This window comes from Hemitrygon akajei, unplaced genomic scaffold, assembly GCF_048418815.1.
Source record: "Hemitrygon akajei unplaced genomic scaffold, sHemAka1.3 Scf000160, whole genome shotgun sequence".
NCBI classification, from domain to species: Eukaryota; Metazoa; Chordata; class Chondrichthyes; order Myliobatiformes; family Dasyatidae; genus Hemitrygon; species Hemitrygon akajei.
This window is the reverse complement of record NW_027332046.1, coordinates 494,178-638,356: the sequence shown is the minus strand read 5'-3', so window position 1 is coordinate 638,356 and position 144,179 is coordinate 494,178. Positions and strand designations below refer to the sequence as shown.

General features: G+C 44.3%; 1 protein-coding gene, 1 long non-coding RNA gene, 2 other non-coding genes and 1 pseudogene across 4 annotated transcripts; 3 read left to right on the top strand and 2 right to left on the bottom strand.

Annotated features, from left to right (window-relative positions):
• Positions 1–13,808: 13,808 nt before the first annotated feature.
• On the top strand, positions 13,809–15,618 carry LOC140724090 (lysozyme g-like; annotated as a pseudogene).
• Positions 15,619–68,609: 52,991 nt separating this feature from the next.
• On the bottom strand, positions 68,610–81,050 carry LOC140724086 (uncharacterized). Its single transcript, XR_012098035.1, has 3 exons — positions 80,944–81,050; positions 69,341–69,406; positions 68,610–68,733 (listed from the first exon to the last, which is right to left on the bottom strand). It is a non-coding gene; the product is annotated as an uncharacterized lncRNA (long non-coding RNA).
• Positions 81,051–85,618: 4,568 nt separating this feature from the next.
• On the top strand, positions 85,619–113,371 carry LOC140724089 (uncharacterized). Its single transcript, XM_073038576.1, has 5 exons — positions 85,619–85,674; positions 86,613–86,697; positions 90,173–90,340; positions 99,485–101,452; positions 109,361–113,371. The coding sequence occupies exons 4-5, from the start codon at positions 99,878–99,880 to the stop codon at positions 111,119–111,121; spliced, it is 3,336 nt and encodes a 1,111-aa protein (XP_072894677.1). The 5' UTR covers positions 85,619–85,674; positions 86,613–86,697; positions 90,173–90,340; positions 99,485–99,877; the 3' UTR covers positions 111,122–113,371.
• Positions 113,372–121,792: 8,421 nt separating this feature from the next.
• Positions 121,793–121,906, bottom strand: trnal-caa (transfer RNA leucine (anticodon CAA)). The gene is made up of 2 exons: positions 121,869–121,906; positions 121,793–121,827 (listed from the first exon to the last, which is right to left on the bottom strand). It is a non-coding gene; the product is annotated as a tRNA-Leu (tRNA).
• A 4,600-nt stretch (positions 121,907–126,506) lies between these two features.
• Positions 126,507–126,578, top strand: trnac-gca (transfer RNA cysteine (anticodon GCA)). Its single transcript has one exon. It is a non-coding gene; the product is annotated as a tRNA-Cys (tRNA).
• Positions 126,579–144,179: the final 17,601 nt, after the last annotated feature.

Genomic DNA, 144,179 nt, shown 5'->3' with positions numbered 1-144,179 from the left:
TCCTCTTCCTTGGAACCAATCCGTTTCCCGACATGTGCCGGTAATTTCTAACCTAAGCCCGAATACAGAGACCTCATGTCACTGAAGGAGGGACTCACTGGCTGTGGTGTGGCATGTTGTATTTCTGAGAGATTGTGGGAATGATTTCGGAGTGAGAGGGATGAAGATATGGAGTGGTCTGGGCTACGGCCTTATGTTTGGTAAGGCCTGAACGGAGATTGATAAATTGAGTGAATGCGGGTGGTTTAAAGCCAATTGGGTGAAAGGGCCTGATTCCACGATGTATTACTCCACGTGCCTGTTCTCCATGTGGTCATAAGCCTTCCTTCTTCATTAACACACAATACCAAACACCAGGAACTCTAGTCTTCTGCAGCAATGAACATGTACCGCTCTAATCCAACATGTGGATATCACTGGCATAATTCCACATGTCCATAACACATTGCAATCCAGGTAACTGGGAAATCTCACACTCTATGTTTCTTCCTCTCTCACTCTGGATTCGTACATCTTTCTCTGCACAATTCAGTCTCTTTTTCTCATTCACTCTCTATCGCTATCACTTTTCATCACGCTCAGTGTCTGTCTCTCCCTTGTTGTTTGCCTCTCATTTCTAACTCTACATGCTCTCTGCCTTACTCCCCCTCTCCCTGACCCCCACCCTAACCCGCCTGCCGTTTTCTCAGACTCGTCCTGCCCCTATCGTGAGCAATACCGACTGACAGCGTAGGTGATGAGGTCGGGTGGGCGGATCCAATGTCTCAGATGGTGCTGGAGGGGGAGGGGATTGCGCAATCGAGGGGACAGAGACGACGCAACACGTGCCCTGAGCGGCACTTGACCTGACAGTGTAACCATGTTGACACTGGGCTGTTTTCTTTAGAGGAAGAGCACACGTGGATTGAAGTGCTGGTGGCAGCGAGTGGAGGCATGACTGACGAAGAGGTGCGGGAAGCCACTCGGCAGAAGAGGTGAGAGAGTGAACTGAGAGGGGTAAGGTAGGGGTGAGGAGGAACGTTGGGGCCCATATTCTCTCCTTCGCTTCCCATTACGTCTCCTCCTTCCTCTCTCCCTCCCTCCGTGTCTCTCTCTCTTTCACTCTCTCTCTTTTCTCTCTTTCCACTCTTTTCTCTCTCTCTTCTTTCCATTCTCTCTACTCTCATACACCTCTTTCCTCTTACCTCCCTCTCTCAGCTTCTCTTGTTTCCCTCAAAACCCCACAACTACCTCACTAAGCATTCATCTTCCTCTACGCAGCTCCGGGAGATGTTCGGTGATCCAGATCCTCAGCTCGAGCTTGTGCTGTGCATGTCGGAGATTCGGAGGAGAGAGGAGCGACCCGTCAACGAATGAGAGAATCTGCAGTTCCATCTCCCTGACGCTTCACACCATCTCCCTTACTCTATCCTGCCTTACGCCAAAGATACTGTCCACAGAGCCTTAATACTAGTTGAGCCTCAAGATGTTGCTACATTCCCCTGATTCGCAGTGTATCTCAGCCTGCGTGTTTTTAGTTGGTCAAAATATGAAGTATTATCCCATTGAGTAGTGACAGCAGAAGCCTGGAGTCACAGAGTATCCTGGGGGATGGTCCCCCGACACACTGACACTCCTCACTACAGTGTGAGACGTCTAATACATTCCACAGTGTATGGTCCCCTGTAAGGAACGACACCACGCACTACAGAACTGGGTCAGTGAGGGGCGTTACACACTTTCCACCGTGTTTCGTTCCCTGTAAAGACGGACACCCATCACAACAGCACTGGGTCAGTGCGGAACGTCATTCGCCTTCCGCAGAGTTTGATCCTGTGAAAGCCGACTCACCTCTCTACAGGACTGGGTCAGTGTGAGAGATTACCACCTTCAACAGTGCATGGATCCTGTAAACAGCGGCACCGCTTACTGCAGGACTGGGTCAGTTCGAGTCACACACCTTCCAGAGTGTATGGTTCCGATAAACACCGGAACCTCTCACTATAGGAATGAGTCAGTGTGAGAGGTCACACACTTCCCATAGTGTATTGTTCCTATAACCACCGACACACCTCACTGAAGCATCGGATCAGTGTGAGACACACATCTGGGCTCACAATAAATTTGAAAAATTACGTGACACCGGGCTTCATTGTTTTAATTTATTGCCAATGATTTGCTGTTAACTGCTTGATTATACTGAAATAATGTATAAAGTAATGAATAGCGTTTTGATTAAAAAGCAAAACCGTGAAATTGTCATGAGGTATAGATATAGTGTGTAACGTCTCTGGACCTCCGGATGTCTGAAGAAAGTATCCTGCCCACCCTTGCACAGACATCTATGTACACTCGCACACCACAGGACACTCCTGTACATATCCACCCGGTCACCTACACACCCTTACACAATGAAGCACTCTCATTGTCCGTCTCTCCGCCTGACGTTCTCCCTATTTTCCCTCTCTCCCTCGGACACACTCATTCCTCATTCCTCTCTCCACTACATAGCGTTTTCCATCTCCCATTCCATCCCATTATATTTTCACTCTGTCTCACACTGTCTCCATCTCATTCTCTCACGTGTCCTCTTCTCTATGCTCTGCATTACTACGTCTGTCCGTCGCGGACCATAACCCACCGAATCCCCTCCCATAGTTAAGCCATCCCTCCACTAAGCTAGCGACAAAAGCTGCACAAAAAACTTCAGCTGAGGTCTGATCCATGTTTCACAAAGTTATGATCGACCAGAGAAAAGATTCACCAGGACTGACGGACTTAATGAGAGACTGGACAGGTTAGAACCGTTTTCCCTGGAGATACGGAGGCTGACAGGTAAAGTGAAATGCTAAGCCTCTACAGAGCCATGCGTCAGGCTGCGCTTGGGAGTGTTGTGTGCAGCTTGGAATCTTTATTTAAGAGGGATGTGTTGACATTGGGGAGGGTCAGGAGAATAATCATCGGAATGAAATGGTTAACATAATAAAGAACGTTTTATGGCTCTGCGCCTGTACTGAGCGTGGTTTAGAAGCATGAAGGGCTGAACTATTGGTCTTGAAATGCCTAGGTAGTGTGTGGCAGGAGATGTTTCCTGTATTTGGGAAATCTAGGACCAGAGGCAACAGCATCAGAATTCCTTTAGTCAAATAGTGATGAATCCGTGTAAACCACGGCCACAGGCGGCTGTGGAGGCCAAGACATTAAGTATATCTAAAACGGAGTTTGAGGTTTTCGATTAGTTAAGTTTAACTATCCGGAAGCAGGCAGGAGTATGGGGTTTATTCGACATTCAGTAAATCAGCCATGATGGAATGGCGAAGCAGACTCGATGGACCAAATGGGCCTAATTTTGCTTCTATGTCATGTGGTCTGAAAGAGATTTATTAGATCACAAGGGGCCTCAGTAAGATAAACAGCAACGCTCTTTTGCCCAGGACGAGGAACTCTAAAGCTATCGGGAGAGGTATCAGGTTACCGCGGAAATTTCAGTCCAATCTTTGACCAAACCGTGAAATATTCCCCCACAACTAATGGCCCCTCTGAACCTGTGCTCCACCTGCTGCGTGACCTTGGGTTCTCCTTTCCCTCTCTCTTCATCTTCTGGGTGAACAGTTGTTTTTTTTTCCTGGACTCCTCATCCAGATAACGATTAACGCAACAGCTGCTTCAGCCACCGACCGTCCTTCAGTGAATATGTTTCTCTCGGTGCATTCCCTGAGTGTACGGAATGATGTACGGCCAGTGCCAGAGACGGAGAGAGGTGATATCGTCCCCAAGTTTGAGACTGAGAGTGGAACCTGTGGGTGATGATGTTGCCCTGCACCACATGTCCTTCAACCCCTCGGTATGCGAGGCGGTGGGTGTGAGATGGGCGTTGGAGTAGCCTTGGTGAAATTCCACTTCGTCCGTAGTCCTGCAGTCCAGTGTGTGGAGTGCTGGAGAGAGGATGTGTTTTAAACTGTGCTTGTGGTTGGCTTGGTGGCGAGCTGACCGGCTTTGTCCTGGATGGTATCAAATTTACTGCGAGTCATCGAAATCGCAGTCTTGAGAGTTCCAGCACAGTCCTGAACTGTACACAGTGAAAATGTAACGTGGTGTATGTTGGGGCATAGACTACCTGCACCCAGGGAATTCGAAAGGGTCCAAGGACGTTTCTGACCAGTAGACTGTACCAAGCTAATATGTTGGATGTTGGAGACATAGACTAACTGCATCAGGAAAGTCGGGAGGGTCCCAGCGCCGTCTTTACCTGTAGAACGTGAGAAGGTAACGTGGTAGATTTGGGGCATGATTTAACTGTGAAAGGAACTGGAACCCACCCAGAATACTTCTGACGTTTAAAGCATGGGAAGCCCTTGGTATCTGGCTAGACGAGACCCTCGCCACAGGAACTCCAACTTCTACTTGTCACCATAAACAATCGTGAGATTTGTTTTCTTGCATTTCAATAGAATAATAACCATAACCGAATCAATGAAGAACGCCCAAATAAGGTATTCCACCAGAGTGCAGAAGACAACAAGCTGTGTAAATACAAAATAAAGAGAGATCATAATAAATAAAAATGAGCTGAATATCGAAACAATGAGATGGAGTGTTCTTGAAACTGAGTCCATTAGTTCGGGAAACATTTCACTGATGGGGCAGGTGATGTTGAGTGAAGTAATCCCCTTTGGTGCAAAACCCTGTTGGTTGAGGAGTGGTAACTGTTTCTGAACCTGCTTGTGTGAGACCTGAGGCCCCTGTACAAGCACGTTGATGGAGTGCCGAGAGGACAGCATGTCCTTGCTGTCCTCTGTTGGTACAGAACATATCGTTTTATCTCAGTTGTGATAGTTATGCTCATTTATCTACGTTGTGAAAATCAATGCACTAAAGACACAAAATAGTGCACAGATATTTCTAGGTAACTTTATGATAAAGGGAACCAATCTAAACAGATTGCAGATAAGAGAGAATAAGGTGGCTGTGTTAATCGGTGGGATAGTCTTAGGTTACAGGATGATATTGAATACCGGAGAAAATCTACAGAAAAACTTGCCCACTCATCTCCTTTAACTCTCCCTCCCACCCCCCCCCCTCCCCCCACATTTACACGTATTCCTTCGTTAACGGTGTTCGCCGTTAAGAACAGAAACAAAGTTTTGAACCCTGGTCTACATTATCATTGCTCCATATTTTTATCAAGTTATATCAAGTTTCTCCTGAGCCCCTAACGTTCCAATAAAAGCCCATGATTGTTGAAACTCTAAACTCCTGTTCATTACCCTTGGGACAGGCAGCATCCTGGTAAGTCGTAACTCTACACTATGAAAAGTTATCTTAAGGAGATCGGAATTGCACAACTGTATTCCAAGTGTGATCATCAATGTGTCATGAAGCTGCAATAGGATTCCATTGACCTTGTGTTCTCTTCTCCAGCCAATAACGACATTTCAATAAAACAGGTCTTCACCATTTTGATTGCTTGCATACCTTCATTCCGGAGCACAGAGCATAGTGAAGTACAGCACTGCAGACCATTCGGCCCACAATGTTTTGCTGCACATTTAACCTGTTCCAGAATCAATCTTAACTCTTCACTTCCGCATGGACGTTAAATGCTTAATGGGGTAGTAAGCCTGGGATTCAATTGTAATCAAGGTGGGGCAGCAGAATACTGATTGGATGAGGACTACCTAATCAGAATGGGTGGACGACCGAGACCGTGCTCTCTCTGTTTTTTGGGGATATGAGCGTCGGACAACGAACTCGATTGATTTCGTAAAGGTGATAACTGATGCCAAGATTAAGGATAGTCTTTGTTATTGGTCCAAATATCGAACAGGTTTTCAATGACATGCAGTTCAAAGAACTTCAGCTCTGTCTGAAGAATATCGCATGGGAAACATCCATGGACATTGGTGAAACTTAGCCTGGCAACTGCAAGGCGCCAAACGACGTGCAGCTAGTGGACAGCATACTTCAAACATACGAAACCATGAAGTGTATCCTGCCACTGAAGCTTCATTTTATACATTCCCATTTAGACTTCTTTCCTGTAAATCCTGGCGCTGACGCTGACCAACGTGGTTAATGGTTTGACCAGGACACTGCAGTCATGATGAAGCAGGACAACTGGATTCCAACAATGATGGCTGGTTATTGTTGGTTACTAAGCAAGAAGCCCAAAACACTGAGCAGACGAAAATCATCAACAAAACCTTTTAGGTCATTTGAGCTATTGCAAATCGTCAGCACCGTTATGCAAGTAAACATATTATTTTCAATGACAGTTAATTTCTTTTTTATCCAAGTTCCTAAGTGATAGATGTAGTCAGAAATTATACTTGTGTTCAAACATAAACAAAGACAAAATTCTAAGGAAACAGGAAAATACTTGTTATTCAGTGTAATTAATATATCTATGTATGGCAAGTCATGCCTTCTGTGTGCCAATTTAATCTGTTGTTCTTAATCTTAATGTTTCTGTGCTGCATCCGGGTTAACAACTATTTCATTTTTATTTGAAATTGTTCATTTGTAATAATATTTAATAAGTTTTAAATCTTGATGCTGCCAGAAGAAATGATAGATTCGGCTGCAGCTACAACGATTGAAAGTCTGGTACGTGGTAGAAAATGTCTAAAGAGTTTTGACCCAAAGCAGGCGATGACACCAACTGACGGTTACAGCTTGGATGGCGCAGCAATGTTGAGTCATAAGAATGTTTCAGGTCCGTATGCCGGACTGGCTCTTGAGGCAATGGTGAAGTTAATACAGTCGGACTAATCCTCGTTCAAATTGCCCGATAGTAGTTACACGTGTAATGCTCTGGTTAAGTACATGTTGTATTGTATTATACTGCTATGCTGTTAGGTATTTTTAGTTTAGCAAGTTTTTGATTTTTTTCTACAATAACAGCATGTTCTGTTGTTAAACCTCATGGACCAGTGTTTTGGCTTTGGCTAAAGTTGAGGAGCCATTTGCCAAACTTAGGAATGTCGTGTCAGCCAACCAAGTTCGTTTTGGAGCATTTCGTAACATTGCACCCGGGGGTGCTATGGAAGCTTCGAGAGAGCTGGGCGGGATCAGATTTCCGAGGGACAGCAGCCGCGTTTGGTGTGTGGAGAAGAGCACAAGGGTAGACACTTGGAGGAGACAACTGAAGGGCAGACCCTATTGCCAGGAGTGCTTTGTTCAAAAGAATATTTTCAAGGAGGAAATGCCAATAATTCTGTGTTAGCCAGTTAGCACATGACGATCTTTGCGGGAAGTTCGATCTGTGGCCGGTGACTGGAATCCATCATCGTGAGTAAAGTGATAGAGTCAACTGGTACAGAACGGAGCTCCAACATTTATGTACACGTTTAGACTGGTTTATCGGCAATGGGCCCTTTAGTTTTTTATTACTATTATTTTCTTTTATGATGCATGATCTGTTATATCCTGGTGAATGACAACTGTGCATGGGACAGCATTCACCCGGCAATCACCAGAGTTAAAGTTCCCTCATTTCAACATTCAAGCTTACTTGTTTGGTTGATACCAAATTGTACCGACCCAAGATGTGATATTTATGGAAGGCGCTGAGTCACGTGGCTGTCAGCAGAGTTAGTTAACGTGCCAACTTTGTGACGAGCTACGTGAGAGGGTCACGCTAGAATTAAATCTGTTATGTGACATGAGAGAATTGGCGACGAAGTGATGCAATCCATAAGTTCAGGGCCTTCTATTTGAAAAGGGAAAATCGGTCCTTGGAGGTCAGGGTTACTGCTGACTGGAAAACGGTAAGAGAATGTAACCTCTGAGGGAGAGAGGGAGAGAGAGAGAGAAAGAGAGAGAGAGAGGAGAGAGAGAAAGAGAGAGAGAGAGAGAGAGAGAGAGAGAGAGAGAGAGAGAGAGAGAGAGAGAGAGAGAGAGAGAGAGAGAGAGAGAGAGAGAGAGAGAGAGAGAGAGAGAGCGAGAGAGAGAGAGAGAGAGAGAGTACTGAACACCGGGATCGCAACTCTGTCAGGAGTAAGTGGATCATTGCCATTATATTGTGTCATGTCATATGATGTGGGCGATCATCGTCTAATCATTACTATATTGATATTGGCGTCCCCTCCCCCTTGCAGTAGTTTGCCGTATTCTCCTGTGCAGTGTTTTTACAATAGTGAACTCTGCCCTTATCAATACTCCTCCGAGTTTGTATGTCTGGCGGCAGTGGTCAGAGAAACACAACTTGTGATATGCAGCAGCTTCTCATACGAACTTTCACCAACTGCTCCCATCGTGGAGGGGGTGGGTTAGGTTAACCTTATGCTATTCGTTGTCCAAGTGTGACCCGCAGGCTAGCGTAGGGAAGGAGCAGATTTGGAAGAAATGTGTGTACTGTCTGTGTGGGTGGGGTTCAGGTTCAGGTGTTGTCGGAAGGACCTTTGTTCAGTCATCCACTCCTGTCACCGCTCACAGCCCTGGCGGTGAGGCAGGGGGATACAAGTGTTGAAGCAGCCGGGAGGGCACCGGACAACAATCTGTGAACCTGGAGCTCCTGAATAATTCGCAATAAACCAGCAATGCCAGACAAGAAGAGCAATGAGCCGTGCCCTGGCGCCTTGTCGTACCTCGCAGGATTGCTTTATTGTTGACACCTGTACCGAGGGACAGTGATAGTCTTGTCTTGAATACCGTGCACAACAATCACTACATTGCACAGGGCATTGCGGTAGGAAAAGGGAAAACAATAACAGAATGCAGAATAGAGTATAACTGCCACAGATAAAGTGCAGTACAGTTAAACAATAACGATGTTGTGATGAACCGCAAGGCAACTTTGAAAGATTCAAAGGTTTTTTTTTTATTATCAAAGCATACATCCATATGCAAATCTGATTTTTTAAACATTTCTTAGAGAAGCACGAGTCAAAGAAAGTACATGAAATTAATTCAAGGAAAAACATTGAAACAGGGCCCAAACCTCCTCCCTACCCAAAAGTAACAGCATCCTGATCACCTAATTCCCTGCACACCCCCAGAAAACCACCGCACGAAACGACGAAACGGAGCAGGAGCATTTGCTTCAAGTCCCGAACGAAAAAAAAAGACTTTTAGAATACTAATTGAGCATTAACCCCGAAATTTCTTCCCCTCAAACAACAAAACCGAAAAGGAACCGACGATCAAAACACAGAATATAAATATCATAAATATCCAGAGTCTCTAAACGCAGATTCATCCTCTGATATCATCCACATTCATCAAAAGACGGAGACAAGACACAATCAAAGAGGCGTACCCGCCGTCTTCAGAAACCCACAGTGTGATCGGTCACTTATAGATTCCTACTCTGACAGGCAACCGGCGCTGAACTCTCGCTCGCTTTTAGCATTTACCTCGATATCTCGAACTTCCTCGGCAGATTAATGGACTCGTTAAACGGCGAAACGGTGTCGAACAGCAATTCCCGCCACGCATCGAAATTTCTTCTCATTGTGGTCGTCTGATTATGCACTCTTGTCACACAATCTTCTCGGAGCTAGCAAAGCGCTGGAGCAGTCAAACCATCTCCAGGCTGTAAATGGCAGCCTTTAACTGTCCCAGGAACACGGTAAAGATGGACGATAAAACAAACATAAAATAACTTTAAAAATATGTATATGTTCGTGTCCTAGTAGAGAGATGTCGACTTAGAGAGCGTTTCTTTAGAACTTCTGTCTGTTTTGGAAGAAGCTGGTTGGGTTCTAATCCAGGATCACTCGCCTCGATGTCCAGTGCCGATGCCAGTACATCACCGGCCAGATAGACAATAAGCTGCAAGATCCACTAGATTGACGTCAAGTCCATTTACTCATATTAGGGATATTCTTATCACGTAAAACTATGATAGAACATATTCCTTGTCCTTATAACAGTGGGTAGAAACTGTCCTTGAGCCTGGCAGTGTGTGCTTTCATACTTTGGCATCTTCTGTCCGATTGGAAGGGAGAGAGGATGTCTGGGATGGGTAGGACCCTGGAGTGCACTGGCTATTTTACCAAGGCAGTGGAAGTGAAGACCGAGTCCACGGAGGGGAGGCTGGTTTCCGTGACGAATTGAGCTGCGTCCAGAACCTTCTGCAATTTCTCACGGTCACAGGAGGAGCGGTCTGCGGTACCAAGCCATGATGTGTCCAGTCAGGATGCTTTCTGTCAAGGTGGACGTGGCTGCAGAGGTGTGGACTGCCACATGTAACTGGCTGGATAGGGGGACGGAATCGCGATGTGGTCCAACAAGATGTCTCCATGAGCATTTGGTGAAACTGGGTGACTTCCGTCTGGCTTTGTGTCTTCAATAGGGAGAGGACCTCTCAGTCCCCGACGTGCGTCCAGCTTCTCGTGTTTGAAGGAGGAAGTGCTGTTGCCGTTCCTTTCTGTAGATAACGATACCCAGCTATCCGGGTGCAGAGAAAACAGCCTGCAACAGCTCTCCAACCAACTGCTTGTCGGGACATCACAGAACCAGCCTTTTCACCGGACAACTCTGGTCGGGTTGCATGTGGAGTATTGCATTTAGTTTCAGTCGTCTTATAGGAAGGGTGACGAGGATTTGGAAAGAGTATAGACGAGGTTATAAGGAGAAACTTCGGGAGGAGAACTAGAAGTTGCGCAAACTTGGATTGTTCTGGTCCGAGTGGCGGAAGCCAAGGTGAGAACTAAGAGGATCATTATTCTCATAAAAGTAAGTGTTGTTGCCGCTTTTTCAAGCTCTGGTTAGGTTCCATCTGGATTTTAAAATTAGTTTCGGTCGCTCCATTATAGAAAGGAGGACAAGGCTTTGGAAATGTTTGGAAGAGGTTTATAGGCAAGAGATCTATGAGGAAGATTTGCACGAACTCCTGTTATCCTTTCCAGAATGGCAGCCACCGACGGGAGATAGAGAGGCTGATAAGAGTCATAAACACAGTCGGCAACTGTAACCTTTCTCACAGCATTAAAGTACCAAATAACAGAGGACATGCAGTTGAGGTGAGAACGGAAAATGTTCAAAGAAGATGTGTGGCGAAATGTTTAAAATAAAACAGAGAGTTGCGAGTGTCTGGAAATCATTTCAAGCGTGGTGGTGAAGGCAGTGGTGTTTATGAGATTCTGCGATAGGCAAACAAATTCACAGAGAAGGGACGGGTATAGACAACACCGAGACAGGCTGATTAGTTTAATTAGGTATCACAGGCTTAACCATATCAGCCCAACATCACAGAGTAAATGTTCTCTTCCTGCCCCACACGGTCTAACCGAAGAAATAATCACTGATGAGGGAAATTTATTTTCCACTCCATCGTGAATATGATGTCGTTCATTCGGAGTCTGTGACCCATGGTAATAGAATCTCATTCAAGGGAAACATCCTCCCAGCAATCGGTCTGAATTACCTGAAAGAACCGATCAATTCTTCTCATAATTCCAAAGAAAACAGTTCCAGCTTATTCACTTTCCCCTTACATATACAGCCTACCATCTCTTGAAGCATTCAAGTCATTGTGAGGAAAAGTCCCTTCACTCTCTCCGTTGCAGGGATAACTTTCCTGAGGAACTGTAACTGGACCTGGAAACAGTATTCAATGAGCATTCCGGCAGAAGGATTCGTTCTATGAGGCATCACTGGCTTAATTTGGTCAGCCCACCGTCGCAGACAAAATGGCCTCCTTCTGTTCTGCACTTTTGTATGTTTTAACGGGAGATGGAATCACTAATTGAGGACATTTGTCTCCCACGCATTCCTAAGTATCTGTTCCTTCATGCTGGGACAATAACACACGGTAATAGAATTCTCATTCAGGAGAGACATCCTCCCTGTAATTAATCTGAACGGTCTGAAAGAATCCAGCATTTCCTCTCACAATTCCAGAGAATACAGACTCACTCTCCCCACACGCAGCAAGCGGGCCATCCCAGACCTAGACCTGTCAGTGTGAGCAATAGTCTCGCACCCTCTCTTTAATCGGTAGAACTATCCCAAGGAAATGTGACAAGACCTGGAACTAATAATCAAGGTTAATTCTCACCACATCTTGTAGGACACTTCCCAGTAAGACATCTTTATACATCTTCTCCAATGCTCCTGCATCACAGCAGAAGATACTGTTTTTTGCTTCCTAATTATTTGCGGTACCTGTATGTTAACTCTTAGTGACCTGTTGACAAGGACCGTGAGGACCCTCTGAACCATTCAATCTGTCCGCATATAAATATGGATTTTCTAGATTGTTCCACTAGGAATGGATGGCCTCAGATCCCCCATATTCTGTCCGTCTGCCACATCTTCATTCCTTCACTTCTGTCTGCATCCCCAAACCATGGCTGTGCCCTTCTCACCACTAACCCTGCCATTCAGATCTGTGCTACAGCGACATGGATATAATAAAGTTGGTCCTCACATTGAAAATTCCAATGTAGACTGTGAACAGCTGGGGTCTCAGACACAATCCTTGAGTCACCTAAATGTTTGAACGCCGTCCATTTATTTCCTCTACCTGACCTTGACCTGCTGACTAATTCTCACCCAGGCATATTATCAAGAACCCCATGTGCTTATCCAAACCTTTTTAAGTTCTTCCAATATCAAATTCATCAGTTCCCAATGTTGCATCTGTTTGTCCAATCTTGAGCCCACACTGACTCTGCCAGCCCCGTGGGTGAGGATCTGGAGACATGGCCTGTGTCCCTAACTGTTCAATACTCGTACAGAATTCAATGTAAGTATTGACCATCTCTGGTCGAGTGTAAACCGTTGTATTGGTAATCTGTGTTTCGGACTTGGGTTCAGTGTGGGACTGAGTCTGAATTTCTCTGTTGTCTGAAACTGTGGAACTGATGAGCTGTCGCTGTCTCTGTGATCTGTGTCAGTGAAACTGGGTCAGTGAGGGAGACGGCTGCCTAAATCGGCTGTTGCACAATATATCATTGTCAATCTGTCGGCCTGACTCTCTCTTTCTTTGACACATATATAACATTGCATGCGACGCTTGTCTTTCTTTCATTCACTTTTAGCTATCCTGTTATTGACCATCCTATCTAAATCTCCCAATTTAGAGACCGATTTTTAATATTCAATATTTAATATTTCCTTTGCAGATGGAAGCATTTCTTCGTAATTTTCGTTTGACCTCTAACAGGTTTGAGATGCTCTAAAACGCCTATTACATCAGCAACATCTAAAAATACTTGAGGAACTCCGCAGAGCTTTGTCAACACATTGTGTGTGGTGCCTTGGATTTCCAGAATCTGCTGGTGATCTCATGTTTTCTACATCAGCATCGTGGTCGTCAGACCACTGCCATCACGTGTGTGTGTGTGTGTGTGTGTGTGTGTGTGTGTGTGTGTGTGTGTGTGTGTGTGTGTGTGAGTGTGTGTGTGTGTGTGTGTGTGTGTGTGCGTGAGTGTGAGTGTGTGGGGAGGGGGGCAGGATGATGCTGAAAATAGAAAACCGCAGGGACAGAAGTTAGGGATCGGACGTGTCGTTGAACTGTGCTTACAAATGGATAATTAGTGATCAAAAGACTGAAATCTGTAAATGTGGCTATTTCGGGTCTTTGTCATTAGAGCTCCGACATTCTTTTCACTGGATGAGTCACCGCTGAGGTAATGCGTAGGAATTTATAAGTACTTATCTTCATTCGGTCCAATATTTACATCTTTTCTCCATTGGATAGGTGTTGAAATACCATGTTTGTTTAAGTGACTGAGGTCAGTCAGTCAGCGCAGTAACCGGATCTCTGGAGATCCGGTTACTGCGCTTTGTATAAATCAGCGCCGTTTTGAATACATTAGCTCAGAGTTTCTGACGTATCTGTGAATTCAGGAGCAACACAATTGGCAGATTATCACCGAATGGGTTATCCAGTCCTCTTGCGGATAGGAGAAGTTTACTATCCTTTTATTTCGGTCTCTGGAATTCCCGGTAATCCGCCATATCAGCTGCCGTTGGTGGGAATTGAAGTTGAATATCAATGTAGTGATGGTTTCTGTCGCTGGTTTCCATTGCCATATGTCCAGTCCAAGTGTTCGGCATTCTAGGAATGGAATCGCAGCCAGCGACTGTGGAATCTGAAACCTGGAAATAACACGAAACCGCTGTGAGAATTCAGCAAATCCGCCAACATCGGAGGACCTCAGTGGGACAAGCAGATTTCTTCCAGGGGTTTGTGCTCAATAATGTGATGTTCTGGTCTCTGTGCTTTTGGTCTCGAAGCAGTTACACTGCATTTGCAAATATTGTGTTTAAACTGAGATGATACAAATTGATTGTCTGCATTGGTATGTGAGCTGTTGTGTAAGGTACGAGTAAAGGTAACGATTCAGCAAATGTGAGGAGCATCATGTTGCACCATGAACCTTGAGGATTTTTAGTAATTGTGTGCGGTGTGACAGAAAGTGAAGCAGTTGTTGAACAACGCAATGACGTCGTTACCGATCAATTAACAAAACCGACGTGGTCATTCATAACTATCAATACTGTGAAATGTATTCTACTGTCCACATCTGACACCGCTACAGACACCTGACTGCGCTACCGACTCTGTTGCTGGACGTTGAATTCCTCTCCCCGGCTTCCCTGTGATGGATATTCAGTTGGAGGCTTCAGGTATATCTGTGTAACAACACACACAAAATGCTGGTGGAACGCAGCAGGCCAGGCAGCATCTTTAGGAAGAAGACGGCCCGAAACGTCGATTGTACTTCTTCCTATAGATGCTGCCTCGCCTGCTGCGTTCCACCAGCATTTTGTGTGTTTTCCTTGAATTTCCAGCATCTGCAGTTTTCCTCGTTTTTGAGTATATCTGTTTTGCTGTGTCCGACTACGCTGTGACTGCTGCCTCTGTCAAAGATCTGCTGTAAAGTCAGCGAGGTGGCAAATGTTGGGACAGGAAACAAACACGGGAAATGCTGGAAGCACAAAGCCCCAAACGGCATGTAGAGAAAGAGAAAGCAGCAGTATAGAAAACAGCTTGTGTAGTTGTGCTTGAGTGTGACTGGTAGATGTTGGGACTTTGGCTTGTGAGGCTTTACTCAAGAGGCAGAAGTACAGATGTAATTACCCCACGCATCTGTGTGAGCTTGTAAAGGTGTCATCATCCAACATTTTATCAGAACACCATTCTACCTTCTGTAGCTACCAGTAACAGAACTATTTCAAGACTTTGTAGGTACGGAGACATTACAAGGGTTGACAAAACAGGCGCTTCCCAGGTCACTGCAAACCAGGACGGCCTAGGGTCCAGTGCTGTTGCAGCTTCCCAAAAGATGATGGAGAATGATCTTCAGAGGGCAAATCGTTGCAAGTCTTCGATTTACCAAGTTGCCCATGCCCACCAAATCGATCCAGCCCCCATTGGTGCTATAGCATCCCTTGAATCTCGAGTAGGCAATGCCTTGGTAAATGGCTGCGGTGACCATGGGAATGCATTTGGTCCCATCCAGGTTGACAAACGCTGGCATTCACTTCGTGGATCTTATGACAGCAGAGAACATCTTATGCAAGGAACAGAGACATGTGGTAGGAATGTTTGGAGCCATTAAACAAAAGTTTCCAAACTGGACCAAAGAGCAGCAGCTTGAAGGTGCGCTTTCTGCTTACAACATGGGTCCGGATAATGTCCATGACTACCATAATGTGGGATGCTTATTCAATAGGCCATGACGACTCTGATAATGAGAAAGAGATAGTCGTGTCATGGGGGGGTCTCTGAAACAGATCAAAGAAAATACACGTTAACATCTTTCCCACATGTTTTATTTTATCTGGATGAGTGGTTCCGGGATTTGCTGCTTCTGTTGTGTCCTGTTCTGTCGCTGACAGAGAGTCGCATGGAAGTTGGTGATTGCCTAATGCAAGAATCCCGCCATCAGCGTCGAGTTTTATTCATTTCATTCATATCAGAGGCGGATGACGCCGGCAGAAAATGTTCCAAAAAGTACTGACTCTGCGGTTACCTGGTTTTATCTTCTGGCTGCCTTTTCACATTTTGGTCATCAGAAGGGAATCCGAATTCAAATCATTTGACTTTATTTTAATGTGTAAACTCAGCCAGATCTTGACTCTCTCTTCACCCTTCTACCGCTACATGCAGCAAAACAGTGGAAGTATTTCACGATCCCCGAAAACTGCTGCTTTGGGTTCTGTTCAGTATTTTCTCAATTTGCTATTTCCCCTCTCTCTTGCAGCGAACCTGGTGGCGATTGTGATCTTGTCCCGGGGAAAGAGCGGTCTCTCCAAATGAGTAACTCGCTACCTGGTGGGAATGGCAGCGGCCGATCTCCTGGTCGTTATATCGCAACAGCTGCTGATGTGGACTGCTTGGATTTATTTTCCACAATCATTCCTGTTCATCACTCCCGTGTGCAGTATTGCTAGATGGCTGATTTCTGCGAGCACCGCGGCCTCTGTCTGGCTGACTGTCTCTTTCACCGTCGATCGAATTGTGGCTATTTGCTGTGAGAAACTGAAGATAAAATATTGCACCGAGAGAAACGCTGCTGTGGTTATCGGGACAGTGAGTGTGCTGGCCTGTTTGGAGAGTGTCCCCTGGGGTTTTACCTCTGAGCCTCTTGTAATAATTGTTGGTGTTCCCTGGTACTGTGTTCTTACACCGAGCTACAAAAACTCTCCTTCATGGGCGGCTCTTGAGATGCTACATCGTATTTTAACACCATGTGTCCCATTCTTTCTGATGTTGATGTTCAATATTCTGACAGCCAGGCCAATTCTGATGGCTAGTCGAGCACGCAGGTGGCTCCGAGGACAAAAAAGTGGAGAGAATGACAAGGACCGGGAGATGGAGAACCGTCGCAAATCCATCGTTTTGCTCTTCAGCATAACGGGTAGTTTCATATTGTTGTGGGGAACACGTTTGGTATTTTTCATCTATCAGCGGATTTCAATGAGTTTTGTTTATTCTTCTGTCATGAATCCCGTTCACATTATAGATTTGACATCGGGAATGCTGCAGATCCTCAGTTCCTCCACCAACACGTGTATTTACGCCCTGACTCAGAGCAAATTCCGAGGGGATCTCAAGAATGCGGTGAAATACCCACTGAATCGGATTTTGAAACTCATTAAACGATAGAAATAGGGACTATGCAGTAGTACAATTCAGCTGCCTTCATGCCCCTATTCTGTACTCCCACTTGTGAGTAAACAGAAACAAAATGATGAACTGATTTACAAACAAAGCAGTAGAGCATCTGGTGATGCTCGAAATACAGAACAGCACGTACAAAATCATGACGGTTGTCGGCCCGAAGAGTTGAATGTTTACTCTTTTCTATCTGCTGAGTTGCTCCAGCATTTTCTTGGTGTTGCCTTATAGTTATAAAACAACTACTTACAGCCGATCGCGACGACATCACTGGCGTCAGCATTCCAGAAAACTCGATAGATCCATAGAACCATAGAACACTACAGCACAGTACAGGCCCTTCAGCCCTCCATGTTGTGCCGACCCATATAATCCTTTAAAAACGTATTAAATCCACACTACCCCATAACCCTCTATTTTTCCGTCATCCCTGTACCGGTGCAAGTGGCTCTTAAATACCCCTAATATTTTAAACTCCACCACCATCCCTGGCAAGTCATTCCAGGCACTCACAACCCTCAGTGTGTAAAAAAAAACTTACCCCTGATGTCAGCCCTAAACTTCCCTCTCTTAATTTTGTACCTATGCCCTCTGGTGTTTGATGTTGGTCCCCTTGGAAACAGGTACTGAATATCCACCCTATTTATGCCTCTCATAATCCTGTAGACCTCTCTCAAGTCCCCTCTCATTTTTCTATACTCCAAAGAGAAAGGTCCCAGCTCTGCTAACCTGGCTTCATATGACTTTTCTCCAAACCAGTCAACATCGTGGTAAATCTCCTGCACCCTATCCGTAGCTTCCATATACTTCCTATCATGGGGTGACCAGCATTGAACACAATACTCTAAGTGTGGTCTCACCAGAGATTTGTAGAGTTTCAACATGACCTCTCTACTCTTGAACTCAATCCCCCTGTTAATGAAGCCTAGCATCCCATAGGCCTTCTTAAATAGGCTATCAACCTGCGCAGCGACCTTGAGAGATGTAGGGATTTGAACCCCAAAGTCCCTTTGTTCATCCACACTCTTAAGTAACTGACCATTAATCCTGTGCTCAGTCTTCTGGTTTGTCCTTCCAAAATGCATCACCTCACACTTATCCAGATTGAACTCCATCCGCCATTTTTCAGCCCAACTCTGCAGCCTGTCTATATCCTCTTGTAACCTTCGACAACCTGCAGCTCCATTCACAACTCGTAGAATCTTCGTATCATCCGCAAACTTTCTCATCCATCCTTCCGCGTCTACATCCAGGTCATTTATAAAAATCACAAATAGCACGGGTCCCTGGACAGATCCCTGCGGCTCTCCACTAGTCACCGACCTCCAGGCAGAATACTTTCCTTCCGCAACTACTCTCTGCTTTCTTCCTTCAAGCTTTTTTTTTATCCAAACAGCCAAGGTTCTACTTATCCCATGACTAATCACTAATTGGATTAGTCTCATCTGGGGGACCTTATTAAATGCCTTGTTATTAAATGCCATGCAGACCACATCCACTGCCCTGCCCTCATCAATTTATTTTGTTACCTGTTCAGAAAACTCAATCAGACTCGTGAAACACGATCTTCCCTTCACAAAGCTATGCTGACTATTCATGAGTAGACTGCACTTCTCCAAATGATCGTAGATCCTATCCTTAAGAATCCTTTCCAGTAGTTTGCAGACCACCAACGTAATACTCACCGGTCTATAGTTCCCAGGTTTCTACCTGTTACTTTTTTCTTAAACAAGGGTACTACATTTGCCATTCTCCAGTCCTCCGACACTTCCCCTGTAGCCAAAGAGGATTCAAAGATCATAGCTAAAACTCCAGCAATCTCTTCTCTCTATTCCTCCATCAACTGGGGTTGTTGTGTCATATCCGGCCCTGGGGATTTATCAATCTTGATGTTTTTTAAGAAGATCCAGCACCTTTTTTCCCTTAATCTCAATATTGTCCAGCACACAGGCCTGCATATTTCGACCTCACCCTGATCAAGATCCTTTTCGTTTGTAAGTTCTGAAGCAAAGTATTCATTTAGGACCTCCCCAGCCTCCTCCGCCTCCAGGCATATGTTGCCCTCCTTATCCTTTAGCAGTCCCACCTTCGTTCTCGTCATCCTCCTGCTCTTCACATACGCATAGAACGCCTTGGGGTTGTCCTTAATCCTACATGCCAAGGCTGCCATACGGGGGTGTTGTATTGGGTCTCAACTGCAGGACACAGGCACTGAAGTCCGGGAAACAAGACGAGACGGAACCAAAGCGCGGGACGGGATGCAGTCTAGGCAAGGGAAGTCGGGCTAGGACGAGGGATTGGGACCGAGAAGCCTGGGATGGAATAGAAGCCCGAGACTGGACAAGGACCCAGAACGCAGAACCTGGGTCTTGCCTCGGCCTCGGACCCCCAAGCCCAGGCGCGGACTTGACGATGCTTGGCTAGAGACTTGAGGCTGGGGTTCAGGCTTGGCTAGAGACTAGGGGCTTGGAGTCTTGAGGCTTGGCTAGATGCTTGGCGTCTTGAGGCTTGGCTAGAGGTTGGAGATCTTGAGACTGCAGGCTTGATTCGAGGCTTGCGGCTGGAGCTTGAATAACTCGGAGGCTGCAGCTAGGGGGCAGTCTAGGAACTGTAAACCAACATGGAGCCGGGACTTAACCTTCAACAAGCCGGGATTCATCTTTAGCAAGACACTGACATGAGACGGGACAGTACGCAGACATAGAGCCGGGCCTTATCCGCCGACAAACCGGGACTCATCTTTAACTCTACACCAAGGTGGGGCAGGACCGTCCGTCGGGTAACGGCAGAATGGCCGGACTTATCCAACGGAGGCAAAGACAAGAGAAGACAGATTCCCCACGCAGGGCAATGGCAGAACTGCCTGACTTACCCCACAAAGGCGAGTACAAGGCTAGAAAGATCCCCCCTCAGGGCAATGGCAGAACGGCCTAACTTACCCCAAGGGGCGAGGACAGGAAAATTCAAACACGAAAGAACGACAGACAGTTCCACCTATGCATCGGGGTAGCTCCGAGTAGCCGTTACGGCCGGCAGCCTTGGCTGGGTATGGAAGCAACCGGATCCCTACATAGCTCGGAGTGACTGACGGCCACCCAGCTGGAACGGGAAGCAGCTGAATCCATACTGCAATGACAGCACCGACTACTACCAGCAAGGTTTCCAGTAGCCATATTTCGCCAACGCAGTCCCAAGGATGGCAAGAGTCCGTTCCAGCCTTCCACCAGCCATCTGTGGCATGAGAATCCTGACAAGACGACCCCCCAACCACACTCAATACCAGGGCCACTTATATTCCCAGTTCCACTATGAGCCTCAGGTGTTTCTGGTTAAGTCCAACCGCAGCAAGGGACCGCCGGAGAACCCAGAGTCCGGAGTCCGTGGGCCAGACCACGGACTTCGAACTGGACCATAACAAAAGCCTTATCATGCCCCCTTCGAGCTCTCCTAAGTCCTTTCTTTAGCTCCTTCCTGGCTACCCTCTATTTCTCATGAGCCCCTCCTACTTCCTGCTTCTTATATCTAACATATGCTTTCTTTTTCGTCCTGACGAGCTGCCACACGTAAAGATCCCTTTTTCATCTCACCTTCTCCCGGCTTAAATTGAATCTTGAGGCAAACCTATCACTCCTCCTTCCCGATTCTGACAAAACTGCCTGATATGGAGTATACTTTCGTCGGCACCACCATTCCTGGTCCCGTCATTACCCGTCATTTCCTTGACGCTCGTTTTCTCCTCTGTCTCTACTTGTGGCTTCTCCTTCTGTTTTCCCGTTTGAGATAACTTCCAGTAACAGAAATTTAGCCTTCAGTGAAAGAGTTGGGGGGAGGGGGTCTGGAGTTGGTTCGGTGGAAGAGTAGATGTTGTGAACCCAAGAACAAAAGACACAGGTGAGGCGAAATGGGAACTGACATGGTCTAATCCTACACAAAGTGCTGGAGAAAGTCTTTAGCTCAGGCAGCAGGACTGGAGAGAGATAGAGAAAAAAAGATCCAATTCAGCTGCAGTGTCTCTTCGCAAAACGTCCGTAGTTTATTCTTTTACATAGATGCTGCCTGCCCTGCAGAGCTCCTCCAGCATTTTGGATTTGCAGAACCTGCAGATTTTCTCCTGTTTATGATTGGTCTACTAGTCAGTTTCAACGAGATATTCGGCTATGCCAACACAGAACTGACCCTGGACAAAGAACAAGCGAATAATGGTTGAAAAGGACATTGATATAGAAACAGACACTTGATAATTAATGGAACAAAGGCTCAATTAATTTTGTATTTCAAGCGACTGGGAAATTGGAGGGTCTCTAAACAAACACGAATAGGGATATTATTATTTACAAAATTAGAAAGATGATGGGTGTAGCAGTAGATTGTGTTCGGATATTACATACTCCAGATGAAGCTGAATTGAGGAATCAGTTTGAGTCCTTCAGTAGTTGGTCGGTGAATTTTATTAATGTTAATCGTGAGCGGGTGATATCGTAATATAAACATTAAGTATAAGCTTGGTTGAGACGGATAGAGGGTAGTAGGGATAATCCTGGGAATTGTGAAACAGTGACTCCTGGCATCAATGGAGGCTCAAACTTTGAAATGGGTTTCCCTGCGGGAGGATTGACAAATATTTGGAGAAGCAGCATTCGAGACAGTCAGATCACTTTGTTAGGGGAAGGTCATGAATTGCGCTCCTGTCAGTAGATTTGTCGATGTGCACGGTCTTCGAGTGTTCACAGATTTGGGGATGCGGTGGATGTTGGGTCGTGACGAATGTCAAGGTTGTTTCATTAATAGGTGCTTTATTAATAAAGGCACTTTCTCTGGGATAACATAATGTGTATGTGGAAGTGTTGGCAATTTGGGAGTGCACAGCGTCGAAGTGTGCATACTGATATGTGGAGTGCGATTTGCTGGATTTGGGTTAATTACATATATCAAGGTTATTTCGTTTACTGATACACTCATAAATAATAGAATTTAGCGTTAAACTTCGTTCTTGCTATTTTTACGGTGCATTAAGCCATCTGTGAAAAGTTTGAAATGATTCTTGCTCTGGGAGAAATGATGGTACATGTAGGGACGCACTCATATTTGGGGATACACAGAGATCTGTGGATGTGCATGGCGAGTATGGATACACAGGGAGCTGGTGGTGTCGGTGGATTAGGGTGTGTGTCGAATCACAATGTTGTTTCGGTTATAGATAATTTGAGAATAAATGTACACCAAACTTTGAACTTTGTTCTCCTTTTTCAGGGAGAAATGTGAACTGTTTAAAATGACTCCTGCTTTTGAATAATCCAGTGGGCAGGTGGGTTTGTCAACGGGTTTGGGACGCACATGGATTTTGGGGTGCGCCCTTATTGCTGATGTGCCCAGATTTGGGGGTGCACACGGAATTGGTTATTCGCGCATATTTAGGCGTCTGTCTTCGAATATGGAGGTGCAGTCTGATTTTGGGTTACACCAGATTTGGGCGTGTCGGCCGATTTGGAGTTGTAGACGAATTTTGGGATGTGTGCGAATTTTTCATGTGGAAATAGCAATTTGTGAACTGCTTGAAATGACTCCTGCTCTGAGTAAAATCTGTTATGCATGTTGGCGTGTCAGAGTGTTTGTGCATCGATTCAGGGATTGCGCAGATTTAGTGCGCTCTCAGCAAATATGGGGATGCACTCCTGTTTGAGGATGCGAACAGATTTAGTGATGTAACCGCCATTATAGAGGTACATACTGATTTGGGAATACTTATTTATTTAGGATCATGTCGGCCAATGGGTGACTGTTTACGGATTTCAGGTTTCTCACAAAGTTTTGGTGCCTGCAGATTTAGCGTTGTGACGTATCTGAATTTTGTTTCATTTATAGATACTTTTAGAATCAAAGCAAAACTTTCAACAGTATTCTTGTTACTATAAGGTGGAGGTAGACATTTTTTGAACGGTTGAAAATATGTTTTGTTCTGTAATACTGTACGGTGCATGTGGGGATGCTAGCTTTCTTTCGGATACGCACTGAATTGGGAATTGCATAGAGTTAGGATAAAGTCGGCACCTGTCGTGTACACACTTTTTTATGGGCTGCGTTTCGATTTCGGCATGCGTGAATATTTAGGGCTGTATACTGGAATACGGGGTTGAATACGGATTTGGGGGTGTATCTAGATTTTGTGATGTGCGACGTTTTAGGGAGTGTTGTCTTTTATCCGGATGCTTACGGATTTGGAAATACACCAGGATTTGGGTTTGACAGCTCATCTGCCTCTGCAATCAAATTTCGGATTGCGTGCGTATTTTTAATGAAGCAACAGCCATTTTCTGAAATTTGTTGAAATGATTCCTCCTCTGATATAATTTATTTTGCATGAGGGATGACAGCGGGTCTGCAGTGTACACTAATTTGTAGATTGCACAGATTTAGTGCAGTGTCGGCTATTATAGAGGTACACACCGATTTGGGAACGCCTATTGATTTAGGGGTGTCTAGCTCAATATAGGGAGGTTTACGGAATTCGGGGATCCCATAGATTTGTGGTGCCTGCGGATTTGCAGTTGTAAGGTATTTCAAAGTTGTATCATTTATAGATACTCCCATTATCAAAGCATTTTGAACTTTCAACAGTACTCTTGTGTCTTTATTGTGGAGACAGCCATTTTGGGAAGTTGGAAAAGATTCCTCCTCTGGGATACTATACTGCGAAAGTGGGGGTGTCAACGTGTTTGTGCTGTACATGGATTTGTGAGTGCGCACTTACTTTGGGATATGCGCAGATTTGGGCGTATATTTGGATTTGGGGAGGCACACGGATTAGTAGATGTGCACAGCTTTGGGTGTCTCCGTGGGTTTAGGATTGCATACGACTTTGGGTGTATATGCGGATTTGTGGCGTCTTTGTATTAGGAAATGTGACGAATATCAAGGTATACACATGTTTGCGGTATCTGCAGTTTTGAACGTATGACGAATTTCGAGGTTGTTTCATTGAAGCAGAAGTCTGAAGTGATTCTTGCTCACGGATAATGTAATATGCATAGGGCGGTGTCAGAGGGCGGACGGATTTCTGAATGGGTGTCGATTTAGGAGGAGAACACGGATTTGTGCCGTTCACAGTCTTCGGGGCGTGCTGTCGAATATTTTGTTGGGCTCCGATTGAGGTGCACACAGATTGGGGTGCGTCGGCTGGCTTAGTGATGTCGGTCGATCTGCGGGTGTGATAAATCACAGGGCAATTTGAACATTGAACATATCTCTCGCTATTGTTTATAGTGGAGATAGCTAATATATGAATTATTCTTGCTCTGGGATAATGTGCATATCGCAGTGTCAGCAGATTTTGGTGTACGCGCGGATTTGGAGATGTGTTCAGATTTTGTAGTATGACGGCGAATATAAAGTAGCACATTAATTTGGTGATGTGCTCCGATTTGCCCAAGCCGGTAAATTCGGGGGTGCACACAGATTTGCGGGTGTCGTTGTATTAGGAGATGCAGACTAATTTCTGGTTTGAATGTGTACTGGTGGTACACATGGATTAGGGGTTGCGCATATGATGTGAGGGTGGTGTGGATCCGGGGATGTGCGCACATTTAGGGGTGTTGTGGTGAAAATGGGTGAACACGGAAAACAGTGTGGAAGTTGATTCAGAGATGTGAAAACTCAAGGATGTTTTATTTACAGATACATTTGTAATAAATACACTTTGAATATTGAACTCTGTTCTTCGTGTACTTTTAAATGTGGAGACAACTATGCTCTGAACTGTTTGAAAGGATTCTCGATCTGCGATAATCAATTTTGCATTAGAGGTGTCAGAAGATTTGATACTGCATGAAGATTTGGTGGTGAACACGGATTCGGGTGTTCATGTGGAACTGGGAATAGGTGCAGATTTAGGGGTTTGTTGGTGCACACGGATTTGTGGATATCTGTTGATTTGAGGTTGTGACGAATGTCAAAGTTGTTTCTGTTAACTGGGCGGAAAAGTGGCAGATGGAATGCAACGGTAGCCGCATAAATGAAAGAAAACAGTGAGTTGGGAGATCAGAGAGTACGTTTCAATCCGGAAATGAAGAGCGGGTTGATTTGAAATTCACGTGAAGTACGAATTAGTGAGAGGGAGCGACAGCAGTGCAGCGATAATCAACAAACGGGAGACCTTCAGTCTGATAATATGAGAGTGTGTGTTTCATTCTCCACATGCCTGTCGCGGGTAGACTGTTAAGAGGGGCGGTTCATTCTGTATCCACCGGTCTCCGGTGCAAAGTGAGAGTGTGCGGTTCATTTTGTAGATATCAGCCCCTGGTATAAACTGAGAGTGTGGGGTTCTGCCGGTGTCACTCTCTGGTTCAGTGAATTCATTCTGTAAATACAAGTCTCTGTTACAGTGTGAGAGTGTGGGTTTCATTCCGTATCTGTCAGTCGCTGTTACAGTGTGGGAGTGTGGGTTTCATGCTGTGTCTGTCAGTCTCTGTTACAGTGTGAAAGTATTGGTTTCATTCTGCTTCTGTCAGTGTCTGCTGCAGTGTGAGAGAGTGGGGTTCACTCTGTGTCTGTCAGTTGCTACAGTGTGAGAGTGTGGGTTTCATTCTGTATCTGTCAGTCTCTGTTACAGCGTGGGAGTGTGCGTTTCATTCTGTATCTGTCAGTCTCTGTTACAGCGTGAGAGTGTGTGTTTCATTCTGTATCTGTCAGTCTCTGTTACAGTGTGAGATTGTGGGTTTCATTCTGTATCTGTCAGTCTCTGTTACAGTGTTAGAGTGTGGGGTTCATTCTTTATCTGTCAGTCTCTGTTACAGTGTGAAATTGTGGGTTTCATTCTGTATCTGTCAGTCTCTGTTACAGTGTGAGAGTGTGGGCTTCATTCTTTATCTGTCAGCCTCTGTTACAGTGTAAGAGTGTGGGTTTCATGCTGTATCTGTCAGTCTCTGTTACAGTGTGAGAGTGTGGGTTTCATGCTGTATCTGTCAGTCTCTGCTACAGTGTGAGAGAGTGAGGTTCACTCTGTATCTTTCAGTCTCTGCTACAGTGTGAGAGTGTGGGTTTCATTCTGTGTTTTTCTGTCTGTGCTCGAGCGGAAAGCGTGTAGTCTCCGTCCAGAACCTGGGAACATCTGATACAGTGTGAGCGGGCGGATAATTTTCTCCATCTTTCCCGCTCTTCCTCAAATCAATGAAATATACTCAATCTAGTAAAAAAAGAAATAAAATAGATTCTGTATTCCCAGAACTGTTTGTTAGGACAAGCGTCTTCTGAAATCGTTTATGTTAAACCTGTGAAATGCACAATGCACTTATGAATGATGACGTGTTACGGAGCTGTACGCCCTGTGTAATAGAGTCATATGGCAAACAGACCATTCGGCCCGACTTCGTTGCTCAAACACATAGAGCCATGTGAGCAGCGCCTGATCTGAACCTTTCTATGGCTTGGCAACACAACTGCTTATATGTTGAATGAAAATAAAAAGACTATTAAAATTAATTAATTTTAGTAAATAAGTGTGTAAGTACGTTCAGAATTTGATAGGAACAGACCTCTGGCAAGTAAGCGGGGAGAAGCCAGATTAAATGGCGTGGGGAGGAAAAAGAAGAAGCGAAATGCGTAAAAAGATAAATAGCTGAAGCGGAAGCACTCTGTTAAGAGAGGACAGAGGAGCACAGGGAAAACGGAGCAGGACGGGGACGACGTGTGAGGTGATAGGCGGGTGAGAATAAACATGAGGACTGAGCGGTGAATAGAAGTAGAGGAGAGGTGGAGGGATGTTTTTAACTGACATTAAAGACATCAGGTTGTTGCTCCTACGTCTTGAGTTTATGCTCACCGTGGCACAAGAAAAAGCCATGGACAGAAAATATCGGGTCGGGATTGGGAAACAAAATTCAAATGTTTGGATACCAGAAAGCTCCGCCTTTCGCCGCTGGAGCGCTGGTGTTCGACGAAATGAAGCCCAGATCATCACGGGCCTCGTCAACGTGGAGACGGCCGCAACAGATCAGGAGAAGTGTTACCTCACCTTGAAGACTTGTCCGGGGGAGCTGAATAGGAGGAGGTGAATGGCAGGTGTAGTAGGCTGGCCGCTTGCAGGGAAAAGTACCGTGAGTGAGATCAGTCGTGAGGGAGAGATGACAAAGGGAAATCACTCCTGAACGATCCCTCCCGACAGCGGAGTGATGGGGATGGGAGGTAGTGGTTTGTTTCTTTGAGGTATCCCTTTAAAAATATGGTCGGGCTATCCGCGCTCACCTACTCTTCCCGCCGCCTTAACAGCGACAGTGTTCCTTTTGTCCATACCTACCACACAATGTCACCCCGAGTTCAACATATTCTACACTGCAAATTCCACCATCATGCCAAGAAACTTATGTTTATCTCTCCCCACCCTCGACTCTCCGCTTTCTGCACGGTTCAGGCGCAACGCATTTTAATTCTGTTTGGGAAGCCTCCAACCTAATGGCGTGAATATCGAGTCTCCTACCCATAAAAAATGCTCCTTTGCTGCTTTGTTCTATTCCCCACACTGTCCTCTTCTCACTTTCCTATCACCCCGTCGTGGTCTCCTCCTTCTTCCCTTTCTCATATGGTGCATTTTCCTCTCCGATCCGAGTCCTTCCTCTCCAGCCCTTTAGCTTCCCTGTCCTGTTGGCTTCACCTGTCCTTCTTGCTCTTCTCCTTCCCCTCCACCAGCTTTTCTATTCTGCCGGCTTCACCCTTCCTTTACAATTCTCAAGAAGGATATTGGACAGAAGAACCAACTGTTTCATTTGTTTACTTCCGTGAACACTGTCTAAACAACTGAGTTCCTCCAGCATTTTGCGTGTGCTGCTTTTAATATTTGGTGGTGAGATATCGTGCCGGAGCTTCCGATTCGAATGTGTTATTGCAGTGTTCCTTTTGAGCCAGTGATGGCTCGCTGTATTTCAATGTTGAACTTGCGTTAAAAGCTGTTCCTTATTATGTTCAGGTTCTAATCACTATGGAAATTCACACTCATGTAATGAGTTTCAGAGGCCAGGAACTTCCCCCATTCTTGCAGCTACAACAATTTGGAACTAGTTACTGTTATGAACACCAGGTTGTCATTGTTCTCACTATGTGATTTCGAGATGGTCATGTGTCTAATATTACATTAGTTTTACGGCTCCGGGTTGTGACCCGGAAAGGGAAGGGTGCACCTGTTTAAAACAATTGGGCTGCTTAATGTATTAAAACCGAATGAACAGAGTTGCAGATGAGAACAGATGAGACTGTATCAGGGCAGTGTGCGTGTCAGCAAGGGTTGAAACCAGAGATGTGTCCGTCCATCCAGGGAGAACCTGGAGCAACGCGGATAATCAAAGGACAACATTCTGACCTCCTTCTTCAAAGTAGAGGAGACGTATGCCGGTCAGATGGACTCTCAGTGTCGGATCCGTTTCCAAATGAGAGTGAGAGGGGAAGTCAGCACCTGTTTCAGCTGCTGTCTGAACTTAGTCTGACTGACGGCGTAAAGAGCGGTGTTCGTGCAGCAGCTCAGAAGTTGCAGCATGTAGCACAGTTCGTTGACAAATGTAGGTATCCTCAACCAATATGGGATGCGCACTGCATGAATCATTCTGTTCCATATTGCCATCACCCCGTACAACGCCCATAACAGGATGAAATTTCCCGAGACGACCAGCAGTAAAACGAGGGACTTTCTGCGGCTCTGCATCTCCGGGTCTCCGGAACTCTGACCACAGCTGGAAGCCCGGAGTCTGCCGCGGGCTCTACTGGCCAGTAAAACGTTCGTGATGGTGAAAGCATTGAGCAGGATAACAACGAGGAACGGGATCACAGTCGAAAAGACAATACGAGCGACATCGATTACTGTCCAGACGAATGACCCTAGTACTCCGAATCTCTGCATGCAAGGCCACTTTAGGTTAGATAAAGCATATACATCTTGGACCATGAAGAACCAGAAAACGTTCTTTAAACAACTCAGTGCAGTCACTGTGCTCAGAACCACAGCCGCCGTTCTCCCAGTGCAGTACTTAGCGTTTAGATCCTGGAAGCAAATGGCCACAAATCGATCAAAGGTGAAGGCGACGGTGAACCAAACAGAGCAATCTGTGGCGGCCTGCAATAAGTAGACGTGGGTTCTACACACGCGGACGTAAAACAGGAAGGAGAAGTCATCCGGAAAAGCCATCGGAATTTTCATCAATATAACGTCCAGGAAAACGACCGCTAGGTCAGCCGCTGACATGGCCATCAGATAGCGGGTGACTGTTTTAGAGAGTCCACACTTTCCCCGTGATAGTATGACAATCGTCAGCACGTTCACTGTGAAAAGCAGAAGTACAGAAATTATATATCAGATTGAGAGCATCATTGTAAAATTTACTAAGGACAAAATCAAATAATTGCACAATTCAGAGGTAGCCGAATGATTCGCTGATTGGCGACGGATATTGGGTCAGTCAGGGATTAATATTCAATACGAATGCTAATTAGTGAAACTGACGTCACCAACTTTGCAGAAGACGCTTTGAAATCCTGTATCCGAGTGAGGACAAAAATTAGCGAATGTCGTTTGCATCATTTCTCTCCCCAAATAAAAATACAATCTGAGAGAAGCAGCAAATATTAAGTTCAACAATGAGCCAAATTCAGTCGAACAAATCGAGCTGATATTTGCCCCGGTTCACTGTAGTATCACCGATCTCTGTACATCATTGGAAACAAAGAGCCGTAGTCAATAAGGCCGAGCTGGTCCGTTCTGATCGAATACCATGGCTGCATGCAATATGGAATTAAGTTCAATAAAACTCATAACATTTCAGCTGGATGCGGTTCGGGAAAATGCCGTAGCCTTAAAATCCTCTACTGCTTTTGCTCCTACGTTATCAAATCATACATTTCACAAAAAGGCACGGATCTGATCAGTAATTGACCATACATCGGTCCCTTTGAAAGGGCAGTGTTTTGGGTGCATGGAAAATGCAGAAGGTACTTTTTTTTTCTTCATGAATCACTGTTTGGCCGCGCTGAATACATTGCGTGCCAACCGGCCTTTAGCGAGAAAGTCAGACATGGTTCAAGTCTTCGTGAGCAGCAGAGTCTGAGGTGCAGCACAGATAATGATTAGAGCTTCGGAAGGGGGACGGTTTGTAAATGAGACTTTTCTCCCCATACTAAGCCAGGATTGAACAGGTAATTACGGGTACATTATGTCCGGTGACAGAGAGAGTCAAAGTCTTTATCAGCCGAAGAACTTTGATTCTATAGAGGAGGCGCTGATCTGTGGTGTTTACTTTGAATATTGAGTAATGGAGAGGACAGAGGCTTGCACTGTGCTCAGAGTCAAAAACAAACAGGCGGATGCAGACGACCACTGCAGCTGCCGTGTGATATTGATGGAAGGTTGGTGCAGCGGGCAGGGACAGATTTTGGAATCGGCGCAAATTTAAGTTTACATTCACGATAGGTAAAAAAAAAACAACACCAGAAAAGATATCGGCGCGTATCTTTGAGAATCCGCGGTGATTGGTGCCGTCTGCACGATACACTGGAGCAACTCAACAAGGCTCGTGGACAATTTCCTAACCTACGAATGCAACCATCTAGAAGTTCCGGAGCAGCAAAGCATGGCGATTCCTCTGCCTGGACATTTCCCTCTAAAATACGCCCTCTAAAAAGGAAGATCGCAATTCCATTACGGTCTCTGAGTCAAGACCCTGGTACTGTCCCCCAACAGCCATGTGGGATACCCAGTCCTCAAGTACATCAGCTGTTCCACAAGACAAATGACACATCCGTTCGCAAAGACAGGCAGGGATGGACAATACAATGCTGGATCAGCTTGAGAAATCCACGGCTCTTGAGCAAATAAAACAGATATTTAATGTAAAGATTTGACAGCATCCCTGACTGTCGGAAAAGAGAGTAAGTCATCAGTCTAACCGGGCGTTTTCAACATTTACCGAATATAAACGTGGAGTTAAGAATATATATCAAGCAAACAAAAAGGACAGAGTGTATTTGTGGGTAACATGGGGAGGAGTGGACGTGACATGCGTGTTGTGTGCGATAATAAGACTATGGCATAGCTACCGCTTGAAATATTTTCAGCATGAGACATCGACTTACCAGAGATGGCAACAACAGCAAGAATTGGGTAATAAATCGGAGCAAAGTTCCAGAGCGCGATTTGGATCCGCTGTGATAATGTTAGTTCATCTGAATGAGTTTTGAAGTGAACAGCCCGATTGAAACGTTCTGATCCATTGGTGTAACTTTCCACTGAACTGATCCCAGATTCAGACCGAATCCGGAACTGTCCCACTCCACTCTCCAGAGCTTGTGCGTCGGAACTCCGATTCCCAGGTCTGTTGAGCAATGTCATTACCGGAGTCGATGCTCGTACTGACAATCATTGTAGGCAAACCCTATTTGTAATACAGAAGCATGCTCCAATGACTTAATCAGACCTCGTGGGTGTTCGCTTAATTAAACCCAGTGGATGAACAGGTGCTGTTAACCCCTGCATTGACAGTGAAATAAAGCGGCAAGGATAGAGGGAACAACATGTAAGGAGCGGGGATTAAACTTATTTGTCAAGAGCATGCGGTAGAGAAACTATTACCGAACATTTTCTCCAGACGGCTGGCGCATTAGATGTTGTTTTTTTACGTACACGGTCTGTTGTTCACTTGTATAAGCGATCGGTGATAAACTTTCTAATGCTCAAGGACAGGATTAAAACCTCAGCTTTCCAAACGCACAATAAAAAGCCACATCTTATAAAACAAGAAAGCATGGAAACAACAAGGTGCCTGGGAAATTTCGATGTCGAAACATGATAGAGCGTATGGCGGATAGTGATGCTCCACCAAGAATATTGCATTCTCCGGTTATACTTTATCTTGTACACTCGGATCTATACTCAGCATCATCCCCCATCACACCATGCTCGCTTTCCATAAATTAGGATTCCATTTAATTACTCCTTTAATCTCTGAGCGAGGGACAAGTAACTTTTTTTTCTCAATTACTTTGCACCGTCAGAAGCTTCTGATTGTATTTCTCTCCCCTGAATCAACATTATTTGCAATGACGAGAAAATATGCAGATGCTGGAAACCCAAGCAGCACACGCAAAATTCTGTCGTAACTTAGCAGGACAGGCAGCATCTATGGAAAAGTGTGAATAGTGGATGTTTCAAGTCGAGGCCATTCATCAGTACCGGCAACAGCAAACTGAAGTCCCACGCCAGCGGGCTCAAGAACAATTACTTCACTTTAACATTCGACTCCCAAACATGTAATTACTGCTGTTCAGCAGCACCCTGACCACCGTGATCACTTTGCAGTAAAATGAGCTGAGTTTATTCTAATTGTTACATACCATAAGACCATAAGACAATAAAGTCCAGTCAGGCCACATCGAGTCCGCTCCACAATCCCACCATGGATGAGTCATCAGCTCTCTTAACCCCTATCACCAGTTTTCTCTCCTGATACCTTTGATATCCTTACTTCTCCGGAACCTATCAATTTCTGCTTTAAGTATACCCGGTGACTTGGCATTTGGGCGATAATGTCTCTCGAATTAATCTGAATTTTTGAGGTGGTCAAAAAGAAGTTGGAGGAATGCACGATGCCATGCATTGGATCCCTGAACATGGGCAAGCTCCCGCGAGATGGCCTGCTCCAGGGTGTTACAATACATAGTGTCCAGAAATTGACATCGTGGTAGGTGACACAATGTGCAACGGGGCTGAGGAATGCCTTTATTTAGTATTGCAGGCCGGTGACCAGTGATAAGCCGAAACGATCGATGTTGGGCCTTTGATAAATCGCTATACAGGTTCTGAATTATAGGTACCAACATCAACACCACAGAAGCATTACTTGCAAATGGTTCCAGGGCATTAAATCAAAATCTGAAATAGAGACTTTGAATTTTCTGGCTGCCTAAACGTACGACACTGCTTCCTATCGACAGAATCGATAGTTTCTGGCAATATATTGGATGACTGGAAAATTGCAAGCCTTACTCCGCTATTTAAGGAGGCAGCAGAAAGGAAACTATCGACCTGTTAGCCTGACAATAGTAGTTGTGAAGTTGTTGGAATTGATTGATGAGGATGAGATTACGGAAAGCCTGGGGGCACATGACAAGATTGGCCGAAGCCAACATGGTTTTCCGAAAGGAAAATTCTGCCTGGAAAACCAACTGCAATTCTTTGAGGAAATTTCATATAGGGTAGAAACACGAGATGCGGTAAATTTGGTGTATTTGGATTTCCGGGAAGCCTTTGTCAAGGTGCCGCACATGAAGCTGTTTAGGAAGATAAGAGCCCAATGACTTACAGGGAAGTTATTAGCGTGGATGGAGCGTTGGCTGGTCGGCAGAAAATAGAGAGTAGGAATAACGCGATTCTATGCTAGCTAGCTGTAGGTTACCAGTGGTGTTCCACAACGGTCGGTGTTGGAACAGTTACTTTTGATTATGTATGTCAATGATTTGGACTACGGTATTAATGGATTTGTAGCTGAACATGCCGATGAAACAACGATAGGTGGAGGAGCGGGTGGTGCTGAAGAAACAGAGAGCCTGCAGAGAGACAAATAGTTTTGAAGAATGGGCAAAAAATTGGCAAATGAAATAAAATGTTGGAAAGTGTATGGTTATGCACTTTGGTGGAAGAAATAGACGAGAAATGTATTAGATGGGGAGTGAAGTCACAATGCAGATATGCAAAGAGACTTGGGAGTCCTTGTATAAAACACACTGAAGTTTAACCTCTGGGATGAATTGGTTGTGAAGAAGGCGAATCGAATGTTGGCATTCATTTCTAGATATATCGAATATATGTGCAGTGATATGATGTTGAGGATCTATAAGACACTCGTGAGACCACACGGAGTATTGTGTGCAGTTTTGGGCTCCTAAAATTATAAACGATATACTGACGTTGGGGAGGGTTCAGAGAAGATTCAGGAGAATGATTCCAGTAATGAGAGGGTTACCGTTTGAGGAACGTCTGGCAGCTCTTGGGCTGCATTCCCTGGAGTTCGGAAGAATGATGGAGGATCTCAGAGAAACATTCCAAATGTTAAAAGGCCTGAACAGATTAGACTTGGCAAAGTTAATTCCCATGCGAGGGGATTCTAGGACAAGAGGGCACGACTTCAGGATTGAAGGACGTCCTTTTAGAACTGAGATGCGGAGAAATTACTTTAGTCAGAGGGTGGTCAATCTGTGGAATTTGTTGCCACGAACGGCTGTGTCAGTCTGATCATTGGGTGCATTTAAGTTCGGATAGGTAGTTTTTCGATGAGCCAGGGTATTGAAGGGTATGGGCTAAAAGCAGGGGAGTGGGATTACTGGATAAAGTGGATCTGCCCATGATTGAATGGCGGAGCAGACTTGTTGGGCGGAATGGCTTACTTCTGCTCCTATATCTTATGCTCTAATAGTCTTATATCACAACAGAGGAGGCTTAGATGCGAACTGCTAGAGTTTTGGAATTTATGCATGACATTGACATGCTGAACAACGAAAGAATTTTGTTTAAAACTTTAAATTTTAGTAAACTATCAGAAATAAAACAACAAACACAGAAATTATACATTCTTGTATAATTCGAAATAACTCGGCCATAATGACATTAGTCAGGACCAGGTCGACTGAGACCCAAGGGGACAGCACTGCCACTTTAAATACCCCCCAGGGTACTAAGGAATCTGTGTCCAGCTAATTAAAATCCCCAACTTGTGGCAAGACTACAGGTAACCATTGTGGTAAGAGTCAAAATTCTAAGGATACTGAATTGGACAGCAGGAAAGTGGATACGGAAAACCCGGTGCATAAGATGCTCTGCGGTTTGTCCGGATGATGGCAGATTGTTTAGTGGAATGAATAAGCAAGCCTTGGAAAACCTATGGACCGCAACTGTAATAGTGGAAAGGAAAGTGACAGAGTCAGACTGGTAATAAAATCTTCAGAAACGTTAAGCCAGGGGCGTGAAGGACAAAGGACAGGAACGGGTGCTGCTCCGCACGACATTCCTCCAGTTTCCGACAGTCGGCAGTGTAAGTCGACGTTGATTGGATGAGCAAAAGTCAAGGTTACCAAGGCGATAACAGTTATGATCATCTAAATCAGAAGAAGATGAGCAAATAAAAGGCTCACTTTTATTGGGGAGAGAATCCCTTTCCGCCACGGAATTAACCCAGTGAACTGTACACACGGATTTCATATGCTCCATATTCTTTTCGCGGACAATAATAGGATTCATCTCGAAAACTCGGCTCCCTATCTCTGCGTTGTCTTTAAGGTCTCCTGGTGAAATGAAATATCTTTATTGTCATTGCATAGTACAATTTGTCATGCACCAATACAGCGAAAATGAGTTTGCAACCCTCGTACTCAATGCTATAAAGCAACAAATAAAATAAATCAACAATAAATAAAATCATGTAAACAGCCAGTGCAAGCAATGTCCAGAAGTACAAAAACGCAACTCAGATGCATAACAGCCATAAAACCAGTATTAAAAGTAGCAATATAACTAATTTATGGATGATGCTTGATCAATTGGTTCAGTGCAATTATAACTCTGCGGAAAAAAAATATATTTTTCATTCTGGAAGTCCGAGCATAGAAACTGTTATAGCGTCTGCCAGATTGAAGAAGTTCAAACTGATGATTACATGAGTGTGTATTGTCCTTACAAACGCTTGTAGCTTTCCGTAGGCAGCGTAAGCTGTAGGTGTCCTCCAGGGCTGGCAGCTGTGCCCGGATGATCTTGTGTGCGCTAGAGACGACCCGCTGAAGTGCTTTCCTATCAGCTGCTGTAGAACTGAGATACCACACAGAGATGCAGTACGTTCAGGTGCTCTCTATGGTGCAGCGGTAAAAGGTCACCAGCATCTGTTCAGGTAGACCAGCTTTCTTCAGCGTCCTGAGGGAAAAGACAAGCGCTGCTGTGCTTTCGTAACTATTGTTGTGGTGTTAGTGGACCATGTAAGGTCCTCTGAGATGTGTATTCTCAGAAACCGGAAACTGGACACTTCCTCCACTATGTCTCCGTCAACGTAGACTGGAGCGTTCTTCTCATCTCGTGACTTCCCAAAGCTGATAATTAGCTCCTTAGTCTTTGCTGTATTAAGAAAATGAGTTTGCAACTATCGTACTCAATGCTATAAAAAACAATTAAAATAAATAAACAATAAATAAAATCAAGTAAACAGCCAGTGCAAGCAATGTCCAGCAGTACAAAAGCGCAACACAGATGCATGACAGCCATAAAACGAGTATTAAAAGTAGGAACATAACTAATTTATGGATGCTGCTTGATCAATTGGTTCAGAGCAATTATAGGTCTGCAGAAAAAGATATTTTTCATTCTGGAAGTGCGAGATCCGCTCTGTGTTGGAGATCAACCCGATCACTGTTGTGTCGTTTGCGAATTTGACGATGGTATTGGTGTTAAATGCAGGTACACAGTCGTAAGTGAAGAGTGATAGTGTATGAAACTCAATACACATCCTTGTGGTGTACGAGTGTTCAGGATATTAGTGGAGAACAGGCGAGCGTCCCGTCTCACTGCCTGCGAACGCTCTGACAAGAAATTCAGGACTCAGTTGCAGAGTGATGAGCTGAGGCCTAGATAATGGGGTTTGGAGATGAGCTTGCTAGGGTTGACGGTATTAAAAGCTGACAGAAATCTCACAGAAATAGAAGTACCACCTGTCCACCGTTACCTGCATAGACCGTCCAAACTAAAAAAAAACACAGAAAAAATAACAGAATCTCTGCCTCAGTCCTATTGTCCTTAATTAATCAAAAGTCCTTCTTTCCATAACGTACCACGTGCTTCCAGATCAGCTTATTATCCATCCTGGAGATTGTACCACTGATACAGAATCTATCGTCAGTCTACCATTCCGAAATCCATTTTGATAAAACGGTATATCACTTTTCTCTTCCGAAATATAATACAAACACTCGATTATCGTACGTTCTATAAACATATATAAATGGGACTTTAGCGAAAAAGGCATATCACTAGAAGAATCAGACGGGGACGTCCCAGCTTTAGAACAGGCAGTAGTACTGCTATTTTCCATGAGCATGGAAGGAGGTCTAACCTGCAATTACGATTTATACAATTTAATAGCATCTCAAAAGTGTTATCTAACAATAAAAATATCATTTATAATCCATTCCTGGGCACGCCTGACTTGCACTATGGATAGCCTTCTTAAAGCCACACAAAGCAAATTCTACATTAGTGATATACTCATTGCTACATGTGACTTCCAACCCCTTATCCCGACACAGTTTAATCTTTTTCGCTTAAGATATCTTGAAAATGAATCGCAGAAAGTGACCCTTCTACTATGTCAATATACCCTGTTTCAGTAACAATATTGTTACCCTCATGAATCGATACTGGAATGTTATTATCCCTGCAAACACATTCCCCTCCCTCTTTGTCTTAATCATTCCCCAAAAATATCTAGGTCGACTTTCTGTTCTAATATTATCACAATATAATCTTCAGTAATCCGTATTTGCAACGTTTACGACGTCCCTCAGCGCGGACTGTTCCCTTTACTACTTATAAGGTCACTCTGGAACTGATATTCTTAACTTTCCCAAACGCACTAGTGCTCTCGCGAATTGCCTCTGCACACTTCTCAGTCCAGCTTCATGCAGACCTTCCCCTATTATTCCCAATTTACCTGAATCACTTAAAATGCTGTTTGATAAATAGTGTGACATAACCTCACATAAATCTCAAACTTGAGACCTAACAGACGTTCATCAAGTAAAAGCTGAATCTTCTCCCAATGTGCTTTATCAAAAATCCACCTGGAAAAACGGCTTACAGTCTTCGGTACAAATGCATATCCAAACTCATAACGATGGGGTAATGCTCACTCAACAACCTTCTCACTCCAGACAAATTATTTGAAACCAAAGTTAAATCTACAGCAGTTCCAGAACGATAATGAACATTACATCTCGTGGTGACAAACAGGTTTCCTGAATACATACAATATCGGGAATAAAAGAACAAATCTGAAATAAACTTCTTAAAATGTTGACCATCAGAAAACAGGCTTTTCACATTTCACTGCCATATTTGAATTCCACTAAGTGCCTTCACAAGTAGACTGGGATGCAGATACTCGACACATCACAGCTTCGTTCATAGCTTCCAACGTAACACGAGTTATAACAAAATACTCCTCTGCGCTTCCACTTTGATGTAAATTTCCACAGTGGGTCTAGATGATTGGACAGTACAATTGACGACATCGGTTATAAAGATTACAAGTTTGTAAAGCATCTTCAGTTAGAGATCTCTGTTTCCGACATATATCCACTGGCTTCACAGTCTGTACTATGACTGGTAGCACATTATCAATATTCGGAATTCCTTGTCCAAGGCCCTTCTCCATGACTGCCATTCATATTAACTAATTATCATGTCGATTCTAAATTGACCGACAGGCGCCTCAGCCGGTAAGAGCAGGGCGCACAGGTTGTTGGAAAGGTGCCCCAATGTCAGCCTCTCCTCGTCTGTTGGCGCCACTCCAACTGCATGTCGGAGCTCAGCGAGTTGCTGTTGTTGGTTCTAGCCGTACTCACCTTCCCTTTTCTCGCACGGTGTGTCTGGGATCTGAGGAGATGTTCTGAGGCAGGCAGTGAGCAAGGAGACGAGGTCTATAGACTACATTTGCCAAACGGCTCCACCTACCGGCCTGCTGACCACTTTGCACTGGTTCATCCCCTCCACACCCCCTCCCCCCCACCCACATCTTCATGCTCTGACTTATTATCCTTTTATCAATTCTGATGAAGAGATTTGGCATGAAACATCGACAATTTCCTCTTTTCCATAGAAGCTGTCTGGCGTGCTGAGATCCTCCATCGATTCTGTCTGTTGCTTGAAGTGCTCCAGATTTTTATTTCTTGCACAAATAACCTAGGTGTGTAAAGGGAATATAATTGCACTCAGTATTGCAGGGATGGTCACAATAAAGTTCAAATAAGTGTGTGAGTTTATTCTCACTGTTATACGCAGTAAATATTCTTGTAAATAAAATACACCTTTGACCTCCCTCCCTACTCACTGTACCTCAGTCTTTAACATCCTAAACGCACTCAGCGTTTCTGTCTCTTCTGCAGAAGTAGTTTAACTCTAATTGACACTTTTTTCGTGTTCTTTTCTTTCATGTTAACTGTTTGAAAAAGTTGAAGATTGTTAAATATTCTTACTTTGTAACTTTATGCTTTTGTACGATCTGTCATTTCTTGGCCACCGATAATCGTATATTAGCAGTATTTACACAAAATTCACTGAAATCGATACTCATCTAATCGGAACATCAGGACAGTCTTCATTTTCATTTTTAGAATCTTTTCATTGTTGCGTAATGTGTAACAGCTATAAAGTGATACAAAACTTCAGCAGATTAATATGTATAGAATTAATAAAGCTGAAGAAAAAAACTGATTGTAAAATATAAAAATTGAAATATATATACACACACACACACACGCACGCACACACACACACACACACACACACACACACACACACACACACACACACACACACACACACACACACACACACACACACACACACACACATATATATATATATATATATTTGTGTATATTTCAAAAAAAATTTCCAATCTAAGACATAACATTACTTGAGAAAACCATTCAATTAATGTAGGGGTAGAAATATCGATCCGTTTAAATAAAATAGCCCTTCATGTAACAAATGCAATTACATGTTGATCTGAGGATGAGATACCCTGAGTATGATGCAGAACAATTCCTAATAGAACAGTCAATCTAATAGGTTGTAAATGAATTTCAAAGCTTTAGGAATTGTGGAAAATAAAGATATCTAAAACGATTTTAATGAAAAACATGATCAGAACATATGTGACAAAGTAGCTACTTCAGTTTTACATCTATCGCAATAGTTGTCTATGGTAGGAAATATTTTAGTCTCTCCTGTGTTATGTGTTAAATAATAACGGTGAACAATTTTAAAATGAATTAAACAATGGTTGGCACATACAGAAGAAGAATCTACGTGTTTCAAAACTCGAAGCTAATCTTCATTAACAAAGGTCATATTAAATTGTCACCCCTAATCTTGTTTAACCTTTAGTGACAGGTTCTCTTTTTGTAACCAAAATAAATTATAAAATCTGCCAATGGAACCTTTCACTAAGGGATTCAATTTCAAAATGATATCCAACAAATCAGATTCTTGTAAATATGGAAACTTATGTAAATATTGCTGTAATAAATGTCTAACCTAAAAATATTGCAAAAAATGTGTGAGCGAGAGAAAATTTATTAATTAACTCCTCAAATGTCATCAATCGACCATCACAAAATAAATGTGTAAAAGAATGGATTCCATTATTTTTCAATAGAAGTAAAATGGGGTCAATTGTTGAAGATTTAAATGAAAAGTTTCGATATAAAACTAGACAACGAAAATTGTTTAAAATTTTTAAAAAAATACGAAACTGAACCCAAATCCATAGGGATTGTTTAATAACCGAATAAAGATTTAAATTTGGAATTTTAGAGACCTGTAAATGTAATGGAGCTCCTAAAATTGAAGTTAAATGGAATTGTTTAACAGCTTTTAATTCCAAATCAACACATAATGGTTTTTGGTTCTTATCAAGCCAATATAACCAAAACCATAATTGTCTAATATTCACAGCCCAATAATACAGTCTTAAATTAGGAAGTGCAAGTCCACCATCTTTTTAATTTTTTTTTGTAAATGATACTTATTAATTCTTAGTCGATTATTGTTCCAAATAAAAGAAGAAATAATAGAGTCAAGTTGATCGATTTTTCTCAGTTAAAAAGATAGATATATTTTGAAAAATATATAAAAATCTAGGTAAAATCATCATTTTCACAGCATGAATACGACCTATTTAAGAATACTTAGTGGATTCCATCTAGAAAATTGTTGTATCATGGAGTCCATTAAAGGAACTATATGCGCTTTATAGAGATCTTTATATTTTTAGTAGTTATAATACCTAAATATCTAAATGTATTAACAAGTCTAAAATGAATATCATTATATATACCAACATGGACATCTAACGGGAGCAATTCACTTTTATTCAAGTTAAGTTTATATCCTTAATGTTTCCCAAAATCTTTAAGTGTTTCCAAAAAATTAGGAATTGATTCCTCAAGTTTTGAAATGAAAAAAAAAACAAAAGATCATCTGTATAAAAAGAAATCTTATGCATGGTTCCATTCATAGAGATACCACGAATATGTTAGCTTCTCGTAATATTATAGCTAAAGGCTCCAATACAAGATTAAATAATGAAGGATTTAATGGACATCCCTGTCTAATGCCACGAGAAACGGAGAAAAGAGAAGACCTGCATTTATTAGTAATGACCGTGGCAATAGGATTGTTATAAATCATTTGAATCCATCTATTGAAATTATTACCAAAACCATTTTTTTTAATCCTTTGAAAATGGCCACTGAACTCTATCAAATCCATTTTCAGCATCGAGAGAGATAACGCATTGAGGTTGCTTCGATAACGATAAATATATAATGTTCATCGATCTCCGAATGTTAGAGAAAGAATAACGGCCTTTAATAAAGCCCGTTTGATCCATAGAAATTATTTTAGTCAAAAATTTTCCAAGCGATTAGCCATTACTTTAGAGAGAATTTTTGCATCCACATTTCTGGGCGAAATAGGCCTATATGATGAACATTCAACAGGATCTTTCTCTTTTTTTACGAATTAAGGAAATGGATGCTTCATAAAAAGAAGAAGGTAAATTACCCTTCTCAAAGGATTCATTAAATATTTCCAAAAGATACGGAGAACGTAATCTTTTAATTTTTTTGTAAAATCACACTGAATAACCATCAAGTCCAGGAGCTTTACCAGATTGCATTGAGAAAATAGCTTTCTGAATTGCATGCTCGGTAATTGGAGCATCAAGCATCTTTTGACCTTCAGGAGAATTTTTTTGTAAATTTAATCTTATGTTAAAAAAAAGCCTTCATTTTAGAGGAATATTCAGGAAATTGAGATCTATAAAGATCAGAGTAAAAAATCTTGAAATCTTAATGTTCTCATGATTACTTACGATATCTCTATTATTTTTACGAATCTTTAAGATTTGTCTTTCAGCTCTAGCTGTTCTTAATTGAGCAGCTCAGAGCTTATTATTTTTATCTCCAAAAATATAAAATTGACTTTTCAATTTAAGCAAATATCCTTCAATAGGATATATTAGTAATAAATTATACTGTGATTGTAATTCTACTCTTTTTTTAAATGAAACAACATTTGGAGAGATTGCATTGATGTTATCTAATTCTTTAATTTGTTTAGAGATTTTATCTAATTGCATTCTTGCTTGTTTCCTCAGTTTAGCTATATTCGAAATAATTTGACCGTGTAGATAAGCTTCTAATGTATCCCAAATTACTAACTTAGAGACTTTTCGTATATTATTAAAGAGAAAAAGCTCTTTTATCTGAGCTTCGATAAACTCAACAAATTCCGAACTTTGTAATAAATGTTCTGGAAAACGACAAAATGATCTGGTAGAAACAACATCTTTCAGTTCAAATATTAAGTTTAAAGGAGCATGATCAGAAATAGCAATCGCATCATACTCACATTTCTGAACATTGAATAAAAGTCGAGGGTCAACTATAAAATAGTCGATTCTCGAATATTTATTATAAAAATGTGAGGAAAAAGTGTATTCTGTATCACTAGGGTGCATATGCCTCCAGACCTCAATTAAACCGTAATCAATTAAAAAGGAATAAGTGACGCAGAACGATTAGGGAGTTGATATTTGGATGATGACTTATCCATTAAAAGATTTATACAAGTACTAAAATCACCGCCCATTAATAACATATATTGATTTAAATCAGGTAATAGAGCAAAAACTGCTTTAAAAATTGAGGGATCATCAACATTTGGTCCATAAATATTCACAAAATAATATTCCTATTACAAATTATTCCTTTAACAATCAAAAGTTTAAAATTAATATCAGCTATAATATCCTCTTGATTAAAATGAATATTGGAATCAATAAAAATAGAAACACCTCTAGTTTTACTCTGGGATTTTGCGTGAAACTGAGGACCCTCCAATATTTAAAAAAACGCTTTTTATCACATAACCTGATATGCGTCTCTTGAGCAAAGATTAAATCAGGCTGGAAACGGTTAATAACTGTAAACGTTTTCTTTCGCTTAATAGGTTGATTCCAAACGCGGACATTCCAACTTAAAGCATTTACCTGTTTAGATATCATCATGGAACTTTGTGTATAAAAACAATAGTTAGACGCATGTCAGGATAGGGTAGTCGAAAATGGCGGAGATGAACAACGATAAAATTAATTGGCTTTTGCTCCGGTATTCCATAACGGGGGGGAAAAATCCCACCCAAACTACAAAGCCCAGAAACAAGTCAATATCAATCGACGCTAGCACCAAGAAAAGCATAGATGCAAATCCAAGCACCGCCTACCAAAGTAAAAAAAAAAACCGGCCCACATTACCTCCGACAGAGGCGCCCGGTTCACCTCCAGCCTGTGGTCAGCTATGGCCAGCCGTTTGGGCACATAGCTGCACCACACAACTGCCTACCACCCACAGTCGAACGGACTAGTGGAGCGTTTCCACCGTCACATGAAGTCGGCTCTCATGGCCCGCCTCAAATGGCCGAACTGGGTGAACGAGCTTCCCTGGGTCCTGCTCGGTATCCGCACGGCGCCCAAAGAGGATCTGCACACCTCGTCGGCCGACTTGGTGTATGGCGCACCCCTGGTCGTCGCAGGAGAGTTCATACCAGCCCCAAGGGGGCAAGAGGAAGAACCCGCAGCAGTCCTGGACAGGCTACGTGAGAGGCTCGGTAACCTGGCCCCCATACCCACTTCACAGCATGGGCAGAACCCGACCTGCGTACCCAATGACATGCAGAACTGTAAGTTTGTGTTTGTACGACGGGGCGGACACCGGACACCGCTACAACGGCCCGACGAGGGGCCGTTTACGGTGATCAGAAACAACGGGTCTACGTTCGTGCTGGGCATTGGGGGGAGAGAGGCGGTTTTCATAGTGGACCGACTCAAACCGGCTCAAGTGTACTTGGCGCAGCCGGTCGAGATTCAGGCACCGCGGTGCAGAGGCAGACCTCCCAGACTGAGGACATTGGGGGGTGTATCGCCAGTTCTGAGGGGGTGGGGGATTATGTGGCGACCCACTTACCAGCGCACTCGAACCGGCTCACAAAGTGGCGCACCGGCATTGAGGCCGGACACAAAAAGGGCGCCAAGCCTGCTTCACCAGCAAGGGGAAAAGCCCGCGCGCGGGACAGGTCCGTGAATATGCGCAAGGGCAGGGCGAGAACAAGAAGGCTTTAAAGCAAGGCCGAGAAGTTTGAATAAATTTCTTTTGCAACTTCAACTCACCGACCGCGTGTCGTTAATCACGCGCTGTGTGTAGCACACCGCTATAATTTGTCATTTTGAAGCTCTAAAAGATGGAAATAAAAAAATAAAAAGTAATCTTGCTTAAAATATTAAAGAAACGTGTCATCTTTAATTTTTTGTCTTTTGGATATCAGGTCATCTTTTACTCGCTTAGCTGTTCACAGTGACAGACATTTTGACTAGGGGTGCCCCAATTTCTGCATGCCACGGTATTTTGGTTATTTTTGTGCTGAAATTTATTCCTGCCACATTTTCTTCCTTTCACATTTCCCCCAACAAGTCATTCTCCGAAATCACAGGCAGTGTGAAGCATTTGTGAATGATTCTCTGATTCGTGCGTCTCCATCCATTTCACCGTTTCAAAATACATATATTTTAATATTTTAAACATGTGAAATTCCGCACATGATGTAATCCAAAGCAACACACTAAACGCTGGAGCAACTCAGTAGGTCAGGTGGCATCTGTGGACATGAATAAACAGTTGACAATTATTCCATCATCTACCCGAGACCTTTCTTTGCGTCTGGCAACTAAGCGGGGAGACGCCATAATAAATGGCGTGGGGAGGGAAAAGAAGAAGCGAAATGCGTATGAAAGATAAATCGCTGGAGCGGAAGCAATCTGGTAAGTGAGGACAGTGGAGCACAGGGAAAACGGAGCAGGACGGGGACGACGTGTGAGGTGATAGGCGGGTGAGAATAAACATGAGGCCAGAGCAGTGAATAGAAGTAGAGAGGAGGAGGAGGGATGTTTTAAACCGACATTCATGACATCAGATTGTTGCTCCTACGTCTTGAGTTTATCCTCACCGATGGCACAAGAATAATCCATCGACCTGCTGGAGCGATGGTGCTCGACGAAATAACGCCGTCTCCTAGTTTTTTTTCCTCCTCACGATGGCGTTAGAGAAGGCCAGAAACATAGAAAAGTAGTTACAATATCAGTGGATGAAACATTCATGTGTGGTGAAATAACGTTAGCCGCGCGCAAGTATTCCACAGTCCGAGTACCTGAACCCTGTGGCTATGTTTGTTCGCCAATGCACTGGAGACATCATTGTGAACACTGAAAGTGCAGTAGCCGAGGTCGGCAGGTATGCAACTAAACTGCTGTGTCAGTCTCTTCTATCAGATTTAACCGGAGAAATTCAACACATTTCGCTATGGTACTCTAGTCAGATAGATAGATAGATAGATAGATAGATACTTTATTCATCCTCATGGGGAAATTCAACATTTTTTCCAATGTCCCATACACTTGTTGTAGCAAAAAAACTCATTACATACAATACTGAACTCAGTAATAATATGATATGCATCTAAATCACTAACTCAAAAAGCATTAATAATAGCTTTAAAAAAAAAGTTCTTAAGTCCTGGCAGTTGAATTGTAAAGCCTAATGGCATTGGGGAGTATTGACCTCTTCATCCTGTCTGAGGAGCATTGCATCGACAGTAACCTGTCACTGAAACTGCTTCTCTGTCTCTGGATGGTGCTATGTAGAGGATGTTCAGGGTTTTCCATAATTAACCGTAGCCTACTCAGCGCCCTTCGCTCAGCTACCGATGTTAAACTCTCCACGACAGAGCCCGCCCTCCTTACCAGCTTATTAAGACGTGAGGCGTCCTTCTTCTTAATGCTTCCTCCCCAACACGCCACCACAAAGAAGAGGGCGCTCTCCACAACTGACCTATAGAACATCTTCAGCATCTCACTGCAGACATTGAATGACGCCAACCTTCTAAGGCCAATATTATATACTATTGCATCATGATTTTTCCAGTCAGCGAAGGCAGGTATTCGAAATGTATTGAACACTACGTTATCAATCTGCCTGACTGCCTCCAATGATGTTTGAACTTCAATTTCCTTGTTTTTTGTCTACATCAGCCCTCTAGAGAGCCTGATCACTCAATATGAATATCCCACCCCTACTCATCCGTGGAAGGTAATCACCACATACCTCAAAACTGACCCTCGTCTTCCCTTCAATGGTCGTCTGGCAAACTGATCAATTTCTTTCTAGAACTGACGACGGAATCACTTGCTACTACATAGTCCTGTCAAAACCACGGATTCGGCAGTGCAGTTAGGACAATTGCGATTGCGAATTTGCACGTGTCAGCTAAATATTACTAATTCGTCATTGTATTTAACGTCATACTTACCATCGTTCTCCCTGTCCAGACTTGGACAGAGCATAGCAACGTTTCGCTGCCGTTTTGCATTGGCCTTCCCTGAGATATTGGACTTACAAATCAACTCCTTTTGAGAGCTTCAGATAACGGCCCTCTTTGGCCCAGCGTTTATTGTTTATTTTCCCTTTAAACGCCAATTCACATTTTTAAAAATATTTTTAGATGGTGGTTAAACGTACTGCTTCCGTAGGTTGCATACTGATTCCTAATGTTTTTTTTGTAGTTTTTTTCTCTCAGTTAGATGAGGTTCTTTTTTCAATTCTTTTTGTATATATATATATATTTCATTTTTATTAATTATGATTAGTTTTTTTTTCTTCAGCTCTATTAATTGTATACATATTGATTTGTTGATATTTTGTATTACTCTATAGTTGTGGAAGATTATGTATGAATAAAAAGATTCTAAAAATGAAAATACTTTCCCTTTAACGCTGTTCAGATTAAAGTCTGTGGAATATCGACCAGCTTCAGTGTCTCTCACTCCGCACTTGGGCGATATCCGAACGTGGTAACAAGTCTCTCTAGACACAGTGAACGGTTTTTCTTACGTGCAATCCTGTTCAGACAATTTAATGCACAACTACATCAAGATTTATAATTTACTGATCGAAACCGGCTTCAAAGATTACCGGGAGAAGGCCAGGGAATTGGGGTTGCGGAGGGGTAAAAAGGATCCGTCATGATGGAATGGCGGAGCAGGATTGATGGGCCAAGTAGCCTAATTCTGCCCCTACATTTTGTGGTCTTATCGTTACTCGTCCTGCCAGAGAGCTTCCACTGCAGAAAAGGCGGTCATGGGCCGACATATCGGACCGGGAATAGAGACAGGAATTGAGGAAGTTAGTCACTGGGAAATTGTGCTTTATTTTGTGGCTGGAGCTCAGGTGATCGACGATCCCTCAATTCTTCTGAAGAAGAGACGCGACCAGAAATATCGACTGCTTATTCATGCCCAGTTGCTGACCTGTTGAGGCCTTCCAGCATTTTGTGTAGGCTGCAATTAATTTAATTAACGGGTTCAATACGTTCAGTGCCTTTGTAAGTCTGGATGCTATATTAGTTTAAAACTCTTCACGATATTAACTTACAAACATCATATTATTTTTAAAATATTTCTATTGCAGGATCTATAACTGAGATAATTTCCAGCGTGAAACTGAGCTTCCCAATAGCAGGAGATCATTGATCTATGATGGAAAATTCCGTGGAGCTTAGGAATGGACAAGATCAAAGCTAGTAATCATGAAACCGAGAGGTGAGACTGAGAGTGTTTCGCAACAACATTCACTGAATTCTCGCATCGTCATTTCTTCGCCTTTGAGATTTTGCAATTTCGTGTCAAGCTATCCATACATGATCACAACTGGAATTTTACTTGAATTACATCATGTTTATTTTTACCCCAGCTGTTGGAAGAAAAACATGTCTTGTGTAGTATTGAATATTCAGCGTGCTGGAGCGAGTATAAATGAATGACCGTGGAGATTCATCAGCTCAGTGTTTCTTCAGCGAGATCGTGAGCAGCTGGAAGACAGACTGAATCTCACACAGAATACGTGAAACATTTTACCGTGTCAGAAAGATATATTACATGCTCATTGCCGTTATTGGTGTTCCTGGTAAGAATACAGGTGAAGTAACATTTGCAGTTCTGTGTGAGTGGTCTTTGGACTCGTTCAGTTACCGACAGCGGTGTATCAGTCAGTGCGGTGCAGACTGCTGAGAAAACTCTACGCTCGGTCAGAAGTGCCGTTGCAGTTTAATCAGTTGCCTAGGCTGAAACTAAGCTCGCAATTAAAACGGATGTAGAGTGAAGATGGGGGAGATGGATTCATGTTGTGAAATCATGGCAGGCAGTTTTGACTTTTCAATGCAAAGCCGTTCTCAGAGTAAACTCGGATACTGCAGCGGGCTCGGAGCCTTTTCGGGGTCCTTAGTGTTATTCCATTTCAACAGTGTAAAATATTTAAATTCACGAAATTGCTGCAGGTTTACAGGCGATGCTGGAAGCGGATCGCCGGTGAGATTCAGGCGAGAGCGGCAGACAGCACTTGTGAGTTAGTATCCGAACCGTCGGGAGTTCGGAAATTTGAAATAAGGGTCTGTGTGCAGTTTCGTGAACCAGGGTTTGCTTCCATGCCCTGATTGAAGAGGGGGTTGAGAAAACACAGAGATGCACGATGGGGATCAGACCAGATAAGTTTCATACGATACTCCGCTCTGGAACAACGAGCATCAATGTATTTAGAATAATGCTGCAGTGGCTTAGAGTAATCCCCGGGGGGTGGGGGTGGGGGGGGGACCAACAACAACAAATGTTTTGAAGGACCTATATTATTCTCCCTTGGAAATCGGATGTTTTGAACACTAAAGTCCAGAATACCCAAAACATTCGGCGGGTCAGGCAAAATCTTAAAAAGCGAAATTTAAAAATTTCTGATCGGTTACCTTAACATAGTGTAAAGGAACAGCGGCCAAGCGCAGTTGCAGAATTTAAAATAAGGGAGCCAAGCGAAGCTCCTGGACGAAATAGGCAAACGGGAGTTGAGGAGGTGTCAAAGACATAAGAACGGGAGAAATAAATTAAATCATGGGCTGATCGTACTCTTCCAGGCCTCCCAATCCCTTGCCTTCGATTGATTTCAGCGAGGTCACCCCTAATTCTGCTGAGGTCCGGTGAATAGATACCCAGTGCCAACAGACTCTCTTCATGTGACAATCCGTTCAGTTTCAGTGCTAAGGGCACAAACACAGATAAGAACATCCCTTTAGAACAGGGATGAGGAGGACATTCTTCAGCGGAAATAAAGCATCTGTGGAATTCATTGTCATGGATCGTTGTGGAGCCCATCCTATTGGCTTTATTTAAAGCGGAGGATGACAGGTTCTTGATTAGTAAGGTTGTCAAAGGTGACGAGAAAACGCTCGGAGAATTGAGTTTAGAGGGATAATGTATCAATCATGATGGAATGGCGGAGAAACATCGATGAGCCGAATAGTATAATCTGTTTCTATGTCTTGTGGCATTGTGGCCAGGTTCGGTGACGAACTAATGGTGAATATTGTTTTTCATTACTCACATACCAACCTGTCTGGCGTCCCTGGGACAAAAGCCGGAGGCTCGGCAGTGATTGCTTCAAAGATGGTCTCCCAGATAAACATGGCGCGACGAAGATGGGAGTCGAACCCACGCGTGCAGCGCACAATGGATTAGCAGTCAATTGCCTTAACCGCTCGGCCACTTCTTGCTCTTGTGATTGGAGCTTCTGAATCTCTTCAGAGCAATTACAGACTCTGCTTCTGATTGACACATTTGTTTTCAGATTCTATGTCGATTTCGTTTGCTCGCTGTGATGACCAGAATTCATGGACGTGGATAGGGAAAGTGTAGAGAGATTTGTGCCAACCACAGCAAACTTGGAAATAGCTAATGCAGGCACCTTCGGCGCTATGGACATGCTGTGGCAAAAGGCTCCATTCAGTGCTCCGCCACTCGGAGAACCCGTGACTGTTTTCTGTTGTACAATGAGATAAATTTATGTTGAATGAAATAAAATTTCAGTAGCTTTCTTATCATATTGCTCGTTTTCAAGTGAACAGACATTAAGGGAATTTGCCAGCTGGCTCTAGAATGACGACTTTCCGTGTATTGGGCAAATGCAATAACCCGATAGATACTGTATTACAGACACGCTGAAGGGCACCTCCGGCTGTGAGCAGCCGCAGATCCGAACACCCCAATGCTTACACGACACAAACACATGGCTGTTCGGTTCCGGGTTAGCAAACGAACGGCTGAAATATCTAAAAAGAAATCGAGTTCACCCTATGAATTATGTATTAAATGTGGTGAACCATATTCAATTATTCCAGTCCCAGAATATAATGGGACCGTAAAAGACAGTGGTGTGGGCATTTGACAATTCCTTTCTGTATGACAGAAAGAGAATATTGAATTTAAATGTACAGTCTAAAACAGGAATGAATGGAGAGCTATTAAGAAAAATGATCGAGTGTTCGTCTGGGATAGCAACACTGCATTCCTGTACTTTTAGCTCGTTCAGGAAACCATTCTACACGTGGAAACTCCTTACAGCAGTCAGCATGTCCCCCATTTTCTTATCTTGGAAGTTCCCACAGAATACGGCCAGGTGGCCTAATGGATAAGGTGTCTCACTTCGGTGCTTGATTAGAAGTCATCAGAAGACTGCAGTTTCGTGTCCTGTCACGGTCGTTTTACTAAATTGGTGATTTTGCTTCCATTCTGTCTCTCACTCTCTGCAGCATGGTTGTCCCAGTTCCGCGTGGGGATTACTCGAAGTATACCAGCTCAGTGGAAAATGTAATGCCACGTCATTGATATACGCATCACATAATATTATACGTCTGGTCTGTGAGGTATTTCTGCAAACACTTTCATAAACAATTCACTGGAGCTTCTCAGATGTTTGGGTGGAGCTGCTGCTGGGACGGTAAGTTTATTTCATATTCAGCTCTGTCTCCGAGCACACCTTTTCGGCGAGAATTCCCCACCCAGTACCGACGGTACATTCTCCTGTCTCCAACCCTCCACCTATTCTTGGACAAAGCGCGCTGTTTCTCTGCCTGCTCTGGATATCGTCATCACTAATTGCCGACGGGGCATCACCGCCTCAACATTAGGAATACTCACTTCAAATCGAACCTTACCCGGTGTGAATGCGCTGCCCCTCCAATCTGCCAACATCAGTGTCAAAGTTACAATCGATCCCACTGTCAAAGTGGTTGCTGTTGTAGATTGGCGGTCTGACCTCTGCGTTGGTGAGAGCAGGGGGTAATAGATGGTAATAGGGCCTAGTTGAGTCGTTACCTGGTCAGGTAAACACATTAGAAAGTTGATACCAACTCACTGGAGACAGGTAAACCCCAACGTTGAAGTTAGGACCTCTGTGCACGTGGATGTTGTCTGCTCATAGCGTGTTGAAGGGCGTGCCGATGTAGAGTGCAATCAGATAAATCTCTTTGCCGTGCTGCCCACTCAATCCGAGCACAAACCAGGCCCGATCTGTTCTCAGGAGTGCTCAGCAAGAATTCCGCCAGTTCGCCTCGAGACGGCAGTATTTCCGCTAGCTTTCCTTTCCTCCATGTCACAGGAAGCTACGGCTTTGTCGGTCACTTGACCGATGGAAATTTGCACTGGGGTATGGGATTCATTATCGAACGTGCTGTGGTTCTGACGATACCGGAGATATAATGAAAAAAGAAAAATAAAAGGGAGGAAGAGTTTAGTAATCGGTAGGAATTGAAGTTCGGGAGCTGCGTTCGCCGAAGGTTCTGTTGCCGTGCTCTGTCACTCCCGGATTCTAAACTAGTTTTATTCTACCTGCTGCCATGTTCTCTGATGAGCGCCAATTCTATAGTGTCAAGATGGAAAACACTGCGACTGCCTCCGGGAAGAACTTAGATGTTATGTTTATCAATTAATGGAATAATTGCCAGAAACGGACATTTCTTTACACTGATGAACTGTTGCTTGAACTTGGTCTTCGTTACCCCGGAAATAAAAGTGTTTGTGCAGCAACTTAATGTCAGCAACATCTCTCCGGAGTTGTTCTGTGCGTTAGATGTAGGAATTCTGGGATATCTCCAGCGTTCCTGATATACACATCTACTCCAGGTTGGGGAGCAGGTGGTCGCAGTGATCTGGTGTCTGGCACTCTGGTAGCATGGAAGAACAGAGAGACGAAGAGGACTGCGGTGGTGATGGAAGATGAAATAGTCAGAGGAACAGAGGCTAGATTCTGTCGACTCGACAGTGGCACCTGGACGGTATGTTTCTCCGAGGCGTCAGGGTCAGGGAAGTCTCTGATCGCTCTACGGCATTCTCACCGGGGAGTGTGAGCAACCAGAAGCCGAGATACATCTGACCACCGATAACATACACGGAGAAATAGCACACACTGAAGAGAGATTTTATGGAGCCAGACAGAAAGCGGACAAACAGGACATTCAAGGTAGTTATATCTAGACCACTGCCTGTGCACTCTCCAGTGAAGGTAAGGATAGGATGATCTGACAGGTGCATGTGTGGCTGAAGAACTGGTGTAGGAGGGAGGAATGGATTATCGGGATCATTTTTTTAGGGAGACATCTGTGGAGGCCGGGTTATTTGATATATAAAAGGCAGAAATTGATAGATACTTGATTAATCGGGGCATGATGGGTTACGGGAAGCCAGAAGATTGGTCTGAGAGAGATCGGAGCAGACTCGATGATCCAACTGGCTTAGAGCTTTTTTCGTATATGTTACGGTCTTATTGTCTAAAACAGAGCTAGACCGGAAGGGTCAGTTGGGAGGTAACCCGACAGGACGCGTCTGATCGCAGAGTGTCAGCAGAGGATGGAAACCGGAGGGATTCGGCGAAAGGTATTTGCCGGGGAGGGAGCAGAACAATCTTCACGCTTGAGCGCGGCACGGGGTCATTCGTTCTCTCATGTAGCTGCATCCACTAGTTAAAGTGGAGACGGGTGCATACTTAAATGATGGAGGAGCTGTGGGCGATGGGGTCCGGCATAGGAGAGGAGCTGAGACATGGGAGGATTAACCATGGTCATGCAGATTGCCAGCGCTAATTTTAGGGGCCGTTCGGTCTCCTGTGCTTTTCTCTACTGCGAGTACCGGAACAACCACAGGGTCGGTCCATTGCAGTTCGCAGGCAGCCTGTGTGCTCCGCGTCCCTCACTGTGTTAACGAGATGGGTGGACAGTCAATCTCCCAGAACTGCTACTCCTCCCTGAACTCTCAGTGATCAACCCTCCGACGCTCCGCCCATTCCTCAGGGGGCCACTGCGCAGGATCGGAAAGGCTACAGAAAGTTGCAGTCTCAGCTAAATTGTTGTCGGGCATTGTCCTCCCCAGCTCCAAAGGCATCTTCGACAGGGGATGATCAGAGATAGGGCATCGATCACTAAGTATGCCCATCACCCAGGACACGCACTCTTCTCATTGCTACCGTCAGGGGGAGTTAACGGTGCCTGAACACCCACATTCAACATTTCAAATACAGTTTCTTACCCTACGCCATCAAATTTCTGAATAGAAAATGAGTCCATATGTACGCCCACATAATTTCCCTCCCTTTATGAACGTATACATTGAAAAATACGTAATTAATATTAATATATATTTCTCAATGTAATTTATTCTTTTATAACTTTGTGTTTTCTGTCAGTGCCATAAGACAGCAAATGTCTAGATATGCGCCAGTGATATTAAACCTGATTCTGACATCCCCACCGTCAAACACACGGCGCTCCCTCCCGGGACCCTCGGTCATAAGACTCTCCGAACTCATCCACACCCCCCGCCCCCCCATCACTTCCACAGTCACGCCCAGCCACAGCTCCCTTCTCAGATCTGTTACTGATTACGTCTCCGAGCCCCTCGTCCACCCCAGTCCTTTCTCTCTAAACAATTATTACCCCCTCCGAAAGCAATATCACCTCCAACGGTATCCACACCACGCCCCTCCCTGGCCCCTCATCGAATGTCCTCTCTCCACGCGCTGACTCTTAATATCACTGTTCTCTCATTCTCACACCTCCCAGTCCAGATGTCACTATCTCTCTGCAAGATACCGTTATGGGTTTGGTGCTTCGCCCCGAGTAGATTGACAGCCGTGCGAAAGGATGGAGGTGGTTAAGAGGGGGAATGTTGTGGGTATGGCGTCTGTCCAGTGATAGCTGGGAAGTCTGGCATTACCCCACGGACAGGTTATCCTCCTGCGCTCAGACTATCCGAGCCGTCAACTCAGACCTATCTAACCTCACGGCATGTGATACCAATATGGTGGGAGAGACCATTTGGGCTGTTGGCCCACGTTAGTAATGTGACTGCTCGCATTTTCCCTGACGGTGTACCGCTCCGGTTCCACACGACCCTCCCCGCACCCCAGGCGGCGTCACTATCAGCTGACAGTTTTCCACAGAGTGGCTCAGTGTTGGAAGGGAAGAGGGGTGAGCTGTTAGTGTGGGTGTGTCAGCATGCTGCTTTCACTGCCCTAGGAGCTGGTTATTCCCGGTGGGGCTGAATGTACCTTCCCAATGAACAGTCGGATTTTCCACAGAGTGGCTCAGTGTTGGAAGGGAAGAGGGGTGAGCTGTTGGTGTGGGTGTGTCAGCATGCTGCTTTCACTGCCCTAGGAGCTGGTTATTCCCGGTGGGGCTGAATGTACCTTCCCAATGAACAGTCGGATTTGACAGCAGCGAGCGTTTGACAAGAGATGCAGACCAAGTTAATGCAAACAGCGTTGGCTTTATTGATTCATGCAGTTAGTTTGGGAAATGGTTATACCACCGCGGGACAGAGGTCAGAAAGGCAGTGTGGACAGTAGTGAGCTCCGAGAAGGAGCTGGCACATGCCGTGGAAAAAGAAATATTAGAACCCCTGCTACCATCAGAGTACACGAGAGTGTTTACAGTTACATCAACACAGGAAGTGGATCATATCAAACTGGGTTCTGGCCAGTATTTACACAGCTCTGGTGCCGAAAACCCGTGCGGTCCGACAAAAGTGGCCCGTGTCTCTTGACTTTCCGCCGTGCACTCGCATAAGAGACACAGACATCCACTCGAACCTCAAACGTCAGTCTGGGATTCCTCGCGGTTTTGGACGTGTTCTCTATCGTATTGTTACGCCGGGAATGAAAGAGATCCTAGGAAACGTCCAGTCTGTCTCGTAATCGTGACAAATCGAACCAGGCCGACAAGGTAATATCATTTTTGGGCCACATCGCATTACAAAGGTCTGATAGTCCTGTGTCAGCCGAAGGACCACAGTTGCCAACGTTCCAGAACTGGGCTCTCAATACAGCCACCCTGCGGCCCTTGTGAGAGTAGGTGATGATCCCACACGGGTTGGGCACGGGTATTAGATGTCTGGCATTATCCCACGGGTGAACAGGCCAGTGCTGAGATTACTGAGCGGCGGTGTTGGGAGTGAATTAACAGTGGAGAGCATGCAGAAAGCGGCGTTTAACAGGAAGCAAGCGGAGGATCCAAAGCTTCTTCGTTGGCTTCACGGGGCCGGGCAGTCGAATCCGCCAATGGAAACGAACCATATCTCCTGACTGAAAGATACAGCAGAGAGTTCAGGGGAATGTTCCTGAGTGTGGAAGAGCAGTCCCTTTACCGAAAGCATTGTTCTCTTCGTCATTAAACCGGACTCCCTGCAAAGAAAAAAAAACAGCGGCGTCACAGAAGTAACGGGTGACTTATTGCTAGAATTTTCTAAGCTAGAAACTCCCGTGTCTGTAGTCTGACTTCCTACACCCATGGGATTCTTTGTTTCCGCCCTCACAAGCAAAATCACATCCCTTCAACATTGTAGTGACCACAGGTGTACACAATCCTGCAGGTGAAGTCTAAACAACATGATGAACAGTTGTAAGGTGACCTCCCAACTCTGGGTGCCAATGATTTTACAGCTGCAGGGCAACGGGTCAGACATCTTCACCATCTCTCTGTCTGTGTCTCTAATCCCACCGATCCACCTACATTTATCCAGAGGGATCCATTGTATGTCGCCTTTCAGCTATCTTACAATTTGGGACCGTGTCAGACCTCTTGTTTACCTGTTCAAAACACCTGATCAAATTTATGGAACGTGATTTTCCTTTTACAAAGACACCCTGGCTATGCCTAATCACTCCAACCTTTACAAATAGAGGTGGATCCTGTATCCCAAAACCCGATCGGTAACTACTTCGCCTCATGAACTGGAGGGAAATCTTGCAGACAGGGTTGATAGAGGTGGCGAGGAATGGAAACATAATTCGGGAGGGGAATGGGATATGTCAGAGGTAAAAAAAAAACAGTGGCGTATTGGGACATTGTGAGGAAGAAGAGGCGGTGAACCAACAGACAGTCGGTTGGATTGTACTGCGCCTATTTTAATGCGAGAAGTGTGGGAACAAGGGAGATATATTTCGAGAGCAGCTTAGTACATGGGACTACGGAGTTATGGCCATAACTGAGGCTTTGTTGTTACAAAGGTAGGGATCGGTTCTGGATGTTTCAGTGCTTCTATATTTCAAACAGGAATGGGGGAAAAGTGCAAGAGTCGGATAATCTCATAGCAGCACAAACGGAGGAGTCGTGATCGGATCATTCAGTGAGTCAATGTGAATGGAGGCATAATCCGGAAGAGTAGATATGCTATTGGAAGTATGAAGTAGACGGACCAGTTAAATAGCCAAATAACGACCGAGGAACAATTCAGGAGATTGATTTTGGAAATATGTAAACATAAAGACGTTTATTATTGTGACATTAACTTCCCTTATATTGACTGGAACCTCCTTAGAGAAAAAGGTTTAGATTGGCCGAATCTGTTCGAGGAACCCATAAGTGGTTTCGACTCATTAGTGGCAGTACATCTGAAGGAAACGCCATATTAGACCGATGAACCAGGTCACCTGCCATATTTCCCGATGCGATACTGCCAGACCTCCTATCACAGACAGTGACCACAACTCCTATTCTTTACCCTGGCATTGAATGAGGATAGGAAGAGACGGTATTATAAATCAGTTGATTGGTGGGAGAGCGAATTACGATGCTATTAGTCAGGAAGTTGGAAACGTAAATTGGGAAGAGAAATACATAGGGTAATGCACAACTGAACTGTGGATTTTTTTTAAGGACGAGCAAACATGTTCTTCTGGATAGGTTTGTCCCATTGAGACAGGGTCGGCGATGGTAGAGAAAAGGAGTCATGGTTGATAAGAGATAGCCCAGAGAGAGGAAGAAGCAGACTTAAGATTTAGGAAGCAGGGATCAGAGAGGTTTCAAATGAACTATAAGTTAACCAGGCAGGAGCTTAGAAACCCAAAGGCCATTTACACCTATGTGAAGATCAGACGGATGACTGCGTAGGACCGATCAGGAATAACAGAGGAAATATGCGCCTGAGGTCGGCCCAGATAATGAAGGTCCTGAAGGTATATATATTTTTTAGTGTTCACAATTGAGAGGGAATTTTTCAAATTTGAGCATGATGTAAAAGAGGCTGATATGCTTGAACATATCGATGTTTAGAAAGAGGATGAGCTGAAATTTTCAGGAACATTAGGGTACATAAATTCCTATTGCCGGAGGTGATGTATCCCAGTTTTCTACAGGAGGGGATGGAAGATACTGCTGCGCCTTCGGTAATAACCTGTCTGTGTCATCTGGCTATTGCGATAGTATCAGAGGATTGGACGTTGCCAGCTGTTATTCCTTTGACCAAGGAAAGAAACAGGGAAAACGCTGGGAATTACAGACCAGTAGGCCCAACGTTCGTGCGGTCAAACTGTTGGAGGATATATTTCGACAGTATTTCTGGACAGTTGATGAACGATAGTCTGATCATGGCTGTGAGAGGGGCAGGACATGTCTCAGGAACGGAATCAAATTGTTAATTATTAGACAAAGCACACTGCTGAAGATTTTAGGAAAACTTTCTCAGCTATGGGTGGCAGACAAATGTGGCTACTGTAGATAGAACTAGCCTACTCACAGAAAACAGAGTGTGGTAACAGGTGGAGTGTATTTCACTTGGAGGTCGGTGACCAGTGATGTTCCACAGAGATCTGTTTGGGAAGCGGGTGATTAGGCTGTTCCATTTCCAGATGACATTTCGGGATAGTGTGGATTGTGATGTAGGTTACAACAGGGCAATGAGGAATGCAAAGTTGGGCTGAGAATTGGCAACTCTGAGAATGTGGAAAAGTGTGAAGTGATACACTTTGCAAAGTCAAATTTGAATGCAAAATGCAGGGTTCATGACAGGTTCATTATCAGTGTGCAAGAACAGTTTCACGCTCATAGACTCATCAAAGTTGACACGCAAGTTGAACAGGTTGTTATGAAACTGTATGAGATGTTGGCCTCAGTCGTCGAGGGGTTGAGTTCAAAGCCGCGAGTAATGTTGCCGCTCATTCAAACTTGGGATATTGTGCTCAGTTTTGGTCGCCTCATTACAGGAAGTATGTAACAGCTTTCGAAGCTGAAAAACTGAGATTTACCAGTATGCTGTCTAGACTAGAGGGATATTCATATGATGATAGGTTTAGTGAGCTATGGCTTTTCCTTTTAGAGCGAAGTGGGTGAAAGGCGACTGCATAGGGTTGTACAAGTTAAACGGCATAGGTCATGTGGATGGCCAAATACATTTTTCCCAGTGTGGAAATAACTACCAAGAGATATAATTTTAAAGTATTTAGACGGAGGTATAGGGGCTGCATGGCGTATGTATTTACACATAATGGTGGGTGTGTGGAACGCGATGTCAGGAGTCCGGTAAGAGACATATCTATCAGGTACACTTAAGAAACTCTTAGATAAATGGATAATAGAAAAAAAAGACGGCTCTGTAGGAATGAAGGTCTTGAGTCGGCAACAATCAAGGATAAAGGGCGAACATAGAGGTCTAGTGTTCCATATTTTCCGTTCCTGACCGACCGTCAGCGGGAGAACCCAGCTGATACCTCAGCGTCTCTGATTCATTAACTGACCCGATCACAGTCACAACATTCCCCTGCACTTACCCTTGCGGCAAACTGTGGAACATCCTTGAATCCCTAATCGTGGTTTTGGAAAAAAAACAAATAAAGCATTAGAGACCGCGCATCAACCAGTTAACTTTGACCAACTCTTCCCTTATCACTGCCACCCAACATCTGAACCCATCCAAAGATGCTCAGCGGCAGCGCCGGGATACCAGCCCACCTTCCCTCTGGGCACACTGACCCCTGAGGAGTCAACATCAAGTTCAACAATTCCACCAAGTTCCGTCCCTCTTGATGCAGAAACGGAGAGTTCTCTGGAACACTGAACAAGCTTCTCCCTCGGGACAAACAGTGCAGCCTTTCACACCGTTTCACCCCTCGGAGGAGCAGTGTGATAAGCGAGCCTTCTATCTGACAGCACCAGAGCGTTCCCACCATTCCGTAGGCACGGACACCCAACCAATACTGCAGCGGATCTGGATCATTTACCGCCCCGCTCGCACACAGAACATATCACATCCATTTACACTCTTTTACCTAAAGCTACAGACTGTTTCAAGGATAAGATGAAGGTATAAAATTAGCGAGAGACTCTCAGCTCAACGTTAGATGTAGTTTTGAGGAATGAATTGTAAAATCATGGACCATTGAACGGTCTGGATAGAGTAGCTGGAGAGAGGACGTTTCCTACGGGGAATTGGGGATTGGAGCAGAGTGCTTAGCTTAAGAGAGGATGAAGAATTCCTTTCGCTGGAACATAGAAGATAGAATAGTACAGAACAGTGCAGGCATTTCGGCCGCAATGTTGTTGTCGACTTTTAAACCCTGCCTCCCATATAACCCCCCAGCTTAATGGAACATGCTGTAGTACAGCACAGCACATGAGGATCAGAAGATGCTGAATTTGAAGAATTCATTGCCATGGATGTGGAGGCCATGTTTGTGATTTTACTTAAGGTGGAGTTTGATCGGCTTTTGATTCGTAAAGGTAACAAAGTACAGAGATTAAAACAGGAGAAATGAGGCGAGCGGGATAACAAATGAGGCAAGATAACATGGTGGAGAGTCTCGATGGGCCGAATGGTTCAATACTTCTCCCACATCTCATGATCTTATCGAAAACTAATTATAAATCGTCAGTGTACCGCTACCTGCTGATGCAATTTTTGAGTCATTCTTGAGGGTGAAACTTTGGAGTATCTTGTGATAAAACAGTCTCAGGCCAGCAGTGTTTTGTACAGGGGAGATCTTGTTTGAGAATTCGGTCATGAAAATTTAAAAAGCTTAAGAATTTATTGCAGGACTCTGTGATCGAACAGCATTCAGCCATTCACTTTCAGAGTTGAGGACAGTCGTTCAAACGGTCCCTTCCCTTTGAAAGAGCAGCGTGAGGAGATGAGGTTCACCACGGGAGATTTTCCACCCCTCTGTCAGCGTGAGCACCCTAATGATACATTGCCTCTGATTTATTTATCGCGTCGCTCACAGAGTCAATGTTCCACATGCATGTACTCGCCAATTCCGAGCCTTTGGCCGCTGATTGTTTTTTTTGGCGCCAGAATCTGAAGAAGCCTCAGTCGTGTGCAGCGAGGTGAACCCAGAGACGTGGTTCACTGCTCACTCAGCAGGACGTACACAATGCCGCCTCGCCACAACTCGGGGATTCATTGTGCCTTCATGCGAGGTGTTGTCTTTAGATGGGACAGTGATAATGGTCTGAATCCGACAATGCATGAAGTGGCTTTGCAGGATGGTAGGACAAAGATGCTGACTAACTGTGTCTGGGCATCCAAAACAGGACACTACATGGTGGCTCTGCTTTATGCTCTCCGTTGTCTCGGAGCACCAGCAATGAAATTCAGATCTTTTGCCCGGGACAGGGATTGGGAGACGGAAGAGTGGTTGTTGGTTAACCTGGGTGAAATCTCGTGTTTTACTTTCCAGTGCTGTATCTGCATGGGGTTAAGATATTTGCTATTGGTGACGTGTTGAGAGTGATGGATTCACCCTCGGAGTAAGTGTTCCTCAGACCACGGGAGTGGGGTTGTCCTGTGTGGAGGCATGCTGTTGTCATTGGATATTGGGAAACTGTGGGTTCTGATGAGGAAGCTGCGCATATGATATGTTAGCTCCGGAAACATGGCGAAATCTTGCGAGCTGCCCCAGTACATTTTAGGAAAGCCCGTTGGCCACTGATCGTAGAAAAATCTAAATAAACGTGTCGCTGTATGACCTACCTGAAGCAGGAATGCACGAAGAAGTTGGAATTGTTGACATGGACATTCTGCGCAGAGAGCGTGCGGTTGAAATCAGCTCCGTCAGAAAAGCGAAACTGACGGATTTCCCTGGCGAACACATCCATCATTGGTAAACGAGTGACGAACACCTGAGAGATGCAAACAGCGTAATATGGCAACAGGGAAATTCCGATTCACCAGCCCCCCGCTTTCCACCCTGTTCTTCCATTCAATCAGTTGTCAAGTCATATCTCAGATCACTTTGCAGTTCCACTCGCCGCCCAGCTTCCGGACCCGCCATACTTCCCCCTACACCTCCTCACCCTTCAGTATCCCGGAACAGAAACAATCGGTTAGAAACACACCCACCATGACTCACTACATCTACCTCAGGTTCAGATTCAGATACACTGATTTATCACACTTCCTCGCCTTTTTTCAGACCGGCCTGTCGTTTCCTCAAAGAATACCTGCATATTTGTCAGGCATGATTTCCCGTTCAGATAATCATCCTATGTTCGTCCTTTTGCACCGTGTGCATTTAAGTACCCCCAAACTCTTCCTTCATATTGAACAGCAAAAGCGTCTTGAGGTGCCGAATTCCACACCCTCCTGGAAAACATTGACATTATTCGGTGCTGACAGATCTCTGGGACTTAATCTCAAACACCTGAACCAACTCCAGTTTTTCCTCCTGGTCAAGTACTTGTGTCTGATTTCAGATGCTGATAAAGAAGTTACATTCAGACGATTCTGCAGGACTCCTTCCTGAACACCTGCCTCTCTAGAGATTGAGGGGGATGGGGGTCAGACACAATACAACGTATTGTCCGCTTTCAGCTGGAACTCACTCGTGGGTCGGTTGCTGTTGGAGGATTGTCCCAGAGCTCTTCGGGAAGAATGAAGTAGATTGTAGGCGCTCCATGCTCGGTGAATGAAGCGAGAACTTGTCCAGTCAATTGGATATCCATCCCTAGAAGTGTTGTAGAATATTATAATCCTTAATACATGTCTTTGGAAACACTAATATACTAAAGCGTTAGTTTAAATACAAACCCTACGTTCCGCGGTGTTGTGACTACATTATAAGCTATTTTAAGATCTGTCTGAATATTGACTCCCACACAGACCTGCAAATGCTTATCAAGGAGTTTCCTAAGTGATCTATTGTGTCTTCCTCTGACACCACCCCGGGCAACATACCACACACGTTCTCAATAACCATGTCAATTTCCGCTGCAGGTTTAATGGATCTGTGGTGCGGATCCCAAATTTCCTTCTACAATCTAACTTCACACTTGTCGGGGTTGAACAACACCTACTCTTTATTAGCCTACCGCCACATCCTGTCTCTGTCCTGCTGCAGCCTACAGCAATACTCCACATTATCTCCAAGTCAGCAAAGCTTCTTGTCATCTGCAAGCTTAATATTCCAATTTACACTGCCTCATCCAGTTCATTCTGAGTCATGGGGTCATCGAGTTATAGAAGAGAACAGCACAGAAACAGGCCATTCGGTCTATCTGCTCCGTGCTGAACGAGTTAAAGTGCCCGATTCCTTCGATCACCACTGGGATCCTAACCCTTCATACTCCCCCCATCTATGTTAGTATCCAAACTTCGCTTAAAGTTTGAAGACGAGCTCGCATGCACCAATATTTGCTGCCAGGTCTTTAAACGTTGCCATAACTTTTGAGTTAAGACGGATCCCCTCAAACGTTTCACCTTTCACTCTTAACCTCTGCTTGTATTCCCACCTAGCCTCAGTGGAAAACGCCTGAATGGTTCAACCTATCTATACCCATCATAATTATTAAACCTCTGTGAAATTTCCTCTAAATATTCTGTATGCAGAAATTAAAGTCCTAACCAATTCGATATTCCCTTATAGCTAAGGTCCTTAAGACCCAGGAATTCCCTATAAAAAATCTTCTGTCCTCATGCAAACTTGTTTATTTCTCAGTTTTGACAACTTAAACATAACTTCGCATCTTCTTTACTCAATACTTTTAGTTAAGATCAATCTACAAACATCTTTTATTACGACCCGATCAACCTGTGACGCTATTTTCAGTCAAATATGGACCTGTATTCCCAGATACCTTTGCTCTGCCGCACTCCTCAGTGCCCTGTCTTTCACTGTTTAAGATCTACCGTGGCTGGTCCGACCGAAGTTGCAAATCTCGCACTTGACTGAATTAAGTTCCATCTGCCGTTTTAAGCACAATTTCCAGCTCGCCCAAATCCCGCTGCAGGCCATGACAGTATTCCTCACTGTCTACTACATTCCCGATCTTAGTGTGGTCCCTGAATTTTACTAATCGAGTTAACCACATTATCATTCAGATCCCTTAGATAGATGGTAAACAACAACGGACACGGCATCAATCCCTACGGCTCTCTACTAGTCACAGGTCTCCAGCCAGAGAGGCAACAATGTACTTCGCTGCTCCGCAAAGCCAGTGTCTAATTCAAAATACTACCTAATCTTGAATGCATCGAAACTTCTTGACCAAACGCCCACGGGGGCCCTTCTCAACTGGGATACTGAAATCCATGTATACAATGTCCATAGCCTTGCTTTCATCAACTTTAGTGGCAACGGCCTCAATAATGTATAGGCAGGAAGCTAAGCTGATTAATCCTCATCCATGTTAAAACAGATACTTATGTATCCATTTGATTAGAATACCTTCAACTGATTTTGCCACTATTAGTACCCGGCTGACCGCCCGATAGTTCCTGCTTCATGATTACAGCAACAACATTACCTATACTCCAGTCTTCTGATACATCACCTACTGCTGACTATCACTTTTAACACGCCGGTGAGATTTCCACTTGCATCCCTAAGTTGCGACAGGGCAACAAACACGTCCTCCTCTGTGAAGATGTTGCCGCTTTGCCTCTGTGCTATAGATGCTGTAGCGGTCTACTGACTAAATACAGATGAAAAAGAAAAATCATTTATGACCTCCCCACTTCTTTTGACTACACACATGGAATACCATTCAGTTTTTCCAGAGGAATAAAATTTGTCCTTTGCAATGCTTTTGTTCTTAACATATATGTAGTATCCCCGATCATTCCCCTTTACTTGTCTTTTGGGGTAAACTCATGCCTTCCTGTGGGGCTCCTGATTCCTTTTTATGTGTTCCATTGCATTAGGGTTACTCCATAAATACATATGTTGTTCCTACCTGCTTATACGTGATATACATCTCCAGTTCTTCTCAGCCTGCGCCTCCACATCTCTAGATAACCACGGTTTTCTACACTTGTAATTTTTACCTTTTACATACAAGCATTGTACTCTCATAACGACAATTTTCAAAGCCTCCAACTTAACAAATACATAAGTGTCTGAAACAGCCTGTCCCAGTTGACAGACGACAGATTCTTTCTGATGCCATCAACATTGGGCGTTCTCTTACCTTCCGAGTTTCGCCCTTTGAAATAGTGGTACAGCAGTGCCATGTCAGGTCCGTGAAAGATTTCCCAGCTGCCTTGTATTCCGACCCAGACCGATTCATTGTACCGGCGCAACTGTTGACAGAGAATAGTATTCTTACTGTACGGATTTGTAAGAGGGGTTCGGTGATGTGCGTTTCGGAATTGAGGATGAAGGCTAGTTAACGGGGAGGCAGAACGATATGAGCATAGCAACGGACAGAATGTCATGACACTGACCAGCGTAAGGGCTTAAAGTAGCAGAAGTTCCTCTGAACAGATACACTCAGTAATGTGCACATGTATCAATAGTCCCTTCGTGGTCCGAAGGTACCCTGGCAAGGCGGCAGCGTATTGTAACAACCAACGTAGAGTTTTATAGCACTCGCAAATGGGTTCAATTCCCAGCCGTCCACATCATCATTCTCGGCTGTAAAGAATTCTCCGCTCTGCCCGTGATCGCATGGGTTTCCTCCGGGTGCTCTGGTATCCTCCCATATTACAAGGACTATTGGTCATGGAGAGTCATTGGTGGGAAGATATGTTGGCACTCGAATCATCCCAATCCTGGCGACCTACCGCAGCACATCCTCAGACTGTGCTGGGCGCAAATGATAACGGCGGATTTACTGTCTGTAACAAGGTTGCTGTGACAAATCGACCATAGAACGGAGAACATAAAGAGGTAGAACAGGCCCTTCGGCCTACAGTACTGAGTCTGGTCAAATAAATTCGTAATCAACTGGTTAACTAAACTAAGTTCCTCTCTCTTCACATTGTCCAGACCCTAACATTTCCCTTCGTGTGCCTGTCTATACGCTTTGGGAACATCTCTAATTTATCTGTTTCCACCAAAATGAAACGGATGAAAGGGACCCCTGTATGAGGGCGGTCTGGCAGCTCTTGGGCTGTATTCCCTGGAGTTCAGGAGAATGAAGGGGGGATCTCGTAGAAACAGTTAGAATGTTAGAAGGCCTGAACAGAGAAAATATGGCAAGTAGAAGATTCTAGGACAATTTGGCACGACTTCAGAATTGAAGGACGTCCTTTTAAAACTGAAATGCGGATAAATTACTTTATTCAGAGGGCGGTAAATCTGTAGAATCTGTTGCCACGAGCGGTTTTGGAGGCAAAGTCACTGGGTGTATTTAAGGCAGAGATAGAGAGGTTCTTGATTAGCCAGTGCATCAAAGGGTATGGGGTAAAAGCAGTGGAGTGTGGATGACTGGAAGAATTGTATCAGCCCATATTTGAATGGTGAAGTCTAGATGTGCAGAGTAGCCTAGCTCTACACCTATATTTTATGGCCTTATGGTCTAACAACGCAGGTCGCACACTCGAGGCACTCACGGCATTAGGGCTGAAAATGATGTCTGTAAAACCTCACAGAGTCATAGAGAGTACAACACAAGCCCTTCAGCAAACTAATCCATGCAATGACTATTAAAACCGCTGCTCCAGTCGACCTGCACCGAGACCAAAGACTTCCAGACCCCTATCATCCATGTAACGATCCAAACTTCTCTTAAATGGTCAAATCGTGTTCGCATGCCTCACTTGTGCCGGTAGATCATTCTACAATCTCACGAAATTCTGTGCGAAGAGGTTTCCCCTCATGTTTCTTTTAAACATTTCAGCTTTCACACTGGACCCAGGAGACTGGTTGTAGTCCCACGCTAACCCAGTGGGAAAAGCCTGCTTGCATTTACCCAATGTACACCACTCGTAACATTGTAAACATCTTTCAAAACCACTCTCAATCTTCTATCTTCCAGGAAATACTGGCCAAACCTTTTCAATGTTTCCTTGTAATACAGGTGCTCTGGATACGGCAATATCTTTGCAAATTTTCACTGTACTGTTTCTTAATTACATCTTTCATGTATGAAGCTAACCACAAATGCAGTCAATACTCTAAATTGGGCATTACCAACGTCTGAAGCACCTTCAACACAAGATCTCATCTCCTGTAGTCAATACATTAGTTAATGAAGGTCAATGTGCTGAACGATTTCACGACGACCCTATCTATACATGGCAACACTTTCAATGATTTATGTACCGTATTTCAGATCATTCTGTTCTACCACACTGTTCCGTGTCCTGATGTTCACCATGTAAGACTTATTGCGTTTAGTCCTGCCAAAGTGTAAAGCCTCGCACTTTGCTGCATTATGTTCTAACTGCCATAATTTAGGCCATTTTGCCAGCTGGTGCATATCCCACTGGAAGCCAAGACAGTCTTCCTCGCTCTCCACTGCACCGCCAGACTTGGTGTCATCGGCATTTTGCTGCCCCAGCTAACCACATTATCATCAGTCGCGTTGATACAGATGAAAGAAAACAACAAAGAACACAGCACAGTCTATAACACATCAATTATCCCAGGCCACAGTCTAAGAGACATCCATCTTCTGCCACTATCTGGTTTCTCCCACAAAGCTTCTCCCACAATGTCTTGCCTTCATCCATTTATTTTCCTGGTAACTTCCTGATAAATTTATAAATTGGTTAGAAATAAACTTCCAGGCACGAGCCCATGCCGATGGCACTTAATTAGTTCACGTTTATCCAAATACTTCTACATCCGGTCCCTTGGAATAATTTCCAGTCAAGTTTCCTCAACTGATGTCAGAAATTCCTGTTTATAATTTCATGCTCGACGTTTAAAGCCTTAAAAACAGCGGAATAACATTAATTATCCTCTCATCCTCTGGTATCTCTCCAATTGCAAAGCATGTTTTAAATGTTTCTGCTCAGGCCCAAGGAATGTCTGAGCTGGCTGCCTGTGGCGTCCCAGGGAGCACATTATTAGTTCCTGAGAATTTATCCAGTCTGGTAAGCCTCAGGTTAGAAAACACCTCTTCATCTGTAATCTGTACAGAACCCATGATGTTTCTGCCACTTTGCCTCACTTCCATATAATCCTTGCGCAAAAATGAAGTACTTTTTTTTTCTTAATCATGGCCTCAATAACTTTTGAAAACCAAGTTTCTCTGCACTTGTTACTCTTCACTATTATTCTGACATACGCATAGAAATTTTGTAGTCTCAACATGTTGTTTTTGAAGTCCTTCCACCGACAGAGAAAAAAAAACAACTCACAATTGACGGCCTCCTGCATACTTTGTTATTACCGCTTCTCACGTAAAACACATCTCAGCGTTACTTCTCAAACATTTAAACCATAAATGACCTCGTCTCAGGTACCGCCGCTTCAAGAAAGCATTCCGAGTGTGCGCAAATTCCTACTAGAGCACGGACCCACTAATTCAGTAAACATCCTAGCAAAGCTCCTTCGTACCCTCGCCAAAAGACACAACAAAATTTACCCTTCACCCTTCCCTCCTTGGGTGAAGTGGGGCCAGGGTGGGTAGTCAGCAGGCTACAGTTCTCCATCTGCGTCTGACTCCCCGGTGTTGATGGATAAGCAGCTCCAGAGTTCAGAGCCAATGACGGAGGAGCGGAGACAATTCGTCCCCACGGTCTGAGGAAGAATGACGTGGACGGTAATCTGTACGTGGCAGTGTCGGGTAATTAGATGCTCAGGAGCCAACAGTGAACAATGACCTGTGACAGGGAGGTTCTCGGGAGAATGGATGTGGCTGAGAGAGAGACGGGACGTCCGGTGGAAGGAGGAGGAGAAAAGTAATAGTCAGTGATCACATTACCTGATAATCCGCAGTCGTGCAGAGGACATCATATCCCAAGCAATGACTGGAAGCAAAAACACAATGAAAGAGTCAGAAGCTCAATAGACAATGCAGACAAGCATCCCACACATTCCACAAAACAGTGGATTCTCTAATGTGTGCCATCAGAAGAGAAGGACTCTTAGATCAAACCCGACAGTGTAACAAGGTACGACATTAAGAGAGCCGTGCGCTATATATGGGGGATGTTATCTGGTGAGAAGCTGGTCTGTAGAAGGACGCCGTGCTGGAGGGGAGGGCGAATGTATTTTGTTAAAGGAGCTCAGTTCTTAGCTCTCATATTGTATATTGCCGAGTGTCTACCGTTACTGATGTGGCTCGGTACAAATGTTTAATCCAACTACTCAGTTGTGGTTCTTGCCTCGGTTTCCGTCGCAGGGAGAATCAGGATTTAAGCGATATGGATTGAAGAGGCGGAGTTTGTGAATGGAAACCGGGTTGGGGAGTGCGGCTGGTCCCGGAAAACTGATTGAAGGAGGGAGGCGAGGCAGGCAGTGCCTGGTCGGAGGGTGTGCAACACACGGAGGCAGCACTGGCAGGGATACAAGGAATCGGGATAGAGCGGCAGATGGTGGGACTGCGACAGGAAAGGAATTTGATTCTTGTCTTACTCTTCGCTCATTCCTTCCACGCTGGCCAGCGAGGCGACAAGCAGAAACACGGGCAGCATTGTTACCCTATGAGAAACAGAAACAGTCACTATCCAGTATTTGCCATGGACATAAGGCCATTCACAGGGTTATACTGCAAACAGCCCATCGGCCTGCCGAGCCAGTTCTAGTACTCAACATCATTGTATTGCGAAATAATTCGTACTTTGGCTATAATCCCACAATTTTAACTGGCTCATCTCGGTACAGGGGATGGAGTGTCAGTGTATCTCTACCCAAGCACTATCCTTCCCACTGCACTGCAGCGGATTCTGGTTAGCATCCTGGACAGCAGGAGAGCCAGCCCTAGGTGATTCCAGTCACTTAACAATCCTGGTGAGCCTCTCACGCCGCCTCTTAGATCTATATTGTGTGCTACTGAAGCCTCTGCTACATGGGATTACGTTCCCGCCGTGTGAACTATGCATGCCCTCCATCGGTTAGAACACCTCAGGTAGCCTTCTCCACTCCAGGAAAAGACAGAGTTTCTGTCAGAGAGATGGGGAAGGAGGGAGTGCGAGAGAATAGGCGGGAGAGGAAGAGTGATTGAGTGGAATTGGATGAACACGGTAAGGAAGATGTAAGAGCGGGTTGAGGGTAGGGCTGGTCGGACAGAAGGAGAGAGTTTGGTGTGGAGTGTAAAATAAGCTTTGCACTGTACCTCGTACATGAGATAAACCAATTCAGTCAAATCTCAGCCGAGCAGAGATGTTTCATTTCTAAAGAGCATTCCCACCTTCTCTGCTGCCCAGACCAACTTACGTTTCTATCCCTCCTCAGTTCTAATGAAATGTACTTCATCTAATGTCTCTCCCCTTCCTCTCCTGACAGCTCCTGTCTGCCATAAGTATTTATTTATTGCAATTTACAATTTTTCACTCTCACGCTGTGCTGTTGGAACAGAAGAAGAAATTGCACCAAATATGTTAACGAATATACACTTCATTCTGATATTGATTGCCAATGTCATCCCTTGATGATGGAGCAGGTCCCTGATCCAAAACATCTGAGTCAGGGAAAACATCCCCGCTGACTCCATCCGGCTGAGACTTTGCCCATTGGAGCGTGTCCATCTGTCTATCCATTTATCTATCGATCTATTGATCTACACCTTTCGGTCGGTTTATATATCTATCTATCTATTTATCTATCTATCTATCTATCTATCTATCTATCTATCTATCTATCTATCTATCTCCCTTTACTTATGTACTTATTGGGAATTTTCTGTCTTTGCACTGTATTGCAGCTACAAAAATACGTTTCACGTCACACAGTGAATGTCAGTGATAATAAATATGATCCCGAATTCTCAAACAAGACAAAACCTGCAGAAGCCGGAAATCAGAGCAACACACACAAAATGCTGGAGGAACTCTACAAAGCAGCAGCATCTAAGGGGGGATAAAATGTTTGGTGCAAGAGACAGATGGCCATAGAAGAAAGAAAACAAAATTGGGGAGGAGCACTAGAGGGAGGTGACAGGCGGGCAAGGATATTAGGTGAGAGGGGGAAAGGGGGATGGGAAATGGTGAAAAGGGGAGGGGGCGTGGGGACATCGGTTTTGGTGCCGTCAGGTTGCACCTACTCAAACGGAATATAAGGTGTTGTTCCCCCAACCTAAACGTTGCCTCATCACGACAGCGGAGGAGGCCATGGATGGACATATCGGAATGGGAATGGGAATTGGAATTAAAATCAGTGGCCAGTGGGCGATCCCGTTTGTTCTGGTGGACGCAACGGAAATGCTTGGCGACGCTGTCTCCCAATCTACGTCGAGTCTGGTCAATATACTGGAGGCCTCACCGGGAGCGACAATGGTCTTCATTCTGAGACAGATGTCCATGGAAGAAAGAAAAACAATGGGGTGTGGGGGGGCGGGGGGGGGTCTACCAGAGAGAGGCGATTGGCGGGAAGCAGATAAGGTGAGTGGCGGGAAAAGGGGATGGGAAATGGTGAAAAGGAATTAAGCTTGGCCTCATCACGACAGTGATTGGTGGACATATCGGTACAGGAATTGGAACTGGAATTAAAATCGCTGGACACTGGGAGATCCCACTTGTTCTGGCGGACTGAGCGCAGGTCTTTTACAAAGCCGTCTCTCAATCTACGTCGAGTCTCGTTGATGTACACGAGGCCACACTGGGAGCACAGAACACAATAAACGATTCCAACAGACTCACAAGTGAAGTGTGGCCTCATATGAAAAGACTGTTTACAGCTCTGAATGTTAGTGAGGGAGGTGTAGGGGCAGGTGTAGTACTTGTTCCGCTTACAAAGGTAAGAGCCGGGAGGGAAATTCAGTGGGGAGGGACAAATGGACAAGGGAGTTACGTAGGGGCGATCCCTATGGAAAGGGGGGGGGGGTTGAGGAACTATTCTTCGTTCAACCCTGCTACATGTAAACACTCCATCCCCTTCTCTCAATTCCTACGTCACCGCTGCATATGATCTCAGGATGAGGCTTTTCATTCCAGTGGTCATCCATTTTAATTCCACTTCCCATTCCCATTGCTGTATGTCCATCCATGGCCCCCTCCTCTGTAGTGATGAGGTCACACTTAGGATGGAGGAACAGCACCTTATATTCTGTACGGGTGGCCTCCAACCTGAAAAACTGAACATCGATTTTTCAAATTTCCAGTAATGCCCTCCAAACCGCCGACCCTACTCCCACCTCCCCCCCCCCCCCCCCACCACTTTCTATGTCCCATCTCCTTTTCCCTCTCTCACCATTTCTCCTTGACCACCCATCGCCTCCCTCTGGTGCTCCTACAATTATTTTTGTCTGTTTTAAATGGTCTTGGCTCTTTCACATTCCAAGCTAATTTCTTTATCACCACTCCCTCCCCTCCAGGTTTCACCTAACAGCTAGTGTTTCGCTCTCCCCACCCGGCGCCTTTTAAATCTACTCATCAGCTGTTATTTTTTAAATCTCCAGTCCTGCCGAAGTGTTTTCGGCCCGAATCTCGGACAACACTTCTTTTTTTCACTGATGCTGTTTGGCCTGCTGAGATCCTCAAGCATTTTTTGTGATTCTCATTCTGGTTATCAATAGAGGAGAAACCAGTTTCCATCCCTCGGGAATTTTCACCAAAGCTGTCAACAATACGACAGGTACATCAGCAAAATACAATGCGCGAAATTAGACGCGTTGACGTGCCCGGGGAGAAGTACAAGGTATCGACTGGGTTAGCGACTGTTCCCCTATGGTGATCTTTATTCTCTGGGTATGGTGCAACAGCTCCACTAACTGGGCATCACCAGCAACAGATCTCTTTTCATTTAATAATGACTATGTCTTCTACACCAAAGACGATGCCCTTATAGCTATCCACAGGGTTTTCCATTGCCACCTTCCCACACACTCACTCAGACGCTCCGTATCCCCTTTCATCATCCCACGCCCTGCCCTTCGCTCATACCGTCACTCTGGTGAGTGTGGTCAGAAACCTTGGTAATAGGACCTGTGACATCCCTCAGTTCATGGGCTGACGTCGCTGTGACCTGAGCACCACTGACCGTGATTTCCCTCTTCCCATAGACTGCGCACATGACAGAGATGCATGTAGACCCAGTGATCCTGGTGTAATTATTAACCGAGCCGCAGGTTCATCTCCGGCATGCTGATTTGTCTGAAACAGAGTCTCTTTGGATGGGATAAAGACGATATGGGAGGGTAAAGATCCAGTTGGATATATATATTCCAGTAGAAACGGAGGGCTGTGTGCGGGATATTGCATAATGGGGACAGAGACGGAGGGACGAATGGGGGAAAGAGACAGAAAGAAAGGGAGATGAAATTGTAAGACGGATGCTGGAGGCAGTAGGAGAGAAAGAAGCCGGAACAGAGATAGAGAGGTACGAGACGGTGTGAGTAAGAATGAGAAAGAGAGGACAGAGAGACATAGAGAGAGAGAGGGAGGGAGAGGGAGAGGACTTTGCCCATTGGTGCGTGTCTATCTGCCTATCGATCCATTGATCGATCTCTCTCTCTCTCTCTCTCTCTCTCTCTCTCTCTCTCTCTCTCTCTCTCTCTCTCTCTCTCTCTCTCTCTCTCTCACTCTCTCTCTCTCTCTCTCTCTCTCTATTTATCTGTCTGTCTGTCTCTCTTTAAATATGTACTTATGGCGAATTCTCTGCATAGTATTGCAGCCACAAAAACACGTTTCACGTCACAGTGTATGTAAGTGATAATAAATATGATCCCGAATTCTCAAACAAGACAAAACCTGCAGAAGCCGGAAATCAGAGCAACACACACAAAATTCTGGAGGAACTCAACAAAACAGCAGTTGACGTTTCGGGCCGAAACTCTTCGGCAGGACTGCAGAAAAAGAAAAAGCTGAGGGGTGAAATTAAAAGTTTATCTAAAATTAAAATTAAAATTTGGGCGGGAATGGGGGGAGAGAGAACAGGTAATTGGTGAAGCCTGCAGGGGGAGTGATGAACTAAGCAGATGGGAAATTGTTTGGTGAAAGAGACAGACGGCCATGGAAGAAAGATTAAAATGGGGAGGAGCACCAGAGGAGGTGAAAGGCAGGCAAGGAGATTAGGTGAGGGGGTAGGGGGATGGGAAATAGTGAAGAGTGGAGGGTGAATGGGGACTTTACAGGAAGATTGAGACATCGGTTTTCATGCCGTCAGGTTCCACCTATTCAAACGGAATATAAGGTGTTATTTCCCCCAACCTAAGTGCGGCCTCATCACGACAGCGGAGGAGGCCATGGATGGACATGGGAATGTGAATTGGAATTAGAAACGCTGGCCAGTGGGCGATTCCGCTTGTTTTGCTAGACTGAACGCAGATGCTTGGCCATGCGGTCTCACAATCTACGTGGAGTCTTGTCGATATACAGGAAGCCACACCGGAAGCGACAATGCACTGCATTCTGAGACAGACGGCCGTGGAAGAAGGAAAACATGGGTGGGAGGACTACCGGAGAGAGGCGATTGGTGGGCAAGCAGATAAGGGGTAAAGGGGATGGGAAATGGTGAAAAGTGGAGGGTGCATGGGGCATTACAGGAAGATTGAGGCATCGATTTTCGTGCCATCGGATTGCAGCTACCGGAACGGAATATTGGGTGTTGTTCCTCCAAACCAAGCGTGGCCTCATCACGACAGGGATGGATGGACATATCGGAATGGGAATGGGAATTGGAATTAAAATCGCTGGCCACCGGAGGATCCCGCTTTTTCTGGCGGGATGAGCGTAGGTCTTTGGCAAAGTCGTCTCTCAATCTCAGTCGAGTCTCGTTGATATAAAGGAGGCCACACCGAGAGCACCGAGCACAATAAATGATCCCAACGGTCGCACAGGTGAAGAGTCGCCTCATATGAAAAGACTGTTTACAGCACTGAGCGTAAGTGAGTGAGATGTAGGGGCAGGTGTATCACTTGTTCCGCTTACAAAGTACGTGTCAGGAGGGAGATTAGTGGGGAGTAGCATTGGGGCGATCCGTATGGAAAGGGGCCGAGGGGTGGGGCGAGAGGAACTATACCTCGTTCAGCCCTGTTACATGTAAAAATGCAATCTCCTTCCCTCAATTCCTCCGTCACCGCCGCATATGCTCTCAGGAAGAGGCTTTTCATTCGAGGTGTCATCCATTATAATTCCACTTCCCATTCCCACTGCGGTATGTCCATCCATGGCTGCCACCTCTGTCGTGATGAGAGCACATTTAGGATGGAGGAACAGCACCTTATATTCTGTTTGGGTAGCCTCCAAACTGATGAACTGAGCATCGATTTTTCAAACTTCCAGTTATGCCTTCCAACCCGCTGAACCCACCACCCGCTTTCTATGTCCCATATCCGTTTCCCTCTCTCACCATATCTCCTTGACCGCTCATCGCCTCCCTCTGGTGCTCCTCCCCTTTTTTCTGTCTTATATGGTCTTCTGTCTCTTTCACCTTTCAACCTATTTACTTCATCCACCACGTCCTCCAGGTTTCGCCTAACCCCTGGTGTTTCACTCTCACACCTGGCGCCTTTTAAATCTACTCCTCAAATGTAATGTTTCTCCAGTCTTGCCGAAGTGCTTCGGCCCGAAACCAGGACTGTGCTTCTTTTTTTCCTGATGCTGTTGGACTAATGAGATCTCCAAGCATCTCTGGTGAGAGTTATCAGAAACCTTAGTAATAGGACCTGTGACACCCTTCAGCTCAAGGGCTGACATCGCTGTGACCTCCGCACCACTGACCGTGATTTCCCACTTCCTAGAGACTGCGCACATGATAGAGATGCATGTAGACCCACTGCTCGTTGTGTGATTATTAACCGAACCCCATGCTTAACGTCACCAAAATCTCCGGCACGCTGATTTGTCTGATACAGTGTCCCTTCGGCGCAAGAAGGCTTCGAGCGAACGGCTGATACCCGGAGCGAAGGCAGTTTTTCCCACTCGGGGTAAAAGCGAGGCAAGATTTCCCAGGCGCGTGAAGTCAGCAGGTAGAGCGCGAAAGATTTAAAAAGAAGACCGCCATACCCAGCGCACAGCGTAGTGAGAGGTAGCAGACTGATAGGGATTTGGCTCAACGGACTTCGGCGGTAATGGGACAACGGGACGAGGCGAGGTAGGTTTGCCTACGTTATTTGTGCAAATGAGCAACTATGTTTGTGAGGCTAGTTTTCTGTGCTCGGTGTCAGATGTAAGAGTTCCCGGAGTCTCCCAGCCCCCTGGTCGGCCATATCTGCACCAGGTGTGTCGAGCTGCAGCTCCTCAGGGTCCGCGTTAGTGATTTGGGGAGGCAGCTCGATGACCTTCGCCTTGTCAGGGAGAGCGAGGAGGTGATAGAAAGGAGTTATCGGCAGCTGTTCACACTGGGGCCACGGGAGACAGACAGGTGCATCACAGACAGGAGAGGGAAAGGGAAGAGTCAGGTACTAGAGAGTTCCCCTGCGGCCGTACCCACTGACAATAAGTACCTCTGTTTGAGTACTGTTGGAGTGGGGACAGCCTACCTGGGGAACGACAGTGGCCGCGCCTCTGGCACAAAGTGTGCCCCTGTGCCTCAGAAGACGAGGGAAAGGAAGAGGAACGCAGCAGTGATAGTGACTCTGTAGTTAAGGGGTCAGACATGCCATTCTGTGGACGCAGGAAAGAAACTCGGATAGCAGTTTGCCTCCCAGGTGCCAGGGTCTGAGAAGTTTCAGATCGCGTCCATGATATCCTGCAGTGGGATGGAGAACAACCAGAGGTCGTGATACATATTGGTACCAGTGACATAGGTCGGAAGAGGGAAGAGGTCCTGAAGAAAGCCTACAGAGAGTTAGGTAGGAGTTGGGAAGCAGGACCGCAACGATAATAATCTCGAGATTACTGTTTGTGCTACGCGACAGTGAGAATAGAAATAGAATGAGGTCGAGGATAAATGCGTGGGTGAAGGTTTGGAGCAGGGGGCAGGGATTCAGATTTCTGGATCATTGGGATCTCTTTTGGGGCAGACGTGACCTGTACAAACTGGACAGGTAGCACTTGAATCGCATGGGTTCAACATTTTGGCTGGAAGTTTTGCTAAGGCTACTGGTGAGACTTTAAACTAGAACTGTTGGCAGGTGGGAACCGAACTGAAGAGGTGGTTTACAAATAGTTCACAAATAGAGAAAGCTTGTAGACAGTGCGAGAAGGAAGATAGGCAGGTGACAGAGAAGGGACGCGCTCAGACCGAACGATTGAGATGTGATTTTTTTTTAAATCGGAATGAGTGTTGTGAACAAAGTGGTTGAGCTTAGAGGGTGGATCAGTACTATGAGATATGATGTGGAAGCCATTACAGGGATGGTTCAGGGACAGGAATGGTTACTTCAAGTGCCGGGTTTTAGAAGTTTCAAACAGGACAGGGAGGGAGGCAAAAAGGGTGGGGGCGTGGCACTGTTGATCAGAAATAGTGTCACGGCTGCAGAAAAGGCGGACGCCATGGAGGGATCATCTGCGGACTCTCTGTGGGTGGATGTTCGGAACAGGAGGAGGTCAATGAATTTTCTGAGTGTTTTTTATATGCCTCGCAATAGTAACAGGGATAGCGAGGAGCAGAGAGGGAAACAGATCCTGGAAAAGTGTTAAAAAAACCCAGTGTTGTCGTGATGGGCGATTTTAATTTCCCAAATATCGATTCTCCCTAGAGCAAAGTCTTTAGATGAGGTGGAGTTTGTTACGTTTTTCAGGAAGGTTTCTGGTAACAATATGTAGATAAGTCTACAAGAGGATCGGCTGTACTTGTTCTGGTATTGGGAAATAAACCTGTTCAGGTGTCAGATCTCTCAATGGGAAAGTATTTTGGAGTTAGTGATCATAATTCTATCTCTTTTATAATAACACTGGAGAGAAATAGGACAGAATAGTTAGAAAAGCGTTTAATTGGAGTAAGGGGAATTATGCGGCTCTCAGGCAGGAAGTTGGAAGCATGAATTGGAAACTGATGTTCCCAGGGAAAAGTACGGAAGAAATGTAAAGTTGTTCAGGTGATATTTGTGTGGAGTTCTGCATAAGCACTTTCCAATGAGACAGGAATGTTATAGTATGATACAGGACCCGTGGTGTGAAATGATTGTAATATATCCAGTTAAGAGGGAAAAAAAGCTTAAAAAAGGTTCAGAGAGCTATGTAAAGTTAGATTATTATAAGGCTAATAGGAAGGAGCTTAAGAAGGAAATTAGGAGAGCCAGAACGGGCCATGAAAAGGCATTGGCAGGCAGGATAAAGCAGAATCCCAACGCATTCTGTAAGTATGTGTAGAGCAAGAGGGTAAGACGTGAGAGAATAGGACCTATCAAGTGTGACGTGGGGAAGTGTGTATGGAATCGGAGGAAATAGCAGAGGTACTTAATGAACACTTTACTTCAGTATTCGCTTTGGAAAACGGATCTTGGTGATTGTAGTGATGGGTTGCAGCAGAGTGAAAAGCTGGAACATGTAGATATTATGAAAGTGGATATGCTGGAAATTTTGGAAAGCATCAAGTTGGATAAGTCGCCGGGACCGGATGAGATATATTCCAGGCTACTGTGGGAGGTGAGGGAGGAGATTGCTGAGCCTGAGGTGCTGATCTTTGCATCATCAATGGGGACGGGAAAGATTCTGGAGGATTGGAGTTTTGCAGATGTTGTTCCCTTATTCAAGAAAGGGAGTAGAGATATTTCAGGAAATTATAGATCAGTGTATCTTAACTGGTTGGCAAGTTGATGCAGAAGATCCTGCGAGGCAGGATTTAGGAACATTTAGAGAGGTAGAATACGATTAAGAATAGTCTGCATGTCTTTGTCAAGGGCAGGTCGTCCCTTACGGGCCAGATTGAATTTTTTGAGGATGTGATTTAACACATTCATGAAGGAAGTGCAATAGATGTAGTGAATATGGATTTCAGCAAGGTATTTGATAAGGTACCCTCTGCAAGGCTTATTGAGAAAGTAAGGAGGGGTGTATTTCCTGCGGCTCTTGAGGAAATACGGTCTGCCTCAGGAATTGCTGCTGCAGTTCTACAATGCAGTCATTGAGTCTGTCCTGTGCACCTCCATCATTGTGTGGTTTGGAGCCGCCACCAAGCAGGATAGAACCAGACTACAGCGCACAATGAGGACTGCCGAGCGCATCATTGGAGCCTCCCTGCCCTCTATTGTGGACCTGTACTCTTCCAGGTTAAAGAAGAGGGCGGGGAACATCATAAAGGACTCCTCCCATCCTGCGCATGGACTGTTTGATCTGCTTCCGTCTGGTAGGCGCTTCAGATCCCTCCAGACTAAGACTAATAGGCACTGGAGAAGTTTTTTCCCTACTGCGGTCACTTTGCTGAACAGTTAACTGCCGGTTAACTGTCGGCTAACTATTACTTGGATTGCACTACCTGTATGTATAATCTATATTTTCATTTATATTTATCATTATTATTGTTATGAGCAGAGAGACAACATCTGCCGGAAGTAAATTCCTTGTATGTGCATAGGTACTTGGCGATTAAAGTCTGATTCTGATTCTGATTCTGATGAGATTCAAGCGGACATTGCTTTGTGGATCCAGAATTGACTTGCCTAAAGAAGGCAAGATCGGTTGTAGACGGGTCATATTCTGCCTGGAGTTCGGTCATCAGTGCAGTGCCTCCAGGATCTGTTCTGGGACCTTACTCTTCGTGATTGGCATAAACGACCAGGATGTGAAAGAGGAGGGATGGGTTAGTCTGTTTGCTGATGACACAAAGGTTGAAGGTGTTGTGGATAGTGTGGAAGGCTATCAAAGGTTACAGCTGGACATTGAAAAGATGCAAAACTGGGCTGAGAAATGGCAGATAGAGTACAGCCCAGATAAGTGTGAGATATTAATTTTGGTAGGTCAAATATGATGGCAGAATACAGTATTAATGGTTGGACTCTTGGCAATGTGGAGGATCAGAGGGATCTTGGGGCCCAGGTCCATTGACGCTCAAAGCAGCTGCGAAGGTTGACTCAGGTTAAAAAGGCGTAAGGTGTATTGACCTTCATTAATAGTGCAAATGAATTTAGGAATCCAGAGGTAATGTTGCAGCTATATGGGACGCTGGTCTGACCCCACTTGGAGAACTGTGCTCCGTTCTCGTCACCTCACTGAATGAAGGATGTGGAAGACATAGAAAGGGTGCAGAGGAGATTAACAAGGGTATTGCCTAGATTGGGGAGCATACCTTATGAGAATAGGTTGAGTGAACTCGGCCTTCTCTCCTTGGAGCGACGAAGGATGAGAGGTGACCTGATAGAGGTGCATAAGATGATGAGAGGCTTTGTGGGCCGAAGGGCCTGTATTGTGCTGTAGGTTTTCTATGTTTCTGTGTATCTTTGGATGGGATGAAGACGATATGGGAGGGTAGAGATCGAGGTTCGGAAGATGTTGGTGTCATGGTCCTGGCTGGCATTTCCCACCTTTTCCCTTTCCTCCCTAATTGGTCCTTAATCCCCACACTTGATTCCCAGTCTTTCCCAATTCCTGTCAATCACCAGCACTTAGTTTCCATTACCACCGGAGGATAAGACTCCGACAGCTCCGGTCAGACCTTGCCAGATTGTCGGTCGACTCTCAGAAAGAGAGGAACCTAGCTCCAAGTCTTCAACCCCGTATCATTTCGTGAATCAAGCCTCTCTAGTCCTGACTCAGCCTGGTTTCGATTCTGCCTCCTGATCCTGCCTCCATGTCAGAGTCCTGCACATGGGTCCGTTCTTCCTGCCACGTCTGTGTAACAGGTAGAGATCGAGGTGGATACATATATTCTACCAGAAAGGGAGGGCCTGGGCGGGATATTGAATAATGCGGACAGAGACGGGGGGAAGAATGGCGCAGAGAGAAAGAGAGATGAAATTGTAAGACGGATACTGGAGGCCGTGGGAGAGAAAGGAGCCGGAACAGAGATAGAAAATGGTGTGAGTGGGGGGGGGGTGGGGAGAGAGAGAGAGAGAGAGAGAGAGAGAGAGAGAGAGAGAGAGAGAGAGAGAGAGAGAGAGAGAGAGAGAGAGAGAGAGAGAGAGAGAGAACGATACGTACGGTATGATCCCATCCAGTGACTATTGTTCCACCGCTGAGTCGCCAGGTGGTACGGCTTACCTCAGGCTGACTTGCTGTACTGGTTGTCCGCAGCCTGTGTTTTCAGAGAGATGACACAGGCTGTTGCAATGCAGAGGAAGAAAAAACAACTCGTGACGTTAAGTACACCAACGGCAAGTGTTGCATCATCTTGTGCAAACTGAAGTTCATTAATTAACTAGGACATCGACTGACTATCACAGACATGAGTTGATCCAGACAGCATCTGAATCCGCCACCAACTTTGCCTACTGGGACAACGGTATCTGAAACAACTCACAGTTCTCCAAATGAACCTGAAACACTTTTACAAACGAGGGAAGTCAACTGCATCGTTAAGAGTCCCAGTTTGATCACCATCGCATTTCCGCGGTTACACGGAGCTGCATCTTTTGTGTTGTCCAAACTATCCAACTCAGTGTGTGTTATCGGAGTAGGGTGAGGCTGAGATAGAGCTGTCAACCCACAGTTCAAAACCAGTGGCATCGTGTCCCGAGACTGACCTCGGTAAACTCCCTCCGTAAAGCAATCCCTACTGCAGAACTGTGCTCTCATGTGGAGTCACGATAAGGAATGACCCCGTTAAGTTCGTCCACAACAGAGACGATGAAGCAGGTTCCCCATGCATTCAAATTAAACCAAAGCATTTTGTAGGGCGGCGCACTAAACCAATACATGTGTAATTATCAGGTAACATAGCAAAGCATTTCAAACTTAAACTTAACATCTAGACAAACAGGCTGCTATAACATTGTCAGTACCTTTCACGTGTTTTATTTCCATGTCATACTCTTGCAAGATCAGAACTTAGTTGAGCAACATTCTGTTCTTATCCTTCATTTTACTCAGAAACACGAATGGATTATGGTCTGTCTAAAAGTGGTCTCTGCGCAGGACATATGCAGACGTCGAAATGTTACAATGCTAAAATGAGTGCTATCATCTCTCTTGCAACAGTGGTGTAATTTTCCTGATGCATATTAAATTTCTTTGAGAAATAAGACACTGGATGTACAATTGCATCGTCATACTTCTGCAAAAATATTGCGCCCTCAGCTTTATCACTAGCCTTTACCGCGATTCAAAATGGTTTATTGAAATCAGGTGCTTTGAGCGCAGGGTAATAACACAGAATGGTTTTCAGGCGGTCAAATGCCTCTTTGCAAAAGTCAGTCCACACAAATCTTTCACTCTTCCCTGGGAGTTTCGTTAGGGGAGAGCGATGTCTCCAAAGTTCTTACAAAACTTACGGTAATACCCAACCATTTCCGAAAACAGCCGTCTGTAATGCTTTCTTGCCCGTCGGAATGGGAGCCTCAGCAGTATCCTGAACCTCGGCCTACACAGGTGCCAGTTGGCCGTGGCATACCACATAGCCAGGATACATGACAGTAGTGTGTCCAAATTCACTTTTAGCAAGGTTTACAGTGAGATTTGCCTTGGTCAGCCTTTCTAACAGTTTCTCTACTGCAGAGATATGCTCCTCCCAGGTGTCATTCCATACAACCTTTGGGTTCAGGCGTAACCTGTCCTTTTTGTACTGGTCGTACCTCCCCCGGAAGAGGCCCCAGTGATCCAGGAATCTAAAGCCCTGCCCCCGACACAAGTCTCTCAGCCACACATTAATACACCTGATCATGCTATTCTTTCATTGCTAGCACGAGGCGCAGGTAGCAATCCTGAGATTATTACCCCAGAGGTCCACAGGGGTCTGGTTAGCAAATGCTTACGTTATATGTCAATGCATTGGATGACAGCATTGATGGCCCTGTGGCCAAATTTACGGATTAAGTCGGATATTGAAAGGACTGGATAGAGAGGTCGTGGAGGGCTATAGTATCTGGTTATCACAATGCCATAAATACAACTTAAGGGTACAAACGGTAGGTTTGCTCCGCGGCTGGAGATTCTAAATTGGAGAATGGCGCTTTATTCACAAAATCCTCATAGCCCACAGTGACTGTGCACTGATCCCAGCAATGGAACCCGCCACTGCAGCCCCACAGTGCACTATGTACTGATTGCAAAGCTACGAAATTGCATGTAAATAGCCTCCCCTCCCCCAACTCCACTCTTTCTGTGTCACCTGCAGACTGGGACATCTCACATCTCGCTGCCTCCGCCAGGCCATTAAACTGTGAACAACTGTGGTCAGGGACTGATCTCTGGGGAACTCCAAACGCTACCTCCTTCCAGTCTGAAAACGACTCCAACGATCTCCAACGAAAAAGCCTAATCACCTACTCCTGAGGTTCAATACCATTGCTGACTCTGAGATTACATCCGACAGATGCCAGGAGGGACATAATAATCAGAAAGTCTCTAGTCACAGCCTGTAAATAAAATGTGATCTTAGTGGGTGTGTGGCGCGTGTTCAGAATGCGAAGGAGATAGACGAACTGAGCCAAGTCACAGACTGATGAAGGGGAGGAATGATGCATTTTGATACAGAGAGGGAAGCAGAGAGTTTGATATTGACCCTGATGCCGGAACTGTAGTCAGTTAGAAGATGAAGTCTTGTTCCTCCAAATTGTTTTGAGCTGTGACAGTGTTTTTATCAGAAGGCACAATGGAGACTAAAATTATCTTAGTTGAAATGTTGTCCTTCGCCCACTGACGTGGTCTGTAAACTTTTAATAGTGTAGAAATGTCAAAAGATCTGTGTGTGGGAATCACAAACACAACAGAAAGATGTCTCCGCTGTATCTGTCAGTTCACCAGCGTTTGAATGCCACCGATCCTTAAATGTAGAGGCCGAGATGTTGGAGAAGACAGCGCCCCACTCGCTGCGAGGAGAGACCGAACACGTGTCCATGTCTGTGATCTGATTGGATACAATGTCATGACGTTGACAGCAGGGTGACGTCATATTTTGGCTCTCATTTTGGAAGGGATTCAGTCGGCCATCGCATACACCAGCAGCTTCGCACTGGGAAGCGGCCATTCACCTGCACCGTGTGTGCGAAGAGACTCATTCAGTTAACCCACCTTGTGATGCTCGGGTGAGTTCACAATAAATAGAGGCCACATTTCTGTCCGGAGTGAGGAAAGAGATTTACTCAATCATCCCAGCTGCGGCAACACCAGCAACTTCACATCAGGGAGGAAGTTCAAATCAGCTCTGTGTTAAATGTTTAACCATCACGGTGACTGAAGGCAGCTACAGGTTCATGAGGGACTGTTACTGTCAGATTCTACAGTTCTTTCAGCTGCTCATCGCACCCAGGCCTGAACCCTGGTCACTGAGCATTGGAGGAGTCTGTTCTACTGATGTAAGCCTGAAACTAGACTGGTGTTTAATACTGCGGATCCGTGAAAGATAAATCAGTTCTGTATCGAATCCTGTGTCTCTACCACACTCACAATATACACTAGACAGGCCACTCGGCCCATCTATTCCCTGCCCATGTTTCTGTTCCATATCAGTATTTTAAAATTTATCTCTGCCGTTTACCTCCCACTCTCTTTGTTGCAATTTGTCACCACTCGGTGGTAGAAGAGATTTCCTGTGAATTTCCTAGAATCATAGAAATCTGCAGCAAATTACCGTTCATTATACATTGTTCCGACCATGTAACCTACTCTGGTAACTACCTAGAATTACCCTACCGCATAGTCCACTATTTTCCTAAGCTCCATGTACCTACGATTCTCTTAAAAGACCCTATTGTACCCGTCTCTACCACCGTCGCTGGCAGTGCATTCCACACACCCATCATTCTCTGTGTATAAAAATATACCTCTGACATCTCCCTTGAACTACTTCCAAGCACCATCAGCTATGCCCCCTCGTGCTAGCCATCTCAGCCCTGGGGAAAAAGCCTCTGAATATTCATAAGATCAATGCCTCTCATCGTCTTGTACACCTGCATGAATTTCCTACATGATTTTCCCCAGGCTAAGTAACACGATGAGCTCGCTGAGTATTTGACCTTCCCCAGTGCTCTGGGCTAAGGTGGTTAAACTCTTCCCTAGTTTTTTTTTCAAATTTTGGGTCATTTTCACTAATTTCAAAGGACTGTGCCTCAGACAGCCGGGTTGTTGCAATGTGCCTCTAAAGCCTGACAGCAGACTAGCGAGTGAATCTTCGGTGGAGCAAAGTCAGGATCCAAAGAGTTGCCAGTACTAATCAGGGCTCTAGGTCTCCGGAAAGCGATGGGGTCTGGAGGTTACAAGGAGGAGGAGGAAGAGGAACCAGACCAGCAGGGTGTGGCTATGAATGAAAGATGAGTAACATTTGGAAACTGGTCAATTGAAAAACAAAATGGTTAATGTCTACAAAACATTGCACGTAATCAGCAGATCAGGCTGCAAATGTGGAGAGGAATAAATGGACAACATTTTTAGTTGCTTCCTGAACTGCAGGGCTCCTTCAGCATTGTGTGTGTGTGCGTCACTGTTTTCCAGCAACTGCAGAATCTCTTGTGTTTCATATCTGCATCTGTAAGAGGATTGTACTTTAGCATTAAATAAACGAAATGCCTGTTTATATTGAGTGTATCGTTTATGGGAGCTGCTTTCCGGGTTAAAAAAGAACTGCTGATTTTTCTACACACAAAACAAACTGAGGTATGGGCATGAAAACAGTGCTTGCAGAAACGTTTAATGGCACCGTGATTACCCATAAAGCCCTGCGTTTAAAATTGCGCTGTCTCTTGAAGCACCGATCAAATGCGCAGGCGTCAAGCTTGCTGTTGTCCTGCATAACTCCGCATGCGCGCAGTACACAAAATGTCGGGAGGACCGGCAGAGGTAAGAGCGGGTGCTGGGTGGGTTTTAATTGAGTGACAATTGCTGTGAACATTGAACACCGTGGCCCACAAACTCGGCACAGGCCAGGTCTTTTTCCTCTCTCTCAGCCCCACGATCCGTACACGGGCCCCGGGGAGCTTCCGGCTAATCAGGGAATGGGAGCAAATAGATCTCACAGACAGAGCTGAGCTCCAGAAAACTAAATGCAGGGATCAGGAACTCGTAGAAAGGGAACAATATCTTTCTATCAGCTGTTGAGACAATCACCTTCGTTCTACCTACAACCGCAGCAGGAGAAAATCTGCAGCTGCCGGCAATCCAAGCAACACACACAAAATGCCGGAGGAACTCAGCATTAGTACTCTTTTCTATCGATGCTGCCTGACCTGCTGAGTTCCTCCAGCATTTTGTGTGTGTGTTGCTTGTTCTGCCGTTTTCTAACGGTGAGGACATGCTTTGACCCATTCTGTCTGGGTACATACTGATATCAAACACCTTTGCCCTGGGCAACAAATAGCTTTCACATCACAAATGTGCCAGACTCCAATGAGACAGACACCTGCCCTTCCCTTCATATTCATTGGCATTGCCATCACCGAGTTCACCACTGTCAGCCACCTGGAGTGGGGGTTCAGGGGAAATATTTATGTACAATACAGAAACTGGTGTTACCTGTGTGTATTGTGGCGATGCAAAAGCTGCTGGATAATTTGCAAGTGGGGAGTGATATTTGGAAAACTGCCTTTTTAAAGTATCATTTAGCAAGAAAATCACTTACAGTGACATGCAAAAGTTTGAGCACTTCTGGTCAACATTTATGTTACTGTGAATAGCTAAGTGAGTAAAAGATGACCTGATTTCCAAAAGGCAGAAAGTTAAAGATGACACATTCTTTAATTTTTTAAGCTAGATTACTTTTTCTTTTCCATCTCTTACAGTTTCAAAATAATAAAAAAAGGGAAAAGGGCCCGAAGCAAAGGTTTGGGCACCCTGCATGGTCAGTACTTAGTAACAACCCCTTTGGTAAGTATCACAGCTTGTAAACGCTTTCTGTAGCCAGCTAAGAGCCTTTCAATTCTTGTTTGGGGATTGTTGCCCATTCTTCCTTGCAAAAGGCTTCTAGTTCTGTGAGATTCTTGGGCTGTCTTGCATGCACTGCTCTTTTGAGGTCAATCCACAGATTTTCGATGATGTTTAGGTCGGGGGACTGTGAGGGCCTTGGCAAAACCTTCAGCTTGCACCTCTTGAGGTAGTCCATTGTGGATTTTGAGGTGTGTTTAGGATCATTATCCTGTTGTTGAAACCATTCTGTTTTCATCTTTAGCTTTTTTTTTACAAATAGTGTGATGTTTATTTCCAGAATTTGTGGTATTTAATTGAATTCATTCTTCCCTCTACAAGTGAAATGTTTCCTGTGCCACTGGCTGCAACACAAGCCCAAAGCATGATTGATCCATCCCTGTTCTTAACAGGTGGAGATGTGTTCTTTTCGTGAAATTCTGCACCCTTTTTTCTCCAAACATACCTTTGCTCCTTGCGGCCAAAAAGTTCTATTTTAACTTCCTCAGTCCACAGGACTTGTTTCCAAAATGAATCAAGCTTGTTTAGATGTTCCTTTGCAAACTTCTGATGCTGAATTTTGTGGTGAGGATGCAGGAAAGGTTTTCTTCCGATGACTCTTCCATGAAGGTCATATTGGTGTAGGTGTCGCTGCACAGTAGAACAGTTCACCACCACTCCAGAGTCTGCTAAATCTTCCTGAAGGTCTTTTGCAGTCAAATGGGGGTTCTGATTTGCCTTTCTAGCAATCCTGCGAGCAGTTCTCTGGGAAAAGTTTCTCGGTCTTCCAGACCTCAACTTGACCTCCACCCTTCCTGTTAACTGCCATTTGTTAATTACATTACGAACTGAGGAAACAGCTACCTGAAAATGCTTTGCTATCTTCTTATAGCCTTCTCCTGCTTTGTGGCCATCATTTATTTTAATTTTCGGAGTGCTGGGCAGCTGCTTAGAGGAGCCCATGGCTGATGATTTTTGTGATAATGTTTGAGGAGTCAGGGTATTTATAAAGTTTTGAAATTTGCATCACCTGGCTTTTTCTAATGAAGATTAAGAATAAGCCATAGCCCTAACAAGCTAATTAAGGTCTGAGACCTTGGTAAAAGTTATCTGAGAGCTCAAATCTCTTGGGGTGCCCAAACTTTTGCATGGTGTTCCTTTATTTTTTTTCACTCTAAAATTGTACAAAACAAAAATAATACACTAATCTTGCTTAAAATGTTGAAAAGAATGTTTCATCTTTAACTTTATGACTTTTGGAGATCAGTTCATCTTTTACTCACTTAACTATTCACAGTAACAGAAATTTTGACCAGGGGTGCCCAACCTTTGCCTGTGTGGCTCATTGAGGTTGGGTCCTGGGATATCACAGTTCTTGATCCAGGTAAAATGGACCCGGGGATCGAGCAACTTGGGCTTATGAGGTGTTGAGCGAGTATTTCTGGTCTGGGATCAGATGCTTGTTTCTGGAGTTCCTTTGGAAGCAATGAGTGCTAATCTGAGGAGAGGATGAGTTCCGATTCCAGCCTCACAGGAACAGGCTGTGAGTAAATGGGCTGAACCGTGTTTACAATCTGCACTAAAAACTGAAAATGTTTGAAGTCATTCTTTTCTTTTTGCAATATTTTTATTCAGAAAAAAAAAGATTTACAGAGTGCAACACATAGATACATCTCAACATAACTTGTGTACATTCATATATTGTAATAAAATTGATTAAAATGTTATAGCATCAGACATAAAGGTATACCACTCTGTAATCAAAAATTTAAAGATAGGTCATACATCATAAAATATTTTTTTTATATATTAAAAAAGTCAACTCCCTACCAACTACCAAAGAAAAAAGCTGATGGATGACAATGGATAATTAGATAAAAAAAGCATACTCACTTAAGAAGAGAAGATAAAAATATACATAAAAGTCTGTGCACTGTTAAACTTTATAAATTGGAAAAGTAATTTAGGAAAGGTCCTCAAATACCATAAAAAGATTGTTTCGAATTTAAGACTGAGCAGCGGATCTTTTCTAAATTTAAATACGACATAATATCACGTAGCCATTGAAGATGTGTAGGAGGGGTAGACTCCTTCCATTTAAGCAAGATTGCTCTTCTTGCTAAAAGAGAGGTAAAAACTAAAACCTGTAGGTTAGGAGTATTTAAAGTTATATCTTCATTTGCAATAATACCAAACAAGGCAGTAAGGGGATTTGGGTCAAATTGGACCCTAAAAAGTTGAGAGAAGGTATGAAATACTTCCCGCCAAAACTTTTCAATTGTAGAGCAAAACCAAAACATATGAATTAAAGAGGCATCAGCAGAGTTGCATTTATTACAAAGTGGAGAAACATTCGGGTAAAAACTGGAGAGCTTCTGTTTAGAAATGTAAGCTCTATGAACCACTTTAAATTGTAGAAGAGGATGACGAGCACAGAAAGATGGTTTATTAACCCGTTTAAGAATTTTATTACATCTATCATCAGAAGTCATTCTGACAAAATGTTATTAACCTGAATTGTAAAGTTTGTTCCTCTCCCCACAGCTGTTCCTTACCTGCTGAGTGTTTCTGGTAATTCCAGTTTCTTTTTATTACATTCACCCCAGAATGGTTTATATTTCCTGAAATTGACCTGTTTTGACCTGGAAATGGAAATGGCTCATTTTGTGATAGTAGAGCAGTAAAGAATGCACAACTTTTCTCTGTAAATTATCCTGCTACCAGTTTGTGTTCAGTACAGTTGTTGCTAACAAGATTTACAAGAATAATCTCAGGAATGATTGACTTTATGTTTGGGGAGCATTTGATGGTTCTGGACCTGTACTTAATGGAGTTTAGAAGGACGGTGGGGGTGGTGGGGGGGATGTATGGTTAAGTAAACCTACCGAATGCTGAAAAGCCTGGATACAGTGGACATGGAAAGGATGTTTCCATTAGACGGAGCATCTGTGATTTGACAGCACTGTCTCAGAATAAAGATGCTTCCCTTTAAAACTGAGATGAGAAAAATTTTTGGGCAAATTATGTCTGATCTGTGGAATTTGCTGTCACAGAGGTTGGTTGAGGCTGCCATTTGGGTATATTTATGACAGAGATTAATATACTCATGATTGCTAAGTAGCTTCGGGGTTACAGGAGGAAGGCAGGAATATGGTGTTGGAATAAAAATCAGCCATGGTTGAGTGGTGGGGCAGACTAGATTGATCGAATCACCTAATTATGTTCCTGTGTGTTATGTCTTACTATGACTGAATGATGGCTCCTTCTTATCCCATATCGTTTTGTGACGTGTGAGGGGCAATAAAAGATTGTTCACTGAGATCATTATGTCTGCCTTCAACGTTTGAGTTTCAGTGAGTTTTGTTCTTGGTAACATTTAGCAGAAATGTTTGGTTCTCCTTTTTATTGTTAATGTGCTTCATTATATTTCATGTTAAAGTTGGACCTGCGGTGAGAGATTTATTGGAAGAAAAACCCCAAATGGAAGCAAACCACGACTGAAGACAGTGGAACATCAACAAGTGAACCAGCCCGAGGATTGAGAGCATCAACTGGAGAGAACCCATCTGACTCAGAGAATCCAGTGATTCATTCAGGAGAAAGTTTGGTGAGTCTCATTTACTCAAACACTAGTCCTTTGGACATTCTATACTGTACAAAGGAAGGTATGGAATAGTTGGAGTGAGACTGAATGTGCCCAGAGGAACCAGTTATGCCTCTGTCAGATCCAGTTGCAATCACTCCAGGTCTGGTAATGTGCTTCCAGCAGCCCAGCCCTTTAAAACCACTCCCATTCTGTGGAAGCCGAATCCGGATAAAGTCACTCAGAGACCGTATAAGTACAAACTCTTTACTCCAAGCACCCAGGCCTTACTCAGTTAGTCGCTCAAACAGGAACAGTCTATGACTGTTACCGCTCAATTCACTAACTGACTAACAATTCCCCTTACACCACAGATATATCTGTCCAGATACCCACCACACAAGGCAGGCTGGTGCCAAAGTTATTTACTGTATTACAGCCCCTTAAGACAAATGACAAAATAGTCATAATGGCTTCCACACACAGAACTGACTGAAGTTGTTCTATCTCTACCCACGAGTGCACAATGAGATAAACATCCAGAAAGCCTAGCTAGCTTACCTCAAGAAGAGATATGGCTCAGATGGCTTAGCACATCTGTTGATCATCAGCAGTTTCTTTCAGAAAAATCTGCTACTATTGTTTAACAAAGTGTTAACCCTTTTTCATACTTTATCATTCCCTCCTTTTGATCATGGATAACATTACGGCATATCTGTGGGTAAAAACAGCATACAACAGTAATTATAAAAAAGATATGTCCAACTATTAGGCCATAATGCAATGCCATGCCCCACATATTACCGAACAGGCCTTCAAAGACCACTATTTCGTCCCTTTGGTGAACCAATGTAAATCCTACCCTACTTTCTTGATGCTGTCAATCTCCCTGGCAGTGTGCTTGGAGAGGGATGTAATGTTAGTAGACTCATCAGGGATATAGGTGCAGCATTCTGTGTCAATAATAACACAGGTTCCCCCTTTCTCAGCGAGGATAAAATCTAAAGCCATACGATTCTGTACGACTGTTTGCCGGATTGCAATCATTTCAGTGGATATTTCTGTTACTTGGGCCTGTGTTTCTGTCAGGGCCCCTGCAGTATTGTGGCCAGCTCCTCAAGTGCTGTAGCCAAATTGATTATCTCTTGTGAATTCCTGGCTACTCCATAGGAGAGAAAAGTGATCATTCAAAATCGCTCAGTCTCAGTTATTCCTCTCCGTTGCCGAGCACCTGCAAGTATGGCCAGGATGCATGTTTCCCAGTCTAGGAAGTTGTGTTTGGTGGGAGCCTGAGATACCATCCCTCAAAACACTGACAGCCACAGTCATCTCTGACTGGACCCCAGTTCCTCATCTCTCTTACCCCGGTGTTGTTTGTGAAAGCCCAGGCTGAGAGTTCCTCACTCTGGTTGAGCGGGATTACTGACATTGGAATCATAGTTTTACTATGCTGCGGAATTTCAGCACAAACCCAGCAGGACCCTAAACAGGATACCTGTTTGGCATCGGTGTGACAGAGAGACATTGAAAGGTGTTAACGTGGGGGCCCCCGGATACTGGGGTGAGTCCTCTCAAAGACATAAACCCGAACACCACTATCAACCAACATATTTTCCTTTAGTTCGAGACAGTTCTCAGACAGACAGACAGACATACTTTATTGATCCCGAGGGAAATTGGGTAACATGTTAAGCACATTTGGCACCTAATCGATGTATCCACCGAGATTGCCCTTCAGTTTCACAGCCGTGGGAGTGGTCAGTAACACCTGATATGGTCCTCTCCACCGAGGTCCAACTTTCCCTCAATCTCAATTCTTTATCAGGACAAAATTCCCAGGTTCTATGGTGGGCTAGTCACTCCTCTCTGTGGAGTAGTCCTCTTCCTTGTAAGCCTGTCGAACCTGTGAATGTAATGCTTGGAAAATGTTGGTCTCTTCCCTGAGGGGATGCATATCCAATTTTGCTGATAGACTTTGTGGGAACAATGGTACACAAGGTCTTTGTCCCCAGGGTGTCCTCATGGGCTGTCCATGAATGATTTCAGCTGGTGACAACACTGTTTTCCCCTGTGGGGTGACCCTCATGTGGAATAGAGCTAACAGTAGGACCTTCAACCAAGCAAGTCCAGTCTCCGCTGTTAGTTTGGCTAATTTACTCTTCAGAGTGCCATTGACTCTTTCCACTATGCCAGCGGCCCATGGGTGGTGTGCACAGTGGAATTGTTGCCTGATAGCTAGTTTGTTACATACCTCTTTGTTCACTGTCACCACAATGTGTGGGCCATTGTCAGAGCTCAGCATCTTCAGCAGGCTTTACCTTGGAATTATTTCCCATAATAATAACTTCATAACAGTCATAGCATTCTTATTGGTAGTTGGAATAACTTCAATCTATCTACTAAACACATGTATAATAATTAAGCAGTATCTATAGCAATGTACTCTAGGCAATTCAGTAACATCAACTTGTAGACACGAAAATGGTCAAGGGAGTCGTACCCGGTGTGCAGGGTGCAGGTTAACAACCATTCCCTCCTTTTCCAGGTGTGTGCATAATTGACCAATATAGGTAAAAACTGTGTAGGAACACAAACCTGTTCCGCTGGGGTGATCCAGAAACCTCGGTCGGGGTCTTTCTGGCACCCCACCTGGAACCACAGCTTGCACTCCTCCTCAGAGGCGTCCCCCTGAAAAGTACGTACCTCCCACATGTCTGGCAAACTCGTTCTGCTTGAGTCATGGAGGATTGCTTGATGGGAACCCGAGGAGACTACAACTATTGAGGATTGTGCAGCACTTTTCGCTGTCTAATCTGCTAAAGCATTGAGTTCAGTGACCTGGTTGGCCATGCGGGTGTGGGCCGCACATTTAATAATAGCCAAAACTTGAGGTAGCTGTTGAGCGGTGAGTAAGTTGTTTACAAAAGAGGCATTACTAATGGGGTGGCCAGAGCAAATCAGGAATCCCCATGTTCCCAGAGAGCCCGGTAGTCATGTACAACTCCAAATGCATAACGGGAGTCCATGTAATTGTTCGCACTTTTATCTGTTGCTAGGATACAGGCACAAGTCAGAGCAAACGGCTCAGCCTTCTGGATGAGACAGCTGCTTCAAAAGAGGCCTGCTCAATTACTTCACTGTCAGTTACTATCGCATCATCAGAATATTGTTTCCCTGCTGGATCCACAAAAGGGCTTCCATTCTCATAAAACATTGCCTCGGGCTTGAGGGGATATTGCAGAGTGGATGGGAGAGTCTGTCCTTCTTTCATGGTGATCCAGACGGGGGGCAGTTTTAGAAATTAACAAGCAAGGCCAATTTCATGGCCTGAGATTGCCCAGAGATGGGGTACAGCCTCTTGGGTTCGGTCAATATTAAAAGAGTGTCTTACCAGATGTCCTGTCTTCACCTGAGTCCTTCCAGTATCAGAGTTGGCATGCGGCCAAGTCTGGCCAGCCTCCCTTGGTGCTGGAGGCTTGTTTCATCAGGGTGTAGGCAAGGAACCCTAGGCTCTTTGGCTTGAACCCAAGGCAAACCCTCACGGTGGTATGGGGAACCACCTGTCCTGTCTGTCGCCAAAGGAAATCCAGATCTTCAGCCAGTAATGCACTGTTCTCTCTTCCTTTAACCTCTCTAATGTGACTGGGAACTTTGTCCCTAGAGGGGTGCATAATACTGGCTTTTCTCAATCCCCCTGGAATTCCACCTGTAGTGGCTGTGTATGTGAATACGTGCGTTCCGTGCCTTCGAACCCAGACAGAGTGATATTAGTGTTTGATAGCTGGAATCCATTTTCCGATATAATTTCCTGATTGAGAGTGGTTGTGGTTGCCGGCATATCAATCATAAATGGAATTGGAATTCCAGCAACTTGCAATGTTCCGTTGGGCTCTTCCTGAGGGGTGGTACTCACGGCAGTAAGCATCCTTGCTTGTTAATTTGAAAACGGGTTGTTGTCCCCACCTGTCCCTTGGTAGGTTTTTGTTCCCATTTCTGATCCCCAGATATCGCCCTCTCGCGTCCTTCTTCCCACTGAACATCTTCACCTTTAATATTAGTTCCCTTCAGGGTTGATTGGGATTTGAAAGTCAGGTCCCAACAATATGTCAAAGCTTGTCACATTCGATTTTGGTCACTGTCAGGCCAATCCATATTATTTGTTTTAATCATGTTGGCTAATTTAGTTGGTAAGTATTGGAGCAGTAGGGAGTTAAACTGGGGGGACAGATTCCCATCTTTACAGGCTTGGTCAGAAGTTGTTCAGTCCTCAGATGGAGTCAGCAATCAAATGGCTGAGCATGGTGCGATGAATGTGCTGAGCTGTGTATATCACAATGCAAGAAGCATCGTAGGAAAGCCAGATGAGCTCAGGGCAGGGAATTACAATATTGTAGCCATTATTGGGACATTGTTGCACCCAATAGTCTGAGGGATTTAAAGGAACAAATTTTTAGAGAGATCGCAGACCATGCCAAGAAACAAAGCTTGATGCAGTAAGTGATTTTAACTTTCCATATATTGACTAGGACTCCCAGAATGTAAAAGGACTAAATGGGGTAAAGTTTGTCAAATGTGCCCTTAATCAGTGCGTAGGAATCCCGACGTAGAAGTGTGCAATAAGCTGTTAGGAAATGATCCAGGGCTGATGACAGAAATTAGTGATCATAATGCCATGAGATTCAAAAGTAAATATGGAAAAAGAGAGGTCTGGACCATGGATTGATATTCTAAATTGGAGAAAGGTCAATTTTGATGGTATCAGAAAGGATCTGATAAGTATGGTTTGCGACAGGCTGTTTTCTGGCCAAGGAGTACTTGGTAAGTGTGAGGCCTTCAGAAGTGAAATTTTGAGGGTGTTGAGTTTGTATGTGCCTGTAAAAATAAAAGTTGAAAGGTAAATGGTGCAGGGAACCTTGGTTTTCAAGAGATATTGAGGCCCCGGATATTTTATTCTTCTGAATGCCTCAGACAGTTGGGTGCTACCAAGACTCATTAATGACTACAAATCATACATCCATGCGAGCTCATCTGACTTTTTTTTTGTCATCTTCTGTTGGTTTCTAAAAGCTTCCCAATAGTTTTTGCTCTTTTGTTTGCTCTCTCTTTGGTCTTTATGTTGGTTTTGGCTTCTCATTTCAGCCATGGTTGTGTCATTCTGCCTTTCCAATGCTTCCGCTTCTTTGGGATGTATCGATCACTCAGCTCCCGAATTGCTCCCAGAAACTCCAGCCATTGCTGCTCCGTTGTCACTCCTACCTTTCCCCTTACAAGTTTGGCCAGCTTCTCTGTCACAGAAACATGGAGAAGTTCAGTACAGAAACAGGCTGTTTAGCCCACCTAGTCAATGCTGAGAACACATTTAAGCTGTCTAATGCAACTACTTGCACTTGGTCAATCACCCTTCATGGCCCTACCATCCAAGTACCTATCAAACTTCTCTTATTGTTGAAACTGGGCTTATATTCACCACTTTTGCTGGCATCTCATTCCACACTCTCACGACCATTTCATTAAAGAGCTTTCCCAAATGTTCCCATTAAATTTTCACCTTCCCCACTTACCCATGACGTCTGGTTGTCATCCTACCCAACCTCAGTGGAAAAAACCTGCTGCATTTACCCTATCTATACCCTCATAATTCTAACAGATCCTCAAAGCAATGTATAATTTACTTTCTGATGTTTAGACCCTTTTTTAGGGCTATAAAGTGATGAGGGGCATTGATCGTGTGGATAGCCAGAGGTTTTACCCCCAGGGTTGAAATGACTAACACGAGGGGGCATAGTTTTAAGGTGCTTGGAAATAGTTACCGAGGGGATGGCAAGGGTAAGTTTTTTTAACTAGAAAATAGTGTGTGTGTGCAATCCACTGCCAGCAGTGGTGGTTGAGGCAGATACAATAGGGTTTTTTAACAGCCTCTTACATAGGCACATGGAGCTTAGAGAAATAGAGGGCTATGTGCTAGGGAAATTCTAGGCACTTTCTGGAGTAAGTTACGTGGTTGGCACAACATTATAGGCTGAATGGCCTGGAATATGATGTAGGTTTCTATGCTCAATGATCTATATTGAACAGTGAAATAACATCTCTTCTTTAATCTGTACAGGGTCCACTATTTTAATGTGGCATTTTCACACTCCAATAGAACCTTTGTCCATCTCCTGAGTAAATAGAGATGAAAACATATTTAAGATCTCTCCCATCTGCTTTGGTTCCATACGTGGATTGCCATTCTGGTCTTACAGAGAACCAACTTTGTGCCTTAAAATCCTTTTGCTCTTAATCTATCTCTGGAATCCCTGATGATTAATCTTTTCTGCAATGGCAACCTCATGCCTTCTTTTAGCCATCCTGACTTATCTCTTATGTGTTCTCTTGTATTTTTTATACTTCATAAGAACCTGCCTGCCTATCCCTGTTATGAAACTCCATTTTGTGCTTCACCAGGGTCTCAATATCTCTTGAAATCCAAGGTTCCCTGCAGTTTCTACCTTTACCTTTTATTCTGACAAGCACATACCCGCTTTGTACTTTCAAAATTTCACTTTGAAGGACTTCCACTTACCAAGCACACCTTTGCCATAAAGCAGCCTGTCCCAGTCCACAGTTGCCAGATCCTAGTATCTTAATTCCAGGTGTTGATCCATTCCCTGAACACATCCACCTTTCCTATCATGCTCCTTGCATTGAGATATACAGGGTTCAGCACATTCACTGCACCATGCTCAACGTTTTTCATTCCTGACCTTGTCTGAGGTCTGAACAACACCTGTCTCCACAACACCTCCACTATCTGTTCTGTTATTCAGGCATCCATTCCCCCTGAGACGTTAGTTTAACCCCCCCTTACCCCCACCCCCCACCATGCAGCTCTATCACCCCTTTAGTTTTCATCTCCCAGATCAATAAAAAGGAGGTGCATACAGGCAGATAGGAACAAATCGGCTACTTATGAGATACAGGAAATTCAAGTGAACACTGATGAAAGAAGGCATGAGGTTGCCCCAGCAGACAAGGTGAAGGAGAATCCTCATGGATTCTGCAGATATGTTAAGTGCAAAAAGATTGCAAGGGAAAAAAATAATCCTTTACAAAATCAGAATGGTAATCCATATGAGGAGACAAAATAGATGGGGGAGATTTTTTCTGCTTTCGTATTTACTCAGGAGGTGGATACAGAGTCTATAGAAGTGAGGCAAAGCAGCATCAAGTTCATGGACACTGTACAGATTACAGAGGTGGAGGTGTTTGCCGTCTGAAGGCAAATTGCCATGGATAAATCCCCAGGGCCTGACAAATTGTTCCCTGGGACCCTTTGGAAGACAAGTGCAGAAGTTGTCGGGGCCCAAGCACAGATATTTAAATCATCCTTAGTGACAGGTGAGGTAGTGGAGGATTGGAGGACAACCAATGTTGTTCCGCTGTTCAAGAAAGGCTCTAAAAATAAACTAAGAAATTGTACATTGGTGTGCTTGACATCAGTAGGGGGAAAGTTATTGGAACTTATGTGCAGGAACCGGATATATAAGTATTTGGATAGATGTGAATTGATTAAGGATAGACAACATGGCTTTGCGCTTGGTAGTTCATGGCTCACCAATCTTATAGAGTTTCTCGAGGAAGTTATCAGGAAAGTGGATGAAGGCAAGGCAGTGGATGTTGTCTACATGGACTTCGGCAAGGCACTTGACAAAGTCTCATATGGGAGGTTGGTCAAGAAGGTTCAGTCACTCAGCATTCAAGATGAGATAGTAAATTGGACGAGACACTGTCTTTGGGAGAAGCCAGAGTGTGGTAGCAGATGGTTGCCTCTCTGACTGGAGGCCTGTGACTAGTTGTGTGTCATAGGGATCAGTGCTTGATCTGTTGTTGTTTGTCATCTATATCAGTAATCTGGATGATAGTGTGGTTAACTGGATCAGTAAATTTGTGGATGACACCAAGATTGGGGTGTAGTGGACAGCGAGGGAGACTATCATGGCTTACAGTGCGATCTGGACCAGCTGGAAAAATGGTTTGAGAAATGGAAAATGAAATTTAATGCAGACAAGTGTGAGGTGTTGCACTTTGGTAGGACCTACCAGTGTAGGTCTTACACAGTGACTGGTTGGGCACTGAGGAATGTTTTAGAGGAAAGGGACCTGGGAATACAAGTCTGTAATTCACTGAAAGTGGTATCACAGTTAGATAGAGATGGAAAGAAAGATTTCAGCCCATTGGCCTTCATGAACCAAAGCACTGACAACAGTAGATAGATGAAAGTTGTAAAAGAGGTTCTGAGAGTTCAGAGAAAATTCACAAGGATTTTGCCAGGTCTGGAGGACTTGGGTTACGAGGAAAAATTGAACAGGTTAGGACTTTATTCCTTGGAATTTAGAAGATTGAGGGGAGATTTAATTGTGATAGAGGGGCATAGATAAAATGCAAGCTGGCTTTAACCACGGAGATGGTGTGGAACTACAACCAGAGGCCATGGGTTAAGGGTGAAAGGTGAAATGTTAAGGGGAACATGAGGGGAAACTTCTTCACACAGATGGTCATCTGGGTGCGAAATGAGCAGCCAACACAAATGGTGAATGCGAGCTGGATTTCAACATTTAAGGAGTTTTGTGTAGGGACCTGAATGGTAGGGGTGTGAGAATGGGGAGTTTAAATAGTTTAGCACAAGCTAGATAGCCCAAAGGGCCTGTTTCTTTGTTGGTACTTTTCTGCAAGAGCCTTTAACAGCTGTGCGGACCAACCATTCATCTCAGCAAGAAATTTTTATAAGGCAACTGGCACTTTAAGTTAATAATACATATAAGAAAATCCCAGCGGCACATCAAGAAAGACTATTTGTGTGAGAAATTTTCAGTTACTGTGGGGCCAGGCACCCATGCAGCTCAGCAGGAACAGGGAATAATACCAATGGAGGGAGCCAAACTGAGCCAAGGCACAAATTGGAGACCACAGAAATGCCCCATTCCTATAGAAACAAGAAGAGCATCAGAGAATTGATGGTCATTCCAGATACCAGCACTGTGCCCAGTTAGAAGATGATTTCTCTGTCCAACTTGGGTGGAACCTCACTGTAACAATGTGATGCTGGATCAGACCTTGGCAACTCAAGTAATCTCATCCGAAGTGTTGTCCTACACCCAGTGATGGATTTTGTAAATCTTTTTACAGGATAAAAACGAGAAGGAATTTGTCTCCCGGAAGCTCAGACATGGCACACCAGTTTTGCTGTCTCTGTCTAGATATTTAAGAAGTGAAGCAAGGGATTCAATCGACCATCCTACCTGATCAGACTACGGGGCAGGATTCACTCAGTCATTTGACCAACTGGCACGCCCGTCATTTTACACAGGGGAGAGCCCATTCTTCTGCTCAGACATTGGGAATGGATTCAGTCAGTCATCTCAACTGAAGGTACATCAGCAAGTTCACACTGGGCAAGGTCATTCACCTGTTCTGTGTGTAAGAAAGCACTTAGTCTGTCATCCCACATGTGGACACACCAGTCAGAAACTGGTCATCTGCTGAATTTCTGGGAAAGGATTCACTCGGTCATCTGACCTGATGGCACACCAGCGAGTTCACACTGGGGTGCGGCCGTTCACTTGCTCGGACTGTGGGATGAGATTCACTCGGTCATCCACCCTACAGAGTCACCAGCGAGTTCACACTGGGGAGAAGCCATTCACCTGCTCAGACTGTGGGAAGGGATTCACTTTGTCATCTCACCTACTGACACACCAGCGAGTTCACACTGGGGAGAAGCCGTTCACCTGCTCAGTCTGTGGGAAGAGATTCACTCAGTCATCCCACCTACAGATACATCAGCGAGTTCACACTGGGGAGAAGCCATTCATCTGCTCAGAATGTGGGAAGAGATTCACTGATTCATCCACCCTACAGAGACACCAGCGAGTTCACACTGGGGAGAGGCCGTTCACCTGCTCAGTCTGTGGGAAGGGATTCATCAACTCTTCCAGCCTACTGACACACCAGCGAGTTCACACTGGGGAGAAGCCATTCACCTGCTCAGAATGTGGGAAGGGATTCACTCGGTTATCCAGCCTGCAGAGTCATCAGCATGTTCACACTGGGGAGAAGCCGTTCATCTGCTCAGACTGTGGGAAGGGATTCACTCGGTCATTTGACCTAATGGCTCACCAGCGAGTTCACACCGGGGAGCGGCCGTTTACCTGCTCAGACTGTGGGAAGGGATTCACTTTGGCATCAATACTAGTGAGACACCAGCGACTTCACACTGGGGAGAAGCCGTTCAACTGCTCAGTCTGTGAGAAGAGATTCATCAACTCTTCCAGCCTACTGACACACCAGCGAGTTCACACTGGGGAGAAGCCATTCACCTGCTCAGTCTGCGGGAAGGGATTTACTCAGTCATCCCACCTACAGAGTCACCAGAAAGTTCACACTGGGGAGAAGCCATTCACCTGCTCAGAATGTGGGAAGAGATTCACTGATTCATCCACCCTACAGAGTCACCAGAAAGTTCACACTGGGGAGAAGCCATTCACCTGCTCAGTCTGTGGGAAGGGATTCACTCGGTCATCTCACCTACTGACACACCAGCGAGTTCACACTGGGGAGAAGCCATTCACCTGCTCAGTCTGTGGGAAGAAATTCACTTCATCATCCAACCTGCAGAGACATCAGTCAGTTCACACTGGGGAGAAACCGTTCACCTGCTCAGTCTGTGGGAAGGGATTCACTCAATCATCTAAACTGAAGGTACATCAGCGAGTTCACACTGGGGAGAAACCGTTCACCTGCTCAGTCTGTGGGAAGGGATTCACTCGGTCATTTCACCTGCTGACACACCAGCGAGTTCACACTGGGGAGAAGCCATTCACCTGCTCAGTCTGTGGGAAGAGATTCACTGATTCATCCAACCTGCAGAGACATCAGTCAGTTCACACCGGGGAGAAACCATTCACCTGCTCAGTCTGTGGGAAGGGATTCACTTCGTCATCCAACCTGCTGAGTCATCAGTCAGTTCACACTGGGGAGAAACCGTTCACCTGCTCAGTCTGTGGAAAGGGATTCATTCGGTCATCTAAACTGAAGGTACATCAGCGAGTTCACACTGGGGAGAAACCATTCACCTGCTCAGTCTGTGGGAAGGGATTCACTCAGTCCTCCACCCTACAGAAACACCAGTCAGTTCACACATTTTGAACTATTCACCTGCTCAGAATGTTGGAAAGGATTCATTCAGTCATCCCAACAACTGGCACACCAGTCAGTTCACATTCTTATTAATTCCTTGCTTTTGCTTGCTGAGGACATTCATTTTAAGAGAGAGAGTGATTAAGAAGGCAAATCAGTCGGGCTTGCAGCTTGTTTACATCGCTCACAGCTTGTTTAGATTTAACCGAGGACTCAGACACTCAGAGTCAGGCAGAGATGTAGGAGGAAAAATGGAAGGATCGAAACCAGGGAACTAGTGGCCAAGGGTCACTGTTTAGAGCTTTCCTATGCCCACAAGGGTGGGTTAAGTGTTGATTCACCATACATCGAATGTGTGGTTATCACCTCATTTGATCCATAGGTGTGGATCGGATTTGGGGTATACTGTGAAGACTACTTATGTGTTAACGCTTGGCTGGGTGTGGTGTGATAATTCACTTGAAGGCGATACCCCTTGTGACAAGTCACTTTCGGTAATAATTCGTATGTGGATTTGAAACGATGAAGCATAAAATCTACAGCAACTGTTCTCTCGTTTCACCACAATGGAACCTTTGGAATTTGACGTAATTGCCTTCTCTCGACATTTACCCTGGATTACAAATATCTCTCTCTCATCACCTATTCCGTGGATGAACTGAACTTCCATACTTTACCATCTCAAGACTCTAAGCCTTGTTTTCCCCGAGCTCAATAGTTTGGGAGTTATATTTTGTTACGCCTGTGCCCCAACTCTGAGGGGCTGAAGGGTACAAAGTAGCTCCCACCTTTTTGAGAATCGCAAGATCGCTATTAATTCAGGTCAGGAGACGCAGGAAATGAGAGAAAGACACGCAGAATCCACATGGGGTTTGGAATGTCCTGGCCCCTCAGCGATACAAAGCCACGGGAAATGGCCATTGTCTCTTGGAGACGGAATTGTGTATTGAGTACTGTACTATTTATTTGAAGCCCTCAGGGAATGAGCCGAGGGGGCTGGCTGAGGGATTGCATCATCCCAACCTGATTGACATCTGAGGTGACACGGGGGTGAGTAAGGATAAAAGAGGGTCTGGGGAACAACCCCTTTAGACGCACCAGGAGAAACGATAGTAATCCCGTGACAGCGTTTAATAGCGACTGCCGGTGGTGACTTGTGTGTGTGTCCATCCTTGCTCGGATGACGAGTTTTCCACGGAACGGCTTAGCTAAAGGACCGACTACAAAAACAGAACTCTCGAAGGATCGACATCATAAAAAGGAAAGCAGGCAAGTTTAAAACATCTGTCTCTCTTGACTCCAACAAAAGGCTGCAGCCTGCATGAACTTGAGTGACTTTTATATTTCCATCGGACAATACATTATCCCCTACACAACGATAGAGTTATTTCTTATTGATTATTATTATACCCGCGCTTTTAGATTAAGGATTGATGATGTATATTATCTGTATGTTTGCATTGATATTATTTTTGTGTATTTTTATCAATAAATACTGTTAAAAATAGTACCATCAGACTTCAACGGACCTCTCTATCTTTGCTGGTAAGTGACCCAGTTTTGGGGTACGTAACAATTTACACACATATATATACATAAAACTGTTAACTTTTGTTTATCTTGCTTAATTTACTTTATTATAAGTAGATACTAATAAAGATAGTGGTTTTAACATCAAAACTAGGCTCCAGGAGTAGTCTATTGTTGCTGGTTAATTTCTAAAGCTTTAGTTTCTAAATATTTGTTCATAACAAAATTGGGGCCTGCATCTGGGATATGAACAAATTTGAGGGCGTGTTGATTAATTAATTATTGATTTCATTGGGGAAATCCCTTTTGATTTATTTGTGTGTGCAAAATCAGCAGCAATGGATGTTGATAAATGTCTGGAAGCACCAACCTCTGAGGCATTAGAGGACGCCAGAAGGCTCGTGTTGTTGTGTATTGTGAAAAGGTTTAAACTTGCTAAGGTGAAATTGACAATGAGGAAGGCACAGATGCAAAGGATTATAGCTGAACATCATGTATCTGAGGTGTGTTTAAAGTGGAGGAGTTGGAGGTGTTTCCTGAAAGTAAACCTAGTGAGCTTGAGCTCCATTACAAGTTAGAAAAGTTAAAGATGGAGGCTGCGGAAAGGCAGAGGCAGTTTGAGGCTAGAGAGGCAGAAAAACAGAGGGAGGAAGCAGAAAGACAGAGGGTGTTCGAGCTGGAAAACATAGAGAGATTGCAGCAAGGGGGTCTAGCGTTAGACACTGGTGATAAGTTTGAGGACAGTCGGGAAGTTAAATTGGTACCTCCACTTGATGAGGCAGAGGTTGATAAATACTTTCAGCATTTTGAGATGGTTGCTCGGAGTTTAAAGTGGCCAGAAAAGGGTTGGGCTATTCTTTTACAATGTGTAATTGAGGGGAAGGCTCAGCAAGCCTATTCTGCTTTGACAGTTGATGAAGCAGCTGATTATGACATAGTGAAACAGGCTGTGCTCAAACTTACAAGTTGGTCCCAGAATCATACAGGCAAAAGTTTAGAAATTCAAGGAAATCTGTGAACCAGACTTATATGGAATTTTCTTGTGAGAAGTTTGTGTTTTGGCTGGTGCACATATAAAAATATAAATGATGATTTTAACAGCTTGAAAGAGTTGGTTGTAATTGAAGAATTCAAAAGGTGCGTCCCTGATGACATAAAGACGTATTTAGATGAAAAGGATGCTGCTACATTGCAGGAGTCTGCTAGATTAGCAGATGAGTTCGCTTTAACTCATAATGTTAAATTTACCCAGAATAAGAGTTTCCAAAAGAGTAGCAAGGATCACCAGGGTAAACCAGAAATTAAAGCTGGGACTAGTGACACGAGTAAGAATGAAGGGAAGCAGTTGAAGGAGAAATATTCTGGTCTGTCTTGTTACTATTGTAAGAAGCTGCTCATATGATGGCAAACTGTTCTATCCTGAATAAGAAAAAGAAAAAGGAACCAGTCCCAAATGCCTGTGTACAATATGTTGAAGCACCTATAAACCCACAGGGTTCTGAAGATTCTGTTGAAGCTCAGTTAAGAACTGAGAGGTCTGACCGAGTTAAGAAGGGATTTGATCATTTTATGTTAGATGGGTTTGTATAAGTAAAGGAACGGTCAACCCCAGTACCAGTGAAAATTCTTTGAGATACTGGGGCTTCTCTGTCACTTATATTAGCGTTCTAAAGTTTGGTGATGAGACTAACACTGGTGAGGTAAATCTTATTAAAGGCATTGGGAGCGGCATTTTATTAAAGGCATTGGGGCTTCTGTGCCGTTGCACAAGGTAACTTTACAGTCAGGGTTGGTTTCCAGACCTGTTAAGATTGGATTATGCTCCAGTTTACCAGTGGAAGTTGTTACTTTGCTGTTAGGGAATGACCTGGCAGATGGTAAAGTAGTTCCGGCAGTGCAGTTGACAACTAAGCCAACCACTGGTGACCGACAGATGGATTTTAACATTTATCCTTCCTGTGCAGTAACTCCCAAGTGTGGCTAAAAAGTCTGCCGACGCAGACAGTTCTGTGCAGCATGATTCTGATACCCATGATAGCCAAAATCGGGATTCAGGTAATGCTGACCTGTCAGGGACTTTTCTGCCTTCAATGTTTCAACAGGATTCAGGTAGCAAGTCTGATGAGAAAGACTTATCCCTGTCTAGGAAGGAGTTTATAGCAGAACAGAACCGAGACACTGAGATTGAAGTTTTAAAAGAAACCGCTCTCTGAGATGATGAGATTAAGAAAATGCAAGTCGGGTATTATCTCAAGGATGGAATGTTAATCAGGAAGTGGAGGCCACCTGCTATACCTGTGAGTGAGGAATGGACAGTTGTTCACCGAATTGTAGTTCCTAAAGTTTATAAGATAAAAATGTTAACTTTGGCCCACAGTATGCCCTTAGGTGGCCATTTTGGAGTGAATAAAACTAAACAGGATTATGAAGGAAATTTACTGCCTAATTTGAGGAAAGATGTTATGACCTTTTGCAGAACCTGTCACACTTGTCAAGTTGTGGATAAACCTAATCAGGTCACACCAGTGGCCCCACTCCAGCTAATACTTGCATTTGGTGAACCCTTTTCCAAAGTTATAGTGGATTGTGTTGGCCCATTGCCAAAGACTAAAGCTGGCCATCGGTATTTGCTAACTATTATGAGTACCTCATCCAGATTCCCAGAGGCAATACCTCTCAGGAATATTAAAGCTCAAACTGTGACGAAGGCTCTTACCAAGTTTTTTACTCTATTTGGTTTGCCTAAAGCAATCCAGTCTGATCAAGGAAGTAATTTTACATCTGGTTTATTCCAGCAGGTGGTTTATGAACTGGGAGCTAAATGAATTACATCATCTGCATACCATCCAGAATCACAAGGGGCTTTAGATAGATTTCATTCTACCCTCAAAACAATGAATAAGACATACTGTGTTGAAAATGGAAAATACTGGGATGAAGGAATATATTTTTTTTGTTCACAGTAAGAGAGTCAGTACAGGAATCACTGGGCTTTAGTCCATTTAAATTTGTATTTGGTCACTGCGTGAGGGGACCTTTGACCTTGTTAAAGGAACAGTGGATTGATGGGATGTACATGTTAACTTCTTAGACTATGTTTTGAAGTTCAAAAACAAACTACACTAGTCCTGTAGCCTAGCAAGACAAAACTTATAGATTTCTCAAAGCAAAATGAAGTTTTGGTTTGATAAGCAGGCTTGTGAAAGAAAATACCAGGTGGGGGGTAAGGTGCTTGCCTTATTTCCAATGTGGATGAATCCAGTTAAGGCGAAATTCAGTGGACCGTATGAAATAGTCTCTCAAGTTAATGACGTGAATTATGTTACTAAGACACCCGACCGACACAAACCAACACAGGTGCTACACATAAATATGATACAGACTTATTTTGACAAGCAGGCACCATCTGTGGGTGTTGTTATCAAATCATATGAATCTGGCAACCCTGAGAATGAAACAATTGACTCATCTGAGACTTTTCACAAGCTAAATATGGTCCCAGTTAGGCTAATGAACTCGGTTGTTCAAGGAAACATTGATAACAAGTTGGCTCATCTGCAGCCACAGCAACAGTGGTACCGTTTCCTGGATTGTAGCAGCAGGATCAGTTTGTGGTTGTGGTGAATTGGGTCCTCAATATCCTCCGGGCCCTTTTATCACACCTGCCTCTGCAAATGTCCTGAATAGTGGGAAGTTCACATCTAGAGATGTGCTGGCTGTGCGCACCCCTCTCTGTAGGTTCCTGCAATTAAGGAAAGTGCAGTTTACCAGGCAGTGATTCAGCCAGTCAGGATGCTCTCATTTGTGTTCCTGTAGAAAGTCCTTAGGATTTGGGTCCCCATCCCAAACTTCAACCGTCTGAGGTGAAAGAGGTGCTGTTGTGTTTTTATCACAATACAGCTAGTATATACAGACCATGTCAGATCCTTGGTGACCCTCTCAACCCCAGATCCATTGATGCCAATAGGGGTTAGCCTGTCTCCATTCCTTTTGTTATCCACAATTAGCTCCTTTGGTTTTGTGACAATGATTGAGAGGTTGTTTTCTGGACACCAGTCAGATGTTGTTCAGACCTCAGACAGAGTCAGCAATCAAATGGTTGAGCATGGTGTGATGAAAGTGCTGAGCTGTGTATATCACAATGCAAGAAGCATCGTAGGAAAGCCGGATGAGCTCAGGACATGGAATTATGATATTGTAGCCATCACTGGGACTTGGTTACACCCAACAGTCTGAGAGATTTAGAGGAACAAATTTGTAGAGAGATCACAGACCATGCCAAGAAACAAAGGTTGATTCAGTTGGTGATTTTAACTTCCCAGATATTGACTGGGATTCCCACACTGTGAAGGGACTGGATGGGATAGAGTTTGTCAAATGTCCCCATAATCAGGACGTAGAATTCCTGATGTAAAGTGTGCAATAAGCTGTTAGGAAATGATCCAGGGCTGATGACAGAAATTAGTGATCATAATGCCATGAGATTCAAAAGTAAATATGGAAAAAAAGAGGTCTGGACCACGGGTTGATATTCTCAATTGGAGAAAGGTGAATTTTGATGGTATCAGAAAGGATCTGACAAGTGTGGTTTGGGACAGGCTGTTTTCTGGCAAAGGAGTACTTGGTAAGTGGGAGGCCTTTAGAAGTGAAATTTTGAGGGTGTGGAGTTTGTATGTGCCAGTCAAAATAAAAGTTGAAAGGTAACTGGTGCAGGGAACCTTGGTTCTCAAGAGATATTGAGGCCCCGGATATTTTGTTCCTCTAAATGCCTCAGACTGTTGGGTGCTGCCAAGACTCATTAACGACTGACTCATTAATCATCATTCCAATTCCTGAGCTCGTCTGACTTTTTTTTTAGTCGTCTTCTGTTGGTTCCTAAAAGCTTCCCAATAGTTTTTGCTCTTTTGTTTGCCCTCTCTTTGGCTTCTCATTTCAGCCATGGTTGTGTCCTCCTGCCTTTCCAATGCTTCCACTTCTTTCGTAAGTATCGATCACTCAACTCCCGAGTTGCTTCCAGAAACTCCAGCCATTGCTGTTCCATTGTCACTCCTACTGGTTTTCCCTTCGAAGCAAGTTAGACCAGCTTCTCCATCATAGAAACGTGGAGAAGTTCAGCACAGAAACAGGCTATTTGGCCCATATAGTCAATGCCAAAAAAAACATTTAAGCTGTCTAATGCATCCACCTGCACTGGGACCATTGTCCTCCATACTCCTACCATCCAGGCTCCCATCCAAACTTCTTTTAAATGGTGAAACCGAGCTCACATTCATCACTTGTGCTGGCATCTCATTCCACACTCTTGCGACCATTTCAGTGAACGGCTTTTCCACATGTTCCTGTTAAATTTTCACCTTCCCCACTGACCCACGAGCTCTGGTTGTCGTCCCACACAACCTCAGTGGAAAGAGCTGCTGGCATTTAACCTATCGTTTTCCTCAAAGTTTTGTACACTTCTAATAAATCCTCAAAGCAATGTATAATTTCCTTGTTTATGTTTAGAGCCTCTTTTTTAGGTGGATAAGATGATGAGGGGCATTGATCATGTGGATAGTCAGAGGTTTCTTTCCCAGGGCTGAAATGGCTAACACAAGAGGGCAGAGTTTTATGGTGCTTTGAAATAGATACCGAGGGGATGTCAGGGGTAAGTATTTTTACACAGAGAGTGCTGGATGCGTAGAGAGTGTTTCAGTTCCTGTGGGACCAGGCACCCATGCAGCTCATTGGGAACAGGGAATAATACCAATGGAGAGAGACAACTGAGCCAGATCACAGGTTGGAGATGGCAGAACTGCCCCTATGTTATAGAGACAGGAAGAGCATCAGAGAGTTTGATTGACATTCCAGATACCAGCACTGTGCCCAGTTAGAAGATGATTTCTCTCTCCAACTTGGGTTGAACTTCACTGTAACAGTGTGATGTCAGCTCACACCTTGCCAACTCAAGTGATCTCATCTGAAATGTCCCACACCTATTGATTGATTTTGTAAATCTTTTTACAGGTTAAATATGACAAGGAATTTGTCTATGGGAATCTCGAACACAACACACCAGTTTTGCTGTCTTTGTCCAGATATTTAAGAAGAGGAGCAAGGGATTCACTCGGTCATCAGACCAACTGGCGTGCCCGTCATTTTACACGGGGGGAACGCATTCACCTGCTCAGACAGTGGGAACGGATTCACTCGGTCATTTCAACTGAAGGTACATCAGCAAGTTCACACTGGACAAGGCCATTCACCTGTTGTAAGTGTGAGAAGGGATTCAGTCAGTTATCCCACTTGTGGACACAGCAGTCAGTTCACACTGTGCAGAGGCTGGTCATTTGCTGAATTTGTGGGGAAGGATTAACTCGATCATCTGACCGAATGGCACACCAGCAAGCTCACAGTGGAGAGAGGCTGTTCACCTGCTCAGACTGTGGGAAGGGATTCACTCGCTCATCTAAACTGAAGGTACATCAGCGAGTTCACACTGGGGAGAGACCGTTTACCTGCTCAGACTGTGGGAAGGGATTCACTGGATCATCCCACCTACAGTTGCACAGGTCTGTTCACACTGGGGAGAGGCCGTTCACTTGCTCAGACTGTGGGAAGGGATTCACGTTTTCGTCCCAACTGAAGGTACATCAGCGAGTTCACACTGGAGAGAGGCCATTCACCTGCTCAGACTGTGGGAAGGGATTCACTCAGTCATCTGAACTGAAGGTACATCAGCGAGTTCACTCTGGGGAGAGGCCGTTCATCTGCTCGGACTGTGGGAAGGGATACACTTCTTCGTACCAACTGAAGGTACATCAGCGAGTTCACACTGGAGAGAGGCCATTCACCTGCTCAGTGTGTGGGAAGGGTTTCACTCAGTCATCTGTACTGAAGGTACATCAGCGAGTTCACACTGGAGAGAGGCCATTCACCTGCTCAGTGTGTGGGAAGGGATTCACTCAGTCATCTGAACTGAAGGTACATCAGAGAGTTCACACTGGGGAGAGGCCGTTCACCTGCTCAGTCTGTGGGCAGGGATTCACTCAGTCATCTGTACTGAAGGTACATCAGCGAGTTCACACTGGAGAGAGGCCCTTCACCTGCTCAGACTGTGGGAAGGGATTCACTTGCTCATCTAAACTGACGGTACATCAGCTAGTTCACACTGGGGAGAGGCCATTCACCTGCTCAGTGTGTGGGAAGGGATTCACTCAGTCATCTCAACTGAAGGTACATCAGCGAGTCCACACCGGGGAGAGGCCATTCACCTGCTCAGACTGCGGGAAGGGATTCACTCGCTCATCTGATCTGAAGGCACACCAGCGAGTTCACACTGGGGAGAGGCCGTTCAGCTGCTCAGACTGTGGGAAGGGATTCACTTGCTCATCCCAACTGAGGGTACATCAGCGAGTTCATACTGGAGAGAGGCCGTTCACCTGCTCAGTGTGTGGGAAGGGATTCACTCAGTCATCTCAGCTGATGATGCACCAGTCAGTTCACACTGGCGAGAGGCCATTCGCTTGCTCAGACTGTGGGAAGCTATTCACTTCTTCGTCCCAACTGAAGGTACATCAGCGAGTTCACAGTGGGGAGAGGCCATTCACCTGCTCAGACTGTGGGAAGGGATTCACTTCTTCGTCCCAACTGAAGGTACATCAGCGAGTTCACACTGGTGAGTGGCCGTTCACCTGCTCAGACTGTGGGAAGGGATTTGCTCTGTCATCTCACCTACTAACACATCGGAGAGTTCACACTAGGGAGAAGCCGTTCACCTGCTCAGACTGTGGGAAGGGATTTTCTCAGTCATCTAAACTGAAGGTACATCAGCGAGTTCACACTGGGGAGAGACCGTTCACCTGCTCATATTGTGGGAAGGGATTCACTCAGTCATCCATCCTAATGACACACCAGCAAGTTCACAGTGGCGAGCGGCCATTCACCTGCTCAGACTGTGGGAACGGATTCACTTACTCATCTAAACTGAAGGTACATCAGCGAGTTCACACTGGAGAGAGGCCGTTTACCTGCTCAGTGTGTGGGAAGGGATTGACTCAGTCATCTCATCTACAGACACACAGGCGAGTTCACACAGGAGAGAGGCCGATCAGCTGCTGAGACTTTGGGAAGTAATTCTGTCAGCAAAATCAACCAAATGTGCATCATTGAGTTCACAGTGGGGAGAGGCCGTTCACCTGCTGTGAATGTGGGGAGCGATTCACTCAGTCATTTAACCTTATGTAACTCTTGCTTCAGCTAGCAACTTAATATAGGGGGTGATAGCCCCTGAACTTGGCCAAACCTAAGCAATCTCGTTTGTGTGAATGCTGCATGATGTGTCTCCTGTTACAAATCAGTACCCCAAAAATAACAAATGGTACACAATATGCGATTAAACAATTGAGCTATTTAATTCTTACTTTGACTATAGGATTAGTAAAGGAAACAAAAAAATAGAAAAAGGGCCCTTTCTCTTCACTCATGTCTTCTCATCTCTCCCTGACAAAAGACCATGAAAATCTACCTTCCAGTCTCACAGGAAAGAACAATATCTCTCTCATTGGGTAGCTAGGCACTCCAAAACTCCTGTTATTTCTAGTCATAAGCTAAACATTGCTGCTGCAGAGAATCCATTAGCTCAGCAGTGAAACATAACAGAGAGACCATTACATTAGCAGTGAAATCTCACAGCATGTTACACTTGTGACACACTACCGGGTTCACACTGGGAAGAAAGTTTCAATAAGCTGCATGCTGGATATTTGTCCATCACTGTTGCTAAAGCTATTTTGAGAGTGACTATCGGTGCTGAACTCTACAATTATTGCTGCTGCTCACCACATCCAGTTCTGGGCATGGGAGGAGTTTCTTCTACTGCATATTCACCTTTAATGGGACTGGAGATTAATATTGACTGGGGTGGAGTGTGGCCAGTGAAGAAGTGGAGCTTTGAGGCTTTGGCTCAAGTAGTTTTGGCAGATGGATTGTGCAATCAAGATTTGAATAGCTCCTGGAGGCTGCGCCTGTCTGTGAATGGAGTAACAGCAGTTTCTGAGCTGCTCCTAGTTTTGTCCCTTTCCCCCTAGTTTAAACCGAATTTAATATCTTCAGTTGCTGATTCTTGAAGGGGAACCATATGTCTTTGAGGAGTGGGAAATACTTGTCTGAACCTAGTGATAAAGGCAACGGGAAAGGAAAGATGCAAAAGGAAGGATCTGATGAAATGCCATTGTGGGCTGAAGATATGGCTTGGACACAGTTCATTTAAAGACGAACTTGAAAAGAATAGTAATGAAATGATGTCATTTCTGGGAAAACTTAAGGATCTGGAAGCTCAAGTCACTACACACAAAGAGGAATTGAAGATAATTAAGCAAAAATTGCTTGAAAGTAAAATAAAGTAAAACTCGTTTGGAATGATATCGAAATAAGATTATAGACCTGGAAACTAGGTCTCGCCGAAGGAATATACAAATTGTTGGGCTGCAGGAAGGAGTTGAAAATGGAGATTTAACTGCTTACATGGGTAAGCTTTTTCATACCTTATTTCCTTCTATATTATCACAGCCGCCTACTGTTGAAAGAGCAGACAGAACTTTTACTTCGAGATCTCAAGATCCAAATAAACCAAGGGCTATTCTGGTTTGTTCTCATTATTTTAAGATTAAAGGTCAAATAATGCGACAGGCAAGACAACAGAGTTTTTAGATTTGAGACATCTGAGCTCGGTTTTTATGAAGATTTTTCTAAGGAGGTAATGAAACAAAGATTAAAATTTGCTCTGGTAATTAAACATGCATATGATAAGAAATTGTTTCCTTCCTTGTGTCACCCAACAAGGATTAAAGTTTTTCCTCCTGATTCTCCTCCTCGTACATTTTGTGATCCTAAAGTTGCCCTGCCGTTTGTTTAAACTATACCTGCTGTGACTGCCGATTGAACTGTCTGGCATATTATCTGCATAATAACATTTCGGAAAGAAGATTTATGAAGGCTACTTGGACATTTCATTGAGAGACTATTAAAAGAAGATTAGGGGACTTGTTTATTATTGCATACCATTGTTGTTTTTGGTAAGAAGATTTATGGTTCAGGTATGACTGTTTAAATGGTTATTTGGACATTCGATGGAGAAAAAGAACATAAAAGGACTTACTCCTTTAACCTAATATCTGGTTTGATATTTTGTGTGTTTTTTTTCTTAATTAACTAACTGGTAGTTTTTCCTACTAATGGGGCTATTTCCTTCTCTTATATATACTTAGCGGAGGTTTCAATTATTTGTATACTATTAGTTTTAAAGATTGTGTTGATCTGTTATTAAACACTATGCTTGGTTTCTCTAGGTAATATGTTTTAGATTTTAATAACTGCTTATTTTTTAAATTCTTTTCAATATATTAGTATGTTTTTTATATAATGAATATTATTGCATCTTATAACTGAATTTAAAGCTTTTTTTTGGGGATTTAATGTTAAGTTTAAGATGGAGCTGGTTTTTACTTTTTAAGAGATAACAATTTTTTGGTGTCCTCTTTGTTTAAAAAAAGATTAAATATAAACATGGGATAGTTTGTAGATGCTGGAATGTAAACATTTTCCTTTGTTCAGACTTTGTCGTTCCTCTTACAAGGTCAGTGGGTTTCATTTTTTAACTGGGGGAGGGATAGAGAAGCTTTTTTAATCTTTTTTTCAGACAGACAGAACAGTCTTGGCTGTGTTTTCTGTCATAGGGTGCCTGCTTTTTCTGGGCTGTGGGTGGAGTGGGATGGAGTTAGAATGAGGGTTTTTTTCCCCATTGGGTGGTTCTGGAGCATGTGTGTTTTCTGTGTGGTTGTATTCTCCATCGCCACCATTTTTGATCATCCCGTATTGGTATGTGCCAATTGGTATGTGTAAAGTAGAATAAAATTATAGTATGGAATCTAAACAGATTAATGTAATAAGTTAGAATGTACATGGTTGGAATCATCCGATCAAATGAAAAAAGACTTTTAAAATCATTAATCGATTTCAACCTGATACAATTTTTGCCCAGTAGACGCATATCAAGGCGGGAGATCAAAATAGGTTTTTTGGATCGTGGAAGACTTTGCAATTTCACTTCACTTCTCAAAGTAAAACTAAAGAAGTGTCTGTTTTTATTAAATCCAGTATTTTGTTCATTCAAGAGGATATTAAGTCAGATTCTTTAGTGGATTTTTAATTGATAAAGGAGTAATTTGTAACAGAAAAGCTGTTTTGGTCAATTTGTATGGTCCTAACTTAGATGATCTTTTTTTTAAAAATGTATTTGCTGTACTGCCTCATTTAAATGAATGTATGTTGATAATGGACGGGGATTTTAACTGTTGTTTAAATCCTTTGATTGACAAGAGCTCAACCTACCAGCAACTTCCAAATCACTCCGCATTACTTATTAATTCCTTTTTGACTGATTTTTGGATTGATTGGATTATGCAGATATTTACACCCTGATGATAGAGAATATTCTTTTTTGTCACATGTTTATAGAAAATATTCAAGGAACGATTATATCATAGTTGACCTTTGCTTCTTGCCCAGTGTTAAGAATTGTGAATATAAAACTATCGCTGTATCTGCTCATGCAGCTTTCAGTTTGTCTTTCGAATTCGATGATGCCATCCTTGCCCACCCACCTTGGCGCCTGTCTCAGACATCATTGCAGAATTCAGACTTTGTTAGCTTCATTGAAAACCAGGTAAAATAATTTTTTCTTTTTAATGTTATAGGGGGTACATCTAAATTAATCATATGGGATACATTTAAAGCATTTTAAGGTGGTCAGATCATTTCTTCTTCTGCTAACCTGAAAAAACAGACTAAAGTAGAATTAGATAAGGTTACAAAACAAGTTACTTAGATAATATTTATGCAATTTCCCCTGATATTGACTTATTTAAACAATGGATGGAACTTCAATCACAATATAATTTATTATTAACTCATCCTATTGACGGCTATTTGCTTAAGCTAAAAAGTCAATTTTATATGTTTTGAGATAAAAATAACAAACTGCTTGCATCTCAATTAAAAATGGCCAGAGCCAAAAGGCAAATTTTGAAAATCTGTAGGAAAGATGGTACCCTGACTTGGGAATATGAAGACATTAATAAGATTTTTCAAGATTTTTATGCTGAACTTTATAAATCTAAATTTCCAGTAGATTCTTCTAAAATGAATTTTTTTTTACAAAAGATTGTTTTTCCTCGAATTTCTGTTAAGGATCAAAAAACTCTTGATGCCCAAATTACTGAAGCCAAAATTCATAAAGCTATTTTTTCAATGCCATCTGGTAAGGCCCCTGGACTTGATGGGTACCCTGTAGAATTTTATTAAAAAATTGGAAAATTGCTCTCTCCGTATATGTAGGAAATGTTTAAGGACTCTTTTGTGAAAGGCGATTTACACTTTACTTTTTAAGACGCTTCTATTGCTTTAATTCTTAAAAAGGATAAAGGTCCTTCTGATTGTGCCTCATATAGACCTATTTCATTATTGAATGTTGATGCTCAGATCCTGTCAAAGATAACGGCCAATTGGTTGGAAAATTTTTTGGTAAAGTTATTTTTAAAGATCAAACAGGCTTTATAAACGGCCGTTATTCCTTTTCAAATGTTTGGAGATTATTTAACATTATATACCCATCTTCTTTTAAAATTCCACAATGTGTCATCTCTTTCGATGCTGAAAAAGCGTTCGATCGAGTTGCATGGAAATATTTATTTAATGTTTTAGAGAAATTTGGTTTTGGTGTTAATTTAAATAATTGGATTAGAATGATATATAAAACTCCTATTGCCTCTGTTATTACTAATAATTGTAGATCTCTTTTTTCAGTTTTCATGGAGGACAAGACAAAGTTGTCTATTAAGTCCTTTGTTATTTAACTTAAAATTAGAATCCCTTGGTATCACTCTTCATGTAGCTAAAGATATTCATGGGATTCTTGTGAATGAGATTTCTCTTTATGCTGACGATTTTCTGGTTTATGTATCTAATCCCGAGGAATCTCCCTGCCTTGCTAAAATTATTTAATGAATTTGGAGATTTTTCTGGATATAAAATAAATTTTAATAAAAATGAACTGTTTACTTTAAATGAATCTGTTTCTATATATGGTAATACTCCTTTCAACATTATGGATTCTTTTAGATATTTATGCGTTATAATCTCTAAAAAAAAATAAGGATCTTTACAAAGCTAATTTTGTTCCCTGAGTAGATTCTATGAAGTATTTATTTAGTGGTTGGAACCCACTTACATTTTCACTTGTTGGTCACATCCATGTAGTCAAAATGCTAATTTTACCAAAAATGTTATATTTATTTCAGAATATCCCTGTTTTTTTGACGAAGATGTTTTTTTTGATCGGATTGATTCTATTATCTCATCTTTTATATGGAATGATAAGAGACCAAGAATTAGTAAATGTCACTTACAAAAATTGAAAAAGGATGGAGGTCTTACTTCACCTAATTTAAGAATGTATTACTGGGCTGTTAATGTGCCATATATGTCCTTTTGGTTACACTGGGTTGATAAGAAGGAACGGCCAATTTGGGTAGATTTGGAATTGAAAGCTGTGAAACAGTTTTATTTAACCTCGTTATTTGGAGCTGCTTTACAATTGGCTATACAATTAGCTAAAGTTGCTAATTTAAATTTATATCCTGTGATTAAGTATTCTTTACAAATTTGGCTCCAGTTCTGTAATTTTTTAATCTTAAAAAATGTAAACTTTGTAGTTTAATTTATTATAATTTTTAAAGCATTCTTTGAGTGATCCAATTTTTTTACTTTGGAAAATAAAGGTATTAATTCTTTTTTGGATCTATTTAAAGAAGATAGACAATTAGTTGATAAATATTCTCTTTCGTACTCACACTTTTTACAATACCTTCAAGTTAGACATTTCTTACAAAAACATTTAACTAATTTTCCTTACATATTGAATGCCGGTTTGTTAGGTACTATTACGAGTATGAACCCTTTGATGAAGGGTTCCATTGGAAGAATTTATAAATTACTATCACAATGGGATAAGTGTCCTTTATTTAAGATTAAACAAGATTGGAAATTAATTTGACTTTTTTGACGGAGGACTGGACATGGATTCTGAAGTTGGTTAACTCTTCTTCGATTTGTGCTGTCATGCACTGATTCAATTTAAAATTGTACATCATTACTATTTGACGAAGGAGAGATTGTCTAAAAAGTTTCCTGATGTCGATAGTTATTGTGATAGATGTAAAACTGAGACAGCTGCACTGACACACATGTTTTGGTCTTGTTCTACACTAGAACAGTTCTGGAAGTCAGTTTTTTTCTACAATTTCTAAAGCACTTAAAATTAATTTACAACCTAACAAATTAACTGTACTTTTTGGAATAATTCCTGAAAATATCTAAGCTATTTCTTTGTCTGACCAACATGTTATTGCATTTGTTACATTAATAGCTAGGAGGGCAATTCTGTTGAAGTGGAAAGATACGTCGGCTCCCACTCTGTTACAGTGGTTCTTCCAAGTAATGCTATGTCTCAGTTTGGAGAAAATTAGAAGTTGAACCTTTGAAACTGTGTTTGATTTTGAGAAAAGAAGGGGTTCATTTTCTCGTTATTAACATTTGAGTTAATTGATAATTTTCTCCACGACCTAATTGTATTTTTTTTTCTCTTTGCTGGCGGTTTGATGGTTATCTTTAGAAGCTTTTTGTATGATGCATGGCTCCGGGGTTGAGTTCTTAATATTTTTTTTCCTCACTTTTCTTTGCTTTAGTGTTTTTTTCCCTTTTTTTGTGTCACCATATTTTTCAATCTTTAAAACAATGTTTTTTTTTCTTGACACATTGTAAGTGTTATTTACTTCGATGTACTCTTGTTATTTTGGACAATAATAATGAAAAGATTTGAATAGATCAGACTCAGCAGAAAGCAGCTGATTGGGCAATCGAGGTCAGGTGACCAAGCAGTCTGATTGGGCAATCGGAAATTGAAAAGCTCAACAAACAAATAAAAAGAGGGGTAGCTCAAGCCGAGCGGCCAGTGAGTGAGTGGGGCCAGAGCAGCAGTGGAGCTTTGAGGCTTTGACTCGAGAGGTTTTGGCTAGCAGAGGCGGAGGACAAACTTGCTCCCAGTGGGTAAGGCCGGGTAAGGTCCTTTAATTAATCTAATTAACTTAGGAGTTGGTGATGGAGGCAGTAGATAGGACAGTCCAGTGCTCCGATTGTAGGATGTAGGAGTCAGGGACAGCACAGTTGTCTCTGATGACTACACCAGCAAGAGAAGCATCCTGCTTCAGCTCTTGTCAAACTGAGTTAGGGAACTGGAGCTGGATGAACTTCGGATCATTCGGGAGGCAGAGGTAGTAATAGATCAAAGTTTCAGGGAGACAGTCTCCCCTAAAAGTCAGGAGACAGGTAACTAACTGGGTGACTGTCCGGAGAGGGTTGGGGAATATATAGAGAGAGCAGAGCACCCCTGTGGCCGTTCCCATCAACAATAAGTTTACTGTTTTGGATATTGTTGGTGGGGATGACCTACCAGGGACAAGTTGTAGTGGTCGTGTCTCTGGCACAGTGACTGGCCCCTTTGCTGAGAAAGGAAGGAGGGAAAAGAGGAGAGCAGTAGTGATTGGGGATTCGATAGTTAGGGGGACAGATAAGAGGTTCTGTGGGAAAGATCGAGAATCCTGGATGGTGTGTTGCCTCCCTGGTGCCAGGGTCCGTGATATCTTGGATCGAGTTCTCTGTATTCTCAGGAAAGAGGGTGAGCAGTCAGCTGTGGTCCAAGTGGGGACCAATGACATAGATAGGGGTAGGGATGACGTCCTGAAGAAGGAATATAGAGAGTTAATATAAAAGTTAAAAAGCAAGGGTGGTAATCTCAGGATTGCTGCCTGTGCCACGAGGCAGAGAGGGGAGGAACTGGAAGTCATGGCAGTTGAATGGGTGGCTGAAGAGTTGGTGCAGGGGACAGGGGTTCAGACTTCTGGAACTTTGGGATCTCTTCTGGGAAAGGTCTGACCTGTACAAAGTGGACCGGCTGCACATGAACTGGAAAGGGACCTGGCGGCCAGGTTTGTTAGAGCTGTTGGAGAGGGTTTAAATTAGTTTGGCAGGGGATGGGAATCAGAATGTGAGTGCAGAGATTAGGGTACAAGGACAAGGGCATGATGCTATGTGTTCTGAGTTGGTGAGGAAGGACAGGCAGGCGATAAAACATAAATGTAGCCACTTAGAGGGGTTGAAATGTGTCTATTTCAACGCTAGGAGTATTAAGAATAAAGGGGATGAACTCAGAGCATGGATCAGTATGTGGAGTTATGACACTGGCCGTTACTGAAACCTGGCTGGAGGAAGGACAGCATTGGCTGATGGAGGTACCGAGGTTGAGGTGTTTTCAAAGGAATAGGATGGGAGGTAGAAAGGGGGGGGGGGCGGGGGGAAGTACCATTACTGGTCAGGGATAGTTTCACGTCTATAGAAAGGGAGGACGTGTTCATTGAGTTGGTCAGGGTGGAAGTCAAAATAGGAAAGGAACAATTACGTGTGCTGGGAGTAGTCTATATGCCCCCAAATAGCCCTCGGGACACCAAGGAGCAGATAAGCAGGCAGATTTTAGAATGGTGTAGGAAATACAGGGTTGTAGTTATGGGTGATTTCAACTTCCCTCATATTGACTGACACCACCTGACTGCAAGGGGGATAGATGGGGCTGAATTTGTCAGGTGTGTTCAAGGATTCCCGATACAGTATGTGGACCGGCAGATAAGAGGAAAAGCCATACTGGGTCTACTTCCAGGTAATGAACCTGATCAGGTGGCAGAACATTTTGGTGAGAGTGACCTCAACTCCCTTAGCTTCAGCATTGCTATGGAAAAGGATAAAAACAGGCAATGGGAAAGTGCTTAACTGGGGAATGGCTAACTGAAGGGATGAGGCAGGAACGAGCAGGAGTAAATTGGAAACAGATGTTCAAAGGTGAAAGCACAGAAGTCATGTGGAGGAAGTTTAGGGAACACTTGTGCTGGGTTCAGGATAGGTTTGTCCCACTGAGGCAAGGAAAAAATGGTAGGAAAAGGGAACCGTGGCTAACAAAACATGTGAGGCAACTCGTCAAGAGAAAGAAGAAAGCATATGTTAGATATAAGAAGCAGGAAGCAGGAGAGGCTCATGAGAAATATAGGATAGCCAGGAAGGAGCTTAAGAAAGGATTAGGGAGAGCTTGAAGGGGGCATAAAAAGGCCTTGGCATCTAGGATTAAGGAAAACCCCAAGGTGTTCTATGCATATGTGAAGAGCAACGATGACAAGAATGAAGATGGGGCCGCAAAAGGATAAAGAGGTCAACATGTGCCTGGAGGCGCAGGAGGTTGGAGAGTTCCTCAATGGATACTTTGCTTCAGTATTCATTAAGCCATGTTGACTATCCTTGAGTAGACTGTACTTCTCCAAATGCTCGTAGATCCTATCCTTAAGAATCCTTTCCAATGGTTTGCAGACCACCGACGTAAGACTCTCTGGTCTATACCAGGTCACAACAGGTTTCTCTGTTACCTTTTTAAACAAGGAAACTACATTAGCCGTTTTCCAATCCTTCGGCACCTCCCCTGCAGCCAAAGAGGATTCAAAGATCATAGCTACTGCTCCAGCGAACTCTTCTCTCACGTGCCACAGCAACCTGGGGTATATCTCGTCCGAAACCGGGGATTTGTGGTTTTTAAGAAGATCCAACACTTCTTCTTCCTTAATCTCCACATTCTCCATCACACAGGCCTGTTCTATTTCGACCTCACCCTGATCAAGATCCTTTTCACTTATGAATACTGAAGCAAAGTATCCATTGAGGAACTCTCCAACCTCCTGCGCCTCCAGGCACATGTTGACCTCTTTATCAAGAGGGGATCGTTTTAAACAAGATGTGCCAACACCCTACCACTCTATGTCGGCAAGACCAAGGACTGATTGTTGTCCTCAGCAGAGGGAAAACCAGAGGTCCTTGAGCCAGTTCTCCTTGGAGGATCAGAGGTGGGGCGCGTCAGTAACTTTAAATTGTTGGTATAACTCTCTCCTCTGCTCTCTTAGGAGACTGCGGAGATTCAGCATGACATCAAAAACCTTGATGAGCTTCTATAGTTGTGTCGTAGAAAGTATATTGTCTGTCTGCAACAAGACGTGGTACAGAAATAGCATACCTTTGAAGGAAAATCTTTAAAAAGTTACTGAATCCGGCCCAGTCTATCACGGGAAAACACTCCCAAACATTAAGCAGATCCACATAAAACGATGTAATCGGAAAACAGCATCCACCGTCAGAGGTCGTCACCATCCTGCCATGCTCTTTTTGCGCTGCTGCCATCGGGTAGATGGTACAAGAGCCTCAGGACTCGCACGGCCACGTTCAAGAACAGTTACTACCCATCAGCAATCAGACCTTTGATCAACTGGTGATAATGTACGCTCACATGCCCATCCATTAAATAATCTGACAACCAATGATTTCACTTCAGAAACTTTTCTATATTGAATAGCTGAGTATGCTAGGAAGAGCTCAGCAGACCAGGCAGCATCTGTGGAAAAGCGTAAGCAGTCGGCGTTTCGGGACGAGATGCTTCACCGTGAATTGTTTTTCTGAATAAATCACTTACTCAGAATTCGGTGTACGGTGATCTGTTGCAATACGATGAACAGTGCCAAAAACATAATCTTATCCTCCAACAGTTTTTCTAATCCACCTCAAAAACCCAGGTTTTGTTTGCAGAAATTATGTCAGGAGTGGGATTCGAACCCACGACCCCAGATGGAGACCAGAACACTCCCGTTTGTCGGAAGGACTTTCATTCCTTGAGTCTGGCGCCTTAGACCACTCGGCCACCCTGACAACTTTTGACGTGTGTTTGAGAACGGAATAAATGCCTGATTTGTAAGAACAGTCATATACACTCAAACACATATATCATCCTGTCAATCGGAAATGAAATCAAGCGTGTTACAGTTTGCTCAGGTTAGGCAGCTTCTGTGGAGAGTGAAGCTGTAAAATATTACGATTCGAAGACTCGTGAGACGCGTCTCGGCAAGAATTTGAGAAGGACGTTTGTTGAGATGGATGAGAACGCTTGGAAGTCTCATTGCTTTCACATTTAGGGAAGCGGAGAAATAAACGTTTACAGACAGGACTAAATCTAAAAACTGGGTGGGAGTTGATCGCAACAATGTCAACAGAAACTGAACGCAGGAGGTTCCATTATAGCCGGCAACGCTGCTTTACAGATGCATGTTGGTAAATAAACTATAAGGCCTAATAATCTGATGATTGTGGAAGAAAGCGAAGATGTGACAAGGTTAACAAGAAAATGAGACATCGTGCGGAAAGGCCGTCCGGTCTCCTGTGTCTGTTTCATCATTCCATCATGGATGAGTTATGACAGTCAGAATGTTGTTCCGGCTTGTAGGTCAATGTTTAATCTAAGAGAGGAGACGGAAACAGGGTCTTTTGGACGTTAGAGCAGCGGCCTTTCTGAGAGATGAGACGCTTAACAGAACGTAATTCGCTCAGGTTCTCTGATCCAGTGTTAAAGGCACAGAACACATTAAAGTAAGACACGGACAAGCGGGCGGCCACCGTCTAAGTAAAAGGCTCCTCGCGGGATGTGGAAGGCGGGGATACCTCCGGAGTTCCTGATGACGACACCTGCGAGAAGTACACACAGCTGCCGCTTGTAACAATCCGCCCTGAAGCGTGATGGACTAGGACATATAGAGTGGTAGATACACCCACGGTGCAGGACACAGGGAACTGTGGGACAGTCAGGAAGAGGAAAGGATTTAAAGAGGCAGTGCAGACTATCCCTATGGCCATCACCATCAGAAACATCTGGATGCGGTTTGCTGTTGGATGACCTGGTAGGGGAAAGCCACAGCGGTCGGACCTCTGGCACTGAGTCTGGTTTTCTGACTCAAAAGGGAAGGGGAAGACAGATTCCTGGATTGTATGTTACCTCCCGGGTGCCAGGGTCCGGGACAACTTGGATCAAATCCTGAACATTTTTCAGCAGGAGCGTGAGCAGACAGCGGTCGTGGTACCAATGACATCGGAGTGACGACTTTCTGCAATGGGAATTCGGAGAGTTAGGTGCTGAGGTGGAGGTCAGGATCTTCGGGGTTGTGACAGCGACACGTGCCGCGTCCTATTGAGGTAAGGAATGGAAATATGATACAGATTAACACGTGGCTAAGGGTTTGGTATAGGAGACAGGCCATACGATTTTTCGATTACTGATCTCTTTTCTAAGGAAGCTGAGACCTGTGGATAAAGACGGTTTGTGTGTGAACTGGAAGTGTAGTAATATCTTGTCGGAAGGTTAGCTAGAGCTGCATGATGAAGCTTGAACTACATTTACAGGGGAATTGGAACCAGGGTGCCAGAACAGCTAATGCAGAAATTGTGCAGACATGTTGATAAGATCTCACACAACGTCAGGAATGCAATCATTGAGCAAGGTCCAACTGGTGGCCTGAGGTGCGTATGTTTCAGTGGTAGAAGTATCTGAGAATAAGCCGGTGAACTCACTGCTTGGATCAAAACCTGGAATCATGGTATCTGAGCCGATAATGAGACTGGGTTGCAGGAGAGTCTGGTCTGGCAGTTCAGTATTTCAGAGTTCCTTTGCTTCAAAAGTGATAGAGCGGGATGGACTAAAGAAGGAGAGTAGAGTTAATAGTCAGGGAAAATTCTCGGCTGTCTTCCGTCAGTGCAGATGCTGAATTTGACTAATCCAGGTCCCTCTCCTCCGCGGGGTCGTTTAACGCGCTCAAAGGCACGGACAGACGCGCAATGGGTGAAACCGTAAACAAGGAAAGGTATGATCACGTTAATGGGGATAGATTACTGACCACCCAATGGTCAAGAGTATTTAGACGGCCAACTTTGAGGAGATATCACAGACTATTGCAAAGGCATTACGGTTGTTAGAGTAGGTGTTTTTAACATTCCTCCCGTTGACTGTTAATTCCACACTTGTAAAGGACAAGATGGGTAGGAGATCGTCCAACATGTTCAGGATAGTTTTTTTTGTGCGCTGACGGCCCAACGAGAGCGTGCGCGATACTTGATCTGCTATGATGAAATAAATGAGACAAGACAAGCGAAAGAAGCTTGATTTAACGAACACTTTGTAAATCGTGATCACAATGCCATTGGTTTCAATATAAATATGGGAAAAAGATCGTTCTAGTCCGTGCGTTGAGATTTTTCATTGGGGAAGGTCAATTTGGACGGTATTGAAAAACATTTAGCTATTGTCGATTGAGGCAGGATGTTTTCTGGTAAGAGGGACGCGTTCAGAAATGAAAATCGGAGCGTAGAAAGCTCGTATGTGCCTGTCAGAAATAAAGATAGAGACAACAAGAGTGGATAACCTTTGTTTTCAAGAGTAATGATGTTTTGGCGCATCATTCCCTCACTGTGATTTGGCTGCTGTTTTCACATAGACCTCTGGGGGAGAGTTTGTGGTGTAGAGGACACTAAATGAGCCTAATTCGGCCGGCTTGTTATGTCTTCAAGTCATTCCAACAGATTTTTGAGGCCAAACTTTCCCTTGACGGAACCATGCTGTCTCTGGTCTACTTTATCATGTGTCTCCATTCCATGTCCCCTGAGACCTCATCCTTAATGATTGACTCCAAAATCTTCTCAATCGCTGTGGTCAGACTGAGCGGCTTAGAATCTTCCTGTCTTCTGACTCTCCATGCTTGAAGTGTGAAGTGATATTTGCAATTTTCCAGTCCTCCGGAAAAATTCTAGAACCGAGTGGTTGTTGCAAGATCATCACTATTAACCCACCATGTCTTCAGCCAGCGCTTTTTAAACTCTGGGGTGTGCAGCGTCTGGTCCCTCCAGTCTACCTTCAGACACTTGAGTTAGTCACTTACCATCTCTCCGTTCATGGTAACTTCACACACTTCATACCCCTGACACCTGGAACTTCCATCACGCGGCTGGTGTTTTCCAGACTGAAGACTGATGCAAAATACTATTTAGTTCGTCCGGTATTTCAAGGTCCCACAGCGCTACATCTCCAGCATCGCTGTCAACGATCTCGCTACTTTTGATACTTTATGTATCAGAAGAAATTTTTGGTAACTTTGCTAATATTATTAGTCAGCTTACTTTCGTACTCTATCTTTACCTTCATAATGCCTTTCCAGTACTCCAACTTCCAACTAATATTGCTCAATTGTACTTTTTATACTCAATTGCTCTTTTGCTTTTTTATATTGGTTTTGAAATCTCGTATTAAGACTTTAAGATATAGGAAAGAAGTAGGCCGTACGGCCTATTCAGTCTGCTCCGCCAGTCAATCATGGACTGATCCCAAACTTCCATCATTCTCACGACCCTGTCTCTTCACCCCATAACCTTTGAGGCCTTGGCTAATCAAGAACTCATCTATCCCTGACATAAATACACCGAGTGGCCTGGCCTCCACAGCCGCTCGTGGCACCAAATTCCATAGATTTACCACCCTCTGACTAAACAAATTTCTCCTCATCTCAGTTCTAAATGGACGTCCTTCAAACCAGAAGTCGTGCACTCGTGTCCTAGAATCCCCTACAATGGGAAATAACTTCGCCATTTCTGATCTGTTTAGACATTTTAACATTCGGCATGTTTATGATATCCGGCTTAATCTCCTGAACTCCATTGAATACAACCCAAGAGCTGCAAAATGTTCCTCATACGGTAACCCTTTCATTTCTCGAATCATTAAGGTGAATCTTCACTGAACCATCTCCAACAGCAGTATACCTTTTCTAAAATAAGAGCCTCAAATTGCACACAATACTCTACTGTGGTATCACGAGTGCCTTATAGAGCCTCAACATCACATCCCTGCTCTTATCGAGAAATTAATGCCAACGGTGCATTCGACTTCCTCAGAAACGTTTCAACTTGGACGCTAACCTTCAGGGTATCTTGCCCAAGAACTCCCAAGTCCCTTTGATCTCTGTATTTTGAATTCTCTCTCCATCCAAATAATTGTATGCACGTTTATTTTTTTCCTTCAAAATGCATGACCATACAATTTCCAACATTGTATTTCATTTTCCACTTCTTTGCCGATTCCCCTAAATGATCTAAGTCGCTCTGCAAGCTCTCTGTTTCCTCGACACTTCCCGCTCCTCACTTATGCTGCACCGGTGAATCACCACTGGTAACCGGCACCCAGACCAGTAGCGCAGGAGTTTCCTTTCAGAAAACTATACTGTCTTTGTCCTGTCTTGTCATGTGCCTGCAGGTACTCCGTGATCTCATCCCTAACATCGATTCTGACAACTTCCCAACCACTGATAACTGGCTAACAGGCCTTTTTAAATAGTGAAATAACGTTTGCAATTTTTCTGTCATCCGGTACGCCAGAATCTATGGATTCTTGAAAGATTATTGTTAATGCCTCCACAATCTGTAGCATTAAAAATGTGGGGGTATAACTCAGTGGTAAAGCATTTGACTGCAGATCAAAAGGTCCCTGGTTCAAATCCAGGTGCCCCCTTCAAAAATAAACAAAAGTGACCACAGCGATGATATAGAATGTAATTTCATTTATTGAAGATTAATTGCACTAATGTGAGGTGCTAAATTTTGCTTGGACTGATCAAAATAGTCCACACATGGTAAATGGTACGGCACTGAGGAATGCAGTAGAACAAAGTGATCTAGGAATAATGATGCATGGTTCCCTGAAGGTGGAATCTCATGTAGATAGGTTGGTGAAGAAAGCTTTTTCTATGCTGGCCTTTATAAATTAGAGAATTGAGCATATTGAGAATTGGGAAGTAATGTTAAAATTGTACAAGACATTGGTGAGGCCAAATTTGGAGTATTGTGTACAGTTCTGGTCACCGAATTATAGGAAAGATGTCAACAAAATAGAGAGAGTACAAAGGGGATTTACTAGAATGTTAGCTGGGTTTCAGCGCCTAAGTTACCGAGAAAGGTTGAACAAGTTAGGTCTTTATTTGTTGGAGCGTAGAAGGTTGAGGGAGGCCTTGATAGAGGTATTTAAAATTATGAGGGGGATAGATAGAGTTGACGTGGATGGGCTTTTTCCATTGAGAGTAGGGGAGATTCAACCAAGAGGACATGAGGAGAGTTAAGCGGCAAAAGTTTAGGGGTAACACGAGGGGGATCTTCTTTACTCAAAGAGTGGCAACTGTGTAGATCGTGCTTCCAGTAGAAGTGGTAGAGGCAGGTTCGATATTGTCCTCTAAAAAAATGGATAGGTATATGGACAGGAAAGGAGTGGAGGGTTATTGGCTGAGTGCAGGTCGTTGGGACGAGGTGAGAGTAGCCGTTCGGCACGGATTAGAAGGGCCCGGATGGCATGTTCCCGTGCTGTAATTGTTATATGGTTATTCTCTCCCGCTACTTTCGTCAGAACCTGAGGGTGCATTCCATCAGGTCCAGGAGATATTTCGACCCTCAGAGCAGGTAGCTTCCTGAGCACCTTCTCAGTCGTAATTTTTCCTGCACAAACTTCACTTCCCTGGCGCTCCTGAATGTCCGGTATGGTGCAGACGTCTTCCACTGAGAACACTGATGCAAAATACGCATTCAATTCCTCTGTCATCTCTGCATCTCTCATTGCAATATCTCCCGCGTCATTTTCTATTTATCCAATATCGACCCTCGAATCTCTTTTACCCTTAATGTACTTAAAACAGATTAGTATCTTCATTGATATTAGTCGCCAGCTTCCTCTTGTAATTCATCGTTTCCTTCCAAATGACCTTCTTTGTTTACTTCCGCAGGTTCTTAAAAGCTCCCCAATGTTTTATCTTTCCAATAGCTGTGGCTTCCTTTTATGCCCCCTCTTTTGCTTTTACTTCGGCTCTGACTTCACTTGTCAGCCACGGTAGTGTCATTTCTCCCTTTGAAAATGTATCCTTATTTTTCTTTCCTGCAAATGTCCCGTTCCAGTCAACTTCGGCCTGTTCCCCTCCCCCCCCCCCCCCCATGCCATTGTAATTTCCTTTATTCCACTGACATACCGACACATTGGATTTTATTTTTCCCTCTCAAATATCAATATGAACTTGATAATAATGTGATCTCTGTTCCCTCAGGGTCCTTTAACCTTCAGCTCTCTTACCAGTTCCGATCATTGCACAACACCCAAACCAGCACAGCCGATCCGCTAGTGGGCTGAACAACAAGCTGTTGTAAAAAGCCATCCCTTAAACATTCTGCAAATTCTCTCTCTTGTGGTCCAGCACTGACGTGCTTTTCCCAATCCGCTTTCATGTTAATATTTCCGATGATTATCATGACATTGCCTTTCTGACGCGCATCTTCTATCTCCTGCTGTAATTGGTAAACCAACAGGCTGTTTGGAGGCCTGTATATAACTGCCATTAGTGTCCCTTTACTCTTGCCATTTCTTAACTCAACCCGTGGAGACCCTACACCTTCCAATCCTATGTCACCTCTTTCCAATGATTAAATATTATTTCTTATACACAGAGCCACAGCACCCCTTCTGCCTACTAACCTATCTTTCCGATATACCGTATATCCTTGGATGTTTAGTTCCCGATGTCAACCATCCCTTAGCCAAGTTTCAGAGATAGCCACAACGTCATGTTTGCCAATCTGCAGCTGAGTTTTCAGATAGTCCATTTTATTCCTTATGCTGCGTGCACTCATCCTACTTAACGTCGACCTGTTCAAGCATATCAGCCTGTTCTAGTTTGCTCACATTTGTCAAGGTCTTTCTTAATCGTGAATACTGAGAGAAAGTATTCATTCAGGACCTTTCCTACCTCTCCGATACCAGGCCCATGAGTCCTCTGTTATTCCTGATCGGTCCTGTCGTGACAAACTTAATCCTTCAGTTCCCACATACGTGGAAAACGCCTTGGGTATTTACTTTCTTTCCTAGCAATATGTTAACCCTGTCTGATCGTAGATTCCATGCTCTCTAACTGTAGGAATGCGTTGCCCAGCGCATCTGTGCCGCCGGCTCTCCACACTCACCCGGCCAAGCACTGCCGCTTTCTGAGATCGGTTCTCTGCTGACCAAAACAATCCCGTCAATAAAGGGACAGCGGTTGCACTGAGGAACGTTCTCCTCACCTCTCTCTGTTTCACCTTTCAGTAACGAGGTCTGGTTCGTTGCCACTGGCGAAATGGATTGCCCACTCATGTGAGGTCGAGCCCTGGATCGCCCGCCTTGCTTCGTATCAATCACCGCTTTCGGTACGCTCTCCACAAACAACGTGTTCCCATATCGCTATTCAGTAATCACAGCAATGGCCTGTTCACCCAGCCTAGCCGCGGCACCCTGTAACCAACACGTGACGGATCATCACCCACTCTCACAGTAACCGCAATGTGGCTAGATTATAGACAATAGACAATAGGTGCAGAAGAAGACCATTCGGCCCTTCGAGCCTGCACCGCCATTCTGAGATCATGGCATTTCATCTACTATCAATACCCGGTTCCTGCCTTGTACCCATATCGCTTGATTCCCCTATCCATAAGATACCTATTTAGCTCCTTCTTGAAAGCATCCAGAGAATTGGCCTCCACTACCTTCCGAGGCAGTGCATTCCAGACCCCCAAAACTCTCTGGGAGAAGGTGTTTTGCCTTCACTCAGTCCTAAATGACCTACCCCTTATTCTCAAACCATGCCCTCTGGTACTGGACTCTCCCAGCATCTGGAACATATTTCCTGCCTCTATCTTGTCCAATCCCTTAATAATCTTATAAGTTGCAATCAGATCCCCTCTTAATCTCCTTAATTCCAGCATGTACAAGCCCAGTCTCTCTAATCTCTCTGCGTAAGACAGTCCGGACTTCCCAGGAATTAACCTCTTGAATCTCTGCTGCACTTCCTGTATAGCCAGGATGTCCTTCCTTAACCCTGGAGACCAAAACTGTACACAATACTCCAGGTGTGGTCTCACCAGGGCGATGTACAACTGCAAAAGGATTTCCTTGCTCTTGTACTCAATTCCCTTTGTAATAAAGGCCAACATTCCATTAGCCTTCTTCACTGCCTGCTGCACTTGCTCATTCACCCTCAGTGACTGATGAACAAGGACTCCAAGATCTCTTTGTATTTCTCCCTTACCTAACTATACACCGCTCAGATAATAATCTGCCTTCCTGCTCTTCCTCCCAATGTGGATAACCTCACACTTATTCACATTAAACTTCATCTGCCAAGTATCTGCCCACTCACTCAGCCTATCCAAGTCACCCTGAATTCTCCTAACATCCTCATCACATGTCACACTGCCACCAAGCTTAGTATCATCAGTAAACTTGCTGATGTTATTCTCAATGCCTTCATCTAAATCATTGATGTAAATCGTAAACAGCTGTGGTCCCAATACCGAGCCCTGTGGCACCCCACTAGTCACCAACTGCCATTCCGAGAAACACCCATTCACCGTTACCCTTTGCTTTCTATCTGCCAACCAGTTTTCTATCCATGTCAATATCTTCCCCCCAATGCCATGAGCTCTTATTTTACCCAACAATCTCCTATGTGGGACCTTATTAAATGCCTTCTGAAAATCGAGGTACACTACATCCACTGGATCTCCCTTGTCTACCTTCCTGGTTACATACTCGAAAACCTCCAATAGATTAATCAAGCATGATTTGCCCTTGGTAAATCCATGCCGGCTCGGCCCAATCCTATCACTGCTATCTAGATATGCCACTACCTCATCTTTAATAATGGACTCTAGCAACTTACCCACTACTAATGTTAGGCTGACAGGACGATAGTTCTCTATTTTCTCCCCGCCTCCTTTCTTAAAAAGTGGGATAACATTAGCCATTCTCCAATCTTCAGGAACTGATCCTGAATCTAAGGAACATTGGAAAATGATTACCAATGCATCCGCAGTTTCCTGGCCACCTCCTTTAGTATCCTAGGAAGTAGACCATCTGGACTTGCCTATTTGTCAGCCTTCAGTCCCATCAGTCTACTCATCACCGTTTCCTCCCAAATGTCAATCTGTTTCATTTCCTCTGTTACCCTATGTCCTTGGCCCATCCATACATCTGGGAGATTGCTTGTCTCTTCCCTGAAGACAGATCTAAAGTACTTATTAAACTCTTCTGCCTTTTCTCTGTTTCCCGTAACAATTTCACCCAATTCATTCTTCAAGGGCCCAACATTGTTCTTAACTATCTTCTTTCTCTTCACATACCTAAAAAAGCTTTTGCTATTCTCCTTTATATTCCTGGCTAGCTTGCGTTCATACCTCATTTTTTCTGCCCGTATTGCATTTTTAGTTAAGTTCTGTTCTTCCTTAAAAATTTCCCAATCATCTGTCCTCCCACTTACCTTAGTTATGTCATATTTCCTTTTTTTTTCAATGCTATTCAATCTCTGACTTCCTTTGTCAACCACTGTGGCCCCTTTCCCCCCATTGAATCCTTCATTCTCCGGGGGATGAACTGATTCTGATTATTCCCAAGAATGCCTGCCATTGCTGTTCCACTGTCGTTTCTGCTAGGATATCCGTCCAGTTTACTTTGGCCAGCTCCTCCCACATGGCTTCATAGTTTCCCCTGTTCAACTGCAACACTGACACCTCCGATAAGCCCTTACCCTTCTCAAATTGCAGATAAAATCTTATCATATTATGGTCACCACCTCCTAATGGTCCCTTTACTTCAAGATCGCTTATCAAATCCTGTTCATTCCACAAGACTAAATCCAGAATAGCCTTGTCCCTGGTCGGCTCTCGTACAAGCTGTTCCAAGAATGCATCCCGTAGGCACTCTACAAACTCCCTATCCTGTGGTCCAGCACCAACCTGGTTCTCTCAGTTCACCTGCATGCTAAAATCCCCCATAACTACTGCGACATTACCTTTACCACATGCCAATGTTAACTCCCTATTCAACATGCACCCAATATCTATGCTACTGTTTGGTGGCCTGTAGACAACACTCATTAGGGTCTTTTTGCCCTTATTGTTCCTCAGTTCTATCCACACAGTCTCTACTTCTCCTGATCCTATGTCCCCTCTTGCAAAGGACTGAATCTCATTCCTCACCAAAAGGACCACCCCACCCCCTCTGCCCACATTCCTGTCCCTACGATAGGACGTATACCCTTGTACATTCATTTCCCAGGTCTGATCTCCCTGCAGCCATGTCTCTGTTATCCCAACAACATCATAGTTACCCATTCGCACTTGAGCTTCAAGCTCATCCGCCTTATTTCTGACACTTCGTGCATTCAGATATAGAGTTTTTAGCCCATTTCTCCTCTCTCTGTTTAAATCGCTGCCTATTGTGCATAACCCAGGTCCCCGAACTCCCTTCGGGCTATATGCCCCTTGAATTTTGTTGTCCTTTCTAAATTTACTTATTCTTTCAGCACTTTTAGCTCCATGTTCCGTCAGACCATCCCTCGGTACATGTGTCCTCCTTATCACTTGTTCCGCCTCACCTTACTCTACTACACACTTAATGTTCCAGGACCGTGTAGTCCCCACCTGTCCTTAGTTCATCATCTCGCTATCCTCTCTCGCATTCTGGATCCCTGACCCTGCAAACTTAGTTTAAACCCCCCGAGAAGCACTAGCAAACTCTCCTCAGTTCTCGGACTTCCGGCCACCATGGTCCTCCACTGACCCAGGAACATCTGACCACTTTGATAAGGGAAGCAGCCCTGAGAATACTGTGCCCATGTCGGGAACAGACAGATGTGTCCTGCCCCGGGGTATTTTGCATTCCTGGTGCAAGAGTGAGATCCAGAACACATTATAAACCCCGGGCCACGCAGGTTGACGCTTGGGGGTTTAAGGGATGTCTGTGTCTCCTCGGGGAAAGCACTGGGGAAGATGGAGGTCACAGGTCACTTCTGTCTCACCGCCCGGGTTGTCGGCGCTGGAGCATCGTCTAATACAGAGATGTACACTGATTTGACGTGGTGTACAGATTCAGCAGTGTGTTGTCCAATACAGGGGTGCACACTTATTTGGGGATGTGTATATATTTAGTGGTGTATAAGCCAATACCGGGATGTTTAACGATCTCGGGCTTCTCACAGATTTGTAATTTTTATCGATTTGCAGTTGCGACGCATCTCAAGGTTGTTTCATTTATAGATACTTTTTAAATAAATGCACTTTGAACTTTCAACAGTAATCTTGTTATTCTGTGCTGCAACCTGCTATTTTCTGAACCGTTTGAAATTACTCTTGCTCCACGTATGGTACGCCTGGATTTGGAGTTGCACACGCATTCTGGGCCGCATGCCGATTTTGGGTGAGTTGGCGAATCAGGATTTGTAGACGAATAAGTTTTGGTTTTCATGTGGATTTTTAACGACTAGGCTGCCATTTTGTGAACTGGTTGAAATGGTCTCTGCTTTGGGATAATCTAATGTGCATGTGGACATGCCAGTGGGTTTGTGGTTCACACTGTTTTGGGGACTTTGCAGACAGGGCTGACTTCACTAATATGGGGTTCACACGGTTTTGGGAATGCACATGAATCTGGGGATGTGGCATTTAGGGATCTGTTCTCGAATTTAGGGTCCACACGTATGTTACGAATTTAGGCATGCCTTGTCGAATATGGGGGGAGGGGCACACGTATTTATTGTTAAACTGAGAGTTGCGACTCTCGGCCGATTTACAGTTCAAATCGTATTTTGGGGTACATGGGAATTGTAATGTCGAAACAGCCATTTTGAACGGTTTGAAATGATTCTTGCTCTGGAAAAATTTAATATATGTGGTGTGTCAGCGTATTTGAAGAGCTCACTGATTTGCTGATATGCGCAGAATCCGGGGTATGTTTTCAAAGATGGGCGTGCACATGTGTTTAGAATCCATATAGATTTGGCTGTGTTTGGCGTAAGAATATTTGCCTGCGTGCAGATTGTTCATGACGAGGATGCCATTTTCTCAACTGTCTGAAGTGATTCTTGCTCTGGGAAAGTCTGATGTGCATGTGGGAGTTTCAGCAGTTTTGGGGTGCGCACTGAATGCAGATTGCGCATATTTAGTTTATGTCGGCGAAAATGGGAGAGCACACGTTCTTCGGGACGTCATGAATCCGGGGATACGCACGGATTTTGGTGAGTTCTCGAAAATAGGTTTGCAGACGCATTTGCACCCGTGCTTTGATTTAGGGGTGTGTGCTCCAATATTGGGGCTGCGGATCTATTTGGGGATTGAGCAGATTTAGGGGTGTGTCGACGAATATGGGAGTTGCCAAGTTTTTGTGGGTATGTATGATGATTCAGAAGGATCTGGCTGTGTCGGACCTTGGGATGCGTGCGGATAATTTAATGTCCAGGTCGCCATTTTGAGTTTGCAGTGAATCTTCGTCGGGATAATTTAATGTGCATATGGGAATATGCGCAGATATGGGGGGTGCACGTGGATTTCAGTGATGTGCGCATTTTTAAGGGGGCATTTTAAATACGAGGGTGCACACGAATTTGTGTGGCAACCAGATCTGGGTGTGTAGGCCGATCTGCAAACGGATTTTAGGAGCCGTGAGAGCTTTTATTGCCGGGACAGCCATTTTCTGCTCTGGACCAGATCTCTGTAACAGCTGGCTCACTACGTTACGTATTATTCCAGGTTCGAAGTACGTCTGTCTTAAGTGTTACACACCTTTTGTGACATAAACTGACCTCGGCCTCGGAGCCACCGGGATAATTAACTGGGTCCAGTCTGGCCTTCAGTTTGGCGTTCCTTTTCCTCGTCTGTGCCTTTTATTCAATGCTACTTGATCACCTGTGGTTCTAGTTCCTACTCCATCGCCCATCCCCCAACAGCAGGCATGCGCATACTACATGTTAATGCCAGGGCAGCTGCATCAAACTCCCCAGTTAGAATATTAAATCTCTTTCAGTACATGTATAGAACACGTGCTCCTTACACCAGTCGTACCAAATGCTGGAAGAGAGTCCAATAACGTGTGTATACGATGACCTCCAGCACAAATCGTTAGCCACGCATTTACCTGTACTTCCTTAGCATCTCTTCCCTCGTCAGATCACTAATCCGCAGTTGCTAGTTCTTAAGCCATGAGCCTTCGGAACCACTAAATTAACTTATTTGGAAATGTTGGGGGATCTATAGGCTTGCATAGCACGACTCCCCTGTTCCTCCACACTGCGAACAAATCTACAATATGTACTCTGTAATTCAGTTTAAAATTTTATTGTGTATGAACTTTTTATTGTGATGAAATTCTACGCTATCCACAATATCACATAGGTGTCATTGATTCATTTAGAGATAAAGCGAAGAATAATGAGCCACGGCGCCCAGTAACCTCAATTTTACCACAGCATAATCGCTAGGTTGTTTTTTGTTTTGTTTACCTTGTGAGAATACTCAATAATATCACGGAGAGGACATACAAATTCTTTCCAGAAAAAAAACCCGGAATGAACTCCGATTTCATTGCCCTGAGCTGGAATCGTCTGATTCTAACTGCTATGCTACGTGGAGCCCCAAACTGCAAGTTACCAAACCACATATCCACTTCTTCTCTCAGGTCATTTACAAATATCAGAAAAAGCATGGTTACAGAACAGAGCTTTTGCAAACGCGACATCAACTGCCAGCCCCATACTGACCGTGCCTCCCGACGTTCTGGATCGAAATATTGTGGGGGCTCTTGTCAAACGCCTCACTCAATTCCATACACAGATCATCCATCTCCTTAATATGTTTTGTCACTCTCTCAGAAAATCATTCAGGTGCGTCAGGTATGACCTTCCCCTCACAAAGCCATTTGATTGCCTGTGATTCTGCTTCTCCAATTATTTGTCAAATCTATCGTGAAGTATCCCCTTCAAACGTTTAGCCTCCATAAATGGCAATAGTCACTGTTTTACAATTCCCAGGGTTATCCTTACTACTTATTACCCGTCTTAACCAAGCTTATATTTCGAGTTTATACTTCGATCTTACCGCTCACGATTAAAATTAATAAACATCATGGACCAGCTCAATTCAGATTTCTCTGGAGAATGTAATATCTGAATACAAACTGCCGCTACTCCCAACATCTTTCTAATTGTATAAATAATTTATCCCCGATCCTGTTTGTTTAAAGAGACCCTCCAATTTCCCAGTTGCGTCAATTCAAAATTAGCTGAACCTTTGTTCCATTAATCATCAAGTTTCTGTTTCTATCACACTGTCCTTTTCAACCATTCTTTGCTTGTTCTTTGTCCAAGGTCAGTTCTGCGTTGACATAGTCGAATATCTCGTTGACACTGACTGAGGTTCGACCAGTCACAAGCAAGAGACAATCTGCAGACTCTAGAATTCCAAAATGCTGACGGAGCTCTGCAAGCCAGCCAGCAGCTTTTCCTCTCTCTCCAATTCTGCTGCCTGAGCTGAAGTCTTTCGTCAGCACTTTGTGTCGGATTAGATCAGATCAGTTCCCATTTCGCTTCGCTGTGTCTTCTGTTCTTGGGTTCACAGCATCGTCTCGTCCACCTAACACCGCTCCTCCACCTTCCCTTTGAAAGCTAGCATTCTGTTACTGGAAATTAGTTCAAACCGGAAAACAGAAGGAAAAGCTACAGGTAGGGACAGAGGAGAACATTAGCGTGAAGTAAAGGACGGGTAATGATGGGAGCAGGAGTGGTTAATATCGACGGATGTATACTCCATATCAAGCTGTTTTGTCAGAATCGGGAAGAAGGGTTGACAGGTTCGTCTCAAGGCACAACTTAAGCGGGACGAGGGTGAGATGCAAAGGGGATTTTGCTGGGATGCTGAGTCTAGTGGTGACGTCGCGATCGACTGTATATATTTGTTGTATAACTGTAAGGCAACACACACAAAATGTTGGAGCAACTCAGCAGATGGATGGCAACGTTGGAAAAGAGTAAACATTCAACTATTCGGGCCGACAACCTTTATGATTGTGTGTGTGTTGTTCTGTATTTCGAGCATCGACAGATTTTCTCCAGCTTTGTTTGAAACTCTGTTCATCATATTATTTCCGATTATTACGAGTGGGAGTACAGAATAGCAGCGTGAAGGCAGCTGAATTGTACTACTGCATAGCATTTATTTCTATATTTTAATGATTTTCAAAATCCGTTTCAGTGGGTACTTCACCACATTCTTAAGATCCTCTCGGAATTTGCTCTGTGTCAGGGCGTAAATACACGTGTTGGTGCAGGAACTGAGGATCTTTAACATTCCTGATGTCTCCTCTATAATGTAAACGGGATTCATGACAGAATAATAAACAAAACTCTTTGAAATCCGTTGATAGATGAAAAACACCAAACGTGTTCCCCACAACAATATGAAACTACCCGTTATGCTGAAGAGCAAAACGATGGAATTCCGTCGGTTCTCCATCTCCCGGTCCTTGTCATTCTCTCGACCTTTTTGTCCCCGGATCCTCCTGCGGGCTCGACTGACCACCAGAATCCGTCTGGCTGTCAGAATATTGAAAAACAAAATCAGAAAGAATGGGACACAAGGGGTAAAAGTGCGGTGAAACATCTCAAATACCACCCATGAGGGAGAGTTTCTGTAGCTCGGTGTAAGAATACAATACCAGGGGATACCATCAATTATTATCGTAGGCTCGTATACAAAGCCCCAGGGAACACACTCCAAACAGGCCAGCACACTCTCTGTCCAGATAACCACAGCCGCCGTTCTCTCGGTGCAATATTTTGTTTTCAGCTTCTCACAGCAAATAGCCACAAATCTATCGATGGTGAAAGAGACAGTCATCCAGACAGAGGCAGTAGTGCTCGCATGAATCAGCCATCTAGCGATACTGCACACAGGAGTGATGAACAGGAATGATCGGCGAAAATAAAGCCAAGCAGTCCACATCAGGAGCGGTAGCGAAATAACGACCAGGAGATCGGCCGCTGCCATTCCCACCAGATAGAGAGTTACACATCTGGAGAGACCGCACTTATCCCGGGACAGGATCACAATCGTCATCAAGTTCGCTGAAGGGAGAGGGGAAATAGGAAATTGAAAAAATACTGAGTAAAGCCCATTGCCGCAGTTTTCGGGGATCATGTAATATTCCCGTTTTATTGTTGCATTCAGCGGTAGAAGGGTGAAGAGAGGGTCAAGAGCTGGCTGAGTTTACACATTAAAATAAAGTCAAATGATTTAAATTCGGATTCCTTTCTGATGACCAGAAATATAAAGAGGCAATGGACAGATGAAACTAGGTACCCTCAGAGTCAGTACAGTTTGGAACATTTTTATCTGCTTCATCCGCGTCTGATACGAATGAAATGAATCAATTCGGACGCCGATGGCGGGATTCTTGCATTAAACAATCATCAACTTCCCTGTGACTCCCTGTGCGACAGAACAGCCGAAGGACACAACAGAAACAGGAATTCCCGGAACCACTCATCCAGAAAAAAATAGAATATGTGGGAAAGCAGGTAACGTGTATTTTCTGAACTATTTTCAGAGAGCCCCCATGACACGACTTTCCCTTACTCTTTCTATACAAGCTGCCTGAGGCTTTGTGTTTCCAGCATTTCCCGTGTTTGTTTCCTATTCCAGCATCTGCCACCTCGCCGACTTTACAGCAGAACTTTGACTGAGGCAGCAGTCACAGCCTAGTCTGATACAGCCTCTCAGATATACTTGACGCCCCCGACTGACTCCATCACAGGGAAGCCGGGAGAATAATTCAACATCCAGTAGCAGGCACGGTGACACAGTCAGATGTCTGTAGCGGTGTCAGATATGGATATATTATAATACATTTTACAGTATTTATAGTTATATGGATAATATAATACATTTCACAGTGTTGGTAGTTATGAATCAACACGTCGGTTTTGTTAATTGATCAGTAATGACGTCATTGTGTTGTCCAGCGACTGCTTCACTTTCTGTCACACCGCTCACTTTTACTGAAAATCCTCAATCTTCCTGCTGCAACAGGGAGCTCCTCAAATTTGCTGAATCGTTACCACTGATCGATTGTTTGATCATGACACGTACCTCACACAACCGCTCACATACCAATGCAGACAATTAATTACAATAATCTCCGCGGCAGTATAAACACAGTATTTCCAAATGCAGTGTAGCTGCTTCGAGACCAATAGCACAGAGACCCAGGTATCACATTATTGAACACAAACCGCTGGAAGATATCTGCCTGTCCCACTGAGGTTGGCGGATTCGCTGAATTCTTACAGCGGTTTATTTTTAGATGCAGATATCAGAATCCACAGTCGCTGGCTTTGATTCCATTCCGAAAATGCCGAACACTAGGACTGGACATGTTGTTGCGGAAATGAGCGACAGAAACAATCTCAATGTTGGCATTAACTTCCATTCCCTGCAACGGCAGCCGATACCGCAGCTTACCGAGAATTCCAAAGGCTGAAATAAAAGGATAGTAAACTTCTCCTATCCGCAAAAGGACTGGATAACCCATTTCCGTGATAAACTGCCAATTGTGTTGTTCCTGAATTCACAGCTCCTTCAGAAACTCTGAGCTAATGTATTCAAAACGCCTTTAATTTATAGAAAGGATCAGTCTCCAGAGACACTGTTATGCCGCTGACTGACTACAGTCACTTGAACAATGATGGTAATTCAGCACCATTCATTGTCTCTGATGTAAATATTGGGCCGACAGAAGACAAGCGCTTCTAAATTCCTGGGCATTACCTCTGCGGTTCCTCACCTGGTGAAAAGAATGCCGGAGCTCCATTGATAAACACCCGAAGCAGCCACATTTACAGATTTCATTTTTTCCTCCGCTAATTAACCACTTGTGAACAGAGTTCAACGACACGTCCGAACCCAAACTTCTCTCCCTGTGGTTTTCCATTTCAACATCATCCTGGACGCGCGCACACACACGCGGAATGGCGGTGTTCGGATGACCACGACGCTGATGTACTAAAGATGACAAAATTTGCAGATGCTGGAAATCCTCAGGGGAAGGCGACATACACAAAGTGCTGGGAAAATAATTTTGAGATGTTGCTGATGTAATTGGATTTTAAGAGCATCTCAGACCTGCCAGAACTGAAAGGAAGAAATGAATCGATCTGCAAAGGGAATATTCAATAATAAATATTAAACATAGGACTCTAAATTGGGAGATTAATCGACGTAGGATGGATGAAAGTGAATGAAAGAGAGACAAGCATCATATGCTATATTATAACTGTGTGAAAAAGACAGAGGCTCAGACCGACAGATTGACAGTGGCACACGCTGCAAAGGCCGCTTCACACAACCGTCTGGCATATACCCCTCCCTCCCTGACCGACTTTCCTTTTCCTACCAACAGAGAAAACCTTCAATCAACTCCGATTTTCCCTCCTGTGGAGTCACCAGAGCAGTCGCTCCTCTCTGACACACAAGGTGTGTTACAAAGCACAGAGACACCGACAGCTCATTAGTTCCACAGTTTCAGACCGCAGAGAAATTCAGATTCAGTCCCACACTGAACTCAAGACCCAGACACAGATTACCAATACAACGCCTACACTGAAACACAGATGGTTAATATTTCCATTGACCTCGGCACCACTGTCCTACAGTAGAGACACAGACCCAGTCTCCATATCCACACCCACGGGGTTAGCAGTGCCAGTGTGAGCTCAGGACTGGGCGAACAGCTGGAAAGTTGGAAAATTATGAATGTGGTATTGGAAGAACTTAAGAAAGTTTCGGATAAGCTCGCGGGGTTCTGGATAATATGCGTGTGTCAGAATTTGTCAGCAGGTTAATGTCAGACTGTCAGGAGGGGCCGGTTGCGGTAGGACTCAAGTGCAGACCAATGAATGTTCTTTTACCAGGATTTTGTTGGCGGCCACAGGGGCAACAGTCTTTGAACACCAGGAGGCAGGCACGTAGCCGGAATGGCAGGCGGAGGTCTTACCCGGGAAAGGCTGTCCGAGGGCAGACGATTATGAATGCTTCAGGTAAGAATCAGGTTCTAAACAGGCAGAATCCGGAAACACAAAATTCAACAATTTCAGTTGGCAGTAGTCACTATAGCAGGCTGGAACGACTCAGTTCAGGACTGGGACGAACAGGCAGAGAGTGTGAATCGAGGCAGGGTTTAAATGGACTGGGTAATGGGCGAGAACAGAAACAGGTGAGTGCTATTGAGGAGATAAGTGAGTAATTGGCGAAAGTCCAAATAGGGAAGGGGCTGGTTCAAAGCCCACATGGCCAGTTGAAAGGAGGTAGAATTTAAGGGCTGTCGTGGTCCAAAGATGTCAGCAAGAGCCGCTTTGACCCAATGTTCAGGGCGGATCCTTAACAGTACACCCCTCCCCACGGGCGTCTCCGGACGCCCTTCCTGCCGGTACGGGATGGCTTCTGTGAAAGTCCCTGATGAGAGAGGGATCCAGGATATCCCGAGCGGGACCCCAGCACCTCTCTTCGGGGCCATAGCCCTCCCAATCCACGAGATATTGCAGTCCACGGCCCCTGCGTCGAACGTCCAGTAATCGGTGCACAGTCAAGCCCTCCGAGCCAGCGATGAGACGGGGAGGGGGAGGGGGATTAGGAGCGGGTCAGAGGGTGTGGCAGACGAAGGGTTTAATCCTTGAAACATGGAAGGTAGGGCGAATCCTGCGAAGGGTAGGGGGTAGATCCAGACGCACCGCCGAAGGGCTGATCACCTTGGTGATGGGGAATGGTCCAATGTACCGTGGCGCCAGCTTGCGGGAGTCCACCATTAAGGGGATATTCCGCGAGGATAACCACACTTTCTGACCCTGGCGGTAACGGGGGGCCTGGATGCGATGACTGACTGCTTGCTGCTTCATTCTGGCCGTAGACTGAAGCAGCGCCTCTCGGGCTCGCCTCCAGGTCCGTGAACACCTCTGGACAAACGCTTCGGCTGAGGGAACTCCCACTTCCTCCTCCTGAGGTGCGAATAAGGGGGGTTGATAGCCAAGACAGCACTGGAACGGTGACAGACCTGATGAAGTAGAAGGCAAGGAATTGATGGCGTACTCGACCCAGGGAAGTTGCCGACTCCAAGAGGAAGACTCCCGAGACGTCACACAACGGAGCATCACCACCATCTGCTGATTAGCCCGCTCGGTCTGGCCATTACTCTGTGGATGAAAACCAGATGAGAGGTTAACCTTGATCCCGAGTAATTTGCAAAAAGCTCTCCAAAATTGGGAGGTAAATTGTGAACCACTGTCAGATACCAGTTCAACGGGAAGACTGTGAATACAGAAAACATGCCGCATCACCAGGTCGACAGTCTCCTTGGCCGAGGGCAGCCTGAGAAGGGGCACTAAGTGGACCGATTTGGAAAAACGATCCACTATGGTAAGAATGGTGGTGTTACCGTCAGACGGGTGAGACCGGTGACAAAGTCCAGTGCAATGTGTGACCAAGGCCTTCTAGGGACAGGTAGGGATTGCAGGAGACCAGTGGGTGGTTGGCTGGAGATCTTGTTCTGTGCAAAATTTGGCCAGGCAGAAACGAAGCATTCAGCGTCGTTTCTCAGGGATTGCCACCAAAACTTCGACTGATGTAAGTCGTCGTGCGTCTGATGCCAGGGTGACATGCCAGTCTGGAGGTGTGTCCCCACTGGAGAACCTGGGATCGGACAGACTGGGGGACATACAATAGGTTAGCGACTCACCCTGTTGGGCCGACCGGACCACAGATTCAATCTCCCACTGTGCTGCGGCGACCGGACATTGCTTGGCGAGAACGGCCGTAACCTTGGGTGCCTCGCCGGTTGTGCGAAACTGCCTGGAGAGCGCGTCAGGCCTGCCGTTCTTAGAGCCAGGGCGGTAGGTCAGGCTGAACCGAAAACGGGCAAAAAACAGGGACCACCGAGCCTGGCGGGAATTGAGGCGTTTGGCGGAACAGATATATTACAGGTCCTTGTGATCCGTCCAGACTAGAAAAGGGGTAGTCGTTCCCTCAAGCCAATGCCGCCATTCCTCAAGAGCAAGTTTAACCGCCAACAACTCCCTATCGCCGATGTCATAGTTGCGTTCGACGGGCGAACATTTGTGGGAGAAAAAGGCGCACGGGTGTCCTTTGTCGTCCTCTGCTGAACGCTGTGACAGGGTAGCCCCAACTCCTACGTCAGAGGCATCCGTCTCTACTATCAACTGCCTGGTTGGATCGGCCTGAAGGAGAATAGGGGTCCTGGTGAAACGAGCCGTTAGATCAGAAAAGGCTTTCTCGGCCGCTGGATTCCAGGCGAACTTCGACTTGGAGGAGGTTAGGGGAGTCACCGGGATGCCGAAGTTTCGAATGAATCAGCGATAGAAGTAGGCAAACCCAAGAAAGAGTTGGACCCCCTGTCGAGAGGCGGGTTGTGGCCACTCCTCTATCGCCTTGATCTTCTGAGGGTCCCTCTGGATCTTTCCAGCGCTGATCACATATCCCAGGAACGAAGATGAACTCCGGTGAAATTCACACTTCAAAGGCTTCACAAATAACTGGTTCTCCAGGAGTCGTTGGAGTACCCGGTGGACGTGCTGGATGTTTTCGGAGAGGGACCTAGAAAATATCAGAATGTCATCCAGGTCTACGAATACAAATTGGTTCAGCATGTCCCGGAGGACGTCATTCTCCAGAGACTGGAACACAGCAGGACCATTGCAGAGTCCGAAAGGCATCACCAAATATTCATAGTGCCCGAAGGCTTATTGAACGCGGTCTTCCACTCATCCCCTTCCCTTATGCTGACCAAATGGTAAGCGTTGCGGAGGTCGAACTTGGAAAAGATAGACGCACCATGGAGCAATTCAAAGGCAGATGACATAAGCGGAAGAGGATAGCGGTTCTTAATGGTGACCTCATTGAGACCTCTATAGTCCACGCAAGGGCGAAAGGACCCGTCCTTTTCGGCTACAAAGAACCCTGCGCCTGCTGGGGAGGAAGAGGGACGGATAATTCCTGCAGCCAGGGACTCCTGGATATACTTGTCCATCGCCGCCCTTTCAGGGGGAGACAGGGAATACAGACGGCCCCTAGGTGGCGAGGTTCCCGGAAGGAGATCAATACAGCAATCATAGGGGCGATGCGCGGGTAAGGTGGTGGCCCGAGTCTTGCTGAATACCAGCTTTAGGTCCCGGTATTCTGGGGGTACAGAGGGCAGATCGGGAAACTCTTC

Bases quoted from the DNA above. Each gene is read 5' to 3' on its own strand.
- LOC140724089 (XM_073038576.1), top strand. From the start codon at position 99,878: ATGGCACACCAGCGAGTTCACACTGGGGTGCGGCCGTTCACTTGCTCG. The intron at 101,453-109,360 runs TTCACTCAGTCC...ATTTGCTGAATT, and splicing joins GCTCAGTCTGTGGGAAGGGA to TGTGGGGAAGGATTAACTCG.